Source organism: Macrobrachium rosenbergii, chromosome 37, assembly GCF_040412425.1.
Source record: "Macrobrachium rosenbergii isolate ZJJX-2024 chromosome 37, ASM4041242v1, whole genome shotgun sequence".
Taxonomy (NCBI): Eukaryota; Metazoa; Arthropoda; class Malacostraca; order Decapoda; family Palaemonidae; genus Macrobrachium; species Macrobrachium rosenbergii.
In genome coordinates this window covers 19,351,537-19,454,036 of record NC_089777.1, presented here as the reverse complement: position 1 = coordinate 19,454,036, position 102,500 = coordinate 19,351,537, and the positions used below count along the sequence as shown (strand labels likewise).

General features: G+C 36.2%; 2 protein-coding genes and 2 long non-coding RNA genes across 4 annotated transcripts; 2 read left to right on the top strand and 2 right to left on the bottom strand.

Annotated features, from left to right (window-relative positions):
• The first annotated feature begins 46,085 nt into the window (after nt 1–46,085).
• Nucleotides 46,086–63,250, top strand: LOC136825385 (chorion peroxidase-like). Its single transcript, XM_067081665.1, has 15 exons — nt 46,086–46,248; nt 52,307–52,473; nt 52,982–53,153; nt 53,346–53,480; nt 54,265–54,419; nt 54,956–55,103; nt 55,552–55,663; nt 56,173–56,299; nt 56,599–56,705; nt 57,493–57,679; nt 58,305–58,431; nt 59,236–59,356; nt 59,490–59,580; nt 60,009–60,184; nt 62,636–63,250. Exons 1-15 carry the CDS (start codon nt 46,194–46,196, stop codon nt 62,787–62,789), a joined length of 2,034 nt encoding a protein of 677 aa, XP_066937766.1. The 5' UTR covers nt 46,086–46,193; the 3' UTR covers nt 62,790–63,250.
• A 4,444-nt stretch (nt 63,251–67,694) lies between these two features.
• On the bottom strand, nt 67,695–72,659 carry mRpL24 (mitochondrial ribosomal protein L24). The gene is made up of 6 exons (XM_067081662.1): nt 72,491–72,659; nt 70,867–71,039; nt 70,326–70,457; nt 70,053–70,146; nt 69,662–69,822; nt 67,695–67,926 (listed from the first exon to the last, which is right to left on the bottom strand). The coding sequence occupies exons 1-6, from the start codon at nt 72,584–72,586 to the stop codon at nt 67,791–67,793; spliced, it is 792 nt and encodes a 263-aa protein (XP_066937763.1). The 5' UTR covers nt 72,587–72,659; the 3' UTR covers nt 67,695–67,790.
• Nucleotides 72,660–73,601: 942 nt separating this feature from the next.
• LOC136825384 (uncharacterized) lies at nt 73,602–87,532 on the top strand. The gene is made up of 4 exons (XR_010849318.1): nt 73,602–73,683; nt 74,614–74,860; nt 75,579–75,720; nt 76,363–87,532. It is a non-coding gene; the product is annotated as an uncharacterized lncRNA (long non-coding RNA).
• Nucleotides 87,533–88,034: 502 nt separating this feature from the next.
• Nucleotides 88,035–100,009, bottom strand: LOC136825381 (uncharacterized). Its single transcript, XR_010849314.1, has 4 exons — nt 99,668–100,009; nt 93,163–93,225; nt 92,638–92,757; nt 88,035–88,221 (listed from the first exon to the last, which is right to left on the bottom strand). It is a non-coding gene; the product is annotated as an uncharacterized lncRNA (long non-coding RNA).
• Nucleotides 100,010–102,500: the final 2,491 nt, after the last annotated feature.

The following is a 102,500-nucleotide window of genomic DNA, read 5'->3' as shown; positions in this document are numbered from 1 at the left end:
GGTCCCGGTACTCGGTTACATCTCAGGAAAGGGGAAATTGAGAGAAAAAAGGTTTTATTAAAGGTGTAACAGGAGGAAAATCTTTAGCAGATGCACTAAGAAACAATTGTATCTCAATGTTTGTGTATACTCTAAGCCCAATAAATATGCCTACCGACCACATTCGGCGATAAATGTCATGAGGTATTTAAACAAAATACGGGGAATATACCCACTTCCTATAATTATAGAAAAGTAAGATGGAATAAAGAATATGAATGTAGGTACAGTAACATCAATGGAAGGGGTTGCAGCTTGGGGCCGTAGGGACGCTGCAGAGAATCTTAAGTAATGCCTACAGTGCACCACGTGAGGTACACAGACGTCACTACCTTCCTTGCGGGGATCTACCTTTATGGAAATGGTTGAGGAAAAAAAAAATTCGACTGAAGGAGGGCAGTGCCATCAATACACTTCATGCGGTGCACTGTAGTCATTAGTCATTACTTAAGGTTCTTTACAGCGCTCCATCGGCCCTTAGCTGTAACCCCTTTCATTCCTTTTACTGTACCTCCTTTCATATTCTCTCACTTTCATCATACTTACCACCTACTCCTAACAATTATTTCATGGTGCAACTGCGAGGTTTCCCCCCCCCCTGATACACCTTTCAAACCTTTTTATTCTAAATTTCCCTTTCAGCGATGAATGACCTCGTAGGTTCCAACACTTGGCCTTTGGCCAAAATTCTATATTCCATTCCATAATCACCCTTGATACAGTATATATGGTTACTGTAGGTTACTGTCGCTTTCGTTGCAAGCAATGCTATGGGGGTTAGTAGTTAAAATATATAGATTTTTTCCTATAGCCTTCGTTGTAAGCAATGCTATAGGGATTGACATTTAAAATATATAGAATTTTTAATTAATTATAGTAACTGATCGTTCTCTAGTAAACCTATATTTCTTGATTTTGACATAATCTTTTAAAGCTATTTTCTCTGTGGGTTTCATTATAATTACCTGCTGCTATTCTTATCGGTTAAGCTGGACGTATTTCTATAATAAAAATACTACTATTTTTTTGCATTTAAAGGAAGTGGGTATATTCCCCGTATTTTGCAAACTTGTTTGATTTTATGCGCTGGTGAGAGAGATATGGCCTACGTGTTTTAAATACCTCATGACATTTATCGCTGAATATGGTCGATAGACATATTTATTGGCTTAGAGTATGCAGTAAGTAATTAATCAAACCAAAAGAGTTACTGAAAGAAACTTTATATTACATTTCCACGTTCCTTTTGATACAGAACTTCCTTCAACTCCATAATATTAGCAGTGTAGTCCATTTACTTTTTCAATAATAATACCTAAACTCGACCCTTACGCTCAATTCTTAATGAACAGCTGTCACCTCGTTTACCTCCTCCGAGGGGGGTGGATAGACGATTACCAAGTGCCCAGAATCTGGTTCAGACCAGGACTGTGTACTTAAAACACCCCCCACCCCTCCCAAGGCGATCACGTGTTGCCCACTGAAGTAACCGGCAGAAATTGAATTTAGCATGAATTTTTTCCAAAATGACACCACTGGTGCCATCTATTGACAACTTTTGAAAGTTATGAGTCAGACCTTACAAGTTATGAGCTGGAAAAATCCAAAATAAGTTTGATACATTAAATAAGATTTTCAGAACATCAATTTTTTAACGATACATTATTTTGATTGCTGTTTACAATTTTATCGAAGATACAAAGACTTTCATTTGGTAATCAACAATGGCTACCTTGGAAGGAAGGAGGAGCCAGGTTTACCACCGAAATATGAAGTATTATTATATTATGTGAGGGTGCAGTTACCAACAATACTCACTCAATTAAGATGAAATAAATGTTTCTTAATAATTAAGCTACTTTCCTTGCCTTTATGGCTTAGGAAGCAACAGATTTCCCGTCGATTTCTGTTTCCAAGGATTTAAGAAATGTTGGCTATCCTGACTTTCCAAGGACCACAAAACCCAAGCGTTGTGACTCTCTTACTTTGAAATCTGGCGAAATTTCTTCTCTGTTTTGTCTTCGACGAGCAAAAATCCTAGAGACTCTATTTCATTTACTCCCCTGGAGGGTAGTACCGTCCATGCACTCATGCGGTGCACTGTAGGCATTACTTAAGGTTCTTTGCAGCGTGCCTTCGGACCCTAGCTGCAACCCCTTTAGTTTATTTTACTGTACCTCCTTTCATATTCTCTTTCTTCCATCTTACTTTCCACCCTCTCCTGACAATTAATTCATAGTGCAACTGCTTTGAGGTTTTCCTCCTGTTACAACTGTCAGACCTACCTACTGCCATTTTCCTTTCCAGCGCTGAATGACCTCATAGGTCCCAGCGCTTGGCCTTTGGCCTAAACCCTATATTCCTTCTATATTCCGCAGCCCTGACTGAAGTATGCCCTCAAAATTTGAAAATATTTTCCTCTTTGAAAGTTTGCCGTTTTCCAAATCTTCGTCACGGTGCAAAGACCGGCCCTTGCCGCAAACAAAACATCTCTCTATTTTTGTTTTCAATCTCGGCCCGAAATCGACATTGAGTATTCGGCGGTCGCCGCATCGTAACCGCTCTCGTAACTTCCATTATTGCCTCATCATATTTCCGGGTTTCAATAAATCCCCTTTCGCCCCCCCCACCCCACCCCCGACGATCAAAATGGCTCTCGAGACCAATATCGGCCGAGGTTTCTGAGGCGGTCGAGAGCCGCTAGATGACGATATTGAATGCTGCCGTATTATTGTTAATAACAGGTTGTTCTTCTCTCTGTTCTACAATAATCGGCGGGTTTTAATTTACTGTTTTGATTTGATGGGTATTGTTTTGGTTTTCAGGAAATAAGGCCTATTTCGTGGTGAAGTCTTTATTTATAGCTTGTCTTCTCTCTCTCTCTCTCTCTCTCTCTCTCTCTCTCTCTCTCTCTCTCTCTCTCTCTATATATATATATATATATATATATATATATATATATATATATATATATATATATATATACGAATCATATATGTATATAATTTATCAACTGTTATATTATATATATATATACACGAATCACTTACATAATTTATCAACTGTTGTAACACGAATCGTCTAAGAAATTTATCAACTGAAAATCCACGAATCACTTGCGCAAAGTTATCAACTGACAAACCTCGAATCATTTATGAAATCTATCAACTGACGTAACACGAATCATTTACGAAATTTATCAACTGTTGTAACACGAATCACCCAAGAAATTCATCAACTGATATACCACGAATCACCTAAGAAATTTATCGACTGATAAACCAGGAATCACTTACGCAATTTATCAACTGACGTAACACGAATCACTTACGAAATTTATCAACTGACGTAAAGCGAATCTACAAAATCTATTAACTGACGTGACACGAATCAATTATTACGCAAATTCGCAAAGTACCACAAAGCCTTTCCAAGCTTAGCTGAAGACTCGACAAAGGTACCAGAACTAAGAGTCAGATTGAGCGAATTTTCCATCGGTTACTTTTATCTCGGCGTCCTAATTCGCTCACGAGACGGCTCCGGAAAACAAATAAAAGCGAAAAAAAAAACAACGAAAAAAACAAAAACAAAACAAAAGAAGGTTATTCGGCTTCATTAGCTTTCGTGTGTGTGAGAGTTCTCAAGAATTTTTTTTTTTTTGTTAAGGCAGACAGAGTTTAGCTGACGATTGCAAAAAAAAAAAAAAAAAAACTCCCAAGTAAGTCTTTTTTTTTTTGTACAAGAATTTTTACTTATAAGACAGACAGACAAAGTTTATCTGACGATTACAAAAAAAAAAACACAAAAACTAAACTCTCGACAAGCAAGTCCTTTTTTTTATGATTATGCCAAAATGTTGTCTTGTGAGACAGGTCCAGGAGTAAAGGTTTGTAAAAAAAAAAAAAAAAAAAAAAAGGTTCTCTGCAAATGAACGTCTCTTACAGAGCGGTGAGATGTTTTTTATTTGTCTTTTTTTTTATTCTGGCCTAAAATACGAAGGCAAACTTAATTTCAGAAACGGTAAATTCGTTGTATAGTTTTTTCTTTAAGGATATGAAAAACTTTTACCGTGGGAATGTTTTCAGTTTCTTAAGGGATAGTCGTAGACAGTGATACGTTACAGCGTATTATTATTTTGGTTGTAGTTGATAATAATAATAATAATAATAATAATAATAATAATAATAATAATAATAATAATAATAATAAAATTTTAGTTCATTTCATATTGTGAATTATAAGAAAGATTGACAAGACTCAACATAAAATTAACCCAAATTATGTATTTATCCTATTTAACAGGACTTGTTTAGGAGAGGGCCTACTTCCTTCTGATAATAATAATAATAATAATAATAATAATAATAATAATAATAATAATAATAATAATAATGTTAAAGAGTAAATGTGGCAGTGACCAGTGTCTTAATTTTCTCTATTTCCAGCAATTATTATGAAGATACGGCTTGACGTAATAATAATAATAATAATAATAATAATAATAATAATGATAATAATAATAATAATAATAATAATAATAATAATAATAATAATAATAATAATAATAATAATCAGTTAATATTAGCATCTCAGTCTCCGCAAATGAAGCCACTAGCTTGACGTATCAACGACAATAATAATAATAATAATAATAATAATAATAATAATAATAATAATAATAATAATAATAATAATCAGTTAATATTAGCATCTTAATTTCCGCGAATGAATCCACGAGCTTGACGTATTAATAATAATAATAATAATAATAATAATACCTCCATTTCTACAAATAAAAATCCTTAATTACATCACAACTTCCATGACTTCTCACCAACTACAATCACAACTATCGTCATAAAGTATCGCAAACATCCCTAACGATAACGATCATTGCCTCTCCTATCCCCCTCCCCCCCGGTCCCTATCCCTTGCGGTATCGTAATCCTCCCCTCCTCCTCCCCCCTCGGCGGATCCGGCCGAGAATCGAGTAAGGGGAATTCCCTCATAATAGAATCGGATTCTGATTGAATGGGTATCTGAAGATGATCCCTCTAATGCTATTAATGAGTGTCTCACGGCCGGTGGGTCCCAATCTCTCTCTCTCTCTCTCTCTCTCTCTCTCTCTCTCTCTCTCTCTCTCTCTCTCTCTCTTTCATTCCTCCTTTCTCTCTCTCTCTCTCTCTCTCTCTCTCTCTCTCTCTCTCTCTCTCTCTCTCTCTTTTTCATTCCTCCCCTCTCTCTCTCTCTCTCTCTCTCTCTCTCTCTCTCTCTCTCTCTCTCTCTCTCTCATTCGTCTTTTTTTCTCTCTCTCTCTCTTTTTCATTCCTCTTCTCTTTCTCTCTCCCTCTCTCTCTGTCTCATGCCTCGCCTCCTCCTCCTCTCTCTCTCTCTCTCTCTCTCTCTCTCTCTCTCTCTCTCTCTCTCTCTCTCTCTCTCTCTCTCTCCGAGTGTTTAAAATGGCTCTAATATAATTATTAATATCACCATTTCATCGTGCCAATTCGGAATGAGACGGTGTCGAGGAGATGATTACCGTCACTTCTTCGAGGGGAGTTTCGTCTCTTTCCTCAAATTAAAATGTAACTGAATTTATTTACCTCAATTTGTTCTGAAGGGGGAAGGGGGAGGGGGAAGGTTGATGGGAGTTGGGGGAGAGGAAGTAAGGAAGGGAATGACCCAAGGTGACCTTTCATTGTCGTCAAATCGTGATTGTTATGACAATGGTTGGAAATTCCATCTTCTCCTTAAATTCAAATGTGACTGAATTATCTTTTACCTGTATCTAAATTGTTCTTTTATTTTAAGTTATTATGGAAAGGATTAGAAATTATGTCTCTTTCCTCGAATTCAAATGAAATTAAACTGGTTTTTACGTTAATTAGAAGGAAACATTTTTTCTTCGTCAAATTGAGTACTAGACATCTACTCAAAGGGGAACATTTTGGTACAACTGATCATTGAAATTTAAGATATCCTATGAGATTGGCCCAGCTGAATCTACAGCAACAACGTGCACAGAAACTAAACGGTACCGATAATCTTCAGTTATTTGCATGAATCACTGAACAGTGGGACCGTTCACTTTACACAGAAGCCAATAAATAAATAGAAAAACGTAAGTAAATCACTTATATCTCCAGGTATTTATACACCTTGTCATTTGACCTCAAAAGGGGCAAATGACCTGGTAGGTTATCTATATCTTCTTAAGGTCAAACTGGGTCAACTCGTGAGTCTTATAATACGAAAAAGAGATTGCAGTTAATCTAACCTCATCGTAATTACTGGGTCTTACTTGATGACGTGTGTTCGCATCTGTGAAAAGGGAATATGTGAAATCAGGGAGTTCACGAAATCTCTAGGGAATTTGTGAAATGACCAACTCCCACAGGAACATTTGATCCCTGAGGGCTAGTACTAAACACGGCGAAACAGTGATTCACCTACGCTGTTTCGCCGTGTTTAGTACTAGCCCCCGGGAGGTTAAATGTATTTCGCCATGTTTAGCATTAACCCCTGGGGGATAAAATGTCTTTAAGTGCATTTGGTCCCCAGGGGCTTGTACTAAACACGGCGGAGCACATTTGATCCCCATGGGCTAGTACTAAACATGGCGAAACAGTGTAGATAAATCACAGTTTCGCCGTGTTTAGTACTAGCCCTCGGGGATCATTTCACAAATTCGAAGAGATTTCGTGAAATCCCTGACTTCACATATTATCTGTAAAAAAAAAAATATATATATATATATAATATATATATAAATATATATATATACATATATATATATATATATATATATATATATATATATATATATATATATATATACATATATATCCCCGAAATCACTTAGATTCCCATAAGGTGTTACTCACGTCTCAAAGATTCTTCTTTATTCTCCCAGATGATAAAATACTTCCCCCCCAAAAAAAAGATAAAAATAAAAAAATAAAAACCTCCTCTATCCTAACGAGCATTATAATATCCATTAGCAGAGGAGTGGCGGGAAAAAAGAATAGGGTATTGTCGACCTTTTGTTTCTCGGACTTAGAGGAGGGATTCCCGTGTTTCCCACTCGCCCTCATTAAATTCACCAACACAGTCCCGGTGATGGATCATTTCAATGGACGAGGGGGGAGTTTTGCCCTCCCGGACTACTACTACTTGCGACAAGAAGAAGAAGAGGAAGAAGAAGAAGCAGAAGAAGAAGGGGGAGGAGGAGGAAGAGAAGAAGAAGAAGAAGAGGAAGAAGAAGAAGCAGAAGGCGAAGAGAAGAAGAAGGGGGAAGAGAAGAAGAAGAAGAAGAAGGAGGAGGAGGAGGAGGAGGAAAAGAAGAAGAAGAAGAAGAAACAGGAGGAGGAAGAGAAGAAGAAGAGGAGGAGGAGGAGAAGAAGAAAAAGGATAGGAAGAAGAAGAAGAAGAAGCAGGAGAGGGAGGAGGAAGAAGAATAAGAAGAGGAAAGAGAATAAGCAGGAGAAGGAGACACTTTTCCCCACTACTCAAGCTTCCAAAAAATAAATTAATTAACAAACAAATAAATAAATAAAATAAATGTAAGTAAACCACTTGTATCTCCAGGTGTTTATACGCCTGCCATTTGACCTCAAAAGGTCCTAATGACCTGTTATGGTATCTACATTTTATTAAGGTCAAACTGGGGCAACTCGTGTGTCTTATAATAAGAAAAAGAGGTTGAAATTAACCTGACCTTATTTTAATTGCTGTGTCTTACTTGATAACGTGTGTTACAATAGATATATTCATGGTACCTGGACAGGATTGCTAATTTCTAGTTAAGTCAGTTTTGTAAGGAAAAGGAGTTTTTAATGTTGATATATACAACAGTTGAATATGAATATAATTTTTTTTTATTTATAAGTATATTTATGTATAATCTATCTAATCTATCTATCTATCTATCTATATATATATATATTATATATATATATATATGTATATAAATTATATATATATATATATATATATATATATATATATATATATATATATATATATATATATATATATATATATTATATATATATATATATATATATATATATATTATATATAATATAATATATATACATATATATATACTGTATACATATGCACATACATGCATACCTACATACATACATACATCGTCTCTAACCATTCTACACATACTGTCCGACCACTATATTTCCTTGGTACGTCTCCTTGTAACATCGGATAATCTTCAAGGAAATACGAGGATACTCCGCGGGGTGAATTCCCTTCAGAAACTACCGAAGGTGTGGGAGGAGGAGGAGGAGGTGGGGACGGAAATCCCACCACTGCGCCCCTCACCTCCCGCCCACCCGCTTGATAGAAGTGTCAGAACAAGTTAGCCACCTCCTCTGATTCCCTTGGCAACAGCCCCCGTGCGGCTGACATATAATTTCTCTCACTCACTCGACAAGGATAAGCAGTCACGGTACTTCCAGCGAGGAAAGGAAAGTATTGTATATATCGGGAAGAAGAGAGAGAGAGAGAGAGAGAGAAAAGGTTAGTGAGTTGGTTGGCGACAAGAGAAAATAGGACGCGTAGGACTCTGAATCCTCAAAAGGATTTGAAACGTGGCGTGTCTCTGTTCCCGCGTAGATAAGGAGAGGAGAAGTATATGGGGAGTCCTACGGAAGTGGAGAGTCCTATAGGCGTCCTCAATAGATAAGGAGAGAAGAAGAAGAGTCCTATAGAAGCAGAGAGTCCTATAAGCGTCCCCAGTAGACAAGGAGAAAAGAAGAAGAATCCTATAGGAGTAGAGAGTCCTATAAGTGTCCTCAGTAGACAAGGAGAGAAGAAGAATCCTATAGAAGTAGAGAGTCGTACAAACGCCTTCAGTATCCTAAGCGGACTCAACGTCACTCCTGCGGTTACGTCACACTGCAAATGGTCATTTCAGGTCCTGGACCGTTTGGTCTCACGACCGTTTGATACATAACTGAGCTGACTGAACGATTTTTTTAGTGACTTCTGAACGAAACTTTCCTTGGTAGGAATTCAGAAGTTCAAAATTCTTTGAAAATTCACATTCTAAATTCTTTCAAAAACTGACAAATTCAAAATTCTTTCAAAATTCAGAAATTCAGAACTCTTTCACATTTCAGAAGTTCAAAACTCTTTCAAAATTCAAAACCCCAAAATTCTTTCAAAATTCAGAAATTCAAAATTCTTTCAAAATTCAGAAATACAAAATTCTTTCAAAATTCAGAAATTCAAAATTTCTTCAAAATTCAGAAATCCAAAATTCTTTCAAAATTTAGAAATTCAAAATTCCTTCAAAATTCGGAAATTCAAAATTCCTTCAAAGTTCAGAAATTAAAAATTCAGGAATTCAGAAATTCGTCCTACTCAAATGTTTGAAATGAAACTTTCCATCACTTATACTTCTACTTAAATATTCATGGGGCGAATTCCAAGCGCTTGATAATGATTCGGCAAGCAAAACTGTCTGGGGTTGTCAAAGAAACTTTTCCATTGTCGCTTGAACTTTATGATACCTGGAGGAGGGACGTATCATGATTCCAGTTGTGAAAGGATTTATATATATATATATATATATATATATATATATATATATATATATATATATATATATATATATATATGTGTGTGTGTGTGTGTGTGTGTGTGTATGTATGTATGTATTCATATATGGATGTATTTATAACTGGTTTAAGGAACCTTATATATATATACACCTAAATCAGACGCGCATACACGCATATATATGAGTGTGTGTATGCACACACAATTTCCTTTGCCTCATAAAAAAAAATTAGCATTATCATCAATTATATTGGTGTTAATTTCTGATTATTATTATTATTATTATTATTATTATTATTATTATTATTATTATTATTATTATTATTATTATTATTATTGCTAAGAAATTCGCAATATCTAGATAAATTTATGTAAAAAAATCACAGTTATTTTGTAAATTGTAATAACATGCAAAGGATATTAATACAATGTACTATAAAACTGTATTAACATGAAAAAGCTATTAACTACAATTTATTTTATAATTGTAGATTTTATTACATTATTATTATTATTATTATTATTATTATTATTATTATTATTAGTAGTAGTAGTAGTAGTAGTAGTAGTAGTAGTAGTAGTGGCAGTATGTTCGTACGTACAAACCCCCTCCCAATACATTAAGTCTCCACTCCCGACCCAAGATGAAGATTGCTCCCACTGCCCGAATGATCATTATTACCAGAATGTCCAGCCCAGGAGGTGGAATTTATGGACCTTCCAGGCACCGCTTCTGATTTCCAGTCCTGGAAACGCTGGGTTGGCAGTATTGACCAAAGAGATGACTACTACCGCTGCCGTTCTTTGTGTGCCTGTGTGTGAATGTGTGTGTTTGTGTGTGGACGTCCTGGGTCTTTGTGGGGGATAATGGGAGGAAGTGAAGAGAGAGAGAGAGAGACTAAGGACATTTTTAGAGCAGGAGAAAGAGGAGGAGAAGGACAGAGAGAAGAATAACTGCAGATGGTGGAGATTGGAAGAAGGTGTGAGCAAAACTGAGAGAAAGATGTAATGGCAGAGTTTTTTTTTTATTGACCTAGATGTGACCAGGAAATGGTGTATGTTGGCCATCTTTCTGATTTTTGGGTATTTTGATTACAGTAAATAAATAGAGACCATTTTCAATTGTCAGAGTTTATTTTGAAAGAAATTAATTACAGGAGATTACAGTAAACGGCTTCTCGTCTTGAAATTGTGTCATTATTGCTATATGCTTTAAATATAGATGCTGAAAAGAACATTTGTATTATTGGTGACAATGCACTTATCCTTCGGTTTTTGGTGACCTGTATATTAACAAAGATATATCATCTATGATACTAATTTTTTTTTTATAAACTCATTGCTTAATACCTTCAGTATTCTTAATATTTTAGATGATGTTTATTTCTTACACAATTTCAAAGTTTAATCCTTTCATTTTTCTTACCTATTTCAGGCCTGGAATATCCATACTATCCACCTTTTATTTCCTTATGAAATTAGTTTCCATACCAAGGTGTCTGTCTCCTCCCACATTCACTACAGTCCACCCCTACCCCTTTCCCTCCCTCCTCCTCCTTCCCTCCCCCTCACTCAAGGCTTAATATCCTCAGTTTTCTTACTTATTTGGGTCTTGCAATATTCCTACTATCCACCTTTCTGTATTTTCTCATTTCTTATTTAAATTCATTTCCATACCAAGATCTCTGTCTCCTTCCACATTCGCCTTTGGTCACCCCCCTTACGCCCTTCTCTCTCTCTCTCTCTCTCTCTCTCTCTCTCTCTCTCTCTCTCTCTCTCTCTCTCTCTCTCTCTCTCTCTCTTTAAAATCATTTCCATACCAAGATCTCTGTCTCCTAAATTCGACTACATTTCACCCTCCCCCTTCCCATCCCCACCTCTCTCTCTCTCTCTCTCTCTCTCTCTCTCTCTCTCTCTCTCTCTCTCTCTCTCTCTCTCTCTCCTTCGAGTATGTCAACATCTCTCCCTGTGAACCATTAGTCACTCGAAGGATCATAGGACTTACCTGATCTGACTATGACTCGGCAAAGGTAAAGTCCTATTCCTTGGAAGACGCAGGGTCTCTCTCTCTCTCTCTCTCTCTCTCTCTCTCTCTCTCTCTCTCTCTCTCTCTCTCTCCTTCAGCCCCATATATCAGGATCAGATCCGGATCGCATTGGCAGGAATTCTCCGTGAAATCGTCATCGCTGGCGTCTGGAATGGGAATACATTACTTGGAATAGGAATACATTGTGCTTTTGATTCAGAGGGATGTCTGGGTGTGTGGCTTAAGTTACTCTGGAATAGTTAAAATAGTTCCTGAGTTTGAAATAGTCTTAAATGAGTTAATGGTCTTAGAGTAGTTAGGATGGTTAATGAGTCTTAAAATAGTCTTTAATTAGTTAATGGTCTTAAAATAGTTAAGATAGTTACTGTCTCTTACAATAGTCTTAAGTTAATTAATGGTCTGGAAATAGTTAAAAAAGTTCATGACTCTTAGAATAGTCTTAAATGATTTAATGATCTTAGAATAGTTAAGATAGTCAATGAGTCTTAAAATAGTCTCAAATGAGTTAATGGTCTTTAAATAATTAAAATAGTTAATGATGATTAAAATAGTCTTGAACGAGTTAACGGTCTTAAAATAGTCGCTGAGACTTGAAATAGTCTTAATGAGTTAATGGTCTTGAAATACTTAATGAGTCTTTAAATAGTCTTAAATGAGTTTATGGTCTGAAAAAAGTTAAGATAGTTACTGTCTTAAAATAGTCTTAAGTTAATTAATGGTCTGAAATTAGTTAAGCTAGTTACTGTGTCTTAAAATAGTCTTAAATGAGTTAATGGTCTGAAAAAGTTAAATGAGTTAATTAATGGTTCTAGTTACTGTGTCTTAAAATAGTCTTAAATGAGTTAATGGTCTGAAAAAGTTAAGATACTGTCTTAAAATAGTCTTAAATGAGTTAATGGTCTGAAAAAAGTTAAGAAGTTAGTCTTAAAATAGTCTTAAATGAGTTAATGGTCTGTTACTGTGTCTTAAAATAGTCTTAAATGAGTTAATGGTCTGAAAAAAGTTAAGATAGTTACTGTCTTAAAATAGTCTTAAGTTAATTAATGGTCTGAAATTAGTTAAGCTAGTTACTGTGTCTTAAAATAGTCTTAAATGAGTTAATGGTCTGAAAAAAGTTAAGATAGTTACTGTCTTAAAATAGTCTTAAATGAGTTAATGGTCTGAAAAAAGTTAAGATAGTTACTGTGTCTTAAAATAGTCTTAAATGAGTTAATGGTCTGAAAAAAGTTAAGATAGTTACTGTGCCCTCCAACAGCCTAAGTTAATTAATGGTCATAAGATAGTTAAGATAGTTCACGAGTCTTAAAATACTCTTAAATGAGTTAATGGTCTTAGAATAGTTAAAAGAGTTAATGAAAACAATAAGTATCTTAGAATTCTCATATTTCTCTGTCGAGAGTTACTGTTGATTGAACTTAAAGAATTGTGGAATCTCTCTCTCTCTCTCTCTCTCTCTCTCTCTCTCTCTCTCTCTCTCTCTCTCTCTCTCTCTCTCAAACACACACACACACATTATTGAGAAATATACTCAATGCATCAACTTCTCAGGCGGCCTTGAAAAATCTCAGGTATTTATATTGATTAAACTTTAAATTTAAGTAATTCACCCCTCCTCTCTCTCTCTCTCTCTTTCTCTCTCTCTCTCTCTCTCTCTCTCTCTCTCTCTCTCTCTCTCTCTCTCTCGCAAACATATTACCACGCCCAATTCGCACTTCAAACGCCCACGCGACTTCGCGCAAAAAAAAATAAATAAAAAAACAGAGTCCAGGAATTAGCTGACTCAGCGAAACGCTTTTATTTACATGAACACGGAGGGGAGAATCGTATGTACTCTCTCTCTCTCTCTCTCTCTCTCTCTCTCTCTCTCTCTCTCTCTCTCTCTCTCTCTCTAATCTTTTCATACACACATTATTGAAAATTATACTTAAATCACACTTCAACCGCTCAGGCGACATTGAAAAATATTAAGAATTAATGTTGATTAAACTTGAAGCATTTTTGGGACTCTCTCTCTCTCTCTCTCTCTCTCTCTCTCTCTCTCTCTCTCTCATAAATTCTATTAGAAGAAATATTTGTAAATTTTTATCAACGATTCCACTCTCTCTCTCTCTCTCTCTCTCTCTCTCTCTCTCTCTCTCTCTCTCTCTCTCTCTCTCTCTCTCCTTTCCCCTATGGAAACTCAGTCCTTCTTCCCTTTAATCGCTAGGAAATCACTCTATCGACGGAGAAGAAGTCCGTGCGAATTCATATTTTGCAGTGAATTTAGTTCAGAGCAGTTATTGGACATCTCTGCGGGACGTCACTGAAACGCTTTCTGGTACGCTCTTTGAGGAGTTGAAGAGCAGTTTTTAGGTGTTATAGATGTTTGAAACATGTATTAGATGAGGTTATCTGCCTTATTTCCTTAGAAAAGGGAATGTATGTTCTAAACATGAATTAGATGGCGCTGTATTGTTTTTAGTTTTCTGTAAAAGAAACTTACTGAGATGGCTTTGTCTGTCCGTCGGCAATTTTTCTGTCCGCCCTCAGATCTTAAAGACTACTGAGGCTAGAGGGCTGCAAATTGGTATGTTGATCATCCACCCTCCAATCATCAAACATACCAAATTGCGGCCCTCTAGCCTCAGTAGTTTTTATTTTATTTAAGGTTAAATTTAGCCATAATCTTGCTTCTGGCAACAATATAGAACAGGCCACCACCGGGCAGTAGTTAAATATTCATGGGTTGCGGCTCATACAGCATTATACCGAGACCACCGAAAGATCGATCTGTTTTCGGTGGCCTTGATTATGCGCTGTACAGAAAGCTTGATTGCTCCGAAGAAACTTCGGCGCATTTTTCACTTGTTTTTATTAAGTAAAGGGAATGGATGTTTAAAACATGTATTAGATGAGGTGTTATTCTGTTTTTTTTTTTTTTTTTGTAAAAGGAGTTTTAAAAAGTTTTCACGGGTTGGAAGAATGTTGGGAAGGTTTTCTGTGATGGTAATGTGATTAGCAAATAACGATAGGGTTTGTAACTTTTTGTGTATATACACACAATACACACACATGCATATATATACATATATATATATACACACATATATACTATATATATATATATATATATATATATATATATATATATATATATATATATATATATACAGTATATACATATATATTTATATATTATATATATATATATATATATATATATATATACAGTATATACATATATATTTATATATATATATATATATATATATATATATATATATATATATATATATATATATATATAGAGAGAGAGAGAGAGAGAGAGAGAGAGAGAGAGAGAGAGAGAGAGCGCAAGCAAAATGACTCAGTCGTCTCATCAAATCATTAAGTTCCCCAATTTCTTTTTCATTCCCCTAATCATAGTATTCATTACGCTTGCACTCAGGAGACATATCGTAATGATGACGGACAAGCAAAAATAAATGTCTTCTGAGGGATTAAAACACAATTGAGTTTTTCCATAAAAAAAGAATTTTATTAGTTTTGAAATGACGCAGCAAAATACAAAAATTTACAAAGAGCGCAAACCTCCGCCAAGTCTTGCCACTACAATTACCGTAGTCCCCATCATTTCGAGTATTTATCTTCCTCAGATATAATTAATTCTTCCCTTAAAAATATATAAAAAACATATATTTGAAAATACGCAAAAAATTCAGAAATTTACGAAGATCGCAAACCTCCGCCAAGTCTTTTCACCACAACTACCAGGAAGTCAGCATCATTTCTGTATATCAGTTCATTCCTGGGCCTCTTTTTTACTACCACGAGGGCTGCAAGTAAATACAAACTGATGAATGATGATCAAGATTATTTTCAAAGTCACTCTCTCCTAGTTTAACTAAAACACTTTAGAGCTGCACTGCCCTAAAATGGACGACTGCAGTATCTGCAAAAATACAAAACTGAGAAAAATGGTAGATAATCCCTTGCCTTACTACTGAGTTTGCAGATACTGCAAACGGAACCCCCTAAATACTCGTGGAAAGCATTGAAGAATCATTCTGAAACTGCAGTAATTAGTGTATTAGTGTTTCCCGAGCCCAATAGATGGCATATCTCAATTTCGAAAATTTTGCAGTTACTTCAGTTTTCCATTTTAGGGAAATGTATACGTTTCTTCACCTCAATCGCAAACCGCCGACAAGTCATTACGAATTAATAAGTAATTATATACAGATTACTTCCAAAGACTCTCTCTCTTAGTCCAATTAAATGTGATTTGAAATTAAGTCGCCATGTCCAGCTCACTGGAGACCATAGGACGTACATTCCCCCGCTTCTCTCCCTGGTTGAAAACGACTGAGAATAGAGACCATAACGTTATTCTGAAGAAAAGAGAGAGAGAGAGAGAGATTGGACAGGAAATAAGAAAAAAAAGAAGAGGGACCTCGTCGTTGAACGCACGCACAAGCACGCTCATCAGGGAAGGAAAGAGGAGGAGAAATCCGGGTTGTAAAGCAGAGAATTAATCATATAAACCCGGGTTGCTCTCCGGACGCATTGGAGAGAGATTTATTGCTTCGGCAGGAGTGGTTCTTTATGATTCCAGTTTCAGTTTCAGCAGTTTCGTTGATTATTAGAGAGAGAGAGAGAGAGAGAGAGAGAGAATATATCAAACTACCAATTAATCTTTAGGCAATAAGGTTAGAATGAATGTAATATAGTTTGTGTATATATGTATATACAGTATATATACTATATATATATATATATATATATATATATATATATATATATATATATATAGAGAGAGAGAGAGAGAGAGAGAGAGAGAGAGAGAGAGAGAGAGGGGAGGGAGTATATCAACTAATCTTTTACAAATGAAGTTAAAATATAAGTTACAGTCTATACAAATACATATTTGAGTATATATACACATATATATGTATATATATACATATATGCATGTATATATGTATATGTATAAATATATATATATATATATATATATATATATATATATATATATATATATATATATATATATATATACATAGAGAGAGACAGAGAGAGCTGTACTCAAAATCCTAGCCTAATTTTTGTTTAACAATCCAACTAGATTACTTTGATATAAGTACATCAAATTAGAAACTCTATTGGCGTCCTGGGAAATAACAATGTAAATTTGACTCCTGAAACCAGATTTAAACATTATTTATTTCTCTATAACGACTGAAAAGAGAATATTTGGCCTAAATAGATTCAGGTCCCTATAGATATGAATGTGTTTATTCTGTCGTCACTTTGATAAAAGTAAGTCTGGCAAAAAGTAACGGAATGTTGATAAATTTAAGACATGGAATTTGCAAAAAAAAAATTGACAAAAATTAAGTCTGGTGTCTGGCAACAAGCAGCTGAATTTTGATAGATTTAAGACATGGATTTTGACATAAACAAAAGTGAATCTGGTGTCTGGCAACAAGCAGCTGAATTTTGATAAATTTAAGACATGGATTTTGACATAAACAAAAGTGAATCTGGTGTCTGGCAACAAGCAGCTGAATTTTGATAAATTTAAGACATGGATTTTGACATAAATTTGACAAAAAGTGACCCTGGTGTCTGTCGGCAAGTAGCCGAATGTTGGTAAAATTGAAAAGGATTTTGACAAAAAATTGACCAAAAGTAACTCTGGTGTTTGCCAACAGGCAGCTGAATTTTGGTAAAAATTAAGAGCTGAACAAGAGACATTTTAGAATGAGAAAGCGGGTGCTTGTTCGCCCAGCGTTGACGGAGATTTGCACGCTCCAAAACCTTTTTAGTTTTCTGTAAAACTATTGTGCCGGTTTTGTCTGCCCGTCCGCACGTTATTCTGTCCGCCCTCAGATCCTAAAAACTACAGAGGCTAGAAGGCTGCAAATTGGTATATAGATCATCCACCTTCCTATCATCAAACATACCAAATTGCAGCCCTCTAGCCTCATTAGTTTTTATTTTATTTAAGGTTAAAGTTAGTCATAATCACGCTTCTGGTAACGATATAGGATGGGCCACCACCGGGCGGTGGTTAAAGTTTCGTAGGCCGGGGCTCATACAGCATCATACCGAGACCACTGAAAGATAGATGTATTTTCGGAAAACTCGATTGCTCCGAAGAAACTTCCTCGCATTTATTACTTGCTAAGTCTTTAGTTTCCTTTCATTCGCGACAGAAACAAACTCATTTCTCTTTCACTCGCAACTGAAGCGACGAAACAGTCACTCCGAAATACCTGCGCTGCGATATCGCATTTCTCTGGGGCGACTAATCCCGAATATTCTGAAGGATTAGAGTTTATTTCCACGGCCGGGCTGAAAGCGTAAGGTTACGCACCCAAAGCGTGAAATCTGATTGCCAATTAAAATTCGGCGCCTTTGCCGTACATTTCCGCGCACGTATTGCTGCAAATCGCCGTCGTTACCGGATTTCGTTTGTTCGTCCTACGTGCGAAGGAAGGCCTGCAGTGTTGACGTCAAAGAAACGTTGCGTGATTTATACAGGACTGTTTGTGATTTATAAAGAACTGTTTGTGATTTCTGAAGAATTGTATTTGGTTTATAAAGAACTATATGTGATTTATATAGAACTGTTGGTGATTTTTAAAGAACTATGTGATTTGTAAAGAAATATTTGTGATATATAAAGAAAAGTTTGTGATTTATAAAGAACTATATATGATTTATGAAGAACTGTTTGTGATTTATAAGGAACTGTTTGTGATTTAGAAAGAACTGTATGTGATTCATAAAGAACTGTTTGTGATTCATAAAGAACTGTTTGTGATTTATAAAGAACTGTATGTGATTTATAAAGAATTGTGTGTGATTTTTATTAAAATACTTTATGTGATTTATAAAGAACTTTATGTGACTTTTATTAAAATACTTTGTGTGATTTTTATTAAAGTTCTTTATGTGATTAATGAAAAGACGTGTTTGTGATTTATAAAGAATGCATTTGTTTTTTTTACAGATTAAGTATATTCAATATTTAAGTAATATTGTATATATATTGTATTACTTTAATAAAACTTACCTTCGAGAGCAGAAAGAATATATGGATTTAAAAAGGTAATTTCGACAAAAATGTAATTAGTGCAAAAGAAATTCTGATATTAAAATATAACCTGTATATGTATGTATATATATATATATATATATATATATATATATATATATATATATTAAATATATATATATACAGTATATATAATATATATATAAATATATATATATATATATATATATATATATATATATATATATATATATATATATATATATATATATATATATGTATGTATATATATATATACAGTATATATATATATATATATATATATATATATATATATATATATATATATATATATATATATATATATATATATAGTATATATATATACAGTATATATATATATATATATATATATATATATATATATATATATATATATATATATACATACGTACATCCATACACATTTACATACGCACATCATCTTTCCATACGAGTTAAAAGCTTATTAAGTATATCCGATCTCTCGTAATCCATCTTATTATCTCTCAGCACCTCGTAAGAATTAAAAAAAAAAAAAAAAATCTCAGCCTCCCAGATGTTCACCTTCGCAGGAGGAGAAAAACCTTCTCCCTGAAACTTTTTTTTTTAATTTTATCATCTCGTGAATCTTTTTTCTTTCTTTTTTTCTTCCGTCACGCCTCGTGGGATTATCATAAGCTTAGTAAGCCTCCCCTGAGCCTAATGTTCCTTCTGCTGCCGAGATGAGGAGTCTACTGGATTGAGATTCTAGACTCGATGCTGATTATGAAGAGTTCCAGATGACGTCTGGAACAGAAAGTCTTCGAAAGGATAAAAAAAATCTGGTATGTAGATCCTCAAATCGGGGATGAATTTCAGGGCGTGAGAAGGAGATGGTTACTTTCTCTCTCTCTCTCTCTTTCTCTCTCTCTCTATTCTTTTGACTCTTCTATAAATGAAAATAATCAAATTCTGGATTATCTCTCTCTCTCTCTCTCTCTCTCTCTCTCTCTCTCTCTCTCTCTCTCTCTCTCTCTCTCTCTCTCTCTTCTTTTGACTCTTCTATAAATGGAAATAATTAAATTCAGGGTTTATCTCTCTCTCTCTCTCTCTCTCTCTCTCTCTCTCTATTCATTTGACTTTTCTAGAAGAAGAAATAGACAAATTCGGGATGTCTCTCTCTCTCTCTCTCTCTCTCTCTCTCTCTCTCTCTCTCTCTCTCTCTCTCTCTCTCTTCTTCTTCTTCTTCTTCTTCTTCTTCTTCTTCTTCTTCTTCTTCTTCCGCAAGATGGAGAGGACCTCTTATAGTTAATGCATATTAATGAATGTCTTTGTTCATCCAAGACCAATACCCGTATTATACAAACTTCTTAATTATCAACCCGAAACACTATACCTTGAGACGCGAGACGGACAGGTAACGTTCCCCGAACCTGTATGAGCCTGGTCTAGATGTCAATCAATCAATCAACGCGATTAGCTAACAGCGTTTTAAAACATTAGATTATGCGCAGAAAATATGTTATGAGGTTATATTTATGCGCATGTTTCGGCGTATCTGAAGATACTATGCGCATTAATGCGGTTATTTTTTCTCGAAAATGGCACGCAGGATTATTCTGTCGGTTTTAGTTTCCTGTAAAAGAAAACTATTGTGTAGGCTTTGTCTGTCCGTCCGCACTTTATTCTGTCCGCCCTCAGATCTTAAAAGCTACTGAGGCTAGAGGGCTGCAAATTGGTAAGTTGATCATCCATCCTCCAATCATCAAACATACCAAATTGCAGCCCTCTAGCCTCAGCAAATTTTATTTTATTTAAGGTTAAAATTAGCTATGAACTTGCTTCAGTCAACAATATAGGATAGGCCACCACCAGGCCGTGGTTAAAGTTTCGTGGGCCGCGACTCATACAGCATTATACCGAGACCGCCTAAAGATAGATCTGTTTTCGGTGGCCTTGATTATACGCTGTAGCGGCTGTACAGAAAACTCGATTGCGCCGAAAAAACTTCGACGCATTTTTTACTTGTTTGTCTAGGTAATAAAATTGATTGTTAGGTTGTCTTTTCTATACGAAGGGCAGAATTATTTTACAAGTTAGTCAATTAGTGGTAGAGTAAATTTTCCTCACAGCTTAATATTTTGTCTTCTGAAAGCAAGTTTGTTCATTAAATCAGTCACCTGATATGTATTAGGACAATGCTTAACAAATTAATCAGCTTTTTCTGTAAGAAATATTTTTGCAGTGTTTAAAATCGTGTATTTTAGATATATATCTCAGTGGGTTTTACTCTTCTGTAGGAGAACACAGATGAATTCCAAGCAAACTGTATTGTGTCATATAATGTGTTGAACAAATTAATCAAATATTTTCCGTAAGAATATTTTTTTTAGAGTTTAAAAACATGTATTTTGAAGATATATTTCAGTAATTTTTAATATTCTGTTGCGAAATTCAGATGACTTTCGAGCAAACTGTGTCATTTTATTTTTTTTTTATTTAAAAACATGTATTTTAAAAATATATCTCAGTACTTTTTAGTATTCTGTTGGGAAATTCAGATGGAATATCAAGCAAGGGTCTTCCTTTCAGCGAATTATTTCAGCGAAAAAGTAACCTGCAGTAGTATTCGTTTTGTAAAAAATATTTCATTATCGGTAAATGAAAAAAATATTAATTTTTTATGAAATTTACTTACCTTTTTTTCTGATTAAAAATAATTCACCACAAATATCCAACATCCAGTGTATTTCAATATTTACCTGATTTTTTTTTTTTTTTTTTTTTATAAAATAAATTCGACTGCTCTCCAGGTGTGAAGAATCAGACAAATACTTGTTACCTGTAATTAAACAACTCTCCCTCCCCCTTTCTACCATCTCCCTACCTCCTCCCCCTCACCCTCCCTTTCCCCCTCCTCACCAACCGTCGCCTAATCGTAGCTAGACTAATAAAATAATAACTTCAGTTTGTAGTTTACAATTTCAAAATGTTATTAACAAATCATGAGTTATCTGGTGGTGATGACAGTGAATTATTAATAACACAGAATATTCCTGTGTAAACTAACCATTTCAATAATAATTCTATGAAATAAAAAGAGATTAAGAAATAATTCATAATTCATTTTATTTCTTATTGACATTAAATATTCCTTTTTTTGCGAATACAACATTTGAATAATAATAATTCTATTAATAAAAGAGGAAATTAAAAGATATCCATAATTCATTTTATTTCTGCCGTTCAATCGGCACTGCTACCCATGAAAGCTTTATAGCCACAGAGCTTGACATATATATATATATATATATATATATATATATATATATATATATATATATATATATATATATATATATATATATATATATATATATATATATATATATAATATATATACATATGTATATATATACATATATACAGTATATTATATATATATATATATACGATATATATATGAATATGTATATATATAAATATATATATATATATATATATATATATATATATATATATATATATATTCAAATGAATAAAAAGCTTTCAACGTTTAATAACTACAGCAGTTCCCCATGCAAGGGATCCGGTGCACTAAATCACTTATTAAAGTGACAGAAATTGAACTTGACGCTGCATTTATACTTAATGGCCGAACGATAATTCATGTGCATAATTATGCATCCGGTAAATGTGGTTATGTGCGTTAATGAATGGTAATTCCCGCTGACCGCAGTGGGCGGCGGCGTTGCCTTTTGCCAAAAGGGAAAATAACACTGTTTTTCGGCTCTCTCTCTCTCTCTCTCTCTCTCTCTCTCTCTCTCTCTCTCTCTCTAGTTTTTGTTTGGACTCTCTATAAGCAATGCAATAAGGTTAGTTTTGGACTCTCTCTCTCTCTCTCTCTCTCTCTCTCTCTCTCTCTCTCTCTCTCTCTAGTTTTGTGTGGACTCTCCTTAGGCAATGCATTAACGATGGTTTTGACTCTCTCTCTCTCTCTCTCTCTCTCTCTCTCTCTCTCTCTCTCTCTCTCTCTCTCTCTAGTTTTGTTTGGACTCTCTCTAGGCAATGCAACAACGCTAGTTTTGAACGCTCTCTCTCTCTCTCTCTCTCTCTCTCTCTCTCTCTCTCTCTCTCTCTCTCTCTCTCTCTCTCTCTCTCTCTTTGGACAATGCAAATGTGGTTGTACTGCATTCTAGGTCAGGTGAATTCTGAAAATGCAACATTCCACGAACAACCCATTACGATTTGTCCGTGAGACTCTAGAAAACATATGTAGTTTGGTGAAAGTGAGAATACCATGAATCGTCTGGTGAAAGTATAAGAAAAATAAACCTTAGTGAGTGAAAGTTAAGAATACGTGAATGATCTGATGAAAGTAGGGAAAACCTACTGTAGATGTGAAATTTAGAGTAGGAGTAAAGTTGGATCTGGATATTTTGAGAAGGTTTGATCCTGGGGAGAGAATGGAAGCGTTGGATTGGGAAAATTGTGTGTCGTTCAGTATGAATGTTTAGGAGGAAATAGGAAAACTTGATATATACATTACATATATGTATTCATGTATATAGATATATATATATATATATATATATATATATATATATATATATATATATATATATATATATATATATATATATATATATATATATATATGTGTGTGTATGTGTGTGTGTGTGATGTGTATGTGTGTGTGTGTGTGTGTGTACACGCGCGCTCGCATTAGCAAAGGAACAATGGCCTGTACAACCACATTTAGAAGACTCCCGTCACCTCCAGTGTCGGTTGGAATGTCAAATCGCGTTGCAAAAATAATGTTAGAACTGACTTCCCTCCTCTCTCTCTCTCTCTCTCTCTCTCTCTCTCTCTCTCTCTCTCTCTCTGACAAACAGGTACCAGTATCACCTTAATTATGACGGACGCGAGGCAGAGAACTGGGAGGGAATCACAGATTGAAGGAAGATCAAATAAGGAAGAGGTGTAGTTACAGATACCTGGAGAGGAGTACAGAGAGAGAGAGGAGGAGTAAAGGAAGAACAGGCAATAATAGGAAGGAAGAGAAATAGGAAGAACGGACAATAATAGGAAGGAAGAGAAATAGGAAGAACAGTCAATAATAAAAAGGAGGAGAAATAGGAAGAACAGTCAGTAATAGGAAGGAAGAGAAATAGGAAGAACAGTCAATAATAGAAAAGAGGAGAAATAGGAAGAACAGTCAATAATAGGAAGGAAGAGAAATAGGAAGAACAGGCATTTATTGGAACGAAGAGAAACAGAAAGAATAGGCAATAATAGGAAGGAAGAGAATTAGGAAGAACAGGCAATAATAAGAAGGAAGAGAAATAGGAAGAAAAGGCATAAATAAGAAGACCAGGCAATAATAGGAAGGAAGAAAAATAGGAAGAACAGGCAATAATAGGAAGGAAGAAAAATAGGAAGAACAGGCAATAATAGGAAGGAAGAAAAATAGGAAGAACAGTCAATAATAGAAAGGAGGAGAAATAGGAAGAACAGGCAATAATAGGAAGGAAGAGAAATAGGAAGAACAGCATTTATAGGAACGAAGAGAAACAGAAAGAATAGGCAATAATAGGAAGGAAGAGAATTAGGAAGAACAGGCAATAATAAGAAGGAAGAGAAATAGGAAGAACAGGCAGTAATAGGAAGAAAAGGCATTAATAGGAAGGAAGAGAAACAGGAAGAACAGGCATTTATAGGAAGGAAGAGAAATAGGAAGAACAGGCATTTATAGGAAGGAAGAGAAATAGGAAGAACAGGAAATAATAGGAAGAAAGGTTAAAGGAAGAACAGTCAGTAATAGAACGGAGAGAAAAAGGAAGAACAGTCAGTAATAGGAAGGGAGAGAAAAAGGAAAACCAGGCAATAATAGGAAGGAAGAGAAATAGGAAGAACGGGGAATAATAGGAAGGAAGAGAATTAGGAAGAACAGGAAACGACAGGAGATACAACCGGAAAAGTGGCATTGAATGATCTAATCTTCAGGAAGAAATAAAAAATAGAAGAATGTGGGTAATGTTTCCCTCTTTGATATTTTCTATACAAAAGAATTCTGTAAGGAAATAGAACGGTCTGCTGACATGTTATTTATAATCTTTTTGTAACTTCTAAGTTAAGTGATAAATGTCTTTTATGGTTTAATGCAAATGGGCGTATATCGTAATAAACTAAAGACATTGTTTACAGGTCTTAAAACAACTTGTTTTTTAATTGACATCTTCATTATCGATAAAATATGGCATTTTAATAATCGTTCTAAAAGCTCGTGGAAAAATGGGTACTTTCTGATACATACAGGTATTGTAATTAAAGAAATAGTTACCTGCAATCTGTCTGTAAGCATTCGTATACTGTATTGAAAGAAATAGCTACGTGCAATCTCTCTGTAAATAGTCGTATGCTGTATTGGAAGAAATAGCTACGTGCAATCTCTCTGTACATAGTAGTATGCTGTATTGGAAGAAATAGCTACGTGCAATCTTTCTGTAAACAGTCGTTTACTGTATTGGAAGAAATAGCTACGTGCAATCTTTCTGTAAACAGTCGTTTACTGTAATTGAGAAATAGTCACCTGCAATCTTTCTGTAAACAGCCTTACCGTACATTGACGTATTTTATCTATGGTGTATCACTATAATGTCACCGGAAATAATAATAAGTAAAAAGCCACAATAATAAATATGAGCTATTGCATTTTGAAAAAATACAATCACTCATATACATTACTGTGGGTTTTTACTTATTATTGACGTATATACTTAGAAAAAGATTTAAATTTAACTGAATAAAATCATCTTTTCTCAAAAGACTGCATTCTCAAGAGAGACAAAACCTCAGGATACCTTTTGACGACCAAATCATGATCCAAAATCCTCTAGATACCTGCGCTATCCTATCTCCTACACCCACGCCTCCTTTAGTATCCTTCATCCCTAACCCATCTCCCCTACCCCTAAATATCCCCTAGACATAAGCCTATCCCCGACCCTAGAACTCTACCTGTGAAAAAAAAATAAAAAAGCTAAAAAAAAAAACAGGCTACGTGTCTGGAATTTTGATCAAAAAACGTCGGCTGTCATCGGGAGAGTAGTTTATACTTTTTTTTTAGTTTTTTTTTCAGGGGTATTTTTCCCCCTCAGCCTCCGTCAGTCGGATTACTTTTCAAGACCCCCTTCCCTCCTCTTCCCCCCCCCCCAAAATATTTGTTTGATGGGGGGTGTGGGGGTGAGGGAGAGGGAAAAAGCTTGACGGAATATTTGACAGCCACGTCACATTTTATGGCAGTTTCTGAATTATTATTATCCCTTCTCGTTGGCTGCAAATCGTAGACTGTATTGTTGGTGCAATTGCAGAGGTTTTTTTGCAATTGTAGAGTTTTTGCTATTGCAGATTTTTTTGCAATTACAGAGTTTGTTTACAATTATAGAGGTTTTTAAAATGTAGTTTTTATAGTTGCAGAATTTTTTTGCAGTTGCTAGAGTTTTTGCAATTGCAGAGTTTTTTTACAATGGCAAAATTTCTTTGCAATTGCAGAGTTTATTTAACTTGCAGAGTTTTCTTTTGCAAGTTTTTGCAATTTATTTAATTGTTGCTTTTACAAAGTTTTTTACAATGACAATGTTTTTTTGCAATTGCAGAGTTTATTTAATTTGCAGAGTTTTTTACATTCGCAAAGTTCTTTAAACTGCAGTTTTTTAAATGGCAGAGTTTTTACAATATCAGAATTGTTTGCAATTGCAGAGTTTTTTGCAATTGCGGAGATTTTTGCAATTGCAGCGTTTTTTGCAACTGCAGAATTTTTTTGCAATTGTGGAGTTTTTGCATTTGCAGAGTTTTTATTTTGCTAAAAAAATCCAGGTTTTCATTAAGGGCCTTCACACACACAACCGCGTCTGCATTGCTAATAGCTGATGGGTTTTTGACGAGGGTAGGCGGGAGAAAAAGACAATAGCATGCTTGTGTGCAAGGTGAATCAATAGTGTATAACCATGAAAAGAAAAAATCTTTCACGTAACGAAGATAAGCTCTCGCAAAGGAAGACAGAATTTGTAGTCCATCTTAACCGGTAGATAGTACTGTAGATTCGTGGTCTTTCAAATTTGTAGTGTAATTCCCGTAGACTTTTACAAATATCTGATTCAGTTGATTAAACCGTCATCTGTCAACAAGATCAAGCTTGCAATAAGTCTATTAGTCTTAGCGATTTTTAAATATTATAACTGTTTCGTTTATTTAGAGGAAATTTGAATACTTAACGATACATAGATTCAATAATCTGGCTCTTGATATGAAAGAAATCGGTTTTGTTATAACGCGGGATGTAATGGAACTTACAATATTATTTAGTGATGAATCCACGAGATTTCTGGTAACTCTACGGTATCCACACGCCACATTTAACTTCAAGAGACCTCGTTATCATCATAATTAATAATTCAAATATGGCTCCAGACAGTCTTGGGAATTCTTTGTTAAACATTTTATCCTGATAATCTCTCTCTCTCTCTCTCAGCCAAATCGGAGGTCATGCGGTTATCATCCAAATATTCATTAATTAAATATCAACGCGTCCAGATGTGTGACCAGATGATGGTAATAATGATAATAATAATAATAATAATTGTTACCAGACATTAGGAACAACAACAACAACAATAATAATAATAATAATAATAATAATAATAATAAAATCATTCACATTTTCTGACTGGTTATTAAATGCAACGGAATACTGAAGTTATTAACCAATACAAATATAATTAGCCATTATGAAATTAGTTAATAACCTATATTATCGAGAGGAGTCACCTATTAATATAATCTAAAAATATATAAAAATAAAGTGATCACCGATATTGACCCTCAGAAAACAAATGAAAAATATTTTAAAATAAAATTAAATCATAAAACTAAAGGGTATTTGCAGCGTCCCTTCGGCCCTTAACTGCATCCACTTCTTAGCCTTTTACTGTACCTCCGTTCCCTCTTCCTTTCTACAGTCTTGCTGTCCAACCTCTCTAATTATTCATTTTTGGTTTAACTTTTTTTCAGTTACACCTTTAGATCTTTGTACTAAATCTCCTTTATTTTCTGAAACTTTTTATTTATCTGCCCAACCACTTCATCTGCCTCTCCGTAGGGGGTAGCGCCGCCAGTGCACCTCACGCGGTGCACTGTAGGCGTTACTTAAAGTTCTTTGAGCGTCCCTTCCTTAGGCCCCTAGCTGCAACCCCTTTCGTTCCTTTTACTGTACCTCCATTCATAGTGCAACCGCGATGTTTTCCTCCAATTACACCTTTAAGACCTTTTAATTGTCAATTTCCCTTCGAGCGCTGAATGACCTCGTAGGTCCCAGCCCTTGGCCTTTGACCTAAAATTTTATATCCCTATACATTTCACTCCTAAAACCTTTTTGCTGTCAATTTCCCATCGAGCCTTGAATGACCTCGCAGGTCCCAGCGCTTGCTGGGCCTTTGGCCTAAAATTTTATATTCCATTCTGTTCCATTCTTAAGACCTTTTTACTCTCAATTTCCCTTTCAGCGCTGAATGACCTTGTAGGTCCCAGGGCTTGGCGTCTGACCTAAAATTTTATTTTCCATTCCATTTCACTCTTAAAACCTTTTTATTGTTAATTTCCCTTTCAGCATCGAATGACCTCGTATGACCCAGCGCTTGGCCTTCGGCCTAAAATTTTATATTCCATTCCATTCCACTTCTAAAACCGATTGGTTTCCCTTCCAGCGCTGAATCCTAAAATTTTATATTCCACTCCTAAAATCTTTTTACTGCCAATTTTCCCTCCAGCGCTGAATGACCTCGTATGTCCCAGCTTTTGCTGAGCCTCCGGCCCAAAATTTTATATTCCATTCCACTCCAACTCCCTTTTTTCACTCAGGCTCCAAATTACAGATCGTGTCACAGCGCTCGACTTAACAGCCTTTATAAATTTCACCAAATCAAATTAATTCCCGACAAACAACTAAATCATAAAACTCACCGCCGAAGTCACCGAATGACTTCAATGAAGTAATTGCATCGTATGAAGTCGGAATGAATTGGACGAATTCGCACAGCACTGGCGAAAGGGGTAATTCGAAGCCGAAAAGAATGGCCTTGTCAACAATCCCTCCTCCTCGCTCGCTGGTGTTTAATAAGCGCTAATATCCAATAAACGTCTAATTGATTTCTCTCTCTCTCTCTCTCTCTCTCTCTCTCTCTCTCTCTCTCTCTCTCTCTCTCTCTCTCTCGGCAGAGGATCGAAACTGAAGAGTCTTCCGTTCGGAATAGTGGAGATTAAAGGAAGGTGTGTGTGTATGTGTGTGTGTGTGTATATATATATATATATATATATATATATATATATATATATATATATATGTGTGTGTGTGTGTGTGTGTGTGTGTGTGTGTATGTACATGTATGAGTATATGGATATATATTTATATTTGTATATATATACGTGTGTGTGTATATATACATATACATATATATATGCATATATATATATATATATATATATATATATATATATATATATATATATATATATATATATGTGTGTGTGTGTGTGTGTGTGTGGATGGGAGAGAGAGAGAGAGAGAGAGACAGACAGACAGACAGACAGACAGACAGAGACAGAGATACAAAATGACAAAAATACAAAAAATAATGCACCGCATTCTGAAATAAAGTTTGTTGCGGAAGTTACGAGTGATTCAAGATTTGTATAAGGAAAGTCTTAGCATCAGTATCATCTATTGAATAGTCTAGTTATTTTAAATGATTTATGTTATTGACAGGAACCCTAAACACCGAGTATGGAAAGCAAACTATTTGTCAAGTTTGTACCAAAACGAAGCTTTTTAGAAACGACCCCATTCTTATTTGATATTTAGGAAAAACATATTTCCTCCTAAGAAACCTCACGACACCACGATATGAACGCCTCTCTAACTAGCAAACTCATCTACCTAATCATTATCCTCACACAAACAAAGACAAAACAAACGATTATGACAAACAAACCAACTTGAAGGGGAGGGTTGGTGTTTGGGGGGGGGGATCCCCCACAGCTAATATCTCCCAGAAACCTGAAGACAAATTCATCTTCCCAATCATTATCCTCTCACAAACAAACAACAAACAATAACGAAATAACACAGTTATGACACACAAACCAACCTGGGGGAGGTTGGGAGTGGGGGGGATGGTTGGAGAAGTGGCCCCCTCCCACCTCTAATATCTCCCAGAAACCCAGAATCATTCTGGGGAGAAATAGCCGAGAATTGCTCCGACCCCGAATTTGGTCTTTGAGGGGGTTTCAGTGACGTCATCGGGAGTGATTGATGATGTGGCGGAGGACAATGGGGGAGGAAGATCATTAAGGGTGGGAAAAGGCCCAGAGGGCGTGCGAGAGAGAGAGAGAGAGAGAGAGAGAAAGGGGAAAAGGGAATAGGCTTTGGTTGTGGTGGAGAGCGACCGTCAAAGATTGTTTCGCCAGTTGATAGGGAAGGCGGGTGAAAATAGACTATAGAAAATGAGGGTTTTGAGTGATAAGTTCTTGTGGGATTAAGAAGGTAGACTTAGGTAAATTATCTTTAGATAAGCTTGAAGCCTTTGCTATAAGAGAGCAAGGTAGCCTTAGCTAAATTCTTATGGAATAAGAAGGCAGCCTTAGCTAAATTCTCGCGGAATAAGAAGGCAGCCTTAGCTAAATTCTCGTTGAATAAGAAGGTGGCCTTAGCTAAATTCTCGTTGAATAAGAAGGTGGCCTTAGGTAAATTCTCGTTGAATAAGAAGGCAGCCTTAGCTAAAATCTCGCGGAATAAGAAGGCAGCCTTAGCTAAATTCTCGCGGAATAAGAAGGCAGCTAGCTAAATTCTCGTTGAATGAATAAGAATTCTTGTGGAATGCGGAATAAGAAGGCAGCCTTAGCTAAAAATCTCGTTGAATAAGAAGGCAGCCTTAGTTGAATAAGAAGGCAGCCTTAGCTAAATTCTCGTGGAATAAGAAGGCAGCCTTAGCTAAATTCTCGCGGAATAAGAAGGCAGCCTTAGCTAAATTCTCGTTGAATAAGAAGGCAGCCTTAGCTAAATTCTCGTGGAATAAGAAGGCAGCCTTAGCTAAATTCTCGTTGAATAAGAAGGCAGCCTTAGCTAAAATCTCGCGGAATAAGAAAGTAGCCTTAGCTAAATTCTTGTTGAAGCTAAAGCTAAAATCTCGCGGAATAAGAAAGTAGCCTTAGCTAAATTCTTGTGAAATAAGAAGGCAGCCTTAGCTAAATTCTCGTTGAATAAGAAGGTAGCCTTAGCTAAAATCTCGCGGAATAAGAAGGCAGCCTTAGCTAAATTCTCGTTGAATAAGAAGGTAGCCTTAGCTCAATTTTCGTTGAATAAGAAGGCAGCCTTAGCTAAATTCTCGTTGAATAAGAAGGTAGCCTTAGCTAAATTCTCGTTGAATAAGAAGGTAGCCTTAGCTAAATTCTCGTTGAATAAGAAGGTAGCCTTAGCTAAATTCTCGTTGAATAAGAAGGTAGCCTTAGCTAAATTCTCGTTGAATAATTCTCGTTGAATAAGAAGGCAGCCTTAGCTAAATTCTCGTTGAATAAGAAGGTAGCCTTAGCTAAATTCTCGTTGAATAAGAAGGCAGCCTTAGCTAAATTCTCGTTGAATAAGAAGGTAGCCTTAGCTAAATTCTCGTTGAATAAGAAGGCAGCCTTATAAATTCTCGTTGAAAGAAGGTAGCCTTAGCTAAATTCTCGTTGAATAAGAAGGTAGCCTTAGCTAAATTTCGTTGAATAAGAAGGTAGCCTTAGCTAAATTCTCGTTGAATAAGAAGGCAGCCTTAGCTAAAGTTGAATAAAGGCAGCCTTAGCTAAATTCTCGTTGAATAAGAAGGTAGCCTTAGCTAAATTCTCGTTGAATAAGAAAGTAGCCTTAGCTAAATTCTCGCGGAATAAGAAAGTAGCCTCAGCTAAATTTTCTCGGAATAAGAAGGCAGCCCTAGCTAAATTCTTGTAAAATAAGAAGGCAACCTTAGCTAAATTCTTGTGGAACAAGAAGACAGCATAAGCTAAATTGCAAATAGAAGGAATAAAAGCGTAATTACAAGCCGCTTTTTTATATGAAATCAGATTTATAATAACACCAGACTCAAATCTGAAAAAAATAAAGGAAAAAATAATTTCCAAGTAAATTTTTGCAATCGTGTAGTGCTGTTGCATGCTGTTGTTGTAATGGCTGTTTTTTTTTTTTTGTAGTTGTTGTTCCATGTAATATAAAGGGTAAGGTTTCATGAAAAATCGAATTAAATAATATTCCATTAACGTATTATATTTTATATGACAGTGATTGAACATTTCAAGACCCGTTTTCTATGATTAGGGCGAACTTCGCTAAAAATTTTCCCCCATTCAATAGTTTGAATACTAATCATATAACAATTAGTTCTCTTCTTCTTCTGATTTAGCTCGTCTTCTTTTTCTTCTTCTTCTTGTTCTTCTTCTTCTGCTTCTGATTTAGCTTGCATCGCTCACACCTTCCACCACGGAATTAGAATACTTCCTCTCCCTCTCTCTCTCTCTCTCTCAGACAGAAAGGTGGCGGCTAATGGAATGCTGGACTGGGCCCGTGACAGGATTTTCTTCCCGTCGGAGGAGGAGGAGGAGGATCCTGGCTGACTCAGGGGAGAGACAGAGAGAGAGAGAGATAGAGTTGGGGGGATAAGGGGGTAAGGCAGGATGCTGGAGGCTATTCATATGCTGACAACTCCATAATTGAGTGTAGCGACTTACAAAAGACTTCCCGGACCGCTGAAGTTAGCGAAGCGAGCGTCCCCGTGTGACGGCAATACCAAATGGGGCGGTTGCCAGTTTGCCTTTGAATGCCGGACGAGGAGGAGCGGAATAAGTGTCAAAAGAAAGGCGGGGAGATGTTTTTGGTAAACATGGACTCGGGACAGTAAGCAGGACTTTTCTAGGACTTTCCAGGACTCCTCTAGGAGTAAAATGAGCTAGTCAGGAGGAAGAGGGTGGGTAAATGTTGCCGCGAGAAATAGTGTTATGTTTATATTTTTGTTAGGTGGTGATGTGCTTATGTTATGCCAGCGCTTGGTATGTTGTTACTGCATATTTGACATTCTTGGGTGCACAGAATTTTAGGTTACATATACATACATACATACTCATGCACAAACAACTGTGTATATATATATATATATATATATATATATATATATATATATTTATATATATACATTTATATTTATTGATATAATTTATTTATGTATAATTATATATACATATATATAAATCTATATATATTGTGGTGTGGGGAATTATGGGGTTGTGGGGTAGGGAGATATATATTTCTATCCCTCTACTTCTCAGTAACGTTTTCGGGTGAGGTAGTTAGCCCCACGCCCTGTCTCACGGACATTCAAAAGCTTTATGTACCAATAACCCCCTGACATTTCTCGGTATGGGTCACCCATCCAAGCACTGCACAACTTCGCTGATCATTCGACCGAATATACTAAAACTCTCTCCCATAAAGACACTGCGCCACTCACCTCTGTCTTTCCTACTCTCTTTCGCTTCTGTTCTAAATCGTTTTGCACTCCATGGATGCCATATATTTATTTTAAGTCTACTTCCTCCTCGCCACCCCACAATTCCCCACCCCCACAATTCCCACCCCAACCCCCAAATGTCCCACCCCCAAAATTCTTCACCTCCATAATTCCCCACCCCCATAATTCCCAACCCCACAATTCCCAACCCAACCCCCATAATTCCCAACCTCCACAATTCCCACACCCCATAATTCCCAACCCCATAACTCCCCACCCCCACAATTCCCAACCCCACAATTCCCAACCGCCAAAATTCCCTGCACCCACAATTCTTCACCCCATAATTCCCCACCCCATAATTCCCAACCCCACAATTACACAACCCCATAATCCCCAACCCAATAATTCCTCACCCCTGCAATTCTTCACTCCCATAATTCCCAACACCCATAATTCCCCACCCCCACAATTCCCCACCACCATAATTCCTCGCCTCCATAATTCCCAACCCCCACAATTCCCCACCCTATAGTTCCCCACTCCCACATTCCATTCTTTCACTCGCGAATTACTTTTATTAACTGAAATTGACGAAACCCTTCATTAACTCTGAAAGAAAAAGCTTGTCAGAGTATCCACTTCAGATTGAAAACCTCTTAGGCACCGAATCATTTCGTGTCTACGTTGTGAATTGACACTTCACGTGAGTTATTAACATTTTATAGAATTCAAACATCAAAGTTATGTATTCAGTTAAAAAAAAATACTTTAAGATAAATAAATACTCATGGTGACAACTTGATAATGTCTGAGTAGGTTGAAAAATATTCCTTTGATGATATTAGTTTTTTTTTTTTTGTACTGTTTATCTGTGAAATATTTTTTCTCATTTGAGTAGTATACATTAAAGCTTTATATATATTGTATATATAATGAATTTACAAACAAAAATGATGTATATATAATGTATATATATATATATATATATATTATTTCATTTATGAATTTATTAATAATAATATTAAGTATATTGTATGTCATTGAATTTATAAATCAAAATAATATATATATATATATATATAATATATATATATATATATATATATATCTAATTATGAAAACACTAAATATATTGTATATCAATGAATTTATAGATTATATATATATATATATATATATATATATATATATATTAATGAATTTATAAACATTATATATCAAATATATTAATATAAATAAAATTATTATCTATATATTGTATATAATCTACATTGTATATCAAAGAATTTACAAATAAAAATTTATATAATTGTATATAAAATTTATAAATATATATATGAATAATGTTTCAGTAATACTTAGTTACCTCGGAGCGAGTTTTAACCAAATTTAAATTCCGTATTCAAGGCGAGGAGAGACCGACGCCTAAAAACGAGAACTGTCTAATTATGACGCCTAATTGAGACCAGCAAGGAGTGACTAAGAATTAGTTCCCACCAGAGAGAGAGAGAGAGAGAGAGAGAAAGGAAACAAACCCCTCACTCTCTCTCTCTCTCTCTCTCTCTCACAGAAGAGGAAAATGGACACAAACTTCTCCTAGGTTCTCTCTCTCTCTCTCTCTCACAGAAGAGGAAAGTGGAGACAAACTTCTCCTAGGTTTTCTCTCTCTCTCTCTCTCTCTCTCTCGAACAGAAGAGGAAAGTGGACACAAACTTCTCCTGGATTCTATTTCTCTCTCTCTCTCTCTCTCTCTCTCTAACAGAAGAGGAAAGTGGACACTCTCTCTCTCTCTCTCTCTCTCTCTCTCTCTCTCTCTCTCTCTCTCACAGAAGAGGAAAGTGGAGACAAACTTCTCCTAGGTTTTCTCTCTCTGTCTCTGTCTCTGTCTGTCTGTCTGTCTGTCTCTCTCTCTCTCTCTCTCTCTCTCTCTCTCTCTCTCTCTCTCTCTCTCTCTCTCTCTCTCTCTCTGACCTCTCTCTCCTCTCTCTCACACAGAAGGGAAAGTGGAAACAAACTTCTCCTAGGTTTTTCTCTCTCTCTCTCTCTCTGTCTGTCTGTCTGTCTCTCTCTCTCTCTCTCTCTCTGTCTCTCTCTCTTTCTCTCTCTCTCTCTCTCTCTCTCTCTCTCTCTGTCCTGACCTGGAAACAAACTTCTCCTGGGTTCTCTCTCTCTCTTGACCAGAGAGGGAAAGTGAATCTTCGCCTAGGTTCTCTCTCTCTCTCTCTCTCTCTCTCTCTCTCTCTCTCTCTCTCTCTCTCTCTCTCTCTCTCAGGGGCCTCCCCTCGGCACCCCTTTGATCTTGTACGAAAGTGCCTACCCAACCGCTTTTGGAGACAACAGGGACCCCTCACTGGTGAGAGAGAGAGAGAGAGAGAGAGAGAGAGAGAGCCCTCCATCATGCATGCCTGCAAGAAGAAGGGGGTATTCTGGCCCTCCATCATGAGACTGCAAGAAGAAGAGAGAGTCAGCCATTGAGAGAGAGAGAGAGAGAGAGAGAGAGACTGTGGTGCATAGCTTGTAGTTCCTGAATGCCAATTAGGACCCCCACAGGTTCTTTACATTCTCTCTCTCTCTCTCTCTCTCTCTCTCTCTCTCTCTCTCTCTCTCTCTCTCTCTCTCTTAAGGCCACACTGAACTGAATATTACAATACTGCTTATTGATATGGGAATATTATTCCAGAAGGTGAAAAAGCACTGGGACCCACTGGGACCTATGAGGTCATTCAGTGCTCAAACGGAATTTGACAGTAAAAAGTTTGACAGGTGTAACAGGAGGAAAACCTCAAAGCAAATGCACTATGAATCAACTGTTAGGAGAGGGTTAAGGAAAGTAAGATGGAAGAAACAGAATAAGAAAGGAGGTACAGTAAAAGGAACGAAAGGGCTTGCAGCTAAGATACGCTGCAAAGAACCTTAAGTATGCCTACGTACAAGAGATGCTTCTGAAATGCCGTACTGACAGTTCGGGTCAGTAAAAATAGCAGGAGAATTCAGCATCACTTCAATATTCAAATTCCTGTTCTTTCACTCCTCGGTACAGAACAAACCTGGTGTCTGCGTTACCAACACAAATGAAATGCCAGCGTTTTTTCACTTCCTGGAATAAGGTTTCCCTTTCAGTAGGCAATACTGTATCACTCGGTTTATTGTGGTTTAAAGAGAGAGAGAGAGAGAGAGAGGGAGAACAGAACATGCCTGGTGTCTTCGTTACCAAAACAAAACTTCCAAAACTTTCTTGCCTCCTGGAATAAGATTTCATTATCAATAGACTGTATTGTATCATTCAGTTTATTGTGGCTTGAGAGAGAGAGAGAGAGAGAGAGAGAGAGAGAGAGAGAATGTGTAAAAAAACCTGTGGGGGACCTCATTGGTATTCAGGAAGTACAGGCTATGCACCAGTGACTCTCTCTCTCTCTCTCCTCCACCACCTCAGTCTCAATGGCCTGACTGCGGCCTTCTTCTTGCAGGCATGCATGATGGAAGGGCGGTGAATACCTCTCTCTCTCTCTCTCTCTCTCTCCCTTCTCACCAGTGAGAGGTCCCTGTCGTCTCGAAAAGCGGTTGACTAGGCACTTCGAGTTACATCAAAGAGCGACAGAGGGGAGTCCCGTAAGCTGAGAGAGAGAGAGAGAGAGAGAGAGAAAGTTTGTACCTCCTTTCCTGTCAAGTCGAAGTTAATTCTAAGTCACTCACTGTTTGCCTCAATTAGACGTGATAATGACTTATGATTCATTATCAGGAGAGAGAGAGAGAGAGAGAGAGAGAGAGAGAGAGAGAGAGAGAGAGAGAGAGAGAGAGAGAGAGAAAGTTTGTACCTCCTTTCCTGTCTAGTCAATGTTAATTCTAAGTCACTTCTTGTTGGTATCGATTAGCTGTAATAATGATGTATTTTATTATTATTATTATTATTATTATTATTATTATTATTCCGAAGATGAACCCCATTCGTATGAAACAAGCCCACAGGGGACACCAAATTGAAATTCAAGCTTCCAAAGAATATTATTTACAAGTTATTTAGCGATAGACTTCTGTGCATCCTTTATCTGAAGAACGACAGATGACCTGATTATCAAATATATATTTTTATTAAATTAGTTATTAATAGCGTGTTATAAGTATTTAATTACCAAATTATTAAACTAGCAAAAAATAGATTTTTTCAATTTAAACAATTCTGATATTCGAAGCTGAGAATCATACTTATTGCATAAAGTTGATTGGCAATTGAAGACTTCGAGTGATTCTGTACCTAAAAAGCTTTTTATTTGCAATTTGCAATCAGTTTAAAGTGGATAAGTTTTTGTTTGTCTTTCATTTGAAAGTAAATAAAAGGTTTTAGCCGATTTCGGTCAGAGGCAGCTTGTTAATTTAGATGTCTAATGAAAGAGAGGTTGTGTTATATTAGGTAAATTGATGGAATACAGGCAGCAAAGTTATGATGGATATTATGAAATCAATATTCTTTCAAGGTTCCTGTACATAAGTGTTCTAGACAGTGAAAATAATTTTTCCAGAATATTCTTAATCAACCATTGTAAATCTTGTATTTAGACTTCTGTAAGCACACACACACACACACACACACACACACATATATATATATATTTATATATATATAAATATACATATAAATACATATGTATATATATACAGATTATATCCTATAGTGTGATTTTTTTGCGAGGGTGGGGTTGCTGGGAGACCTGACTGTAAATATTCAGAGCAGACATCAGCGTGATTATCTTTCTCGGGACTGGTTGATGCTTTGAACTGTGGGTGATGAGCAACATAATATCCTATAATCTGATAATTTATTGCGAGGGTGGTGGAGCTGGGAGATCTGATGGTAAAAGTCTAGGTCTGATATCGGCGTGGTATCTAGCTTCTGATTGGTCGAAGCATGAGCTTCCACCAATCACAATTATGTTCTGTGATATCGAGTGGAGATATTTACCATCAGACTTCAAAGTTTTCCCAGTTTTTTTTTTTTTTTTTTTTTGCCTTGTATTAGTATTATATCAACAACACACTTTCCACTGGTTTGATCCCACTCTGACGGACATCTTGCAATTGTTTAACATATTACTCCATTACTTAAACACTTTCACCTTTAATGAGCCGTGAAAATGAATAATTAATGAATAGCATATTATTTAACTTCATTCTGACGTTCATCAAATTTTAGTCTTTGGAAAAATTTGCCCTTTTTCTTTGCAACGCCTAATACTGAGTGTTCTTCGCAGTTCAATTCTGCTCCCCTAATTGCAATGGTAATATTGTGCTAATATATTCCTAGAATGACTGGTTCATTTTTGTTCTGAGAATAGGAGAGTCTTAGCTGTGAATTCGTTTGGTTTATTCCTCGTTGACGAGTATATATACACACGCGCATGTCTCTCTCTCTCTCTCTCTCTCTCTCTCTCTCTCTCTCTCTCTCTCTATATATATATATATATATATATATATATATATATATATATATATATATACATATATATATATATATACATATATATATATATATATAATATACCTGAATGTTTCATTATCGTGCTGTGGCAATCTACCATTCGACAGTGCATCCACATCCTTAAAGGTAGGGGGCCAGGACACGATTATAAAATTTTAACTGTAAAAGTGGAATAAGCAAAATGTAAATTAAGTTTTTGTATTCACAATTTCATTAAACAGTTATTTTATTTATATTTGGTGTTACGTTTATTATTGTCAACAAGTCTGAATGTTTCATTATCGTGCTGTGGCAACCTCCCGTTCGACAGTCCATCCACATCCTTAATGGTAGGGTGCTAGGCCACGATTATAAAAATTTAAATGTAAAAATGGAAAAAGCAAAATGTAAATCAAGTTTTCGTATTTACAGTTGAATTAAACAGTCCTTTCATTTACATTCCGTGGTTTTACATTTACTGTGGGTCATGTAATAATTACATAACAATTCAATATACAATAACTGTAATGAAATAACACAATGATAATTATCTTCACGTATTTACAAAATATAGTCATATCATTTACCGAACCTTAGTCTTTTTATGATAATTTTGATCGTGAAATTATCTTTCAGTTTACAATACCACACTTAACATTTATTGAATGTCTTTTTATAATTGTTTTACGTAATTACGTATTAATTAAATAAACGATATTATGATATACCATTTAAAGGGAATTTTTTGTTCAGTCTGTACTTTGTTAACTTTATATTTCCAATCCCTCACCAGACTTTAAAAAAAAACAGGATCCATCAACGTATCAATTAAAACGTTTAAGAAGTTTAAGCCTCAAACGTACACTAATACGTTTACAAGTGACAATCAGAGAAAACGTTTCCCCATTGGTCGAAAGGAAACGTTGGCGTGAGGGCAGCTTGTCGTAAGTGACTGCGTTATTCATGGTCACGATTTCCGCTGATCATTATCATACAAATGTATACGGATATGCCAGTGTTGCTCCGGGGAGAGAGAGAGAGAGAGAGAGAGAGAGAGAGAGAGAGAGAGAGAGAGAGAGAGAGAGAGAGAGAGAGATTGTAGCCGCTACAATGAGCAGGATCGTTTGAGACAGATGGCCCTTTACATTCAACGTCCCACTAATGAAAAGTAATTTTTAAATCAAGAGAGAGAGAGAGAGAGAGAGAGAGAGAGAGAGAGAGAGAGAGAGAGAGAGAGATTAGCCACTACAGCCAGCAGGATCGTTTGTGAAACATGCTTCTGTGCAGTAAATTCTCTAATGACGTTTGGTCACTTTTCAAACAGAGAGAGAGAGAGAGAGAGAGAGAGAGAGAGAGAGAGAGAGAGAGAGAGAGAGAGAGAGAATTAGACCCCCTTTAATCTAACAAATCCTCTTCCTTCATATCCTCAAAGAGAAATCCATAAAACAAAATAAAGTGACTGATTGCCACAAGCAAACGCAATGTCACTTAGATCCTACAAAAAAATAGAAGCTCATCACTTTGCAACACTAATTCCATTACATCCTTGTTATATATAAGCAAGCAGACGTTATTCATCACAAAATATAACGCCAAGCATTGAGGGGGCAAGTTGTGGAAGGCAATTTGTTAAGCGTAATTAGATTTTACTTGGAAAGCAAAGGCTGAATACCAATAGATGGAGGTAAGTTTGACTGCTCTGGTATAAGTATTGACTTTAACCAGAAAGGTCATGACCCCAAGTATGGAGAAATGGGCGACATTAGGTCAACGTGGGTAGACATGGTGGGTATTGACTGTAACATGATTGTACAAGGATGGAGAAATGAGGGGAAATAGTGATTGTTTTGATTGTATAAGTGACTATTGGCTGTGACCAGAAAGGTCATGACCCCAATGATGGAGAAATGAGTGAAATTGGGTCAATAGGAGTAATCGTGGTGACATTAAGTCAACATGGGTAGACGCGATTGTACGGGGGAATAGTGAATGTTTTGGTATATAAATAGTGACTGTAACCAGGAAGGTCATGACCCTAAGGATGGAGAAATGAGTGAAATTGGGTCAACAGGGGTAGACGTGATTGCACGGGGAAAACAGTCGATGGTTAGATGGAAGCTCGTCTGAGATACTATGGCCATGTAATAAGAAGAGAGGAGGTGGAACCAATCAAGAGAGCCAAGAACATGCCAGTGATGGGGAGGAGGAGTGCTGGGCGTCAGCGGATCAGATGGATGGATGTGGTGGGGACAGACAAAAGTATACCTTAGTTTAACCAGACCACTGAGCTGATTAACAGCCCTCCTAGGGCTGGCCCGAAGGATCAGGCTTATTTTATGTAGCTAAGAACCAATTGGTTACCTAGCAACGGGACCTACAGCTTAATTGTGAAATCCGAACCACATTATAGCAAGAAATGAGTTTCTATCACCAGAAATAAATTCCTCTAATTCTTCATTGGCCGGCCGGAGACTCGAACTCGGGCCTAGCAGAATGCTAGCCGAGGACTCTACCGACTCGTCCAACGTGGAATTTTGCGGTGGTGGGGAGGGATATGGGTGAGGTGGAACTGGGGGAAGAAGATGCTAGGAATAGCAAGTTGACTCGAGCGGCCGACCCTGCTATACAGTGGGACTGACAAGGTCGAAAGAAGAAGAAGAAGGTGTGATGGGGTCTTGCTTGAAGATGATGAGGAGAAACTGTTTTGTTTGGTGAAACAAAACTAGAAGATAATTGTAAGGAAAAGAAGTTGGACGTAAATATCAGCAAAAGTAAGTTTACTGAAGACATACCTAGTCTTCAAAAGACATAATAATTGTAATGATGACTTGTTTGAGGTATAAGATAAAGAACAGTAAAAGTAGAGATTTCGTCCACTTGCATATTTTTGGCTGTCAGTAAATACTGTCATTTAACAAAAACTCAGATTTATATTTACAATTGCAATTTGATAAACATTACTAACATTTGTTCATTTAAGTACTTTATTTATTTACTGATCTGTTTATTTATATATTTTCTGACCGTCCGCGTCTTTGTCGGCGTCGAGAAACACGAGATTTAAAATTCCACGGGCGTTCTCTCTCTCTCTCTCTCTCTCTCTCTCTCTCTCTCTCTCTCTCTCTCTCTCTCTCTCCGTGTCTGTGTAGTCTATCCGTCCTTCTAATTCTTCTTCTTCTCCTAATTCTCTGTCAGCAACCAGGACTCAATAAAAGAAAAAAAAAAAGCTGTTCAAATTCCTCGGGGCATCTCTCTCTCTCTCTCTCTCTCTCTCTCTCTCTCTCTCTCCGTCGGTCTAGTCTATCCGTCCTAATTCTTCTTCTTCTTCTAATTCTCTGTCAGTAACCGGGACTCAAAAAAAAAAAAGAAAAAAATTGGAAGTTGTCCCGCCTCCCGAAAACTCTTAGGCACAGTTGTAGTCAAATTATCATCATTGAGAATGCCGCTCGAGTTTCAAGCGTGGACAAGTTGGGGAAGAATTGTTGGCCCCTCTCCCCAACCCCTCCCCCCAAAAGAGAAAGAATGGCCCACCCTTCCCCCTCCACAACCCCCCACCCCCCAAAAAAAGGACCAAAGAGACGCAAAAGTTTTTGAGCGCTAATTTGGAGCGTCGACTCTCGAATGAAATTAAGCTCCCTGAAGGAATGGAGGGGGGGGGGGGCCGAGAGAATTGGGAAGGGGGGAGTTGGGGGGCGTTTGCTGCTCTCTTGCGTTTCCTCGTAACCTCACTAACCCCACAAACCTCACTCAACCCCATAATGCCCAATTCCCTTTTAGGGAGTCAGGTCTCGAAAAAAAGGGGTTGCTCTCATGCGTTTTCCTTAAAGACCAACCCCACTCCCCACTAACCTCTTCCCACACCCCACAAACCTCACCCAACCCCATATTCCCCAATTCCCTCTCAGGGGGGGTTGGGTCTCGAAAAAAGGGGTTGCTCTCTTTCTTGAGTTTTCCCGTAAAGACCTACCCCATTCCCCCCACTAAGCTCTTTCCACACTCCACTAACCTCACCCAACCCCACAATCCCCAATTCCCTCTTGGGGAATCGGGTCTCGAAAAAGTAATTTCGTTACTTTCTCTCATTTTTTTGTTTTTGTTTTCATTGAGTTACCGCCGATGATAAGTCTTTATATAAAGAGGGGGAATATTATTAGTATTATTTTGATATTCATTAATATTTCCAAAAGATGTTAGCGTCGTTTTAATATTCGTCAAGATTTTCACGAGATATTAGTATGATTTTGATATTCGTTAATGTTTTCACAAGATATTAGCACTATTATATATATATATATATATATATATATATATATATATATATATATATATATATATATATATATATATATATATATATATATATATATATATATATATATCGGGGTGGTCCATTCTACAATACCTCACAGCAGACCAACGCATCTAATCAACGTCCATGACATTCACCATTCCTATAAACACGACTAGCTGTTCAACTCCTCTCGCAATTTAAGCGCTTGACAGAATATAAGACCAGTAAAATAAAGTTCTACCCAGCTTTTTTTATTGATTAGATATTATTTTATCAAGGTCTGTAATGTCTATATAATTAGCAATTTTAATCTCGCTTTTATTTCATTACGAAGGTTCTGTTTTTCATCGTATATTTGCTTAATTCCAACAATGATAATTGTGTTTTCTTAAAGTCTGCAATGTCGATATAAACAGCGAATTGAATCTTACTTTTATCTCATGAGAATCCTTGTTATCGTCGTATATTTGTTTGTATTATCGTACATCAGAATTTCAAGCGAAGGTGCAATACATTACTACCCTGATCCTATTCTCCTTGCATTTTAATACATTTTTATCTATTTGTTAATTTGTTAATTAATTTTTTTAATAAGTTATATCTCTTCTTTCTGTATTTCCCATTACTTCCTCTTACTTCTTCCTAACGAACACCATAATATTTCTTTGGAAGCTTGAATTTCAAGTCAGTGGCCCCTTTGGTGGGCTTGTTCCATATGAGTAAGTTTCATCTTCTGAATAATAATAATAATAATAATAATAATAATAATAATAATAATAATAATAACAATAATATCCTGTATTTGTTATTATCGTACATTTATACAAAGATAATTAAAATCAATCAAGATAATTATCTTATCTCGCAAATCCTACAGCAAGCAAGCACTTTCCTGTCACTTCAACAGGGGGGCACACAATGCTTCTTGAATATTACCCCCGCCCCCACCCCTCTTCTAAGTCTGTTTACTCGGGAGTTTGCAATCCGGTAATACTCTGCCAGGCAATATCAGAAACGACATATTCCTTCCTGCCTAGCTATCGGGAAAGGAGAGAGAGAAGTTTGGGAAGGGGAGGGGGTGGGGGGAGGGGAAGGAGTCACAGAAGTTTGGGGGAAGTTAGGACCCGGGACCAGAGGCAGTGTCTCTGGGATATAGATTATACTGCGTTGGGAAGTTTCGTCTGTACGTGTCTAGTTCCTGTCGGGTTTGCCCGTGACGTCAGGTTGGTGTTTGTGATAGTGTGTAGTAAATCTTTAAAATTTTTAATGGTATTTTATGTCTGTTGGTTGATTAAAGGGGTTTTAAAAGGCTGCTTCCTTAGAAAGCTATCTAGGATTTTTCTGAAACTTGACACATATTCAACTTTTTTGGAAACTTGACCAAAACCCTAAATTTTTCTGGAACTTAACACAAACCTAAGTTTTCTTGAAACTTGACACAAACCCTAAATTCTTCTGGAACTTGACACAAACCTAAGTTTTCTTGAAAGTTGACACAAACCTAAGTTTTCTTGAAAGTTGACACAAACCTGAGTTTTCTTGAAACTTGACACAAACCTAAGTTTTTTCTGAAACTTGACATAAAGCCTAAATTCTCTTGAACCTTGATTTTACACAAACCCTACACTTTTCTGAAACTTTACACAAATCCTCAATTTTCCTGAAACTTGACACAAACCTTACACTTTTCTGAAACGTGACGCAAACCCTACACTTTTCTGAAACTTGACACAAATCCTCAGTTTTCCTGAAACTTGACAAAACTCTACACTTTTCTGAAACTTGACACAAGCCTTAAACTTCTCTGAAACTCTACACAAATTCACCTTTTCTGAAACGTGACACAAACCCTAAAATTTTCTGAAACTTGACACAAACCCTAAACTTTTTTGAAACTTGACACAAACCCTAAACTTTTCTGAAACTTGACACAAACCCTGAACTTCTTTAAAACTTGGGACAAATGTCTCTTCAAGGGGTATAATGACAAGACGTAGTGGTAACAATGACTATATTACGATTGTATAATGATAAATGCAACAACGGTAAATATAAATCATAATAAAATGATGAAGGCAACAGAATAATAATAATAATAATAATAATAATAATAATAATAATAATAATAATAATAATATCAAAGATAATGAATACAATCTTAACTATAATGTTGATTATGGTGATAATGAATAAATTATGATTTTTGAATCGTAGAGAGAGAGAGAGAGAGAGAGAGAGAGAGAGAGAGAGAGAGAGAGAGAGAGAGAGAGAGACCAACTCGATCTGTCAACACTCGATCACAGACATGCAATAAATAATAGTTATAAACCATACTCCTTTCGCGAGGGAAGAAGGTCTATCCAAGATGGCCGCCTCTCACTTTCACTTTCAGTCTCACATCCTTCACCGATCTGTTCAAATATCTCTGTTGGCGTCTCAGGTCCATACACTATCCTAATATATAAACTCACGTCAAATAATTATTTTAGTAGCTATAATATTGCAATATTATCATCATTATCATGGCTGTCATTGTTATTGACGATGACGAGCGAAGAGGTCAGCGAACTTCTAGGAATGTCGATTAAATGGGAGATCTTCTTCGCCTGTTGCTTTCTGAATCATTTTTGAGGTAAACTACTTTATTCAGTGGCTTGAGCTACGTTCAGTACATACAAAGATATTAATATATCAATTCTTTAGCCATTAATAATTTTAAAATGGCAAAATAATGAGGGAAAGTCTCGGGAATGTTCGTTGGTACTAAAGACTTCCATGAATGGTCAAGAATGTCTCGTGAAGAGCGTAGTCTTTGTAGGGGAATAATATTGTCATTTGGGTAACTAGGCAACATTCTCAACCTTCGGGAACACAGAAGAACAGACGTAGCAACCTGGAAAGTGTTTAATTGTCACTTTAAAATTGCAGTAAGCGCCACTTCCGAATACGGAATACGTGAGATTTAGGAAACTTCCACGTCCGAAACGACGTATCCTAATCCTCACGGACTCCGTAGGCTCGTCGGAGGTGAGGAGGCAACTGGACCTTCACCTTCGTCTCTTCAGTCTCCGTCAGACCCTTGAAGAGTTAAATAGATCCAGTGCCTTCCCAAGTGTCGTCTTTACGCCATGGCCGTGCCATTGCTTAGATTATTCGCGTTATTATTGGCATTAGGAGTCCATGGTGAGTTGAAGGAGCCGTTACATCTGTTAATAGACTGTAAGGATCATGTTATTTTGCGCAAAGCTTTGTGGGAACAGGAGTTGCCGGTTGTTCGGTGATATCAACGCACTGACAGCACCTATCTGAGGGACTATGGAGGAGCGAGGAAGATTGTTGTCGCGAGGGTTTTCTTCATTAAATATAAAAAAATAACCGTTGTCTGTTGTAGTTTATAAGTATTACTTTTAAAATGAGTATTCTTGAGGACGGAAGGTCGTAATTTGCATGAAATAACGCTTGCCAAAGCACTGAAAGGCGTTTCTTTTTGGGAGTTATGATGGGGTTAATCGGTAGACATGTGTGAGCACTAACGGTGTTAGGTAGGAACGAACCTCGTTATCGCGAACTCGTAGTAGACTATCGTCCCGACAAATAAAATATGGATAATAGTTCATAATCTCAGACGTTTTAACTTCATATTGATAATTTATAGATCATAATCGCCAATTAGAGACTGTAACTGCTCTCAAAAGGTCGTTATATGTAATGCATATTTGCGTCCGTGCATAGTCAGTTGCCTGCATGCCTAATCTGAGAAAAATCTTTTGAAGTATAAGGTATGGAGATGTCTTATAATGGGTCTAACCCCCACCCCTCCCCGTCCTCTTGTTTCTCCCCTTCCCCTGTTGAGGAAAGACACTGAACCGTTTGTGAGGGTAGATATAAGCCAGTTATTACCTTAAATTTAGGCTAAACTGCGTTTATCAACTTTTTAGTTACAATATCTTAGGCCTAATTAGATTGAAGTCATAACGTAAGGCTTATTCCTTGAGGGAATCATTTATCTGCAAAGAAACTTGAACAGACTATTTACCTGTACATATTAGAAAATATAACAAACAATAGTTTACCTGCACGTATTGGAAATTTGAACAAACAATTTACCTGCAAATATTAGAAACTTTAACAAACAGACTTCTTGCAAATAAAAAAAAAATGCTGACGTAGCTTTCCCACTTTCACAAGAGAAAAGTTTGAGAGAGCTGCCTACCTATTATAGGAATGCAGGCTTACCCACAGCCAGTCTCAAGTGTCAGACTTTTCCTTGATGCCAACCAGTGGGGAGACCTGCTATGGGGTTGTTTGTGGGTTCCGGTCTACCCGGACCCAGCTTATTTAAAACCTGTTTTGTCTCGTCATCCGTTAAAGCCTGATGACCCGTTCGCCCTAATGCCTGGTTAACGCTAGACCGTTGTCCCTAATTTTTCTGCCAGAGGAGTTTTTTAAAGTTGAGAGCTTTTATTTTCTTTTAGGTAGGACACTTTTTTTTTAAGTGTTTCCAATTCAGACTATTTAAAAGTAACTGTTACTCAAGTTCGTTAACTTGAGTTGATTTAATAGGCCTACTTGGCTTGTATCTTAGTTCTAGCTCCTCCAAATGTTGAATTTTATCCCAAAGGCGGTTTTTTTAAGGGTTAAGACGCTTTTTAAAAGTTTTTTTCAATTCACACATTTTAAAAGTAACTATTATTGTTCTAATACCAGATCTTATAAGAGTTTATTTAATAGGCCTACTTGGTTTGTATTCTAGTACTTGCATTGATGAGAGCTGGTTTTATAGAAGGATAAAAATCATAGATTTTGTAGAGTTATGAAGTATTTTATACGACCGAAGAGACCACTTTGATATATTAACTGTCTTAGGCCCATTAATACACTTGGAACCTTCATATTATATTAAAATAACCTTAATATTATGTTAAAATATCAACGACAAATCCTTACCGCCATGACTGTTTTCTTGATTGGTAGACAGTTATTTTGGAAAGAAAAACTATTAAATTAGAGTTAAGTCCGTGTTGGTTAACTACTAATATGGTAAAATGAAAAGTTAATTTTGTTATAGTTAGGCCTAAAAACGGAAGCATGGTCAGATGGATGGTTTAGTGTGATAAACGCATTTCGACATTATTATTCATTATTATATATCAACTATTATTCAGTATTATTGTATATCAACTTCAACTCAGCTTATGACAGTAGTTCCGAGGTGTCGTCTGTTGGTTGGCAGCATCAGGAGGAGGTCCACACTAGGCCTAACTTAACCAGCCAACCTGGAGCTATTGTCATTATCTTGTTTTTCAATCTCCCAGGCTGCATACCTTACCGTATTCTCTCTCTCTCTCTCTCTCTCTCTCTCTCTCTCTCTCTCTCTCTCTCTCCGGGAGATACACTTACGTGATAAATGGCTTAAGGAGGCATGTTCAAGTATCTAGATGTTTTCGATATAAGTTTTCTCTTAAATCGAGTCTTATGCCAAGTTTTTTGATAGATTATCATCAAAACCCGTCTTAGTTTAATTTTGGAAACAAGTTATACCGTCATTTCTCGTCAGTCACACCCCCAGTCGACTTGTCAGTCACCGGATTTTAGTTTTCCGAGTTTTTTCCGTGTCGTGACTTTTTCGTTTCGAGTTGAAGCTTTTAGTCGCGTGACGAAAATACAGATTCTCTAGTTGACAATATATGGTTAATGATACAAATTGGCCTTGCATTTTTAAATATTTTGACCCATTTTACTGACAGAGATCTGTAAATGCAAAATGACGGGAAATATTTGCTATTTATAGAAGGATGACGTAATATCCTGTTTCATAAGATGAGCAAGACTGACATCAGTCTAATGACTCGGAACGCCATCATGGGCGAACTGGCTACAATAACCCGTCTTCGAAAAAATTATTTTACTAAAACTTCATTATATATATCGGTAGCTTATGTGGGTCAGATGACAGTTTTATATCAGTAGTTTGTAGGTCCAAATGAATTTACATCAGTAGAATGTAAGGGTGAAATGATAGTTTATACCAGTAACTTTTAGGTGTTAAATGACAATGCATATCAGTAGTTTTTAGGTGTCGAATGACAGGGTGTATCAGTAATTTTTAGGGGTCAAATGACAGTGTATATCAGTCGGTTTGTGTTAATGACAATGTTTATCAGTAGCTTTTAGGTGTCAAATGGCATTATATATGAGTAGCTTGTAGGTGTCACAAGAGTTTATATCAGTAGCATGGTGTCATATGACAGCTTATATAAGTAGCTTTTAGGTGTCAAATGACAATGTATATCAGTAGCTTTTAGGTGTCAAATGACAATTTATATCAGCAGCTTCTAGGTGTCAAATGACATACAATGTATATCAGTAGCTTTTTGGTGTCAAATGACAGTATATATCAGTAGTGTTTAGGTGTCAAATGACACATATCAGTAGCTTCTACCGGTCAACTAAGAGTTTATATCAGTAGCTTGCAGGTACCAAACGACTGTTTATATCGGTAGCTTGTACTTGTTTTATGACAATTTATAGAAGTCAAGGACTTTGTGACCTTATAACAATCGAGTGAGTGTATATCAGTCGCTTCTAGAGCGGTCAAGTAACAGTTCACAAGAAGTCATTTCAGTTATGAACGTCCAGTTACAGATTGATAACCGCGGCTATCTACCGCAATCACATGTACCGCAATTTATCGCCGGTCACGGATCGCTTGAAGTAGCGCAACTTCCCGCCTGACGGAACCTCGGAAAATCCCACGCGCAGTGTTCTATGTGGACACGCAAGATATTAATATTTATTTTTACTTCAACTTTTTCAACTGTTTCTTTGTGGATTTTGTATGCGCGATGGTACGCTTGAGTTGTTTTTCCATTAATAAAAATAAATTTCTGGCGCGTTTAAAATATAGGCCTATTCAGGAAATCCTCACATTTTTCTACGTTCTAGACCTAATGACGATATCGCCAATTTAGTTACTTTAAAAACATGAAAGCGAAAACGAACTGCAATACGAAAAGGCAAATGAAACCAGGCTACTTCTAAAATAGGCGTAATCATGGATAGTACCAGTAGGCTAATGAGACTATTCTAAAAACACATTAGGCGTAAACACGTATGGTACCATTAATCTGAGAGAGCTACTACCACAATAGTTCTCCCCATAGACAGTACTAATAAGCCAATGAAACTATTTTAATTCGACATTAGGCCTAACCATGGAATTATACCAATAGTCTGAGATAGTCTAACTCCACAATAGGTCTAACCACTGATTTAAGCTTTCCAAATTCATGAATAAAAAGAGCAGTCTATCTCATAGAAGAACTGAAAGCGTGGACACAATTTTTTTTCTTTTGTTATTGAGAATAGCTGGAAGCACTACAATTTGCACTTATTGCAAAACTTTCCATTCCGGTGACTCGGCGATTCGGCTCGCGATTTTTCCTTCTTTATGCTTTATTTGTCGAGTGAAGTTGCAGTTCTTGGGAAGTGAAAGTTTTATTCTGGTCTGGTAATTAGTATATATATATGTATTAGATTATGTATATATATGTATATATATGTATATATATGTATATATATATGTATATATATATATATATATATATATATATATATATATATATATATATATATATATATATATATATATATATACATACATACACAGTATTATATGTACAAGTATGTATGTATGTGTATACAATCATTTGATAGTATGTATATGTTTGAGTAGATAAGAAATATCTTATGCAAATAAAGTATTTTAGCAATTTAATATTTTAACCAAGTTCAATAAACCAGTTAAAATTATTTTAACAAAACATCTTCATAGACTTACCCAATCAGTGACTCACTTGATAGTGAATGTCCCAAACACTCCAGAAATATAACTGAAGGATTGTTTTTTCCAAGACCTGAGATAGCAGGTGGAAATTGTGCTGTATTTTGGGGAAAGATTCAGTGACTCGGGTAATTATTAGTTCTGACATTCACAAAATGTCATTCTCTCAGGGCATTTCAGTTTTACAGAAAACTATTGTTCCGGTTTTGTCTCTCCATCTGCGCTTTTTTGTCCACCCTCAGATCCTAAAAACTACTGAGGCTAGAGGGCTGCAAATTGGTATGTTGATCATCCACCCTTCAATCATCATATATACCAAATTGCAGCCCTCTAACCTGAGTAGCTTTTATTTTATTAAAAGTTAAAGTTAGCCATGATCGTGCATCTGTTAACACTATAGGACAGGCCACCACCAGGCCATGACTGAAAGTTTCATGGCCCGCTGCTCATACACCATTATATGCTGTGCAAAAAACTTGATTGCGCTGAAGAAACCTGCGCGCACTTTTTTCCTTTTTTTTTTTTTTAGAAAATACTTTCTAATAATTTTTATGTCATTAGGTTAAAGAAAGTGCAAGTAATTGGCCTGTGCTTGCACAGAATTGAAACTCTTCTTGGTCAGTGGCTGTAGAACAACTTATGTTAAACAAAGGCTACCATTTGGTGATGGAATCAATAGAATTGCCCAGTTATCTACTCTGTAATTTCATTTAAAAGATGAATAACTGGCCTTTGGTAACTGCTTTCGCAGAAGCAGCAAGGGAATGGTACAGTATCATGAAAGTAAAAGAACAGACTGTTTTGGGAAAACAAAACTTAGAAAAGTCTGTCACATGGACAGAGAAATCTTTGCATCTGAGTTGTCAAAATTTTTTTTTTTATCTTCAGTTTGAGGAACTGTTCAATTTAATCTGGAGTAAACATGTGGTTCATTCTCCTTCAGGAACTTTGTGGAACATTCTGCTTACATTCTCAACAGAGGTTACCAAACTGTTTTATGTATATTTTATTCTTGCATTTTTTGTTCAGCAATGGTGCTCACCATAGGGAGCGTTAGTGCATCTCACATGGTGCACTGTAAGCATTACTGAAGATTCTCTGCAGCATCCATTTGGCCCATAGCTGCAACCCCTCTCATTCCTTTTACTCTATCTCTGTTCATATTCTGTCTTCCATCTTACTTTCCACCTTCTCTTAACAATTGTTTCATAGTGTGACTGTGAGGTTTTCCTCCTGTCATACCTTTAAAACCTTTTGACTCTCAATTTCCCTGTCAGTGCAGAATGACCTCATAAGTCCCATTGTTTGGCCTAAATTTTATATTCCACCCCATTCCAATAATGGTGCCTAATTTCTTGTCTCAAGAGGTGGAAAATCATCCCAAATCCTGTTTTTCAGCATCCTTTGGCCACAGAGAAGGGGAGTGCATCGAGGTAGGGTATGCCAGATCCGCTGGGAGTCTCCTACATCAAGGCTACGAGGCCACGAAGAAAGCCGTTCTCGAACGATGGGCCACAGAGGACAAAGAAAAGAAAACATACAAGCTATCTCCTCTCCTAGTAAATGTAAGTATGCCCTGATCTATACAGTATATGTATATATACAGTAGCACCTCGCTTAAGACACTTTGGGTGTTTAGCATCTCTGATAAGTAATGAGACTGGAATATTTTCTAGATAAATATAACAGCTAACAGCAGTTCCATAATTCCTCACTTAAAACTTACCTGTATTTTACACATAAACATTCAGTTTAGAGATATCTAATAGTAGGGTATCAAAACTGAAATGATGGCATAGGAAAAAATAATCATAATATGGTAGCTGATAAGATTGAAGGTCTGCTAAGTTGGGCTGTTACTTAACAGGTTTGAAATGGAATAAGATAGTTTTGTCTTTTGTCTGTCTAGTATGTATGCCAGTGGGCTCAAAGTTTGACAGTAGTGCATAATTTATATAGTTGTCAAAAGCTGATGATAGTTATTTATTCGACTTAAACAGGTTATGAAACAAAGCATAAATACTCTTAACCCTTATTTCTCATAAGTACATTTGACTTTCTTTTTCCCTGAAGGTCACTCGAACTGGACAGCTCCTGGAAGATACTTCGAAGGTTATAGTGGACATGATCCGGAAGACTAGGGTGGGCAAACGATGTCCTGGGGACTGGCTTCTCAAAGGGCTTGAGAAACACGTTGTGCCTCTCATCAACCTCGACAAAGAACTCGCAGAGGAAATGGGGTTGGGTGAGTGTGAATTTTGATGAGTTCATTATCACAGGAATATGGAGAGTGCTGTGCATGTTTGTTGTAAACTTTTCTGAAGGTTCTTTTTTCTGTGATAACACCCATACTATGTTGCTTTGAATTATAGTCCTGTACTTAGGAGTAACATACTTTTTATATGATAATGTCTATCTGGTTTTTCATCTCTTTCAGTGATGTCCTTCAGATGTATGGTGGGGTCCCCTTATCCCAACGTGGATGGATCATGTATCAATCAAGAGTCACCCGACTTGGGTTCAGTCGGGTCAAAGTTTCTTCGTCTACAACCGTCAGCAGCTGGAAAGGATGGTTAGTGATAAGTCCTCTGTAATGAATGAATTACTGTAGTTCCATATTTTTTGCAGCTTTTTAGACCCCACTTTCCCAAAGTTCGTAGCCTCACTGATTATTGAGGGCAGGCACAGTAGTTGAAAGAGCAACTGCCTTGATCTGGCTTTTGTAAAATATCCCCATGTTGTTCTTAACCAAATTAGTTACAGCTGTAACCTTTTTCATGAATATACCCTCTTGTTTTGACTGAATTTTATTTTCTGAACCAAAGTATGGTTTCAGTTATGCTCTGAATATTGAATAAGAGTTTAAATGAGGCATTATTGGTAGAATTTAACTTGCTTGTGTGACAGACTTTGAAAAAGACTTGGAATGAATTTGGCCCTCAGTCTTGAACTTGATCTTGGACTTGATTGCCCCTGAGACCCTAAGGGTCAAGTTTGCATCCAGGCAGTTCTCCTAAGGCAGCTATTTATGGAAAAATTAGTCAAAGTTTTCTGTGAGTCATCATAAGTCTTCATTGTAACATCAGAATGTTCACATAGTCTTTAGACATGAGATTGCTCCATTTTTCATACAGTTTATATTACAAAGGTATTGGTGTAGTTATTCAGAGGCATTATTCATTTTCAGCAGTTTAAATTGGGTATTTTCACCGTTTGTTCTCAGTAACTTCAAAATTATATCACTGGAAGGTAAAGCTTTATTTAAATCAAGAAAAATAAAATATTCCACAATTTCATACCTCCATTTATTATATCCTCACCTTTAGGTATCGAAGTTCATTGTAATTTTATTTCAGGATTTACAATTCGGTCTTCGGTGAATGATGGGAAGAAACTTCCGTCTGCCAGAACAGTTGCTGAAGTTTTGAGGAAACACCTGAAAAAGCCTTCAGTGAATGGGATATTCACTGAATGGGCCCACTTCATTCAGAGGGACACCTTCAGTATTCCTGTAAGTTTTGGATCTCATTAATTGGCCATTGAAAATGTTTTAGAAGTACTGTACTGATTTATATACAAACTGCTGTCCAGTGAATTGGGGTTTTGAGGTTTATAGAGTGGGTTGTTCAAGAAGGTAGGACTTCTTTCTGTAGTGAGGATTCAGAGCTCTTCAAAAACCAACTGGTGTATTTGCTTCAGGAAGAATGGAAGTTAATAAATGAATATATTAAACAAATGAACTTTTGAACATTTTAGTAACCACACCTACTGTTACATGACTGTAAAATGGACATGCTTCATTTATTGCCTGGTTTTATGAGCAATATTGGTTAAATCTTTACTTGCTAAATTTACAGTTTAATTTTAAGCTTTATTTGGTTAAATGTTAGTACATTACTTTGAAAATCTGTGTTTTTAAATTTTGCAATTTTGTTTAAGCTAAACTTCCATTTGAAGAAAAATCTAGGTAAAGATGTAATTGTTAAGGTTTTAAATTATGGTTCTGCATAAGTAGGTTTTAAATTGCCTTTTAATTCTTTTGCACAGGAGTCTCCATTGGCTGACAATGTAGACTGCTGTGTTGCCCCTGAAGCAGAGGATTGTGAGCCAATTCTAGTTGATAAAAATGATGCCCTCTTTTCGACTAAACCTTGCATAAACTTCAGGAGGTCTGCTCGTGCTCAAGCCATTCTTGGTATGTATTACATGTGATTTTGTTTTTTTCTGTAATGTACTGTACTTATACCCATGATCACTGCCATAGGTAATGCGGGCTGCTTTCATTTGAATTGTGCTATTGATTAACACTATTACCAAAAATTGAAAGGCGGCCTAGATAACTCGATTGATGCTATTCCCTATTTGAGAAGTCTTGTAACATGAGAGGAGCATAATTTTGGCTGAACTTAAGTTGGTTGCTACTTGTGAAAACGGTACTAGCTTAAATAAGGTAATAGTTAGTCAGCAAAATGCAAAACCAGCTTGTACTAATTGGTTGGAGCTAATGAATTTGTGTAACAATTCTGTGAAAGTTTTAAACTGCAGTATGTTAAATAGTGTATTTAAAGACTTTGTTTATCCATCAAGATAAACCGTTAGATAAACAGTATTTACAATTTCTCAAGGTGAAATTCTCTTGACAGGTCATCGAGAAACGCTTTCAACCGTATCAACATTCCTTGATGCATCCCCTATGTATGGCCATACGGATAAGATAGCCTTCACGAGGAAAACTGGGTACTTTGGTTACCTCAAGTAAGTACCATTTTGTAATCTGTGGTGAATGTACGTAGTTAATTATCAGGAGTATTTTATTTTGAGTAGTCAGTGTTTGGGACACCTAGCTTTCAGAATGCTTGACACATTTCTCTTAACCTTGCACTGTTAAATGTCTGGTTCTTACTGATACTTCCTTGCGCTCCAGAAGGCTAGGCTTTTAAATGGCGTTATCTTTTACAGCAAGTATTTTACAACTATAAGTATGCTTTTAGATTATTCTAGAGCACAAAAGGCTGGCAGTTGTAAGTTTATGTACGTATTTGTTGAGATCAGCAAACAGATTTTTGGATAACGCTTTGTAAAAGTTTATTTGTATTCTCCATTTTGTGAGTTGAGTTTTTATGTACATGTTATATTGTGTGGTTGATGTTGAAAGTTTTGTGGAAATTTAGTTTTCAGGGTTTTCTTAAGGAAAAACTGTATCAAAAACATATAGGTAGACAAGTTTTTAAACTAACTGTGGCAACTCCTGTGTGATTTTTCAGAGCACCTGGATTGGATGAAGATGACGAGGATGCTGAGGAGAAAAAAGTAGATAAGAAAAAAGAGGACATAAAATGCGGAGCTCCCGAGTCTCTGAAAGGGTGTTTCAAACTCTCCGGTGGAGACTGGGTAAGACAATTAATTTAATCTGCTCGTGTTCCTGACGCAATGAAGTTGATTCAAGCTTTCATAGCCATTTCATCAGTTTGGGCTCTTCTGGCCTTTGGAACTGACTTGTGCGTCTTAATAGTTTTACCAACTACTGTTTTGTCCCACTTGACAGTATTAATTGGTGGTCATTATATGGGAATTTTGATTCTTTACATACATGTTTACTAAACTTTCATTTTAATTTGGTCATTATATGGGTATATTTTGATCCTTTACGTACAGTAAGTCTACTAAGTCTACCTTCTTTTTTAAAACAGGTTGAAGGACTCAAGTTGTTGCTGTTGTTAGAGCATAATCGCGTCGCTGACGCTCTGGCTGAAATGAACCCTCATTTTGATGATGCTCTCCTCTACAATGAAGCCAGGTAAGTTTGTCAAATTTCATGACTTTTGGTCAAGTTTACACATTCATTTTTCTTGTTTCTGAGTCTTGAAAAATTTCTAGGTGTGTATTAAAGGAGATTTTGAAGCATGGTTGCAAAATTAGTTTTATGTGAAGGTCAGTTTGAATCTGTAGATCTTTTACTAGCTTGATGAATGAGCTTTTAATAGTTTTAGACTTGAGACAGGACTGGAACAAATAATTTCATAAGATCAAAAGAATAGCTTAATTGTAGCATGGATTTAAAAGTAAAAATTGGTCACTTAATAGATTAAGTATTTAATAAAAACAAATTTATAATTTTGACTTTCGTGTAAATGTTGAGAAACTATTTTATGGTACCCTTGGGTTTGTTATGAGGCTGCTTAACAAGGAACAGTTTAGATTGCACAGATAATTTCAGAAATATGGAGGTTAAGCTACCAAAGTAAGTATTGAAGTTCTTGGTGGGTAAGTTGTCGTTTAAGAATGTTGAAAGTATTGGGAGATAAGCCTGGCATGAGAACAGTGAAATCTTTGTAAGATTAAATATGAGTGTTTGTAACTGTTGCAGTCCATAATCATGAAAGTAGTCATTGTCTTATATAGTGGTTTGTATGGATAAAGGGACAAAACAGCAATAAATGAAAAAAATATGGTTCCCACGTGAGAGAGGGTTGTAAAGTATTTATTGTTCAGGTTCACATTAAAATAGTTTTCAAGACCTATTCCTTATTAAATAGGCTTACTGTACATGAAGCTAACATTCTTGATTAACTCTTCCATTTTAGACGAATGACCATTGCCCAGTACAACCATATCACCTACAAAGAGTACTTGCCGATCCTTATGGGGGATGAACTTGTCAAGAAGCATTCCCTCAATCCTGGCTCTACAGGTCCAGGCTCTGGTTATATAAAGGAGGTCAACCCTGGTGTTCTGGCTAACTTTGCATCATCATCTTACAGAAATCCTGCTGTAAGTCATTCTTTTTTTATCTCTTGACATCTATGTTTTGGAAATTTTGCATGATAAGTGTACAGAGCTGTACTTAGTTGAGAGGTGTCTGTTGACATAGTATTATGCATAAAGTAATACAATAACTTGTACATTGTACTGTATTACATTAGCTATAAACTTTTGAAATGATTCATACCAGTTTAAATGACATTTTGTTTTAAGGCTGTGTCAGGAGTGTTTTTTCTGAATTCTTCTAAATTCAGTGACAGACATCTTGACAACTTGCATGCTTACGTTGACTGCCCAATTGTAGTAGGTTTTTTCTAACACTTGAAGATTCAAACGTACATGTAATGCACTTGTGAAATCCACTGAAGATTTTGGCTTCTCATCTCTTTCTTAGTGAGTCAATTGAGTCAAGAGACCAGGGTATTGAGAGTGAAAATGTATCAAGACATATGTTTGATATGCAAGGTCCTTATGAGGAATTACAGACATGTTGCTGTTTAGCTGTTTATTACCTGTATGAAATTTGAGAACCATTTTCTAATGAAGCCAATTTTTAAAAAATTGAGACATGTTTCCCACACCAAATTGCTTATCACTAGTATTTAAAGATAGCTAAAATGCCCACTTCGTACAGATGTATACCGAATGGAAGACAGAATGGGGACCTAGTGAATTGGCAGAGTCTACGCATTACGACTCCATTCGAGAAGACGATTACCATGATTACTTGGCAATGGATGTTCAGCGCAGCAGAGACCAAGGTACTGTATTGAGCCAGGATAAGGTAAATTATGAAAGAAGAAATCATTGTTGCCTCCTTGCATAGTATTGTCTGTATATAATTGTTCTTTAAAAGTCTGCTAGCCTGCAACCCAGCTATTGCTCTAGATGACTTCCAGTCAGTGTATTAACAGTGTACAGTGTATTAACAGTGTACAGTACTCTCATTCTCAAAAGATGACAGTTTTGCTGCAGTGTTGAGAGAAACCCCTCAGTAGGGGTAACAGCTGTTCATCTGTCAGCTATCCCATCAATATGGAAGCTTTAGTCCACAAGACAACATGCAGGGCCACGTTTAGCCAGATAATGTGGTAAATTGCTGACCATTTGTTACCCAGAAGGGTTCTTGACTCGATTTACATGCCCTTTTAGATTTTGTGTTGATGAATCCACATTTCATATTATAAACACTGATAAAATCAGGCTTTTATGCAAGTTTAGTGTATTGTATTGGGAACTGTGAGAAATTGTAAATAATTTTTATTGTTCATGATTAAGATTCTTTTAAAGAGTACTGTACTATGAACATAATGGTGGTTCAAAGAATAAAGATAACATTGGTGATTTTGTCTTTTGTAGACTTCCATGTGGCATAATGGTCTTTTAATAATATTAATCTTTCAATTGCTTTCACGCTCAAGACTTGAATGTAGTAATTTTTTTTTGAAATTATATATACAAAATATGTATTGTATTGGAAGTGTTTTGTTGAAAACATAAGATAAATTTAATTGTGTCTTGCAGAAAGGTATTATGTTAATTAAAGACCTGTTACTTATTCCCAGGTGTGGTGGGCTATCTGGTATGGAGGAGGTTCTGTGATAATGATAAACAGTACAACACCTGGGAAGACCTTGAAAGAGGTCTCTCCAAGGAACTGGTTGCTGAGCTCAAAGTTCTTTACGAGTAAGTAGATTTTGCTTTACAACATTATTCGAGAAATTGGAGATTGGAATAAATTCAAACCATTGATAATAAAAATGTTGTGTTGCAGACATTTTCTCCATTATAGTTAACTGTTTGTTTTTTCACATTGAAGTGACGAGATGGATGACATAGACCCTCAGGTCGCTGTTTTTGAGACTCCAATGGAAGGGGCTGTCATCGGTAAAACGCTGTCATGTTTGGTTGTAAGTACTATGTGAGGTTATGAAGTTGTGTGTTATAGGGCTGTTTGTTACTGATTAAAGTTAGAGCTAGGTATTTACTAATGGTTGGTAGTTTAAATTTAGAGGAATCTCTGTTTTGCCATTGTTAGGTATTTGTATTCTTGATATTCCATTGCTTGTAAGATAAATCTTTATCATCATTAAAGGTAATTATCAAATGTTCCAATGTTTAATCAGTCTTGCTATCTAGCAATACTTGAATTAAAAGTTGCAATGTAATTTTTTTAAACCTTATCAGAGCTAATTTATTGGTATGCTGTATGAGTGTAAGATCTAAACTTATGTTTTATGGGTTCTCTTAGGACACTAATACAGTATTTAAAATACACTGAAGCCAAAGCTTATTGAAATTCATATGCGGTAAGTAATTCAGAAAACTTTCTATTCAGGCTGACCAGTTTGCGCGCTTGAAGACTGGTAACCGTCTGTTCTGGGAGCACGAAACTAGTATGCTGACTGTGGAGCAGAAGACGTGGGTTAAGCAGTCCTCCTTGGCAAGGTTGCTCTGCAGTAACTTGCCCGTTGAGAATGTACCCACCAATGCTTTCCTGCCTGTGTCGGAAACGTAAGTGATTTAAGTTTTATTTTGTATGCTGTAGCCCCTTAGGGGGGATACTGCCGTCAGTGCACCTCACATGATGCACTGTAGGCATTACTGGAGGATATTTGCAGCGTCCCTTCGGCCCTTAGCTGCAGCTTCTTTCACTCCTTTTACTGTACCTCTGTTCATATTCTTTCTTCCATCAGACTTTCCACCCCCCCCTCTAACAATTGTTTCATAGTGCAACTGTGAGGTTTTCCTCCTGTTACACCTTTAAAACCTCCTTACTGTCAGTTTCTCTTCCAGTGCTGAATGACCTCATAGGTCCCAGTTCTTGGCATTTGGCCTAAATTCTATATTCTATTCTATATACTGTAGGATTTTTGTTTTAGTTCATTAATGGATATACTATTATGGATGTTAAGTTACCTAAACATCATCCTTTTTTTTTTCAAGTGGAACTTGCATGGGGATTGAATTATGTGCTACTTTTTATATCACAGACTTAAAACATTCTTATGGGATGGTAACTGTGCCCTCTTAACATAGGGTTGTGGTTTATTTTGTAGGTTAGTATTACTATAGGTAGATTAGATGGACTTCTAACTAACAAAGTCAAGAAGTAATCTCCTTGGTAGGATAATATTAAATTTCACACAGTGTGCTCTAGCATGGTGTTTAATCCAGCTGAAGACTAATTTTCATGTAACATGAGAGGGATGCCTTGATTATCTTGTATGGAGAGATCATGTCATTGCTCTTTCATTTATCATCATGGTCTCACGAAAGTGTCGGAGGGAATCCAGCACTTTTTATCAAGTCTTGATTGCAGTACAGTAACATATTTTGTTTATTTCTGTAGCGTTGATGATGTTATTCTTGGTTATGTATTAGGTTTGCTTGGTTCGTAGCAAACAGTCTCCTTGAGGATGTCGTGCAATTGGATCTTCAAAAGTTCAAGCGAAGATGCAGTGCATTTTTACCCTAATGCTATTCTCCTAAGGAACACCATATTCGTGGGAAGCTTGAAATTCAAGTCAGTGGCCCCTGTGGACTTGTTCCATATGAATAGGGTTCATCTCATGAATACAGTAATAATATTAATAATATTATCGTTATTAGTATTAATACAGTTGACCCCCAGTATTAACGGGATGCGCACCAGAACCCCCCCCCCCCCGAAAATAGCTGAAATTCACGAATACTTGACACCCTTCTAAGAACACTTATAAGTGCCTATTTTAATAGTTCAAACACCAAAAATCCCCTTTAAAAATGCTTATACCTTAGTATTTTAATAGTTTTATTGCAAAAAGTGCATTTAGTCACAAAAATATGAAAATACAGGTTTTTAATATTTCTCTACGAAAAGTACTGTGAATAGGTGAGTTTTCTGTTAATGTGTACATACATTCCACATAAAAATCCGCGAGTAGGTGACACTACAAATAGGTGGGGTCCACTGTAGTAATAATAATAATAATAATGCAGTGTGGATCATAAGATCACATGAAATAATGCTGTGTGGTACGGGTATATGAACATGCCCATCAAATCACATGACATGTGAGGTGAAGTATATGATCTTGACCATTAGATCACTCAAATTTGTGCCGTATGGAATTTGACTCTGGCTATCTAATCACACAAAATAAGGGTCTGACTATGGCAGAAAAGTGTGGGGCATAGTTTTGAGAGTTTATTTACATCTCAAAAGTGCAGCACAGAATAGTAAGTGCATGACTAAAAGTAAGTCTGCAATCTACAGAAAATAATGGGAAGTCAAACAATCATGAATGAAATAAAATCTTGCAAGAACTGAAACTTGTCTCCTATTCAGTTGTTACCACAAGGACAATGGGTAAATTAGATTTTTGCGACTCGTCTAATTCTTAGTATTAATGCAGATCTGATTTAGAAATATGCCAAGACTAAGGACCAATTAGAGATTGGTTAAACTTGTATTCAGACAACTTACGTATTAATAGGGCAAAGAGGTTACTGTATAGTAGGCTTAATCTGCTTCTCCACATAATTTATAACCATTCTGATTAAGTGCCATGCTTTATCAAATTAAGAATTCTGCTGTGACCTTTAGAATATTGTATAGAAATGATAGTAACATGTTAAGATTAGAACTGGTCAGCGCCCTAATCATTCAAACGCACCCCATGTCTGGAATACTTAAAATTGAATTTAACTACTTAAATTATTACTCCATCTCAGACATGGTTCCATATTTGGTAAAGAGACTTTAGAAAACTGATAGCAATCATTTGGACATTTTTAATTCAATGGCACTTTCCAATTGCATATCAAGAAATCTCATACTTTATAATTGTGATCTGTGTTGGAGATGACTTTTCTCTTTTAATATAAGGTAAAGTTAACATTTTTACTTCCTAGTTGACAATCTTTTGAATGAAGTCAACAGAAAAGTACAAGCAAATGGAAAATTTTAATTTTTTCCTACAGAAATCCACTGTTGCCCTGTTCTGAATTACCTGCACTGACAATCGAGGCTTGGAAGGACACAGCACTAATAGAGAAGATGAAACAGCTGAAAGAAGGCAAAGCTGCAGAGGGAAGCGAGGCTAAGGAAAGTACATCGAGGGGTTCGGAACTCTAGTGGAACGAGATATTTTTATGCACTTGAAAAAAAAAGAGACCAAACCAATTGTAGGTGTCTTGTTCCTACTCTAGACAGGAAATAGGCATTTGATGAATTCACGGAAGTATGAATGAAGTTTTTGTTAAAATTGTTTACAAAGTTTGTGTGTAATTTCACAATGTTAGTGTTCATGATGAGAACATGGTGTATGCTAATGCTATGCATCATGTATGAAAACCTTGACGACCTGGAACCTCATGTGATCTATACCTCGTATGTAATGCTTGTCATGTAATATATGTTGCGTTCATTTGTGTGTTGAATAGTTTTTCAAACCTCGGTGATATTACGCATTACTTCCTCAAATATCTTGAGCGACTAATAATTTTACAGTATTTTTGTATTTAATTGTTGTGTTGTCCATGAGACTAGTTGGATAACTAGTCCATGTCAGTGTTTTAATAAATTGTTACTTAAGAGCTTTGCATTAATTATCATCCCTAAACATATATGTCTTGTATGTATAAAGATATGCAAATGTCTGAAGAATTGGAATATTATTCAGGGAACCATCAACAGCCTTAACCAGCAAAAACAGAGACTTTAACAAGGAAATTTGGCTTGAAAGCACCAAAATAGGGTACTGAACTTTCTAAATTAGAGAATGTGTTTATTTTCAGCTGTCGCAAGACATAAGAGAGAACGATGGCATAAAACCATCTTGGGAATTTTCAGGGGATTGTTGAGCTGACAGAGTTGATGGAACAATGAATGGTAAATGAATGGTGGAACTGGGATGGTTAGTTCACTTGGATATTTGGGAATCAATGTAACATATGATAGTAGAATGGTAGAAGTGAGTCACTGAAGATAAAAAGCAAAGAAATGTAGCTATTAAAAATAGTATATGTGCAAAAGAATGGCAAGAGACTTGAATTGTCCGTTCTGAAATTGAAACCTGGAAGCCGAATGTAAATGGAAAAGATGATGCAGCTTAAGATTATTGACAAGTAGAGAAATTTAGTGATACACAAGAGAAGTAGTAAGAAGGTTAGTGCAGGAAAAGAAAAGAATGAATTAAATGTTTGGAGATTTGATTGTGTGGATGGAGGAGAGGACCTACAAGGACAGATGACAGAGGAGTATTGGAAAGGATATGGAATCAATATCTAGGAAACTCAAGAGTATGCAAATTAGAGATGTGGTGTAGTGTGAGTAGATGATTGTAAGTACTCCTAGTGAGCACTCTTGTGTAGATGTGTGGTGTAGCTATGTTGTACAAGGTGTATAGCATATGTCCTGTATGAATGTAGATGTGACATTGGGTATCTGACAAAACTATCTCAAAATAGCCACGTTAAAAACACATCCCTTACCTATCGGAGTTGGGCTGATTTTGATGCTAAATGTAAAACCTGCATTTGACAGGACTGTATAGCAGGGTTGATATATGCATATCTCTTCATATATTAAGGGGTAAGTCTGTCCTCTGTATCGAAGCCGAGGGCCATGGGTTCGAATCCTGGTCGGACAGATGCAATTATCATAAAATCTTTTTATGGAAGTTATTCTCAAGACAAAGCGAATCAGTATTAAAGGGTATTTGTGATTATTCTTTAAGGGTATTAAAAAGGTGATGTGGGATAAATATAATTGTCACTTTTTATACATTCAAATATGTAACCAAAAGCAAGCAATTAATATAAAAATCGCTTTACATTTAGACCTGTTGATCAATATCTGAAGGAAATTATATGTAACATATGGTTCTATGGCATTTCAGGAGGCGTGAACTCTGCCTGACTGTCCTAGTGAAATCGGGGAGAAGAATTGTTTGCCATCGTCAAAGCAAGTGCAGAAATAACTCGTCCGTTCTGGTCATCCAATCCAGGAGCCTTACTTGAATTGAAGTTGCTCTCCAGACATCATGGATTGCGTCGTACAGGTTAGATTTACAGGTCGAATTTCTGTCTGTAGTTCATTAGCCAGAACTGTCGAATCAGGGTTCATTTTTGCTTATGATAAACGGGGGGGGGGGCGCGTTTGCAAAGGCAAGGTCTCGACCCTGGACCTGTCTGTTGCAGACAAGCGTAAGGAGCAAGGGAGCCGTTTCAAATGTCTGTATGCCTTGTTACTACTACTGCTGAATTATTCTTCTTGGAATAATCGGTAGAATGAATAAGCAGGAGCACAAAACCTACCATAGTTATAAACTGAAACACTGATATATAATTTTGTAAATTATTTTTAGCCAACCTCACGAAACGGTAGCACTTTTAATTAAGAACGCCGGAATATAGGTTGAAAAATATTCTTGAATTCGTCTAATCCTTCGGGCCAGCCCTAGGAGAGCTGTTAATCAGCTCAGTGGTCTGGTAAAACTATTGCAAATTCAATACCAATATATGCAGGAATGTTTCAGCAGGAGCAAAACCAATCTGACGTCAGCAAACATACAAAGATAACAATTTATTTTTTAAGCTGCATCTATTCTCAAATACTTAGCTCCAATTAAGTATCGTAGGCCTATAGCTGTTTACGTCATAACATCAGCCTGTATAAGTGAAAAGGTTCGCTTGGCGCTTCTGAGATGTAGCTGTTTGCTACCCAGAACGGAATGTTAATATTGATACTTCCCTACATAAATCACAAAAACCGTTTTAAGAAGAATTCGCGATGTTATCAAAACGAATTCCTAGAAAGGAAAGTTTCTTTTGGAAATATTAGTAATTACGGACTCGGGCGGTCACGCCAGCTTGCGCCAGTGAATATTAGCGCCAAAATAGCCGTTATTTACCAAGCAAACACCACTTACAAGCGACTGGGATCTGAAAAAAAAAAAAAAAAAATAAAAAAAAAAAAAAACTTAACGGTGAAACTGCAGCATATTTGATCAAATTATAATGTGAGTCTGACACTGGCCGTCGAATGCGAAAGGCCAACATTGACAGCAGTCAAAAAAAGCTGTCGGGGAAGCGCGTCGCCTATTTGTTGGGCTTTTGGTAAATAGACTCTGTCAATCTGATGTTCCACTTTGAACACGAGGAGGAGGAAGTGGAAGAGGACAGAGGATTCGTTGCCCTTTTTAAAGGGAAAGTTTCCAGATTCTGAATTGGAAGCTGCAATGTATAAGCAGGTCTTTCTGTAAGTTTCCCCCATAGAAATGTCTAAATACGTATTTCTTATGGATGTGACTGGTAGATTCTATATATATGCATGGACTGTATTCAGGGATGCGAGTTCCAGTCTGTGGATTGATTTTCAGGCCTACAGACATATAAACCAGCATGACTTCCTCTGTAAGACTATAGGCCTACTGCTGACCTTTCTTATCTCAATATCTGGTCATCTGTGGCGAACTTTGGAGTATCCTTTGTTGTCGCTCTTGACATCTCCAAGGCGTTTGATTGAGTCTGGCACAAGGCAAACTTCCTGTTTGTGTTTACCCCTTAGCTCTGTAACTTATTTCCAGTTTTCACTTTATATTTGTTGATGGTGTGATATCCACCTCCACCCTCATCTGTATTGTTTTTCTTTCACGTACTCTTGTCTCTCCCCCCCTTCCCTTTTATCAATGATTACCTCTGTTCGATCTCTCCTTATAACCAAGCTTTTTGCTGTTGATCCAACCCATCACATTTCTTATTCTTTTATAAACCAATCCTCTTCTGCCAATCTCACAGTGAGAATCTAGTAACTTAGTGAAATCAAATGCCTTCCAAACATTGTTTCTTCGTATTTCACTGCCCTACCTCCCGCCAGTTTCTTACTATTTCAGAGGGAAATAGAGTTGAATCTCAAAGTTCTGTTAATATTTTGGGTATCCATATTACCTCTTGTCTTCGAGAGATCAAACTGGTCAAATTGCTAAGTCTCCACCTAAAACATGGAATGTGTATAGTTTAAATGCCATTAATTTTGTTTAATTTAGTTATTGAAGTTTTGCTTTAAAATTTATTGTCCTTTTGGGTGATTTTGTTTTGTCACTCCGTGATAGGGCTGAATCGAAGACAATTCATGTCTTAACCGTCTCCCTCAGTCCCACAAAATATATTCTTTCTCTCCCCTCCAAAGGTACTATTTCAGTCACTTTTTGATTGATCTCATGGCAGAATTCCTCCTTCTTTAAGGCAGCCTATAACAATTGTTATGCCACCTCTTCAGGCATTTACTGTATGAAACCAGTAATCTTCTAAAGATTACACAGTCCAGCGTCAGAATTCTCTGGGTAGGGTGTTTGATTTAGGTCAAGCAAGCCTATGCCATAACAGGCCATTACCCAAAGGCAGCCTTTAAGTGTTAAGGTACTAAAGGGTATTCCAAGCCAAGTGTGTACCTTGGGATTTGCACCAGTCAACCAAACTTAAATAGCTTCTAAGTGACTTCCAGTAACACCTTAATTTAATGGACTTGTGTGTACTTATCAGCTGTTTTATTATGATTATTTTTATATGGTACCATTTTAGATGTGATACATTTTCAGTTTAACCTCTTTAACTGAGTGTTAAGTAACTACAGGTTAGTTATGTTGGGAACTATGTGGAATTGCTGATAGCTGTAAAGTATTTTGAAAACATTCAAGAGCAGTCTATATACAGGGTCTTTGTTACTTATCACAAAGCTAGCCCCATAGCATCTGTTAAGATGAAGTGCTACTGTATTACCTTCTTGCATTCAAATCCTCTGCCAACACTATCTTCCAAGTATTGCTTTGGAATCCAAAGGTGTCAGTTGGCTGAGCCAAGTTCAGAGAGCCATCCTTGGCTTTTCATTCACTTCAGGGCCTTCCAAATACCTAGGGGCTATTATTCAGCAAGGACCAAAGGCCTGTTAATCTAAACCAACCAACCACTTAGATTCTGAACTGCACTTGCATTGGATCCTAGAAAAAATAATCTCTTTTGCAAGAAAGAAACAAAAAGATGTTGGGAAAAAAAGCTTTATCTAATACACAAAATGTACATGAATCCAGATTTATTACTACAGGTCATAAAATAAAATAAAAAATTAGGTAAGCATTCAGAATTCTTTGAAATCGAAAGAGCGATGCCGGACTGAATACCAGAAAGTTTTCCTTGGCACTCTGTCTTCTTTGATGCCCATTTTCTCCATGATGTCCATTTCGAAGGTCCGATGGGAGGGCTCGAAGGTAATCCTGAAAAAAAGTGATTAAATGTCAGAAGACGTGAATTACAAAATTAAATACAAAATAGTGAAATCAAATCTGGTAAAAACTATTAAAACCTAAACAGCTGTTGCCTTCACTATGACGGCTACACTGATTCAATATGAAAATAACACTACCCAGTTTTGTGGAATGCATTATTGTATTTCAATGCAAAATTTTAATGAACCTTGCCTGTACTATACACGTATATTTTTAACTCCTTTATGTGCAATCATACGGATAAAGAACAGTTACATTATGATTTTTGGATGTGTCCATAGAGGGATCAAACCTTGAATATCTGGAGTCTCTTGGGAAAAGTCCAAAAAACAAAACCACACTTACTTGTATCATTACAGCTCTAACACCTATTATCAATAACAATGTCAAATTTCATGGGCCACAATTTCCAATAAACATCAGTATTTTGTTTAATAAACAAATGAAAAGGAGTTTTTTAATTGCAGTCACTCTGCTTCTATCCTCTCATCCTTATTGACATCCTGTTGTCTCATGATTATTAACAGGTGCCTGTTTCTTGGGTAACGTAGCACTTCAGATTACCACTTCAGTATCGAGCTAGATATAGTGCACCTGATGACATCTTTGACGTCATACTTTAACTCCATAAACTTGGTGCCATGCTCTTGACTGACTGATTATGAAATTTAGGTGTTGAAGACCAAGCGCCGGAACCCATCAGGATTATTCAGCGCTGTGCCATGCTCTTGATATCATAAGTACATGTAAATTTCCTAATGGCTCTTGATGTCATGCTCCATATGTTGTAATGGATGGGAATATAAAATTTAGGCCAAGCACTGGGACCTATGAGGTCATTCAGAGCTGAAAGGGAAATTGAGAGTAAAAAGGTTGTAAAGATGTAACATGGGAAAACCTCATAGTTGCACTTTTGAAACATTTGTTAGGAGAAGGTGGAAAGTTAAGATGGAAGAAAGTACTAATGCCTACATTACACTGCATGAGATACACTGACAATACTACCCCCATAAGGGGTGTTTCAATATTATTTCCATGTCATGCTCTTGACATCATCCTCTAAATGTCATTTCTTGATATTGTGCTGTTGATATTAAAAGCTTGTTACCTTGCAAGGTTCTTTCATGATGTTCTCATGGTTCAGTAACAGATGCTTGAGTTCCAGGCTCTTAATCAACATGTCTCATCCACCTATGCTGGACAGCTGTCCCTTAATTTTCATCAACAGGCTATTCCCAAAAAGCATCATCTTTAAGTCTTTCAACTCCCAGACAACACCCTGATCTACATCCACGATCAGGAAGTCCCTTTACCCTCAGGTGGATACAAAAAAAAACACATGCTGGCTCCTATATTTAAACATATTTGATGTTTCTTCCCCTTGAATTTTTGAGAAAGGCAGAGGGGAACATGGAAAAATGGAAGAAAATTTAACCTTAAACCGTAAAAACCTACAGTTTAAGAGGCCATTGCCACTACAAAGGATCCTTCTGAACAGGGCTAAAGAAAGGCAAAAGGACTGTGCAATTATGACAAGAAATTACACTCTGCACTACACATTCCCAATCTTTGTTGCTAAATAAAGATGATGGCATGGCTTTTCGTAAAACAAGTTTGTAATTGCTAAGGCATAAACACAATTATTGAAAAGATTCACTCATAATACAGTATTCCATTATTTCAAAAAACAATAATTTAAAAGTAAATAAGAGGAATGCCTTACTGAGTTAACTCTTTTTCTTTGGTGTCCTTGTCTTGCTCCGGGTAAGTTGACTTGGTTTTATAATCAGGAGTTTCTTCAGCTTGTTTGGGCATTGGGATTATCCTGCCAGTTCGTGCAGATACACGGACACGTTCTCCAGATTCAGTATAACGCCATTCAGCCTAAAAATGTTTCAATAAGGTACAGTATATGATTATATATATACAGTTTGTCATCTAAATTCAGAATCATAATCTCTTGGATCAATCTGACAAATTAAAAGGCTACACATGAACAAGTTTACCATTAGGACAGCACTTCATGCTTCTTTTCAAAGACACTACTAAAATGAGGTCAGTAAACACTGACTAGCATACACTAATGAAAGACCAACTTTGCATCCACATCTTACCTGAGTTGGCTTATTGTCTGATGGATCAAGCAGCGCAACCTGATTTGTCACAAGAAGAGGGTTTTCTTTCTTCATCATCATGCCTGGGTAATTCCTTTTGAGAAAGGAAAACAACTCAAATTACATGGAAAATGTGTTAAAAAGTAAGTTTTTAATAAATATACAATGACAATTCTGTATCCATACCAACTGAATGCTGTCAATACTGAAAGACACAAACTGACTCTCAGGCCAAAATCAAGGGTCTAGGCTACATATTACTTCACTACTTACTTGGACTTGCCCATCATTTCGTATGTACAGTTGAGGCCTTCAACCATCACCCAGTTTCTCTCTTGAACGATATAATTTACAAGGCCATGCTTGCCCTTATCTGGTCCAGCAAGGATTTCCACCCGATCACCCCTGAAAAAAAAAAAAAATGAGAAAACATCCTTAAAATATAATGCAATACTGTAATCCTGAGCACTTTACAATTTTACATGCAATATATTTTTGTGAGTGTCAGTGATCAAAATCTAATTTTTGCCATAAATACGAACCTCTTATTTTCAATTTAAATATCTACTTAGGAACCACTGCACCACACCACTTACATTGTCATTTCATGATAGGTCTTCAGGTATGTATTCAGATTTTTAGGCTATCTGTTCTGAACTATTGTAGCATGTCAGGATATGAGATTTATTCAATATATGGTTCCAATGCAATCATGTACACCGTATTAAGCTATTAACATACCATGATGATTGTAAAACCTTAAAACATTACTGCAATGCTTAGACAATGCAATGAAAACCAATTTTAATCTTACTTAAAAAATGTCCATTCTGCTATAGGCTCAATAAATATTTTTTTCCTCTGTCTCCCTGGCATATTCTGTTGCCTGAACTCTTGGGTCCATGGCCTATCTACTGAAAAGGTAAACTTCTTCTTTCTTAATGAAATAGGCCGGTACTGAACGCCTTTAGGTGGGTTCCATTCAACCTGTAAAGAAAATAACATTAATTAGTAAAGAGGACAAAGACTTACTATGGGAATGTAAGGCCTGGACCTCTGCGCAAAAGAAACAAGGGCACTGACAAGGTAAACAGAAGAGATTTTGAAAAGATGTGACTACAGCATATGAATATCTTATTAGGAAAGAGAAGTTAACAGAGGGATATGGTGTCTAAAGAGTGGAGTAAAAAAATAAATGTGATATTTTACTTTACCCATTGTTCCAACACTGGAAGTTTTTAAGCTGTGATTGTACGTCTCCTTACCATGATTAGTACAAAACTCATGCTAAAATCTATTGCAAATTTACTGTTACTGAGTAAATTACTCTTTGGTTTATGTTCTAACATTCATTTTAATGGAGCTGGTATTGAACATGGCACTCATGGGAGTGGTCCAGGTTTATGTAAAATTTTATAGCGAAAGAAACGAATTTAGAAATGTTTAAAGCACACATTAAAACATAGGAAAATGTTATTTTCAAGTCCAAAATATGATAATGGTTTAAAGTAAATTTTACAAAAAAAAAAATATCAAAGACCAAGATACTTTAGGCATGTAATAAGAAGAGACATTGAAGAGCTGGTCAGAAAACCACTAGCCAATAGATAGGGATGTAACAATACCTGTAAGGAAGGGCCACGAAATGACTGAAAAAATTGACCAATGACAACCCATGGCTATACTTTTAATGTTTAGGCAAATTTACTTAAGCACATAGTGTATATTAAACATTGCAAATGATAAAACACAAACCTAATGAAGCATTAATAAATAGTAAATTACAAGGCACAAGATTATATCTAAGGTGGGACGACTGCACATCTGAAGTGGCGTCAAAACAGGCCTATAAAATTTTTAGAAAACTATGGCAGATAATTTACATGGAGCTGATGCAGGGTAGGGAGACAGGGGTGGGTGTGAGAAATCCAACTGTAATAATGGGGCAAACCCAACCTATACTAGAGCACCATGCCCTGAATATCTGTCTGGGCCTTATTTAACCGCCCTGACTTATTGTGTGATGCCCTGAAGGTCAGAAACAGATTGGTGGGACTAAATTTCTGTTCGGACACCGGCTACGACCTAACCAAAACAACCTTAACCTAACCTATCCTAGAGCAATGTGCAATGACCTAACCAGAACTTACCTTCCTAACTTTAGGCACCATGTCCTGACCTGGTCGGGGGGCATTGTTCTCCCTGGACCCCGCAAGTAACACTTACAGCCTAGGCTACCCCCTTTGTACTGGTATGCCTACCCCTGTCTTCCTACACTCCATGCTACCTAAATTACATTAGCATTCGGAAAATTACAAATAAGTGAAGATAAACCTCATTCATAACCATAGCCTACGACGTTAGGACCTCCGCTAGGCTACGGGAAGCCTTTGGGGAAACAAGGCTGGTGGCCAATAGGCCCACCATAGGTAGTTTACCTGTTGCATAGCCCTTTTTATGTAAGATTCGGGAAGATTGGACGACTTTTTCGTCATATCTGCGACGCAGCGGACCAAACTTGTCACTCGAGGCATTTTCAGAATTATTTAACCGTAAAGACGTCACCGGAAAGAAGAAGAAGGTGGTGTGTTAGTAGTAGTAGTAATTGGTGAGATTTTCCTTTGCAACGCCTCCTCGCCCTTTTCAGCTTAGTTGTGATTGAGCTTGTTTGAGGTTAATTTTCCGGTGGTAAAATGTTCTTTTTATAAATTATTTATGTATATCTATTTCGTTATTAACATATTCTCTTGATGCAATATTTCCTGTCATTGGTTTCCTCATTGACATATTCTTTTGATGAACTACTTTCTGTTTCTCTGTGGTAACCACGTTCTTTCGACAAATTATTGCCTGTTATCTATTTCCTAATTAAGATATTCTTTCGATGAACTCTTTCCTGTTGTCTACTTTCTCCCTAGAAAGAGCCGTGAAAAGAAAATATTAGCCATTAACTCGTCTTTATCTTCTTGGTACGGCTGCCGTAAGAAACCAAATAGCCTACCATTATGCTCTAAATGTTACCATATGTTTGGTATTAAAGTAAGAAATGCTTTGAATATCTGTTTAACTTTTCGCATTGTAAACATTCGCAGTTCGACACCCTTTAATCTTTTTCTGTTATTTATCCTTTTATGATCTTAAAAATTTCCTGTTGATATTCGAGGTTGGCTTTCATGAATAAAATACTCATGCGATTTTTATCTCAAATGTTTGTAATTGATTTTAGTTGTTTTCCTCTAAGATTCTCAATTTTACTTAGATTTAGTGCAAACAATTTCATACACTCTTTAATATGCATAATCTAAGAACACGTATACACGTATAAGAATATGCATGTTTGTGTTTTATATAGACTTACCTTTGTGACTTTGATTCAACAGAGCAGTTTTTAACGCTAATCTTTATTGACAACGTTAAACTGTTATGTTGTTATCTTCTAAATGTAATCGTAATAATTTATAATGGAATTTGATTTTATTCTGTTGTATATACTACAATATTTTCTTTGTAAGCAAGAACATTATAAACATTTTTAAACTGAAGGTGACTGAAACGAGTCAAATAAACAAACAACAATGGCAGACAGCGGACTATATAAATTAAAGGTGTATCTTTCGCCGAACATTTACAGGTATTTTCTTGTTCTACAAGTATTTACATTAATATCAAATTAATGATTTAAGTATCTATGATAAGTTTCAAAAGCATTGAGTAACTAATAAATATTAAATTTGGGAAGCGTAACTTTACGTATGATCATAACTATTTTTACGAAAAAAATCATCGTAAAATTTTAGATGATTTTTACATTTAGGTGAATTTTTCGAAAAAGGAGACACATGTCTGACGGAATTTAACTTTTATATAACCTGGCATACCTTTGTTGTACCTTTTTTGCTAACTAAGCTACGTAGCCTAGCCTAACCGTGTCACCCCAAAGCTAACCATATTATACCTAACCTGAATTACCACATTTTTTATGGTTTTGTTATTTTACGTATTTTGTTCATTGATATGATATTTAGGCTACCCTCTTTTGTTTATTATTTGATGTTCATTTCCAAGGGATTGGCATTAGGCTAAACAAGTCGCCCCTTTCGCTCATAAACGGGTTGTTGCTGACCCAAAGAGGTGCGGTAGTAATCTTCAGTTTTACCCTGAGTTTACTTTACCTTAATGCCATTCATTGTGCCGTATCTGACAGAGCAACACTGTGGCCTACTTTATTATAGGCTACATAGTCTAACCTAACCTAATGCTGTACCTGACATTTGTATTGTAACTTAAAATGCTTGTTTCAAATGCTACACACGATGGGATCTGCCTCATTAAGTCAGTTGTGCAAGCCCATTGGTTGATCACCTTGTTTTTATTTCATGTTTTTTGGAATTGATTTGTAAGTAAATGTAATGCATAGCATACTAATCCTTTGTAAATGTTATATAGACAAGGAAGTTGCTTACAGATATGGGTCAGCCCCTACCATCAGGGATATTGTTATTCTTAGTATGAGTCCTGAAAGTACTTGTTATTAATTTATTTTTCCAACTTCTTATTTCAGGTCATTAAGATGGAGTTGCAAATACTTCGCAGAGCGATTTGCACACACTACTACTTGTTGAGGCCAAAGCAGGTTCCACGTTGAAAGATGATTGTGATAGAATCACATTTGCCATCATTGGGTGAGAGAAATTACCATGTCATGCTGTCTGTCAAATGGATGAAGATTCTAGGAGGATGCTTTCATTGAGACAATAATAAGGGGAAAATGGCTTTAATTAGGAGGCAAGGACTGAAGGGTTTCAAAGGTATAGTACTATGTTTTGTTATGTAGAATGATGTGTGGCTGTCTTAGTTTCACAAAAAGATGTACTGGGTCATTTTACTTTGTGGGTAACTTCTAATCATATAATCATTAAAATTTTTATGTCAACTTTAAGTATTTATAAAATGAGACATAAAATGAATCCTCTCCATTCTCCTCTGTCCTATGCACTCTGCCTGAACTTTCATCAGGTCAAGGTCTGTATCTATCTTTTTCTTGTCTATGATTTCCTCTGTCTTCTTGCAGTATTCCATCCTGGTACTTCAATATCTGCTGTTTTTTGGACCAACTTTTTCTCATCTTTTATCATCACATGTCCAAACTATCTTTGTCTTTAAGATCTTAGTGTATTTTCCAGCCACTTGATACTTAATATTCTTAGTCCCACATTTTCAGAATCCATCCTGTATTTTTTGTTAAGTGGCCCATGTGTCTGTAACATAGAGCTGCCAGTACAATACAAGACTAATGCAATAATGTTCATAACGTTTGTGTCATTTAAAAGTGAACAGGTCATTTATGTCTATTTCTTATGTGTAAAAATAAAGCACCATTCAGTTTTTCAAATGCCAAGCAACTTTGCAACTGCTAATGCCTTATCACTACATTATATGTTACAGATGATTAACGTCACTTGCCTCTATAATTTTTTCGACCTTTGATGGTAATTGTCACAATAAGAGTTTCCATTCTGTTTTCAGACTTGGGTCTTAAAGTAAACAGATTGTTTATTTGATCATGGAGACTGCTAGCAAATATATTTCATCAAGAGGCCAAGCCCAGTCAGTGAGGGACTCAAAGCAAAGGACAACTTCCTGATTTACCATTACCCTTGATGGAGAGGTATTGTAGACTGATCTTGGTGTGTCTCCACAAATTAAGAATATCTTACTTTTACATGTGCGTAGATTAGGTTAAGGGCAAATTGAATAATTATGTGAACCAATGAAGCAGTGTTTAGTAAAGAATGAATGTCCCTTAGAAGGGAGCCTTATCTCACTTGTCAAATGCCAAGTTTGAGTTATATACTGCTGTTAGTGTCCAGAGTTATAAGGCACACTGTAAGGTAGAAGGCGTTCATGTGTAAACAGTCACTTTTTGCTATTCTTTTCAATTTTTAAGACTTCATAAGCTATGTGTCTGGGGAATGTGGGTTTGTATGGAAGAAATTAGCTTCACATTATAAAACTTAATTTTCATTTACTAGAACAAGATGCTTTGGCAAGACTTATGAGCAATAAGAATTTAGACTCCTTGGTCTTATGAAATTACTCATGAACAGTATATTATTATTATTATTATTATTATTATTATTATTATTATTATTATTATTATTATTATTATTATTATTATTATTAAAGAATGTCAGAATATTTGGCTTTATGAATTTAAGTAATGGTAGAATACTCAAGGAGAATTTTTATACTATCAGTCATATTTAAACATTTGTAATAGCAATGCTAAGAATCATCTTTTTCTTTACAGATTGAAAACTTTGGTGTACTTTGGAGGCTAATGTTATAAATTTGGGTCTTCCAATGTCCAAGTTAGCACAAAAAGAAGAAGAATCAGTTATTATAAGATGATAGTTATTGTTATTAATATTATTTTTATTGTTATTTTGATTAGGTAATGTAACCAGACCACAGAGTTAAAAATCATAATTGACGATTTCTAGGACTGTGTGAATATTATTTTGTAAGAGTCCAGATGCCAGGAGGTTTAATCTTTTCATCGTGGTTTAAGCGGAAAATGGAATTGTTTTGATCTTGCATTACTTTGCTAAATGGTAGAAGCCATGTTGAATGTGAGGATGTCACTGAAAACTATTTGGTATATTTAATTGTCTGGATTTGGAGGCATTTAAAATCAATCTGAGTTTGTTCATTTATGTATTTACTAAATCAGGCCACCCTGTTGTAGAGTGCATAAAGTTAAACCTGACCCATTCACATTACACATTTTAAGCTTTTATTTTGGAAAGCCTCAACTGTATGTGGAACTTTCTGAAGTCAGAAACCTTATTGTAACCCACTTATCCTGCTGGCTATCAAGATTCTTTTGAACCTTTTGCCTTTGACATGACATCCCTCTTCATGTTGTTTCGTACCATCATTTGGATCTTTAGTGACCATCACGCCCCACATTCCAGGAGTTTCCTTTCTGTCATCTCTGGAGTAATCCTATTTTCTAGGATTAGATTTTTTTATGATATAGGAAATAGGGTTTAGATTTTGTATAGTAATTCCAAATGATCTTGAAATAGTTATTAAGGTCATTTAATCCATCAGTGATCTTGTATCTTTTCAACAGAAGAAAGACTATCCTAGATTCTGTAGGGCTATATGGGTTTCAGTGAAGTTGTTTTAGGCGTGATATACTAGTATAGTGCTTGTAGCAGCATCTTTGCAAGCAGTATCCAAAGTACAGTATGCCGAGAATAATTGTAGGAAATACCTTGTAGTATGTTTAAGGTTAGCTTAGCAATAAGTATTTCAAGTAAGATCATCCACCTCGTACAGGTCATATGGTATGCAAATCTAGGTTCAGTTGCCATTAGTTACTGTTGAGGTTCCATTGAGTACATTTGATATGATTTTTTTTATGCAGTTTATTTTATACAATTTGCATTAATTCCAACTTCCTTTTAGTAACACTGATGAGGTTCCATTGGTATGGTTTCTGATGTAATTCAGTGTACACAGTGTTTATTAATTTCAACTTCCTGGCATTCTGTGTTTCATGTTAATTTAAGTTTGTTGTACAGCATTGTTAACTGGCTGCATACATTTTATTTTACGTTTAAACTTAATTGCTTAAAGGAAACTTTAAAGTTAGATTTTTGTAAAATTACTCATTTAATTTTTAAAGTTTCTCAGTTGCAGAACGAATCCTTATAACAGGAAAGGTGAGCTCAAGAAATCAGATGGTCTTGTTTCTTCTCTTTATTTTAAGTAATCCTTGCTAAGACTTACTATTTGAGGCTTGTCATTTAGATTCCACACAATCAAAATGTTTTATTAGACAAATTGATCACTGTTTGGCATCAAAGCAAAGTTTCTAATGAGATGTTTTGCATCTCAGCCCCTCCCTTTTTAATGAAGAAAGAAATTTTTCTCTGTCCAGATCTTATAAATGTGTTCAGCTTGTTAATGATCTTGTTAGGGTTTAATATCTCACTGCTCTACAGGAGTGGCCAAACTTTATAAGTCATTTGAAAAAGTAAGTTTTGCTGTAAGTTTTTGTGTTGGTGGATATGATCTCTAAGGTATTGCTAATACTTTGTCAAAATTTATGTAAAGCACAGTTTTTTATGGTATCTTAATGAGTGTGTGTGTTCATTTGGAAAGCAAACCTTTTACTTTATAGTGAAGCCTTATCACTGGTCTGGGCCTAATGATTTTGCTTCTCTCCTGGCTTCATTGATGAGTGAAAACATTTTGTTAGTGGTTTTTATCTCAGGAGTATTCTTTGTAGAGCTTTTCGTTGGTCTTATCTTTTTCCTAAACGTTATTCATGAATTGATATGTCTGTATTTCACTTTTATTTTTTGATAAAGGTGTTGTTATTGATCACCAATTGCAAATGAGTGCATGGTTACTGCTGGTGATGAGATTTTTATTATAGTAAAGGTATTTTTCTTTGTTTTCTGACATGCTTGTGTCATATCTATATATCACTCAAATGATATTGACATGAATACATTTTTTGTGGTTTTGTGTCTATTGTTAGCTTTCATAGTAGAAATGGAAGTTGGAACAGTTACTATTCCTATTTATGGTTATAGTCTCTGGTCTCTGCAGAATAAGGCATATGCAGTATATGATTGCAGTTTAATTAATTTGCCCTGTCTTTTCTAGAGGGAAGTCTTCAAGTCATTTCATGGCCTCTGTTATTTTCTAGCCAGTGTGATTGAACTGTCAGGCAATGTATATTTGAGTAATGACAAATTCTTGAAACATAAATGATAGATGACAGTACCTGTGCAGGAAATGCCCTGTCTAGCCAGCAAGAAAGATGAGTACCAGGTCTTTGATCACAACACTGTCTATGGAGAGCTTTACCATTAAGAACAGGTAGTGTTAGTTAGGCTGGATTCAGTTGGTACTACATCAGCTTAGGTACTTTATATCCAAAACATTTTAGCAGTTCCACCACACATGGTGACAGAGTAGCACCTAATCCTTTAACAGCTATGAATTTTGAATTCTGTGTGTTCTGATGTATGACACTGAATCTATTTCTAAATGAGATAATCTGCAGAAAATGTTTCCAAGGAAGGAGGGGTAATGTGAACATTTGTGTGTGACTGTTGGATAAATTGGTTTTACACTAGACTTTACAAGTCACCAAACTTCAATTTAAATCATATCAGGCTTGTTTGTAGTATTAATTAAATATACTGTTAGAAATAATTATATATAACATAACATATTCCATTATTCAGTGATAGCTTAAAAGGCCTTTCAGTAATTTTTTAGTATATTTGTGTGACAGTTTGGAGGTACAGTTTTCCAGAGTTTTTTTTTTTTACATTGTTTCCACAATGATGTTTTTTCTCTAGTTTTTTATCTGGCCTCACAAATTGTCTGAAAGTCATTTCAAGAATTTTTAGTGTATTTTTGTGGCAGTTTGGTGATACAGTTTTCCATCCAGAGTTTTTTCTATATTGCCTGTACAATGATCTTTCATTTCTGGTTTTTAATCTGGCCCCAAAGATTGCTTCATTCAGGGAAATAAAGGAATGAGAGGTTTTAGAGGAGAGTTGGTGCTTACCAACTACCTCATAACTTATATCTATAAATTCAGCTCTGAGTTTCTTTGCCTATTCCAGTGATAAGTGCCAGTTTAGGTAACAGTTTTGAATTCTTGAAACACAGAATTATCTTAGAGTTTCTGGTATCATTTCACCAAGAATAAGTAATTTTTCATAGTCCTGAACCACACCAGAGTTTTTCTGTTCCTTGATAGTTTTCATTTTATTTTATATATGTGTAGGTCAGGGCTTTTCACCTTTATTCCAGAATTTTATGCTTATTTTCATATGGTGAAAGTTAATTTACATCTGCCTAGAACTTTTAGTTCAGATTTGAAGTGTGCAGGTATTAATGTAATAGTGTCCACATACAGATTTAATTTGCAGATATGTTTTTATATCCAGGATTTGTTGTACACAAAAATACTAAAGTAAAGCCCCATAACAGTAGATGAATTTGGCCACTCCTGCAGTATGGTATAACTTTGAATTCATCAATATATTGTAAATGTCAAAAGTTATTGAAAGTCTTATGCAGGTGGTAATTTGGTTATTGTAGAGAACTTTTTAAATATTCACAGTAACTTTGCTTCATGTAAAATTTCTTTTGACATAAGTTTGAACATGCCTGTGGCTTCTTATATTGTAACTAAGGCTGTGTTCTGAATACAAGGTAGCATGGAATCTTGACCTTCTTGGCCATGAATATAAAAGCACTGTATTTAGAGGCCAGAATATGAAATTAAAAGAAAGAATGATTTCAGGTTATTTCATTGTACAGTATTGAAAAGGTACTTTGAATTTTCTTTAACATGATTAAGCAGGGTTCATCATGGTCTCAGGCTTATGTCAAAATGAAATTCATAGTCATTTTAGTCATGGATGTAATCATGAATGTAAAGTTGCAGTTCTCTTCCAGGTGTAGTTTGTTAAAATTGGAAAGGACAATAAAATAAAGGCTTAGTGCCACCACCCAAGGGGCTGGCCTTGTGGGACTGTGCTGGTGTTACTTGAGTCTCCCCTGCTGTCCTGCTACCTGAGGTCTCATAATAGTCTTAAACAGTCCAGACAGACTTCTACAACAAGTGTGGTGTTGCTTTTCTTCTCTGGATGGAAATTAAAGTACAGTATATGTCAACTGTTTGGTTTCTCAGAGCTATTTGTCACTTGGACATCTTCTAGTTAATATTTCCTGGAATAGGTATCTCTAATCAGTTTGATAACAATTTGGAGATTAAGACTTTGCTGCTGAGATTTTTGTCTTATTGATAGTTTTGACATTGTTGAACTTGAAGTTCTTAAAGGTGTTTCAAATGTCACACAACCAGAAATAAACTTGTCCACCAAACTTAAGAAAAATCATGAGTCACAGTTGTCACCTGCCCAACTGTCAGATGTTTGAAGTTTCACTTATCTAATGCGGAGCATAGTTTCCTCTTAAAGTTATGACTAAAGAGGGAACAAATGGATTTAGATTTTATAAACTCTTTCACTGATCTATGGCCATCTTTGATATTGTAGTTTCATAGCCCTTTGAGGACCTTTTGTCTTGCAGATTGGTTCCTTACTCACATTTTGACTGACATACAGAATACTGCGCATGGAAAGTATTGTTGTAAATACCTGTAAAGTAGTTGGGTAACATTACCATAGAAATGAAAGGCTCAGTTTTTATAAGATGTTCCTCAGGGGTAATTTAGTTTTGCAAGTAACCTAATTTTTGTCTTGAATGTATAAGCTAGATGATAAGTTCAATTCTTATGAAATAGAGTCTTCAGAAAGTGAAATAAGCAGCTGTGAATCTTTTACATTGGTTTGGGAGTAAACATACTTGGACAAACAGAATACATTCTGCTGTTGAGATGCATAACTTGCCAAATAAGAGTGCATTTCAAAGTTTGCTCTCAGTGACTATCAAATATCACTGTTTTTATAATGAAGTGGATTGATTAACAGGAAATTATTTTTTTTTTGAGTTGGACATCTTTATTAATTTGATGTGAATACAAACACTTTGATAAGTGCTTAATTAGACCAAGAAATTAAGGAATGCTGATTAGAGTATGTGAGAGTGTGGTAATTAGCTTGAAGCCTATGTATACCATTGCATCTGAGGAAGCATTATAGAGTCATAAAAACTTGAATGCAGAAGTCATTCATTTTAGGGCCTTTTTTGTTTACAACTGCCACATATCACACGATGGACACAAGAGTTTCGGGTACATTTTCTGATATTTAGGCTTTTAAAAACATTCTAGAAAGAAGTCATTATCACTCTGTACATGTCCAAGTTTTATTTGCATGCAGTGTTTATTTTTGCATAATGGATGGAGGAAAAACATAAAATGCAAATGGTTGCATCATTTCGCCAGAATTGATGCAGCAACCTTTCATTTTCTTAAATTGTCTGTACATGTATTGTTAATTCCTGCTAATCTGTGTTAAGAGCTGTAGCAAAATGGTCATGGTAATTATGTTAGATTTGTTTGATTTGAGTGCCTAAGTTGCCATTTTCTGTCTTGAATGGAATTCAAAAATTGTCAATGGCTAAAAATGTCTTGAAAGCTCAATATATGAAGTTGTCATTGTTGTGTAATGAGTTGTTTCTGTTGGTGGAAAATCATTTTGGTTGACACTAATGTGTATGGGGGAATTTTTCAAAAACTGAGTTGTTTTTCTTCCTAAAAATGTTCATTAGTGTCTTTTGGAAGATTAGGTTGTGGAGTTTTGTGTTGTGTTGACTTGTACAAGTCATATGCAGTAGATATACATTTTTCTGTTGTTTATCTTCCAAATTTCCTTGCTTTTGATAGACTATTTTATGAGTTTCTCATTTTCATTTAGCTTTGATGGTTAAACTAAGGGGGATGCAATATATATTAGTTGAGGCTCACTTTAAATGTATATTTTGTTACGTCCATTGTATTGAGTGGCGGATGTTTCTCAATAACGCTGGTGTTATTGGCACCTCAGTTGTTGCTGGGTTGTGCCAGAAGGTTGGCCAAAAGACTGATAAAGAAGTTTAAGAAGTGTGGTATCATATCTGTTTTAGTTATTGCATTCCTGTTATGAAATGCATTTTCAGTGTTGTACCATTCACTGGAAGACATTTTATAGTTGAAAAGAATACTGAAGTAGTGTACAGCATGCTTCACCTTTTCTTTCATTCTTTCTTTAAATCTTCAGCTGAAAACCCTACAGATGGGGTCAACAGACTATATATAAACCTAAGATGGATCTCATTTTGTCTTTTATTTTTTAAGCAATATGTATATTCTCTGCTGACTCAAATCCAGTTGTTACTTGGAGCATTGCTGTCATTAGCTCCCATTTCTGTTGGTGTTCTTTTGGTATTGCTCTCATTAGGTATCCTGTTTGTCGAGTTTTTTTTTTTGGAATTGCTGTCATTAGCTGTCGTGTTTCTTTGGGTAACTGCCCTTTATGTAGATTTTTCATGAGGTATCTCTGTCATTATCTGCTCCGTATAAACCATTTCTGTGACAGTAAAGTGCACATCAGGTTTTCAGTTCAAGATGCTGAAAGAAATTTGTGATTTTAGCAATAACTTTGATTTCATAAGTTCCTCATCATCCCTTTTGTCATAAATAATGTTGGTTTTCTGGTCATTCTCTGATCTGTTAAGCTATGTCTGTTTAACAGGCAGTTTTCTCCCATGATCTCTTACTAAATGGAAATGAAATTGCTTATTATGTTGTTGAATATTACAAACATTTGTCTATAATCACTTAAATTTTCCACTTGTAGTGTTTCACTGTCAGCCATTTTTTTTATTCAGCATCAGTTAAATGATAGATTATTTAAATTTCTCCTCTTGTGATGTGTGATTTCCACAAAGAAGTCCCTATCAGCTGTCCAATAAGCATGTGGACTCTTTTAACCACAAACATTAAGTTAGAGGCCTAGTCAGTGAATCCATATTCTCTCTCTCTCTCTCTCTCTCTCTCTGCTGCTATTATTTGGTTTCAGTTTGACATATTGTTGCTTTTTTTTAAGTCCCATAGTTTCTGTCTTAGTTATTTTCTCTGTGAAGGTAAGCATTGTTTCTTAGCCAGCAGTACTTATGCTGATTAATATTCATACCACATTGGGTTTTGCTCTTTTTTTTAAACTCGTTTGTTAACTTTCCTTTTATCTGTTTATGTCTCAATGGCATTAGATACCATACCTACTCTATATACTGTATATCTTTTATGTTTGAATCTCAGTCTGTATAGTATTTGTTTTAGGAAGTCAGTCTTTACTCTTTATACTAAACCTTTTCTGTGGACATAGTGATTTCTCTATTGCTTTTGGTCTGTGAATGGCCCTTGATTTTCATTACATACTATGTATGGCATATGAAAGATTGAATACTAATTTGAGTTAGTATGTGATGCTGATAAGTTGTTGACATTAGATTATTCTGGCCTTTAGGAACCACTGGCTTTGTTCTTAGAGTTGCAAATTTGTGCTGACTTTATCTTTTCCTTTGGGCATTCAGTTTGCAGATAAATTAGGTAGAAAGTTGTTTGTGAGGTTACAAACTCATTTGTACATTCTGGTGCTGTGCCAGTCATAGATAAAGTTTATAGCAGTAAGTATTATTTAGTTATGGAGAAAGAGGTAGCTCTGGTTGAGTACAGTATTGTGAAAGAATCATTTTAATTAGAGAAAAACAAGAAGTTTATTCATAAAAGTTTTCCTCGAGTCATGGATCTGCATCATTGTCGTAGAAATATAGAGGGGCGTTGACATTGCTGTGTAAGTTCGTACAAATTGACATGACCTCTTTGGTATGCATGTTTTGTGCTAGGTCATAGGTTTGTTAGAGGAAGGGCAAAGGCTTTTGAGAAGGTAATGCATAAACGGATCCTCTGGGATCAATGTATGTACTGTATTTGTAAGCTTGTTGACTTGTTTGTTATTTTCCAGTTTCACATAGTTCATTCAAGGTTAGAGCTGTTACTGCTAGCTTGCCAAGTGTCCTTAGTTATGGGTTGTGTTTGAAGGATTTTGGCAGCTTTATACCACTTTGTAAATCTTGAATACTCTAGGATCCAATGTCACTTTGTGCCTGTCTCTCTTGCAAGTAAGTGGTGAAATAGAATGATCAATATACCATGCAATGATGGACATAACTTTTGCTAGCTGCTGTACATGTGAGGTCAACTTCTTCACTGGTTGGAATTCTATATTATTACACCAGGCTCTCATTTTATGTCAATCAATAAAAGCCTCAGTTATTTGTTTCAGGTTGACCTCATTCTCTCTCTTATTTGTAGCAAGGTTACTTGCATGATTTTTGCTTGGGACTAATCTTTTGTGCATTAAGTTCTGAAGTAGTACATAGTTGTCTTAATTGGTGAGTGATGTGATGTGTTTAGGGGCATTTGTTCTGATCTTCTTATTCATTAAGGCTTCCTATTCTTCATAGGATGTTAGATTGCAGCTAATTCTTACTTCAATTTTGGTGTTGCTTTATGCATGTTCTTTTGATAGAGCTTTAAGGTGGATGGTGCATTGTAATTGCTTGTGCTGTGTTAGCATCAAATTACCTTGGATCATCTTGATAAATTTCTCCACAATTTGGAGTAACGATTGTTATCTTTTAACTCTCAGTATCCACAGTGCTGAAGCATACAATTGCTGCAGTCTTTTTGTACAAATATCTGTATTTTCTTTGCAGTATTGAGAGTGGCAAAATTTTCTATGGCTGTTAAAAATAAGGTACAGATAATGCTTCTTGTGGATTGCAGGTTAAATGGAAACTTGTTATTGTATCGGGTTTTTAGCATACTACATGTTGGTTGTTTGTATTCATGGATTTTGTTACCCTTTGCAGTGGTATTCTTTTCATGTAGGTGATCTTTTGTTCATATATTTGTTAGCACATGATGAGCATGCAAAGTAGAGTTATGTATTTCATTCACAGCACTTCACTTGCATCAATATTATGTGGTCCATATCTACTTGGAATGTGTTGGTGTGTCAAGAGTCAGTTGGAACAAAATGCAGGTGTCTGAGCTAATCTTAAATGGAAGCAACAACCTTTCAATAAGGATTCAGGCTTACAAAGGACAACCAGAAATTGGAGATGGCCATATGTACAAGGAGTAAGAAGGGCACATTTCAAATATTGTTGCTTCTGGGTAACAGAATATGCAGGAAATAGCATTATTATGTGCAGGTGTTTTAATTTTATGTAAAGATCAGGTAGTTGCCCTCTTGGGGAATATTTGATTGCTGTATTTGGTATCTAAGATCACCTTCGTTATCAAATGCATGTCTTTCAGAGTCTTACTTTAGTGGGTGTACTGCCTGTGCTAACTCGTCAATGTAGGGGAATGTGACAGCAGTCCGATCAGATACCTTATTGGTTGGGGGGAAGCTAGGGGTATCAGGGTAGTACCCTGCATTGATGTCACCCCACTTTTCCAAAGTCTTTTGCTCAAGAAGAAGCATTGTATGAATAATATCTCTTGGACAAGTATTTGGTTTTATTGCTTTCTAGGGAGCTTTTATTATCTTGGTATGATGATCTGTACTTGAAATAGGGACTTCTGTCCAAGGTGTGACTTGCAACATTTAAGTAACCTAAAAATGTCAGAATATTAATGATACATTTACATTCAAGTGGCTTTACAGTGTTCTTATGGATGCAATGATATAAGTAGGCTTCAGGTTAGCTACTGCGTAAATCACATGAATCCGTACTGCATTACCTAATTTATATGTTAAGCTGGGCAGATATTTGAAGTTGTTGATATTCATGGCAAATTAAGAAGATATCTGCTTGAAAAGATGTTCCTGATAGTCAAAATATTTTTTCATAAATGGAGAGAAACTTTTGTTAGTCATTGAAGGCTGCTTTTAATATACATTATTTTTTTGGTGATTTTGGCAATTCTGCAGTCAAATGTTATTCTGCTTATCCAAGTATTTGTAATCTCAAAGGAGTGTGGAAGAATTATTGGTAATGCTGACACGCTTTGAATAATCTCTCTTCATAAATGTGACCGAGTCTAGGTTTTGCACTTCAATGGGAAAATAGGGTATGTAACAAAACTGAATTGCCTATCTGAAATGTCTTAAGAGGGCACCTTTCAACTATGTAGTAATGTTACTCAAGCACTCGTCTTGTGTCTTAACAAACTTTCCTGGTACTGTACTCTTATCAGTCGTGATGTTAAGTAGGGAAACCTAACTGCTAAAATCTCATCAGAGGGCTATGAAGCCACATCACTAAGGATGCAGTTAAGATCCCTTGAACAAGTTGAAATCTTAATTCCATTTTATTACCTTATCTAGTCATGATTTTACAGCCAGCTTGCTCTCAAGTTAGTCTTGTGGAACTTACAGAAACTGACAGTTGATTAAAGTACAGGTGAGATACAAGAATTTTCTCAAGCCTTGAGTTCAAGATTGTATCTGGTACTGACACTTGTAACACCTTGATGAATTTCTGCTCAGCAATGACTGTCAACACGCAAAAATGTCAGAAGCAAAGACTCAAAATATAGTTCTCCAAGACTGTTATGGGTCTTTTTAAAGATAACTATTTCAGTGAATGTTAACCAACTGGATGATGTCTTAGGGACAGATTGCTTCTAGTAACCAAACAGCCATCACATACCACCATTTCCCATTCAGAGAAGTGTTGACAACACTATACTTGTAAAGGGAGATTTGCTATAACTGTTTATGACTTCTTTATAGGTTCTCTGGTAAGCAGGACAGTAAGGGAAGGGCTCTTTAGTGCCAGCAAAATCATAAGGTCAGCCCCTATTTTGGGGGGACACTAAATATTATGAAGAAAAAAGTTGAAAATTCATTTACCAGGTATAATTCTTTTCCATGTTTTGTTTATGGACAATAAAAGTATTTTGTAGTCTGTTTTTTTACTGGTCTTTCTTTTGAACACACCTACCATTTAATACAACATTCTACATTATTGTGATGCAGTATCCTGAAATTATGATACCTTGAAATGTTTTTATACACAGTATTCTCATACATTTGAAGCTCAGTGTTTACATACAAACAGCATTCTAGTATATTAAAAAGTATGTTGCCATTGAAGTTTAAAAAAAAACTATATGTACTGCTAAAAGGAATGTATTACTTATAAAACAATCCTCTTAATTTGCAGGCATTTGAATGTATGTTACCTATGTATACTTACAATGTGTAATCTTAAAGTTCTTTATAAACACGAGCAGATGGCTTGAATAAGCACTTTCAAAATCCAGTACCTCTGAACAGTACTTTATACCTACTGAATATAGCAAGAATTTGGCAACTGTGTTTACCCATCCTACAGATGTAACCATCTAGTGGGATAGTTTATCAAGTGTGTAGGCTATCTAGCCTTCTGCGACCCTATTTGGGTTAGGGTGAAGAGTTTGGATTCCCATTATGTATGTACCATTTTTTTTTTTTTTTTTTTTTTTTTTTTTTTATAAAATAAGCAGACTTGATTCTTCTTTCTTGTTGAAGAGACTGACTTGTAAATTTGGATGCTTCTGTCATCTTCAAAAGACTGATGTGTCTTGGATCTTTATCATGGATAATCTTGCTTGAACAATGATCTGAAATATAAAAATAATGTAAAAAATGTTACCATTTAGTTCACATAACTTGTAGAAATGATTTCATAGTTACTGTATCAGTATTATTCATAATTAGGTATGAATTACAATGTCCATATCATAATAAAAGCAACTTCAAGCAGAAAACACTTACTATTAAATAATTACAGGATAAATCAATAATATGAAGAAACACAAATAGCAATGATAACTGACAAGCACCTCCCTTGAATGTCACTTTACTGAATTGAACTACTTTCTGTATCATTTGTAAGTACTGTACAGCATACATACACATTTTCTCATGATCACAATTGTTCTAGGTCCTTAAAATTCCTCCTCTTCCTCCCTGACTTACACATAAATGACTCGTATAATCCCACAGGAGGCTACCACTGTCTAATCATCCTGGAGGACTCGGGCACGTCAGCCTGCTCAATCACATCTGATTCGCTCTTCATCTCATCATCTTCATCACAACCCCCACCTAATTCCTCATCACTTTCATCATGAATCCTATGTATGTCTAATACATGACAAGGTACACCATCAACATCAACATTATTCTCTGACGTTACCTTTGTCGCATGACCCCTTCCCCATTTAGAAGTGCACTTTGCATTAGGAAGCTTCAAGAAAACTTTATCACCAACTAGTACAGCAGACTCAGAAACTCTATCAGTCTTGTTTCTGCACCTCTGGATGTCTCCAAGTATAGTTCAATGTTCCATGCTATGCATAACTTTTCAAACTGATGAGATCTGAATGTAGTACTGTTATCTAGAAGAATTTCATCAGGAGGCCTTCTCTCCTGACATATCTGCACAAAACTTGAACAAAAATCTCTGGCATTTTCTGACCCAATCTCTCTCCATGGCATTTTGTGACCCAATCTCTCTCCAAACAGCAAATCTACTTGGCCCGCAGTCCACTATAGTCAAACAGCTCCTTCCTTTGTAATGTGTCACATCCACTGCTAATCTACACTAATTTTTCTCTACATTTAACTCACCAGGATCACACTTAACAGGTGCTGGGTCAATTGACCTGCACTGCAAACACGCACAAACACATTTTTCAACATCATCTCCCTTCACTTAAGGATCAACTAACTGTGCTAAACACAATGATCTATCAACACCAAACTGATGCCTATTATGCAACTTGCTCAAACTCACTGCACACGTAGGCACCTGTAACTCACTACAAAGCCACTCCTTCCTTACTTGTTAGTCCTTCAGATTTGTTCTGACAAGATTTTACCAATGTCACAGTGACATCCAGAAACCTTCACTCTAAAATCAGACTCCAGATCACACTTCATTACTAAATTTATTCCTTTTACCACCACATCTAATTCAATGCAGTAACACTGATGTGGAGCTGGATTGGCTGGCTTACGAAGACATGCCCATCCCTCAACAATCATCCCATTCATCTCCAAAGCTAGGCTACTAGCATCACACCAGATTTTGCCAACTTTAACATCAGAAACAGACTAATACCCACAAACAGGGTCATCAGCTTGCACCCTTTTAACCAATTTCTCCATCTATGACTGAGCTTTATCTCCAATCCAGTCATCCCAAGCATAACCTTCACTTATTCTCTTCACTTAACTACACCCTACACAAAGCCATCCACAGACTGGATAATGCCCCAGTAGCTCACCACAATTAGAAAACAAATTCCTGTGACAATTTCTCACTGTTCACTGAAGAGATCAGATTGCCATGTCTAAACTTCAGTTTTCCACTACTACCATGATAAAGAGACAATCCCAACACACGTCCACTATCCGGTGACTCCGGAATCTTTGTTTCTAACCCAAACTTACGTGGATGAGAAGTCACCTCTTCCACAGAAACTATATTTTCATTTACAATATCATCTATACAACTATCTGTGCCACAACACACTTTCTCATCTCTTGACATGACCTCTTTCAAGATCTTTGACATTATTTTAGGCACACAATTTAACCCAAGACCTAGTCTTGTCAAGTAATATAACTTACCCTTACATGACACCTGCTGATATGACCATAAACTACTGTCAGCTCTGATCTGAAGATAAGCAGACTTCAGATCAACTAGCTGTGATGGCTCTGGAATCTGCCACCAACGTCGCATGGTATCATCACAGACCGCAACATCAACACCTGGGTGATGTTCCATGTATAAACATTAAGTTCTCGGAAATCTAATACTGGTTGCACGTTGTCATCATTCACCTGCTTTATGGCCACTAGTGGTATCAGACCCTCATGGGTAGTGTTTTTAGCTAGTTTAAGCCACCTTTTTTCTATCCAACTTTTGATTTTTTCATCCAATTTCTCTGATTTTATGAAAAGTAGTACTTGCATAATAACTAACTTCATTTTTTAATTCTGGTGGAATTCCATTATTCCAGCGCCACGTTACAGTCCAACTTTCGCCATCAAAGGTTGCTAAAAAGTACTTATCTTCAACAATCATTCGTTTTGGTAATGCAGTAAACCTGGCAGCTGAAGCAAGATTCTGTTCACTTGGCTTCAATGTCTCCATCACTTTGCCACTCTTCAAAAACCTCACCTGACCCCCGGTCACCACTGTGCCCCCTAACCTCGCTACTGCATCCATACCTAGCACGACACCTACACCAACCAGCATGCTACTCAACACAACACAACTCAAAAACAACTCTTCACTACTCAAATGCACTGACAAAACTGACTCGCCCTTACATACAACCATCAACTTCATCTACCACATGCAGCCTACCACTCTCGACCTCACAAACCCAAGGAGCAACAACAGTTCTAAAACACCTGGTAACCAACAAAGCATTTGCCACTTGACCCTTCACAATAACCCTAATAACAGGGAGCGCCATTAATGCTGGCTTGGAGGAACTGCCGGCGCACCAAACCCTCTAATACCATTTCCCTGCTCACCTTTTGAACAATTTGTAGCTATGTGACCAACCTCAACACAACTATAACAGACAAAATTATGCTCAGAGCAAACCTAACCAAATGTGGTCTGTCACATCAAAGACACTTCAACTGCCAATTCACAAACCTTCATATCACTCACCACTTTCCCTTGACAATTAGCTGTTGCAACTACAGTGAACCCCGTATTAGTGGGGATGCATCCCACCCCGCAAATAGCTAAAATCCATGAATACTTAAACCCCTCTAAAAACACTTAGAACTGACCATTTTGATAGTTTAAACACAGAAAAACCCTGTAAAAATGCATATACCTGAGAATTTTAATAGTTTTATAACAAAAAGTGCATTTATTCATGAAAATTATGTGAAAACACAGTAATTAGTGAATATTTCTGTGAAAAATAATGGCTAGATATGTTCCACAGAGAAACCCGCGAATGCGTGAGTCCGTGAATCATGAGAACGCGAATACAGGGGTTTACTGTACTATTATTGGCTTTTCAACCAGTTTGGACATCACCACCCTCGCATGATCAACACTACTGTCAAGATTCATTTCATTGACTCTTGAAACTGCACGAAGTTCACGACACAAATGCTGGCAACCCAACCATGAACGCCCTCAACAACAACAGATTGGAAGAAACACTTACCAATCTTGCTAACCCTCACAAATCGGTCATATACACATCAACTGGTCCATCACACCACACATGCTTAGCAAATTGTTCATAAGCTTGCAATGGATTTAAGACAAAACCTTCAATTAATGCTGACTTAATTGACTCATGTTTTTTCTTGTCATCACTTAATTCATTATACACAGAATATGTATTCCTTCTAAGAATAAAGGTATTAAAACTTGTAGTTGTTTAATTTCCTTAAGCCTAGCAACCATTTCAAGTTTTTCAAACCATTCCCCAACATCACCAGTTCCATCAAATGGATGTAATATTTCCGTCATTTTAACAGATACCCCAGCTGCTGACGTTATTCTGCCAAATGCCTTGATAGCTTGTGGTAAAAGACAACTGAGCACTCACCTCAAGCTAATGTGACTGCTGCCAAGATAGACCACTGACAGTACAACTAGATGAGCTGAAACTGGCCAGTGCAACCACCTAAATCAACCAGAAAGACTTTTTTCAACTGCCCTCTCGTAAGTCTCAACAACTACTCACCCACTTCTTCTTCCTCCTACCTCTTCACCTCCTCCTACTACTATTTCCTCCAAGCACAAAAACTTTTAAATACTGCGAGTACCTTAGAATTTGCAGTTCCTGTATATTTAAAATTTTCACTACATTTGCTTAATAAATGCTTTAAAAGATTACTGTATTAGAGTCTTGTACCAGCAAAGCATACCCAAGGATAGGCATGAAAGCTCACACCTAAAACCCCCCCCCACTGGTCTGCTATTCTGAGATTCTACTATGCTATCCTCCCACTACACCTGCTCCACTCTCTTAGATACATACCTTAAACCTCTTGCTGAAGAACAAATTTCTCTGGTGTTGATCAGTGGCAAACCAAACTTTAAGATGCTGCTATCTCCCTGGCATGTAAGAATCCATCATTGTTGACTTGCTCCAAGTCATCTGCAAATTACAAATATGTTGTTAATCACAGTGTGTTACAATGGTAGTAACTGATTTCATTTAAAGCACTGACATAAAACACTATACCAGTCATAATGTCAGGTCTCCGTGTCTTAGCCTTTTGACCATAGTTGTCACTAAAGCTGATCCACAAACAGGTGCCCACAAATCCATTTCATACATACAATGTTACAAGAGGGAGATTGTGACAGTCTTGCCAACATACTTGACCCAAATATAGCATGATCTACTAAAATTTAAAGTGCCAAGTTAACCTTAATTCACTTAAAAATACAACAGCAAGTGAAATGAACAACCTCAAGCCTTTTATTAACCCAGACCTTAAGAAAATAAAGGAAAAGAAGGGGATAAGAGTGAAACTTAAGTATGAAGGTATAAACTCACCTGCTTCTTATAGGAAGAAAGGTTAGGTGGCAGGAAAGGCAGAAGCACCGTAAAATCCAACATCTGCCGTGGAAGAAGAGAAAGGTTGCTGAACCATGTAATCATAAGCTATGTAGGCTATTCCCTGTCTTTTCTCAATTCAAAATTGTTCTTTTAAAATGGTAAATTTTGAAAAGACCCCCTTTTTCTTATAACCACTTGGATAAGGAGCTTTCATGATCTGAGACATATGTACACCATTTATTTTACAAAATACTTTTCATGCTTCACATTTACTCCCTATTAAAAAAATATGCGCTACGCCTTTTCAAAGAATACAAAAAGCCACTAAAATCAGCAATACTGGCCTATACTGGAAAACTGGGATTTGGACAAGTAATGAGAAGAGCACTGAAGTAATTAGTCTAAAAATGAGTAAATATGGAGGTAGCAAGATGAGGACCAGTGGGAAGGCACTGAAAACCACGGGATTTCAGGCAGGAAACATACTAGGCCATGGAGGGAAGTCATGTACAGTATGTTATTGGGCATATGGAAAACTGACAAATACATCTGTGATAGGGATGATAAAAGAATGGCCCAGGCCTAGGCCACAATACTATTAAGCAAATTTACAGATGACAATTCTTCACAATTTACTGCTGTAAATATGATTTTAAACCAAAAATAAATCCTATCTGGAATTCAGTGATTAAGTCTTCAACAGCGACACACATGGCCAAAGAAGAGCATCACGCATGACCTAGCTCTAGTTTTTACACCAAAAAGTACTGTAGTCTGAAATACATCATGCCAAAGGCTTACCACTAAAATTTCTGAATCATGTAGTAACAATCACATGGCACAAGTGTATAGGGTGGTAGCTTTGTGAATAATACCAAGTTTTTCAACATTACAGGCAGTCCCCGGGTTACGACGGGTCCAGCTTATGACATTCCAAGGTTATGACGCTTTTCAAACATATTCATCAGAAATTATTTCCTGGTTTACGACGCATGTTCCAGGGTTACGACGCTGATCCGACAGAAGAAATATGGCTACAAAATGGCAAAATAATAAAAATTTGGAGGTTTTTTAATGAAAAACTCAATAAAAATGCAGTTTACATTGTTTTCGGTAATTCTAAACCCGGCTGTCGCGGTGAGCTAGACTGTGGCAATTGGCGTTTTCTATGTTATTTTACTTACTTTACAAGAATTTAAAGTCATATTTTGTCGGCCGGCTGTAAATATACCGTAATTGACCTTTGAAGACTACACGACTTAAGTACCTAGCGCGGGGTAGGTCTAAGCCGGCATTCCGTGACAAGCCCCCCCACCTCCCCTCCATAACTAATACGGCAAAATTGTAACCAGTAAACACCTCTAGGGTACGTTAGGTTGGCATTTTTAGGGGGGATTACTGGTTACAATTTTGCCGTATTAGCTATGGAGGTGGGGGCTTGCCAGCGGAATGCCGGCTTAGACCTACCCCACGTTAGGTAATACAAGTCGTGTAGTCTTCAAAGGTCAATGACAGCTTAGTTACAACCCGGCCGACAAAATTTTACTTTAAATTCTTCTAAAGGAAGTAAAATAACATAGGAAAACGTCAATTGCCATAGTCTAGCTCACCGCGGACAGCCGGCTTAGAATTACCTTGTTTTCAATATTTTCAAAGATTTTTCTGCTTACGACGTGGCGTAGGAACGGAACCCCCGTCGTAAACCGGGGGACTGCCTGTACTTGATATCTTTCTTTGTGATGCAAGTAGGGTTGCCACCCGTTCTGTAAAATACAGATTCGTTCTGTATTTAAGAGTGAGATGCTGCGTTCTGTATTGAACCAATACAGAACGCCATTTGTTCTGTATTTGGCTGTCAGAACATCATTATTTTAAAATTACATTGGCATATTTTTCAATCAATCTTGCCAGACTGCAAAATTATGCTTTTGTCACTCACTGGTTGCCTTCGGTACGTGTAAAGCACGGGATTAATGAGCGACGCGAGGTCTGTCTCGCACCTCCCTACTCAGCCATAACCCCCTACACACACACACCCCCACCCCAGCACCAGCCTGGCCAGCGAGAGTAGGGCGCGTGTCATGTTTTAGTACTCGGTTGGCTATTAGATGAAATGACTACTTCTACAAGTTCCTCTGGCTTGGTCGAGTCTATTCCTCCTACAAAGAAGCACAGGCGACTTCAAAAATATCGAAATGAGTGGGAGACTGAGTATCCATGGCTCAGCAGTGTTGATAACAGTTTGAAAGCAAATTGTCGAATATGTCGAAGACAGTTTTCAGTTAGCAATGGTGGGTTAAGTGATGTGAAGCAGCATGCAAAGGAGACCAACACATCCGTTATGCCAAAAGTCAGAAGACTGAGACAGCTATCTCAAACTTTTTGGTTGCTGAGCGGTCAACAGATGCAGATTCGGTAGGCACAAAAATCTTTAATAGTTTTGTTATTAGTTATCATATCATCCACACTTTGCATATTGTTTCTATATTCTTATGGTTATTTATTATTTTTTTTAAATACAAAAACAATACTTTTCCCCGAGTTTATTTTATATTCCAAAGAAAATAAAGATTATAATTCATTACAAAAGGAAAAAGTTGCTCACTTTCAAATATTATATATATATATATATATATATATATATATATATATATATATATATATATATATATATATATATATATATATATATATATATACATACCTACCTACCTACCTACCTACATACATACATACACACTATATATATATATATATATATATATATATATATATATATATATATATATATATATATATATATATATATATACACACACACAAATATGCATACACACACATACACACAATATTTACCCAAATATTTTAATGGCAAAAGTAAGATGCTTAAAGAAGTTAAGGTCAAAGTCAGCTTCGTTTTTTTTTTTTTTGATTACAGGAAATGACTGGTTAAGGCTGAAAGTCTGATTCATTAAATAAACCAAACGTGTTTGTCTATAAATAAACAGAGCCTTGAAAACTTATATGCCATGTGTGCAGCTTTGATACCAGGTAAAGCTCCGCGCCTATTTAATTATTTCAGTTATCATCTCCATGTTGTTCCTTCCAGAATTCAGAACCTCTTGATGTGGGTGGGGGGCTTAGGGGTAAGCAGCTGGGCTCTGATGGCTAGTGGATATTTTATTAATTTGGTCTTGGATCTTACTTGCTGATTCTACTAAATTTTGTCAGGCCTTTCTCTCCTACTGGCAATTTTTTTTCCTTTCTGCTAGGTGCTGAATAACCACAAGGTTCTTGCACCTGGTCCAATTGGCCAACTTTTCATACAAATAAATCATCATATTGATTGATTGTAATGTTTAACCAGCCAATTAAATTAGTACAACATGTAACAGTACTATATCCTCCTCTTATAGGTGACAGCTGGGAGCTGGCCCATGTATACCACACTGTGAAGCACAATTTGAGTTACAATTCTGCAGACTGTGGACAGAAGCTATACCAGAAAATATTCAGGGACTCTAAAATAGGAAAGAAAATTTCGTGTGGAAGAACCAAAGCAGAGGCACTAGTAACAAATGTTCTTGCACCCAAGGCAGTGTGTGGCATAATCAATATTCTAACAGCTGGTCAGAAACCCCTCCTATTTTGTATTCAGACAGATGCTTCCAACAAAGGAAACAGGAAAATGTTTCCTCTTGCAGTACAATACTTCACACCAGAGGATGGAGTCCAGAACAAGATAGTTGATTTTTAGAGAATCCTGACGAATCTGCTGAGGGGATTGTGAGCTGTATTGTACATTCACTAGAGAAACTAGGCCTGTCATTGAATCAAGTGTCTGCCTTCAGTGCTGACAATACCAATGTGAATTATGGAATTCATAATTCTGTCTACACCAAATTGTGTAAGGCACAGAAGCATCTTCTTCAAGGAAACTGCCATGCACACATAGTACATAACACAGTTAAACATGCATTGGACAACTTATCTGTAGACGTTGAGAACGTGGTGCTGAAGATATACAGTTTCTTCTCCTCTTCTGCAAAAAGGAGGGAATCCCTAAAGGAGTTTTGTGTATTCTGTGAAGTGGAATTCAGAGAAATGCTGCGTCACATCACAACCAGATGGCTGTCACTGAATCCAGCCATCTCCAGGGTTTTGCAAAGTTGGACTGCTCTGAAGTCATATTTTATCAGTCTTGGGAATGAATGTCCCAGGCAGATCAGAACCATACTGAAGCTTCCTTTGGATGCAGATGAGGTGAATGAACAAGAAGCAGACGTCATTCAAGTATACCTTCTTTTCTGTAACAACATATTGTCCATCTTTGAAGATGTCGTCAAGAAACTTGAAAAAAACGAAACAACTGTCATTGACCTCTGCCCCATTATGAAGGCTTTCAGGAACAAGCTCATGCAAAGAAGAAAGGATAGTTTCTATGGCTACCTGACAAAAGTAAAGCTGCAGCAGCTTTCTTCATCAGAAGCAAACACTGCAAACGCAGATTTTCAAGCATTCCTTAGTACTGCCATCACATATGTAGATAAGTGGTTTGACTTTTCAGAGGAAAATTGGCTGTCCTTCCTCCATCCTCTCTTACTCAAAACTGAGATACACTTTTCTGATATGGAGAAACTAGTTGAAACTCAGAATTGATCACCAGACTCAGTGTCAACATGGATGAGCTGTATGATGAATTAACAGTTATTAATGTAATTCTGGAAAGGCTAAAGGAGGAGAAGACTGGAAGTCCAAAGACACAGCTGGCAGGTGGATGGCTGTCTTCCAAACCTCTGACCAGACTCCCTCCCTAACATGCTGTGTGTCCTCTCTTACATACTGAGTGTGCCAGCTTCAACTTCAGGTTATGTTGAAAGGATATTCTCAATTATGCAAAACAAGTGGACTGACACCAGGAATAGGTGCTCCATTGAGCTCATTAAATCCGAACTCCTTGTAACCCTTAATTTCGAACAGAGTTGTGCTGACTTTCTCACAACCATTGAGCAGGATAAAAGGCTTCTTGCTGCAGCAAGGAGCAACACAAAATATTCATGGAAAAAGTAGGAATCCTGGGAATGACCAACATGCTTGGTGTATTTCCTTGATTCACTGAAAGTTTGTATGATGTTACTTTTAAATGGCTATTTGTATTGTAGTTCAGCAGTGGGAATGAATCCTGTATTTTCTTTTGTATATTACTGAAAGAATAAAATAAACTTGAAGGTATATAATATAATATGATATTTTTTCATTGTGTCACAGAATGTCATTTTGTTTTTATTTTCTATAGACTTGTCAGTTGTCACTTCAGTGATAATTGACAACCTCAGAAGCAAGCTTCTAGTCCTCATCAAATATGAAACATCTCTTCCTCACCCTCATGTTAGCTGCACAAAGGCTTAGAATGCGCCAGAAATAGGACACATTTCAAAAATTTTCTTGGGAGCTCCCAGCACGACCCGAAACCCAGCTGAAAAGACTTGCTCCATTCGCCATAACTTTTCCTCCTTATACAACTCCCGGTACTATATGTTCTGTATTTTTCTGAGCTCAAGGTGGCAACCCTAGATGCAAGGCATAAAATTTGGTGTTTCTATATTAAAGTATTCAGAATTATCAACTAGGTATACCATTCACCATGGAAAAGAAGCATGATGATAAGCAATTCAATAACAAATCTGTTTAGCTTGGGTTTATCCTCATCCTCCACTTGTGTATTTGAAAATTGACCTGTCAAGGATAGACACTCACCACTTCATTTTGCATTAGGTGGAATAAATAAACAGCAACTATTCCTGAAAACTTTCTGCAATCGGGCCTCAGCTAAGTAAATCACTCAGGCCAGCTTGAGCAACCTAAACTGCAATTCATTACAAAAAAAAAAAAAAATTGTAGTCTTACACAGTCATTAACTATGGTTAACATATGGGCCAAGTGTCTGCTTAAGTTGTATTACTTTTTATCTGTTTGCGCCAATTTAAAATAAACATGTAACCTCTCATCCATACATGTGAATAATTGCTTCCTGATGGTTTACGAAGAGTTACAATCTACTCTCATAATCATCCCACAGAGGAAAGACACATTTACGGGGTCATACCCTAAACTACGTCTATAGCCTAACTAACCAGAAATGCAGTGAAGCACCAAGAACCCTTAAAGCAGAATTTGCGCGATTAATTTCACTAAGGATTATGTGGTAATGCCATAAAAAAAAAAAAAACAGAATATACCCTAGGGCACCCCTTAACCTATGATCCCAGAACCTTGAATAGGACTTAGTCAAACTAGCCTATTTCCAACACCCTTTGAGATTTTTTTTTTTTTTTACTAAATTCACAAATATGGTGGTCCACTACAATTCTTTGCTGTTATGTTGGCACTGGAAAGCAACATAACCTCGGATACCCTAAGCTGGGGTTGGCAACATGCGGTCTTTGATCAGCCGGCAGACCTAAACTAACTGTCCCTAGGCCTATGTAACAAAATACCTTACCTTGACATAAATCAGTTAATGACGTATGCAACAACAATAAAAATTAACTTGCAGTGACAAATGGAGAGAATTATCGTTGCCATCACGTAAAATATGTCCTGTAACACTGTGTCCTTGAGCCTGGATTTTTAACTTTCCAGTTCCAAGGTCACGTGACCAATTTCTTTTCCACCTTGGTTCCAGTAATGACTGTTTCAGTTCTTTACATTTTCTCGTTAATTTAAATACATTTCGGTACAGTATTGGGAGAAAATGGCGATGATATGATAGTATTTTCTGTCACTAAAATAGTATTTATAACATTTTCTACGCTACAGCTTTAAAAAAGGATGTATGGCAATATGAAGGGGACACTGTTATGAGACAAAGTTGGAATAATATAGACAGCTCATATTAGTTTCGTTTGTATATTTTGAACCCTAAAAACGTTACGGTATTCATACATCTAATACAAGACTTCAAATTAATTTATTTACCTTCTTATATTAATTTGAAAATCGTTACGTCTCTTTCCCACAGCTTGACAAATGGCGACCCTTTCTTAAAATACGTGAGTGCAACTCGATGTTTCACTCCGGTGAAAAATGGTTTAAACGACCTAAAGAGTTCATAAATACTCAATATACACTAATTTTTGAGTTTGTGAATGATATTTTATATAAATTAATAGCATTTAATAGTATAATTTTCATCCAAAATGCTATTTTATCCGTATACGTAGAAAAACATTCTGGTGAGAGTTAACCAAAATACATTAGTTATCGTAGTAAATTAGAAGAAAATGGTACAACGAAAGAAAATATTACACATTTTTTATGGGTAACATCTGTAATTTGTTTCTCTCTCTCTCTCTCTCTAAAGAGCTAATCAATCATGGAACAAATATAACGAAATATTTCATATTGAAATTAATAGATATTTTGTATGAATTCGTTGGAAATCCGATTCACATTATAGTTAAGTATTGTTAAAAGTAATATTCACCATGTTTACGGATTTGTTTACTTGATGCATCTATTTACTTGGATTTTAAAATGGGGTGAAAAAAAATAACAATATTTAAACTACACCCTGCATATCTATTTATTTCATTATTTCTTCTGTCGCAAGGAAGTTAATCTATATTTTTATTGCAAGGAAATCGAGATGGCCAAGTCTGCCTAAAATATGTCGGGCATGGGTATAATGCAGAGTAAGGGTGTTTTGCACAGGTCAGGGCACGGTGTCTAAGGGCAGGCTAAGTTAAGGTCATATTCCCTCTGAGAAGCCTACTACAGAAATAACTATTAGGCCTACAGTAGCACTGACCCTTCGGCACTACAGGAAGTACGTAAGATGTGAAAAAATTCCACTACCTTGTAACGAATATTACCGAATGAATTATTATTTACGAATAAATGATGTATAAATAATGCATTACACATTTCTTGCTTTGGGCGTTATTGCTGCAGAACTTGAGGCTTTCATATAATTGGTTTTAAGCTTATAGGCCTAAGGCTTTTTCTTTTTGTCTCAGCAAATATTCTTCAGGTTTGGGCAACTCATATCTCACGTGGTGACATTCCATAATGATTTTAAGCCAAATACAAAGAAACGGTACATTTAAAGTTCAATGCTTTGACAAAGAATGCGTTATATGGTACCTTTTAAGCTTATTGATTTGATAACGAACATGTTATATGATTGTTTCTTAGCAGAAATATGATTGTTTATATTAAAATTTGTGATAATTTAGAATATATATAATATAAAATATAAATTATACTGCAGATACTCACTGGCAGACTTAAAATGTTAAGGTATGAAGTGACTGCAAAGTTAAATAGGCCCTTTTTAGGGATGGCCTTTAAGCTTATACAAAACCCCAAAGCAGGAGACAGACCTGGCCCTTTGAAAATGGAGGATTACAGAAGAAATTTAATAATGGAAACAGGAGGAGAGTTCTGAAGCTGTGTAATTAAGAGGGGGGGAGGGGGAGAGAATCAGTCACCGAGCAGGGCAAATCCACGTTTAACCCTTTTCCGTTCATATCGTCGTCAGAGTTCCCCCCAACCCCGCCCCAGCCGACGACGCGCCCCCTCGCGCGTAAAACGGCGCGAAATAAATCACTTAACGGACGTTGAACTAATTAAGAGGAGAGAATAAACAGAGCTTTGTCAGCTAAAGTGTTGGAAATATAATCTCCCGTGTTTTATCCAGTCGAGACCAATTAGCGTTATCTAGAGCATCAGGAGGGCCAGTCTCTCTCTCTTCTTCTCTCTCTCTTTGAATACGCCTCTCTCTCTCTCTCTCTCAACATTTCTGTGATCGTTATTCAAAATATATTTCCGTACTGCAATGCATCCAGATCGACATTTTGAAGTCTCTCTCTCTCTCTCTCTCTCTCTCTCTCTCTCTCTCTCTCTCTCTCTCTCTCTCTCTCGCTAATTATTAACGCCGTTTTGAGAATCGGGTTGGAATCGCTCTGTGAATAATTGTTCTAACGAGCTTTCCGGATAATTCAGCTTGATGACGATGTCACGTCGTGACAGATAATTCCTTGATAATTCCAGAATAATTCCATAATAATTCCAGGATTACATTCCGCTGCTCGATTACGCTGATTATTGTTTGTTCAGACTGCGAGGGGGAAGATCGCGATAATTGCTTCGCTGTTAAGGTTGAAATTATAAGACTTTTGCAAGTTCTGATGTTAAATTATTTTGATAATAATTGCCGATTATCATGGTCGAATTGAGACTGAATAATCAATATTGAATCTGACTCATCTATTGAAAACTAACTCCGAAAAATGACGCTAAGTAGTGATATATTTAAGTAATTTTCAATGATT

Excerpts from the sequence above, each read along its gene's own strand:
- mRpL24 (XM_067081662.1), bottom strand. The coding sequence starts at position 72,586 with ATGCCTCGAGTGACAAGTTTGGTCCGCTGCGTCGCAGATATGACGAAA. Across the intron at positions 71,040-72,490 it reads TAAAAAGGGCTATGCAACAG|GTTGAATGGAACCCACCTAA; the intron begins GTAAACTACCTA and ends TTTTCTTTACAG. Across the intron at positions 67,927-69,661 it reads AAAGAAAAAGAGTTAACTCA|GATTACCTTCGAGCCCTCCC; the intron begins GTAAGGCATTCC and ends ACTTTTTTTCAG.
- LOC136825385 (XM_067081665.1), top strand. The coding sequence starts at position 46,194 with ATGGCCGTGCCATTGCTTAGATTATTCGCGTTATTATTGGCATTAGGA. Across the intron at positions 52,474-52,981 it reads TATCTCCTCTCCTAGTAAAT|GTCACTCGAACTGGACAGCT; the intron begins GTAAGTATGCCC and ends TTTTCCCTGAAG. Across the intron at positions 55,664-56,172 it reads GGGTACTTTGGTTACCTCAA|AGCACCTGGATTGGATGAAG; the intron begins GTAAGTACCATT and ends GTGATTTTTCAG.